Source organism: Pipistrellus hanaki (genome assembly GCF_964339955.1).
Source record: "Pipistrellus hanaki genome assembly, chromosome: 5".
Taxonomy (NCBI): domain Eukaryota; kingdom Metazoa; phylum Chordata; class Mammalia; order Chiroptera; family Vespertilionidae; genus Pipistrellus; species Pipistrellus hanaki.
This window is the reverse complement of record NC_140507.1, coordinates 78,430,865-78,552,760: the sequence shown is the minus strand read 5'-3', so window position 1 is coordinate 78,552,760 and position 121,896 is coordinate 78,430,865. Positions and strand designations below refer to the sequence as shown.

The following is a 121,896-nucleotide window of genomic DNA, read 5'->3' as shown; positions in this document are numbered from 1 at the left end:
GGTTTGGCTCAGTGAGTAGAGCGTCAGCCTGTAGACTGAAGGGTCCCAGATTTGATTCTGGTCAAGGAAACATGCCCAGATTAAGGGCTTGATCCCCAGTATGGGATGTGCAAGAGGCAGCCAATCAATTAGTCTATCTCATCATTGATGTCTCTCTTTCTCCCTCTCCCTTCCTCTTTGAAGTCAATATGTGCCATTGATTCTCAGTTACTAATTTTTGCTAATGTGAAAATTAGTTATTCATTTTTTCTATTTCCTGATAGTCACCTCTGACACATGGAACCAGGCAATGGTACACAAATTTCAGAATTTCTTCTTCTCGGACTTTCACAGTCACTTGAGCTACAGTCCTTCATATTTGGGCTTTTCCTCTCCATGTACCTGGTCACTGTGTTTGGAAACCTGCTCATCATCCTGGCTGTCAGCTCAGACTCCCACCTCCACACACCCATGTATTTCTTCCTGTCCAACCTGTCCTTGGTAGACATCTGTTTCATCTCCACCACCATCCCGAAGATGCTATGGAACATCCAGATACAGAGCAAAGTCATCACCTATGAAGGCTGCATCACACAGATGTATTTTTTTATAGTTTTTGCTGGGTTGGACAACTTTATCCTGACTGTAATGGCCTATGACCGGTTTGTGGCCATCTGCCACCCCCTGCACTACCTGGTCATCATGAACTCCTGGCTCTGTGGACTGCTGCTTCTGGTGTCCTGGATCATGAGTAACCTGAATTCCTTGGTACATAGCTTAATGCTGTTACGTCTGTCCTTCTGTTCAGACTTAGAAATCCCCCACTTTTTCTGTGAACTCAGTCAGGTGCTCCAACTCGCCTGTTCTGACATCATTCTTAACCACATTATATTATATATTTTAACTGTGCTGTTGGGTATCGGTCCCCTTGCTGGGATTCTTTACTCTTACTCTAAGATAGTTTCCTCCATATGTGGAATCTCATCAGCTCAGGGGAAGTATAAGGCATTTTCTATGTGTGCATCTCACCTCTCAGTTGTCTCCTTATTTTATGGTACAATCCTAGGCGTGTATCTCAGCTCTGCTGCTCCCCAAAATGCACATCTGAGTACAACAGCCTCGGTTTTGTACACTGTGGTCACACCCATGCTGAACCCCTTCATCTACAGTCTCAGGAACAAGGACATAAAGAGGGCCCTGGAAAGATTCATTAGCAGGTAAGCTTTTCAAGGACCAACTGTACCAGCCTGAAGAAGTGCCCATGAATGCAGGCTTCAAAGCCTCAAAGTCTGATGTTCTGACACAAATAAAGCCAAACTTTTGGACCATATGTAATTGAAAATTCTCAGTTATCTCATGAGTTAATTTGAATTGCTTTAGCATAATCTCTTAGAAAATATATCATTCCAAGTAACTTTTCTATTGTTCTCCTGAAAGAATAGTGATGAATTATGCTATCCCTGTGGACAAAACTATATTTGGCTACTAAGGGCGTTGACATAATTTTATTGTAGAAGAAAATCTGAGATCATAGTCTTCACAGTGCACATCTATTTATTAAAGTGTGGATATGATGTCTATGTGTAAGGGTTCTTATTCACTGGGGTAAAAAATTACTTAGAGAGTTTTATGTACCTTTTCTGAACTATTTTCTAGTTTCTCCTGAAAATCTTTCAATGTGCTCCCTCCAAATGTGACTCCTTCTTGTGCTCTAAGTTAAATATCTCCCCTTTTCTAAAAATTTTTGAATCCACAAAAGAGACAGTGAATGAACAATCTCAGTAGAATACTATTTACAGTATACGTCCTTTACACTCAGAAATAGCTTTAGTCTTTATGATCAAAGGATGAATCACACAGGAGTTGAAATCCTGCCCAGTCATCTGATTAAGCATCACACATTTTCCTGCACAAACATGCATGTCCTTCTACTGTGTCCAGACTACCTGGAAGGGAGCCTCCGTGGAGGCACTTCTATATAGTTATCTGAAGTGCATTTGAATAACAGAGTGATTGTGAGTGCTGTCCTCACATACCAGTACAAATGCCAAACGTAAGAAGAAAGAGATTAATACGATTTCCCTCAATTCTGTTCATTTGGATTATTGTAACAATTCTCTATTGCTATTTAATAATCCACCCTAAAAGCAAGTGGTTTAATATTATTCCTTTATTTTCTAATAGGTTTATGTAGTGGAGAGGTGTTCTGACTCTGCTGGTCTCCTAAGATGGCATATGATCTTAGAGAGAGAGTGAGAATAAATATATGTTTAACTAGAGGCCTGATGCACGAAATTCATGCATAGGGTGCAGGGTGTCCCTCAGCCCAGGCTACACCCTCTCCAATATAGGACCCCTCAGGGTTGTCCAACTGCCCTCCAGGATCCGGCCTAAATGGGCATCCCTTTCACAATCCAGGACTGCTGGCTCCCAACCGCTCACCTACCTGCCTGCCTGATTACCTCTAACTGCTTCTGCCTGCTAGCCTGAACACCTCCTAACCACTCCCCTGCCAGCCTGATTAATGCCTAACTGCTCCCCTGCTGGCCTGATTGCCCTAACTGGCCTCCCCTGCCACCCTGGTCACCCCTAAATATCCTCCCCTGGTTTCCCCCAACTACACTCCCCTGAAGGCCTAGTCACTCCCAACTGTCCTCCCTGCCAACCCAGTCAACCCTAATTGCCCTCCCCTGCAGGCCTGGGTCGCCCCTCAATGGTCCTTCCCTGCAAGCCTGGTTGCCCCTAACTGCCCTCCTCTGCCAGCCTGGTCACTCCTAACTGCCCTGCCCTGCAGGCCCGATCACCCACAATTGCCCTTCCCTCTTAGCTATCTTGTAGTGGCCATCTTATGACCACATGGAGGCAAGATTTTTGACCACATGGGATTAGCCATCTTGTGTGTTGGAGTGATGGTCAATCTGCATATTACTCTTTTATTAGATAGGATATAGGTCTGATGTGTGCCATGCCACACAGCCAAGGGTTTGGCAAGCCTGAGGGAGGGCTGGTGATGGATGAAGAATAAAGACAGACAAGAGAATAAGCTGGGTCTAGATGGATTTTCTGTGCCTTGCTAAGACCACAGATCAGATCCAGACTGCAAAGCTGATGCTTCATTTATAGTCAGGGGCAAACAAGGTAATTTACAATATTCTTGTAAGTTTCACTTGTTTTGGCAGCACTTGCTGCTTCTCCCACAGCCCATTAGCTACCCAGGAAAGATCTAGAAAGTAGTCACAAGATCAAGCTTTATGCTTAGAGGATGTGCCCTCTAAGCTGAGATTTTTTTTTGAAACTTTGTCAGCAGGTCTGAGGCTTAACTCTATAACTGCTCCCCACACTGGTGCATGGGTGGGGGCCAGCTGGTTTGCCCTGAAGGGTATCCTTGTTCAGGGTTGGGGTTCCCTTGGGGTGTGGGGTGGTCTGGGTGAGGGGCTTATGGTTGTTTACAGGCCAGCAATGCCCCCCAGAGACCTCAGTGGAGGCCCTGGTATCTGGGGTTTATTTATCTTCTACAACTGACACTTTGTAGCCTGGAATGGAGCCAAGCCTTCTGCTCATTCCATAGTGGCAGCCATTTCTGTTGGGATTTATGTGTCTTCTATAATTGAAATTTTGTAGCCTGGAGTGGAGGCCTCAGGTGGCCAAGGCTGCAGAAGGTTGGCTTCCTCCATTACCAGGGAAACCCAAGCCTCCTGCTCTTCCAGCTCCATGGCTGCTGCCATTTCTATTTGGATCTATAATTGAAACTTTGTAGCATTAAGTGGAGGCCTAATCATGGAAGGGCAGGCATAAAGCTTGGCTTCCTCCATCACCAGGGAAACCCAAACCTCCCTCCTGCTCTCTGTGGCTGCAGCCATCTTGTTTGGGTTTACTTGCATATTTGCTCTTGATTGGTTGGTGGACATGGCTTGTGGATGTAGCAGAGGTACGGTCAATTTGTATATTACTCTTTTATTAGATAGGATAGTACTGGAAGTCCTAACAATAGCAATCAGAGGAGAGAAAAAGACATCCAAATTGGAAATCAAAAAGTAAAGCTGACAGTATACTGTATATAGAGAACCCTAATGATTCCACCAAAAACTACTGGAACTAATAAATGAATTTAGTAAAGTAGCAGGATACAAAATAAATATTCAGAAATCAGTTTAATTTTTATATACCAATAATAAGATATCAGAAAGTGAAACTAAGAAAACAACCCAATTACAATTATATAAAAAAAAAAAATACCTAGGAATAAAATTAACCAAGGGTACAAAATATCTATACTAGGAAAATTATAAGACACTGAAGAAGATACAAATAAGTGGAAGCATATATTGTGTTCATGAATAGGAATAATTAGCATCATTACAATCTCCATATTACCCAAAGCAACCTGTAGATTCAGTGAAATTTCTATCAACATACTAATGGCATATTTCACATAACTAAAACAAATATTGCAAAAATTTATATGGAACCACAAAGACCCTGAATAACCAACAGCAATCTTGGACAAATCACACTACCTGATATCAAACTATACTGCAAGGCCATAGTAATCAAAATAGCATGTTACTGGCATAAAAACAGATATAGAGAGTCTAGAAATAAACCAATGCCTTTATGGTCAATTAATATTTGATGAAGGAGATAAGATCATACTTACAATATGGTAAAGACAGTCAAATGCCATTTTGTGCCATGAATTATGCCCTCTTTACTACTGGTACTATGGATATTTGCCTCCTCAAATTTAATCATGTTTGAGAAACTCCAGAACAAATTTTGAAAACTTACACTGCCTGGGGCGGTATAGCTCAGTGGTTGAATGTTGACCAATGTATTAAGAGGTCACTGGTTTGATTCCTGGTCAGGGAACATGCCCAGGTTATAGACTCTACCTTCGATGGGGGCTGTGCAGGAGGCAACTGATCAATGTTTCTCTCTCATAGATGTTTCTATCTCTCGCCCTCTCTCTTCCTCTTGCTCTAAAGATCATTTTTTAAATGTTAAAAAGAAAAAAGAAAACACACACCAGTGTAAATAAATTATTGAATAATTAGGTAGATTGATAGATAGATAACTAAGAAGAGACAAATCTTCCTTGCCAAAGAATTCCAATCATGCATACAGTCTGTGCTCAACGAAGTGGAGAATAATTTACTACTAGTGAAGTGTGGGCAACACATACCCTGTTTCCCCGAAAATAAGACAGTGTCTTATATTAATTTTTTCTCCCAAAGTTGCGCTAGGTCTTATTTCCAGGGGATGTCTTATCTTTCATTGAGCTAGGTCTTATTTTCGGAGGATGTCTTATTTTCAGGGAAACATGGGTAGTAGCTTTCTTATAAAAAGTCAAGTATGAAAAGGAAAGAAAAGAGTACCTTTACAATGGAGAAATCTGACTAACAATACCTCAGTCATATGGAGTCAACATAAGGATTGGTAAATCATGATGATAGTATGCATCCTGGATATGAAGTGATGGAAAATGGCAACCTCTGTGAACTTCGCCCCCACCAAAAATGTGTAGCCCCAGTATAATTGTGAGATAACCATCAAACAAATTTCAATTGAAGGAAATTTTTCGAAATACCTGAGCAGTGATCTTCCAAACTATCAAGTTACACAAAACAATGAAAGCCTGAGAAACTTTTATAACCAATGATGCCTAAATGCAATGCATTCTGAAGGACAGCTATTAATAATAAAGGAAAGTCATATTTTGCAATTTTCTTGTAAATATAAAACTGTTCAAAAACAGCTTATTAAAAATAAAATTATTAGTGACTTGCAGAAGTCTTGGAAATAGTGATCTCTGAGCCTGACTCTAGAATCTATTGCATGCTTCTTCTACATTTCACATTCTTCATTGACAAACTCAAAATGATACTATTTACATAGAATTTCCAAAAGAATTAAACAATAAGCAATATAATGTGGCCACCTATGTCTAGAATTAACAGTACATTTTGGATAACTAATATTTTAAATGTCCATAGATTCATCTCCCACCTCACCGTTCCACTTCCCATTTCCTGTTTCCACCCCTCTTTTTATGACCTTTAGAGCAGCAATAATGTGTTCCTCCCATTGGCCCAGGTGACAACCTCACAGGAAAAGTCTGATCATGGACATCACCTGATATAAACTCTTCTCTGATTCTAAAATTAATTTCAGAATTATATGTCAATTCTGTCACCACAATGAAAGGCTCTCTGCTAATGGGCAGCCCTTTCCTCACCAGGCCCAAATTTCAGTATTCATCCCTGGCCTCACATCACTGCTCAGATAGTAAATACTGTTTTTTATTTCCTAAAAAAACACAACACCCAGTTTATTTAATCGTCTCATTTACTGAAGTCCTTCTGGAGTACTCTCACATTTTCCCCACCTAGAAAAATTCCACATCTATGTCACAGCTCCAGATACTTATAAACTTGACTGTGACGCCTTTACTAATCTTTCCAGGAAAAGTCTACTATTTTAGGACTCACTTCCCCAGAATCAAAGTATCATATCAGGATATTGCATTGCTTATATTTATCTGTCTCTTCTCCAATTTAGACCACAAGCACTGTGGAAGAATGCACAACATTTTATTAACTTCCTTATTCGCAGAATATATTAGTGCCTATCATGCAGTAATTTCTCAGTAAATATTTATGAACTAGAGGCCCAGTGCATGAAATTCTTGCATGGGGATGGGGGGGTGGTTATCCCACAGCTCAGCCTGCACCCTCTCCAATCTGGGACTCCTCGAGGGATGTCCGATGGCCCGTTTAGGCCCGATCCCACTGAGCTCTCACAATCCAGGACTGCTGGCTCCAAACTGCTTGCCTGCCTGCCTTCCTGATTGCCGCTAACAGTTTCTGCCTACCAGCCTGATCACCCCCTAACCACTCCCTTGCCAGCCTGATTGATGTCTAACTGCTCCCCTGCCAGCCCATTTGCCCCCAACTTCCCTCCTCTGCCGACCTGGTCACCCCTAACTACCCTCCCCTGCAGACTTGATCACCTCTAACTGCCCTCCCTTGCAGGCCTGGTTCCTCTCAACTGCCCTCCCCTGCTGGCCATCTTGTGGTGGCCATCTTATGTCTACATAGGGGCAGGATCTTTGGCCACATGGGAGCAGCCATATTGTGTGTTGGAGTGATGGTCAATCTGCATATTACTATTTTATTATATAGGATAGAGGCCTGGTGCACGGGTGGGGGCCAGCTGGTTTGCCCAGAAGGGTGTCCTGGAACAGGGTGGGTGTTCCTTTGGGGCATGTGGCAGCCTGCATGAGGGTCCTATGGTGGTTTTCAGGCCAGCCACACCCCCTGGTGACCCAAGGGGAGGCCCTGGTATCCGGAATTTATTTACCTTCCACAATTGAAACTTTGTAGCCTGGAGCAGAGCCAAGCCTCCTGCTTGCTCTGTGGCTGGCAGCCATTTTTGTTTGGATTGTTTACCTTCTGCAATTGAATCTTTGTAGTCTGGAGTGGAGGCTTAGGCTGGCCAGGGTGTACTTCTTTTGTTGCCTGGGAAACCCAAGCCTCCCTCCTGCTCTCTGTGGCTGTAGCCATCTTGGTTGGGTTTATTTGCATACTTGCTCTGATTGGCTGTTGGGCATGGCTTGTGGAGTGGAGTGATGGTTAATTTGCGTATTACTCTTTTATTATGTAGATTAACTAAAAAAAAAAAAAAAAAAAAAAACTGGGTGAGTGACCTTAAAAAGAGATATCTATAACAATAGGGGGTGTTCTGAGAGGGTTTGGGGCAATGACAACGCAGTGACTGCAACAACCACCTGCGTGCATCTTTCTGCCCCAGGAGGCACTGGGAAACCTACTGGAAAAGCGGCCTGGACACTGGACTTCTAGGTAAACCCCAGGTGAGAGTGGGAGACTGTGGGAACAAGCATCCTTGGCTCAGTGGAGGGCTCCCAAGTCAATAAATCAGTTCCCTGTGTGTGAAATTGGCCACCTTTATGTCAAGTGAGGATTCATAATCATCATTGAAGCAGATGACTATGAATATTAGAAGTGCTTGACATTTTCTTCACACAGAAGTTCATTTCTTCATAAATTTGTTTTATTTTGAGCAGGGTTTTACTATTATTTCCTGATGCTAAAGACAGTTGCTGAAGTCACTGCTGAAGGCAGTACCGCCTCATCCCTTTCATCAATTATTCCCTAAAACAGAGAGCTGATGGCTGTTTGCCAATGCAGCTCACAGCCACAGCTCCTGCTGCACCCATGGCCTTTCTTTATTTTTATTTTTAAATATATGGTGTATTGAAGACTTCTTAAAGGTGAGATGGGATCTTGTGTTTCTTTTCTGTTTCTCTCAGTGCTTAGTGAAGTGCTGGATCCTAGTATATCAGGAGAATGAACTCGTGGAAGGAAGGAAGGAAGGAAGGAAGGAAGGAAGGAAGGAAGGAAGGAAAGGAGGGAGGAAGGAAAGATGGGGGGGTTGTCTCAATTTGAGAAAAAATAAAAGAACCTATATAAAATTAGAAACATCCCAAATCCAAGGTTCTAAAACACCTTAATTACATACAATAAAAAACAAGATAGTCTTTTCCATAGCCAAATTACTTTATTAAAAATAAATAGAAAAAAAATAATAGGAAGAAAAAGGAAATAGCAAAACAACAGAACATGCAGTTAAGAGAGGAAGCCCCTGGAATTGATAACTAACATCAGCGGGAGTAAGAAGGTATTTTAGCATATCCAGAATTGGGAGTTAAATTTGCCAGGATTTTGTATCCTCAAACTTTTTATCTTTTTATATCACAAGAAGTTACTACCAATAAAGAGTCCTATGTACCATTACCACCACTTAACGAAAGAAAAATAATCCAATTAAAAATGGGCAAAAAAAAAAAAAAAAGGAAAAAGAAATAGACACTTCTCTTAAGTGGACATACAGAAGGCCAAGAGGCATATGAAAAAAAAAAGCTCCAAGTCACTAATCATGTGAGAGATGCAAATCAAAATACAATGAGGTACCACCTCACATCTGTCAGAATGACTTCAACAAGTGTTGGAGAGGATTTGAAAAAAAGGGAACTCTCATACACTGCTGATGGGAATGCAGACTGGTGCAGCCACTGTGGAAAACAGTATGAAGTTTCCTCAAAAAATTAAAAATGGAATCCCAATTTGACCCAGCAATCGCACTTCTAGGAATATATAGCAAGAAATCAGAAACGCCAATCAGAAAGAATGTTCATAGCAGAGCAATTTACAATAGCTAAGATTTGAAACAGATGAGTGGATTAAAAACTGTGGTACATCTATTCAATGAAATACAGCTATAAAAAAAAGAAAGACCTCTTACCATTTACAACATCATGGATAGACCTGGAGAGCATTATGCTTAGTGACATAAGCCAGTTAGAGAAAGATAAATATCACATGATCTCACTAATGTGTGGAATCTAGTAAACAATAGAAACTGATGAACAAAAATAGATTCAAAAGCATAGACGCTCTGAACAAATTGTCAAACCTCAGAGGGAAGACAGGGGAGAGTGGGTGGGTGGGAAGAGATCAACCAATGAACTTGTATGCATATACGCATAACCCAGAAACACAGACAATAGGGGAGGTGAAGGCCTAAAGTGGAATGGGTGGGTTGGGAGAGGTCAATGGGGGAATAAGGAGACATATGTAATACTTTCAACAATAAAGATTAAAAAATAATAATAAGATATAAAATGTTACTTAAGTGGAATGTCAATACCAGCTTTATTAATTTGGGATTGTGATATGAATACAATTAAACAATTCTGTGGAACTTAAGGAAATTAAAAGCAAAAAATTAATATAATATTGGGGGAATAATAGAAATAACTAAATTTGCATGATTCATTGCTATTCACAAAGGAGAATATGAAGGATATTGTTTTTTAGGTATTTCTAGTAGACCATATAATGTGTCTGTTCCTTTACCTGTTTTTTTTTTTTTTTTTTTCTCTCATTGAATTCTCCAAATAGCGTCAGGAAAATAACTATTCCCATATTACAAAAACGTTTAGGGATGCGTTTGCTAGATATGATAAAACCACGAACTGCAAATTTTCTAACCTTCCTATCTCAACAAATTCTCATTTGGCTGGAATCCCTAGAGTGAAATCAATAGGGAAAAGCAAGAATGAAAAAGAGTAAGTCATAGGACTCAAGACCCCGGAGAGAAAGCTCAGTAAATATGAGCTAGGCAGTGGTCTTACTCTTGCTCAAACAGCACTGGACTGTCTCACTGGCCCCAGGCCAATATATTTAACATTTTAGAAAGATCCTCTACATAGAGTCAGCATCAGGCTTTAATCATCAGGAATTAAGAAACATCAGCAAGGAGGCTGGCAGTCCAAATAGCAGAAGTTAAGCAAAGAATAAGAAGCAGAATATAGAGATCTGGTGAGTTTAAATTGGGTGGGGGAATTTTGGTAGGAAATTCCAAACCTACTGAAAAGTAGAAAAACAGGCAACTGAACCCTTGTGTGTCAGTCACCCTGCTATCACAATCATTAATTTATGGCCACTTTTATTTCATCTGTACTTTTACTCACTACCCACTGGATTATTTGAGGCAAATCATCCCTTTCCCAAGAGAGTTCCACAGTACACGTCATCGGCTTCAACAGGAAATGTTATTGGTTCACAGGTCAAGATAAAACTCCCCCACTGCTCAGGCTTCTTTGTGTCTACACAATGCAGAGATTTTTATTTTATTTTATTTTATTTGCATTTTATCCAGGTTGGTATAATTGGGAGGATCTTTCATTAAAACCATTTGAGCGCTCTTTATCCTTTGGAGAAATATCTATGTCTTCTGTTTGATTCCTAGCTTGCTCTTACATTAGTCCTAGGATAATGACAAAAAGGGGCAATGTTTTGTTGTATTAACCTCTCAAAGAAGGAAGTGGTTTGAATGTGCAGCCAGGGGAGAAAGTGAGTTTATTGTGAGATTTCTTAATTTATTATCTACTAGAGGCCCAGTACAAGAAAACTCACGCACTGGAGTGGAGTCCCTCAGCCCGGCCTGCCCTCCCCACACCCTCCCGCCCCCTACAGTCCAGCAGCACAAGCCTCAGCCATCCCTGGTTACCTGAGCCTCAGGCAACCCTGGGAGGCTAGGCAGCCACCATCTGAAGCTTGCCTGCACTGCGGGCTGGCTCTGGGTGGATGGAGGGATGAGGGGACTAGGGAACTCCGGAGGCAGGTGCACAGAGTGGGCCTGGCCTTGCAGCACGTCTGCTGCCCCCACAGGGTTGAGGGGACTAGTAGCTGCTATCTTGTGGCTGTGGGTGCCACCATCTTTGAGGGTGGGGCACTCAATTAGCATATTCTTTCTTTATTGACTGTGGGCACCACCATCTTTGCAATGGTGTGAAGGTCAATTTTAGGGAGCCATTATAGGATTAAGACTTGGACTGTCCTGCTGGCAAAGCCAAAAACAAGTCCCAGCTTAGAAGGCAAAGCCCTCTTAGCATAATTAAGCTTGATCTTGTGAGGCTCCCTAGATCTTTCCTGGGTAGGTAAAGGGCTGTGGGAGGTGCAGCAAATGCTGCCAAAATAAGTGAAATTCACAAGAACATTATAACTATGGTGACCCCTACCTTGTTTATCTCTGGTTATAAAATAAAGGCTCAGCTTGCTATCTGGGTCTGTTCTGTGCTCTCAGTCAGGCTCAGTAGATCCACCTTGTCCCAGCTTATTCTCTTTGTCTTTTCTTCATCCTTCACTGGCCCTCCCTCAGGCTAACCAAAGGAATCATTGGCTGTGCTGGTGTGGCACAATCAATTAGCATATTCCCTTTTTATTAATAGGATAATTTTTGTTATTACCTGTAAATATTTTTGTTATTAGAATATGTCCTAAGAAGTAATAGGATGCCTATAACTTGCCTCAAATAATCCAGTGGGTAGTGAGTAAAAGTATAGATGAAATAAAAGTGGCCATGAATTAATGATTGTGATAGCAGGGTGATTGATAAAAGAGGTTCAGTTGCCAGTTTTCTACTTACTCTGTTTCCCCGAAAATAAGACAGTGTCTTATATTAATTTTTGCTCCCAAAGATGCGCTAGGTCTCATTTTCAGGGGATGTCTTATTTTTCCATGAAGAAGAATATGGTACACATTTATTGTTAAATGAAAATAAAGGAAATTTAGTACCTGTATACGGTACGGTAGTACGGTAGTTGTCAACACAAACCAGACAAACTGTGAATCCTACAGTATCAAGAATTTAGTCATTTATTCAATGACAATCATGTCATCATCTTCTGGAACATCATCATAACAATCCAATTCCTGAATTTCCTGGTGAATTTCTTGTGACTCTATTTCTTTCAGAATCAGTGGACCAAATCTCTCATGTTTAGCCTAGAGGGGGCCTTGTTTTTGGGGGGATGACTACTTAATAGTATTTTTTTTCAGAGAGATAAATATGTTTTGAAACTAAATAGAAGTGGTGGTTGCCCAACACTATGAATCTGTTAAATATACCTAAATCGTTCAGTTTAAAAATGGTTGATCTTATTATGTGACTTTTCACCTCAATAAAAAAAAAAGATAAATTAATACATGTAAAAACACGTAGGATGTTGCCTTGAACTTGATGGGAAGTCAATACATTTTGATGTTGATGATGTTGTTCTTGTTGTTAATTAGTCAAAGACAGAGGCAGTACAGTGAAGGAGGAAACTACGGAGAGTACCACCCAAAAATCAGGGATTTGGAATGTTCTGGCAACTCTAGCAATGGTTTGCAGGGAACTCCATTTAACCCAGAATCTCAGTTCCTACTACCCTCCCCCTTGGCAACCATCACATTGTCCTCTGTATCTATGACTATTATTCTGCTTTGTTTTGTTTATTTGTTTTGTCTTATATTCCACATACAAGTGAGATCATGCAGTATTTGTCTTTCTCTGTCTGACTTATTTCATTTGGCATAATACCTTCCAGGCCCATCCATGCCATGGCAAATAGAAAGGTTTCATTTGTTTATTGTTGAATAAGTACCACTCCATACACTTTTAAGAAAATATTAATACAAGAGAACCAAGATGGCGGCATAGGTAAACACCTACACTTGCTGCTTCTCATAACCACATCAAAATTACAACTAAAAGGCAGAACAACTACCAACCAGAACCATGGGAAAGCTGGCTGAGTGGAAGTTCCACAACTAGAGATGTGTAGAGAGCACAGTGAGACTAGTAAGAAGTGCAGGGGTGTGGAAAGTGCTGGCACCTTTTAAATCAGGAGGGAGATACAAGCTCCCACTTGCTCTGAACTCCAGCTCTGGGTGAGACTCTGGGGGATCCGGACACATACAGGGAGAAACTGGACTGTCTGGCATTGGGACAGGAACGCAAGGGCAGCTTTCTCTCAGAGGTGCTTGCAGTTATCATTGTTTCTGCATGGGGGCGTGGGATGCAGAGACCAAGGGACCTCTCTGGTGCAGGGCTGACTGGCAGCCATTGCTGTGTGCTCCAACCTAGTGATTCCCAGAGGCTCTGTCCCTTCCAATTTTAAACCCCACCCAAGCTGTGCACAGAGGCTTTTGCATATGAATGGCCTAAAACCTGTCAACTGCAGCTGGGTCAGAGAGCCCCAGAGCTTCCAAAAGAAAGTCCAAGGTCCAGCAACAGGCTTCATTGCTTCACAGTTGGGCTTCGTCTGGGCATTTCCAAACACCATGGAAAGAGGAGGAATCTGCAGATTTCTCTATAGCTCCTGGTGGGTGGCTCCAGACAGTGGCTGACCTTGAACCACCTTGGAGATCCAAGACCAGTGTACCCAATGGGCAGAGTGAGACCATACTGGATTACAACTCTTCACATCCATAAGAGACACACTCAAGGGAGACCCAGTGAGCACTAAAGCCTTCCCCATAAGGATGTCACTGGCAAAACAGATCTTCCAGTGTTTTCACAGCTGGTCATCACAGCCAATTGGCCTGGAGGTCAATTCCTAACAGTGCTACGAACAGCAATTAAGGGTTAACTACAACAAGACTGTGCAAACAACCCACAAAGGGGTATACCAAGAGCATCTACCTCAGGTGACTGGGGAGGTTGAGCCACTGGGCCCTATAAGACACCTACCATATAAGGCCATTCTATCAACTCAAGGAGTCTCAGCAGTTACCCAGTACATAGAAACAAACACAGGGAAGCAGCCAAAATGCTTTTAAGACACAAATGAAAGAAATGGGTGAAGGCAAAATACTAGATATAGAGTTCAAAAACACAGTTATGACATTATTCAAGAATCTTCTAAAAACCTCCAAGAAATTAAGTGAGACCCTCAAGGATATGAAAAAGGACCAATTAGAAATTAAGCATACACTGACTAAAATAAAGAATAATATACAGAGATCCAACAGCAGACTAGAGGATCCCAAGATCAAGTCAAAGATTTGAAATACAAAGAAGCAAAAAAACACCCAACCAGAAAAGGAAAAAAAAATCCAAAAATATGAAGATAGTGTAAGGAGCCTCTGAGACAACTTCAAGACTACCAACATCCAAATTATGGGGGTGCCAGAAGAAGAGAGAGAGCAAGATACTGAAAACCTATTTGAATAAATAATGACAGAAAACTTTTCCTACCTGGTGAAAGAAATAGACTTACAAGTCCAGGAAGTGCAGAGAACCCCAAACAAGAAGAATCTAAAGAAGACCACACCAAGACACATCATAATTAAAATGACAAGGGCAAAAGACAAAGAGAGAATCTTAAAAGCAACAAGAGAATCTTAAAAACAGTTGCCTACAAGGGAATACCCATATGATTGTCAGCTGATTTCTCAACAGAAACTATGCAGGCCAGAAGGGAGTGGCAAGAAATATACAAAGTGATGAATAGCAAGAACCTACAACCAAGATTACTCTACCCAGCAAAGCTATAATTTAGAATTGCAGGCCAGATAAAGAGCTTCCCAGGTAATAAAAAGCTAAAGGAGTTTATCATCACAAAACCAGAATTACATGAAATGCTGAAGGATATTCTCTAAGAAAAGGAAGAAGAAGAAAAAGGTAAAGATAAAAAATTATGGAAAACAAAATGACAACAAATACATATCTATCAACAAGTGAACCTAAAAATCAAATGAATAAAAAACCTGATGAACAGAACAGACTGGTGAATGTAATAGAATCAGGGGCATGGAAAGGGAGCAGACTGACAATTCTCTGGGTTTAAGGGTTATGGGGGGTGTGGGAAGAGATTGGACAAAAATCTTACACCTGTGGAGGAGGTCATTGGGGGGAAGGCCTGGAGTGGGGTGGAACCGGGTGGAGGGGATCTATGGGGGGAATAAAGAGGAACATCTGTAATAATCTGAACAATAAAGATAAATAAATAAATAAATAAATAAATAAATAAGAAAATATTTCAATTCGTACTATCCATTTTTATCATTTATGTAGTTGTTTGAATAATGTTTTAAAGTATTTGAAATAACTTAGAGACTGGTATTTAGTATTTACAAAGAGAAAAGTAAAATATTAAATATCTAAACATTAAGAAGTGTGTTAACAATATATTTGCTTTGAAAAGCAGGATTCACTTTTTCAGATTTATCTATTTATTTAAATTTATTGGGGTGACATCGGTTAATAAGATATAGGCTTCAAGTGTACAATTCTATGCTGCTTCCTCTATATATACACATCAATTTACTGACAGCATTATGCTGTTGATAAGCTATTCACCATCTCTAGAGGAGAGAAACCTCTGGTCTTCAATTAAGGGGGACTCTTCTCACTTCACTGTCTAAGTTATAGATGGAAGAAGCTACAGTAAATATTGTCCGAGCTCCACTCTACTGGTACATTTCTCTACGAATTGAAAAAGAGGAATATAAGTTTGTAGCTAATTCATTTTAATAAACCCACACTTACTCAACACTGTAACCACAACGGCATAGTTTCCTCATTTCTCTGAGAAGAATGAACTTCCCCTGAGTGAAGAGAGAACAGACAAGTTCAAGATATTCTGAGGCCTGTGGGTATGGCATTTAGATCAGGCCTACAACCTACCCCTTGCATTGTGGGCAATACTGAGGCTTCCCTGCATGGTAGAGTTGTGTTAGAGCCACAGAAGCCAGTGGAGTTGGGGGCTTTCTGAGCCGGATAATCACGTACCAGGTTACCCATCAGATTCCTGCCAACACCACTTGGCTGGAAGTAATTTCCAGATTCACGGGTGGACCATTGTATTGGTTGCCTATTGCTGATAGAACAAATCACCACAAACTTAGTGGTTGAAAATATAATACTAGTAAATATGTTCTCTTATAGTTTGGGAGGTCAGAAGTTTTAAATGGCTTCTTCTAGAGGCCCAGGGGTAAACCTGTTTCCCTTGTCTTTCTAGTTTCTAGAGGCTGCCTGCATTCCATGGCTCCAGGCTTCTTTCTTCCTCTTCAAAGCCAACAGCATATCTTTATCATCTCCTCTCCTCTCTAACCTCTTGCCTCCCGCCCTCTTATAAGGACCCTTGTGATTACACCAGGTGCACCCAGGTCATTCAGGATTGTAATCTCCCATTTTAATAACCTTAATCCCAAAGTTCAAAAATTATTTTCACTTACTGGGGGCATATTCATATTTTACAGAAGTTAGAACTTGGACTGTACAGAAACAGGCAGCAAGCAACAGGAGCCATAGTTTTGACAACCCCTGCCTTGAGGTGGTTGGAGAGTAGAAAGTACCACCACAAGATGGTAACATTTTCAGCTGTGATGGACCCCTTGACTTCTGAGCTTGAGGAAGGTGGTGAAGGTAGTAAGGCTTGGGTTGATGAGTAGAGGGAGGCATTAGCAATACTGGGATAGAGGGCTGACCCTCTTCTTTATGTCTGCAGATGTGGGTTAGTGCAGCTTGGAACAACACCAATGCTGCAATTCCACCTACTGCATCAATGTGAGGGGAACCTACAGATGTTGCTGTCACCATGACTGAGTGACCAGGTCCAGCTCTCTGAATGGTGTGAAGGTATATGATCCTGACACACACATGCATACATGCATATGCGCACATGCATACACACAAATGTATGTATTCAAAGCACATTGGCATATGTGTATACACATGTGCATATTCACAAAAGGCAAATACACACATGCGTGCACACACACAACTCACAAGATGGCACAAACACATGCCAATGTTGCTTCTGCCTCTTTTTCTTGCAGAAGTCCCCTTCTCCTCATGGACACCACTTTCTGGAATCAAAATTCAGGTAAGTGAAGACTCAGCAGAAGACTAGGAAGCAGAGAAATCCTTGCCAACATCACCTTGTGCCTCCATCCTCTGCTCAAGCTTCCCCTTCAGTATCTCTGACCCATGCCCATGTCCCCTTTTCCTAGAGCCTCTCCTGGTTCTTTGACAAAGTCCAGCAGTTATCTCAAGACTTCAAACCAGCCTTGCCTGAGAACACCATCCAGGTAAAGTCAGAATCAAGAAAGCTGCAAGCTGTGGAAATCCCATTGAGACCTGGGTCATTTGGTGGGAATGCAGCTAAACTCTCATGTACTAGATATTGCAACTGGCCTCTCACTCAAAGTTGGGCACTCAGGTATATAGAAGCATTTTCAAAAACACCCAGGTGCCCTGGCCAGCGTGGCTTAGTTGGTTGAAGCCTCATCCAGTGCATCATATGGGTTGTAGGTTCAATCTCTGGGTCATGTGTATATCTCTCTCGCATCAATATTTCTCTCTCGCTCGCTCTCTCCCTCCCCCCTTCTTCCCTCCCTCTCTAAAATGATTTTTTTAAAACCGCCCAGGTGCACTAACTTATGGCACTTTTCCAATTGCTGGTTTCAGAATTTGGGTTTATGACATCCTTGGAATTCCCAACCCAGTTTCACCTCTGCATGGCTGAGATCTAAGCATCTGAGGAATCTAATTCAGTGCCATTGTTATTCTCCAGATAAACAATTTCTATGGTCTGTTCTCTGGGGCTAAATAATCAGAGTCTTCAGACAGGCCCCTTTGGTCTATTGCCCACTGACTTTGTGTCCCCATTCCCCCAAGATATTGTGAAGGAGGTGGATGAGCTGCTTGAGACCCTGGAGACCTGGAGAACCTGCCCTGCTCTGAGCAGAATTATGTAACCTCTAATATGCACATTGGTCTGGAGGATGTTCTGAGAGGGCTAAGCAGAGTCTTGCCCAATGGACCATTGACTCTTCAAGCTCCTGCAGGCACAGGTAAATACCTGGGTCTGCCCCAGTCTCCTGCTCCACATGACCACCATCTAATTCCTCCCTCTTTCTAGAGACTGCCACATTGGAGCCATGTGACCACACTCAAAACTCAGAATTTTATTATAAAATTACTAGTATACTGATGAGGAGGGGAAATGTTAATGTTATAAGAAAGCTATTTAACCCAAATTAATCTACACAGTAAATATAATCACAATGAAAATCCCAAGACACTTTTACAGAACTTACACAGAAGAAAAATGTGAAAGAAGAAACAGATAGCTGTAAACAATAATAAGTAACCAAGTGTTCACATTGCCCATTTTTTTACCCTCTGTTGTATCTTGACCATACCGTATTTTCCGGCATATAAGACGACTTTTGAAACGAAAAAGAGTCAACCGAAAATCGGGGGTCGTCTTATACACCGAGTATATCCCGAAAAACATCTCGATATGCCGCTAAACGAATTTTCCAACTCGATCCCACACCAATCACTGCAAGGCTGCTCAGACCACCTCTCTAACTCAGCCAATCCAAGCAGGCTTTTTATGCATGCAAATTATACATATTCTGTACCCGAAGCTACACTGTGTTTTAGTAAAAAGCCTGCTCAGATTGGCCAGAGTCAGAGAGGCGGTCTATTATAACCTTTGAACCTTTGCTTGTTGTGATTGGCTCACCGTGGTACATACAGTTGCAGCACAGGAATGTTCTGTGTAGCCAAAGCTGCTGTATCAGGACACATACAGTAAGTTAAAAGGTACCGTAATAGAACATTCTGTGTGTAGCTGAAGCTACAGTACTGTATAACCCCGGCCTAAAAGATTAGTGGGTGTACAACAAATGGCTGGTAGAAAAGAACCCATCATGGCTCCAGCAAGAAGAAGGAAATTTGAAGCCAGTTTCAAACTGAAAGTTGTAAACTTTGCCAAGGAACACAATAACTGTGCTGCAGCAAGACAATATGGAGTAACAGAAAAGATGGTCTGAGACTGGAAAGCAAATGAAGATGCATTCAAGAGTATGACAAAGAGTAAGTGTGCATTAAGAAGAGGCACCCCTTATTGGCCAGAACTCGAAAAGCATGTAGCAGACATGGTTCTTGAGCATCGTCAAAATGGTTATGTAGTGACACGAAACAAAATACGTATGTCTTATACAGCGAATATAGACCTAAACCTATGTTTTAACTGTAAAATTAGGGGGTCGTCTTATACGCCAGAAAATACGGTACTTAAATCAGGTTTCTCTTTTCATACAGGTCAGGCCCCTAAATTCTGCTTGCCCACAAGCCTGAATAATCACATGTAACGAAAGTGCAATATGTTACTCTCAGCAGTTTCACTTAGGAACTAACTGATCATAGAAAACCCATTTCCTTTTTTTAATAAATCTTTATTGTTCAGATTATTAAAATTCTTCCTCTTTTTTTCCCCTCAATTGCTCTCCTCCACCAGGTTCCTACCCCACCCTCTGCCTTTTTTCCACCCCACCCCCCACTGTCCTCATCCATAGGTATATGATTTTTGTTCAGTCTCTTCCCGCACCCCCCATTTCCCTTTTCCCCAAGAATCATCAGTCCACTCACTTTCTATACCCCTGATTCTATTATATTCACCAGTTAAAACTGTTCATCAGATTTTTTATTCCCTTGGTTTTTAGATTCACTTGTTGATAGTTACATATTTGTTGTTCACAATTTTTATCTTTATCTTCTTCTTCCTCTTCTTAAAGAATACCTTTCAGCATTTCATATAATTCTGGTTTGGCGGTGATGAACTCCTTTAGTTTTTTTTAATTTGTGAAGCTCTTTATCTGCCCTTCAATTCTGAGTGATAGCTTTGCTGGGTAGAGTAATCTTGATTGTAGGTTCTTGATATTTATCACTTTGAATATTTCTTTCCATTCCCGTCTGGCCTGCATGGTTTCTGTTGAGAAATCAGCTGACAAATGTATGGGTGCTCCTTTATAGGTAACTAACTGCTTTTCTCTTGCTTCTTTTAATATTCTCTCTTTGTCTTTTGCTCTTGGAATTTTAATTGTGATGTGTCTTGGTGTGGTCCTCTTTGGATTACTTTTGTTTGGGCTTCTGTGTGCTTCCTGGATTTGTAAGTCTATTTCTTTCACCAGGTGGGGGAAGTTTTCTGTCTCTATTTCTTCCAATAGGCTTTTGGTATCTTGGTCTCTTTCTTCTTCTGGGACCCCCATAATTCTGATATTGGTTCCCTTGATGTTGTCCCAAAGGCTTCTTACACTATCTACAACTTTCTGGAATCTCTTCTCTTCTTGCTTCTTTGGTGGAGTGTCTTCTGGCTCTTTGTGTTCCAAATCCTTGACTTGATTCTTGCAATCTTCCATTCTGTTTTTAGGACTCTGTATAATATTTTTTATTTCAGTCAGTGTATGCTTTATTTCTAGTTGATACCTTTTCATATCCTCAAAGGTCTCATTTATTTTATCAGTCTTTTCTAGAAAATTCTTGAAAAACTTTATAACTGTGGTTTTGAATTTTATGTCCATTCTTTTGCTTTCCTCCATTTACTTCCTTTGCGACCTGCCTTTTCTCTGCATTTTAGCTGCTTCCCTGAGTTGATGGAGTAGCTTTGTGTGCTAAGTGTCCTAGCAGAGCCCAGTAGCTCAGCCTTCCCAGTTACCTGAGGTGGACACTCTTGGTGCAGCCCTTTGTGAGCTGTGTGTGCAGTCTTGTTGTTAAGCCTTGCTTGTTTTTGGTATCACTGGGGAGAGTTGATCTCTAAGCCAATTGGCTATGAGGATCAGCAGTGTCTCAGCTAGGAGGGCTTCTGTGCTCAGCTTGGATGGGGTGGAGTCTCAGAGTGGTGCAGACAAGCTTTGGTTTCCCGTCAGCCCTTCCTTAAGAGGGTCCTATTTGCCGAATCCTGCAACACTGGCTGCTGGCATGCTCACCACTTGGGGGAAGGCTGTTTGAGTTTTGCTGCTCCCTGACTGTCAGTTTCTTCCTGGACCAGAGCTGGCTATCAGTACTATTGGAAGATTTTGTTTTTCTCCTGAACGAGAAAACTAGCCACTAGGAGGGCTTTTGCGCTCCGCTTGGATGAGGCAGAGTCTCGAGGTGGCGCAGACAAGCTTTGGTTTCCTGTCAGCCCCGCCCTAAGAGGGTCCTGTTCCTGAGTCTCACAGTAATGGCTGCTGGCCATGCGCCCCTCTGAGAGAGTTTTGCCCACTGCCTGACAGCCCGGTTTCTTTCTGACTGGAGCTGGCTATCAGTGCAATAGGGAGGTTTTGTTTTCCTCCTGAACAAGCAAGCTAGCTGCACGTTAGCTACCCACCGTATCTGCGTGCTCCGTGAGTAAGCCAGCAGCGTATTTGGCCACCCACCCTTTCCGCACGCACAGATCTCCGCACCTCCACAGCTCCTGAGGCTCAGCGACCTTTCTCTTCCCTCCATAGATGGTAGAACTTCCACTCAGCCAGCCTTCTGGTGGTTCAGGGCGATGTTTGCTCTGTTTTCCAGTTGTAAGTTTAAAATTGTTGTGGTAGGCTGCATTTAGGTGTTTACCTTATGCCACCATCTTGGTTTCTCCTCTTAACTGAATTTCTGATCCTTGCAACAAACAGTACGTCTGGCAAAGACAGGAGTCATGTGTGACCTGAGAAGTATTATGCTCAGTTGCAGGCTCAATTCCTGGCCTCCATCAGGGAACATGCAGGAGCAACCCAGTCATGACTCTCTCACATCGAAGTTTCTGTCTCTCAACTTCTCTTCCATTATCTTTTGTCAGAAGTTTTCTCCAAGATCCCGCTGCTTCTTTTTAATCACCTAGGAGGCAACACTAATGTGACAAGTTCCAGAACAAGGCTCATCCTTCCTTGTCTTCAACCCCATCCTAATGGTGAGAAATGAGCTTGTTCCTCTAGTCTTGAACCCACAGTTGTCCATGGCTTTATCCATTCCTTGAGTTTCTGATCACGGTCTTTACCTCACTCTTCCACCCTACAGCCTGTATTCGATGGTGCCCTCCGAACCCTCCATGTGTCAATCCCCGCGCCTGTCACTGGGCACCCGGATTCAGTGCTGCACCGAGTAACGTCTTCACCCACGGCCACTTGAAGAGTTGCAATGGTACAGAGGTTTCAGGGAAAGGGGTGGAGGGACATAAAGGGATTATGGGGATATATTGTGGAGCATCCAGAGCAGCACAAGCATTTTGCCAAGGATTAGAGAGAGGAGACAGGGCAGGGGAGTATGAGGGAAGTGGGCAGTTAGGATTTTGTGATTAGTAGGAAGGGTGTTTAGAGCTTCCACAATGGATTTGAACTGTGTGGGTTCAATGAATCTGAACTGTGTGCCACTAAGTGGCTCTCTGATCTTTAGGAAATTATTTCTCCTCTCCCTCAGTTTCCTTGTCTGTATATTTAGGGTAATTATTGTACCTACCCCTCATGGATGGTGTAAGACTTCATAGTTACCTGCATGAAAAAAAAATTTAAGATGAGTGCAGAGAAATTGTCAATAAATATGAGCTGTAACCATTGCTACTGCTTGTTACTGCCAATTATTATTTTCATAGCACAAAGAAAGGAAAGAAATAGTGGAAGCAAAAGGAGGAAAGCAATACCTAGAGCTTGGAGTCTCAGGCTCTCCTACTAGCTCGAGCTCACCAGAAATCCCCTGGTTTTCCACCTCATCCTTACAGCAGAGCCAGGACACAGACAGAGTTGGGTTTTTCCCCCACCTTCACCCATTTGCCCCACTCCTGGTCACCAACCATCTGTTTCTGTATCTATGTGTTAGTGTGGTTTTTTTTAAATTACACATTTAAGTCAGATTATTGTATTTGTATTTTTCTGTCGGACATTTCACCTAGCCATGTCACATAGGACAGGGTTTCCTTCTTTTTATGGCTGAATAATATTTCACTGTAAACACATACAACTTTTTAATTATCTACTTGTCCACCAGTGGTCTCAGGTTGTTTTTGTATCTTGGCTATTGTAAATAATGTTGCACAGAACATGGAGTTATAGACATCTTTTCAAGATTTAACATTTCTTTCTGAGAAATACCCAAAAGTTCAAGTGAATCTGAATCTTTAAATATTTGAGGATTTTTTCATAGGGGCTGCCCCAATTTAAATTCCCACCAATAGTGCCTAAGGTCCCTTTTCTCCACATCCTCTCCAACACTTGTTATCTCTTGGGGGGTTTTTTAATAATAGAAATTCTAACAGGTGTGAAGTAGTATCTCATTATAATTTTTATTTGCATTTCCCTGATGACTAATGATGTTGAACACCTTTCATGTACTTATTGGCTATTTGGACAGCCTCCCTTTTGGGGGGGGAGGTTGTGGCAGAAGGGGGTTTATATCTTCTTTGAAAAAAAATTTGTTCAAATCCTCTACCCAATTTTTAACCTGATTGTTAGGGTTTCCTACTATTAAATTGTGTGAGTTTCTATACATTTTAGATGCTAATCCTTATCAGAAACAGGACTTGCAAATATTTTCTCACAATTGCAATTGCTTTTTCATTGCAGTGATAATTTTCTTTGCTGTACAAGAGCTTTTTACTTTAATGTAGCCCCCTTTTCTATTGTTGCTTTTGTTGCCTTTTTTATGTCAAATATAAACATTCATTGCCAAGAAAAATGTCGAGAAGCTAACCTATCAATAGTATGTTTTCTTCTATGAATTTTATGGTTTCCAGGAAGCATCATTTTTTGAATTACCAAATTTGGACCAAAAGAGATTTAGTTACTTGCCAAAGTTTTGGCAACTAATAAAGTTGTAGTGTTAAAGCTAAGGGGGTTTTATTCTTCAAGAAAATTGGATCATAAAATGAAATTATAATACTAACAATGATTCAAGTGAAAAATTTATATATGTGCATTTAAGCACCACAAAAATAGGGAGGATAAATTTTACACCAAGAAATACTCTTCATCTACTTGAAATACTCTTAATGCATATTAATTGGTCATAAATGAAAATATTCTTAATATATGTGAACAGATTATAAAAATATACCCCTAAAATTTTTCAATAGTCTCTATCAGGGACTTATGGGTGATTATTTTTGTCATTATTTTATTTTCTTTGTTTTCTCGGTATCCAAGTGTTATTTGATATTTGTGGAAAAATAACTTTTATCAGGAAAAGAAAAAGATGTTGTTGTCACTAGTACTCTGCCCATCCATGACACTAGTGGTATTCCTAAAGGTTTCTTTCTGCATTTGCATGTCACATGCGAAATTGTAGACTGTATTGACATAGAGAGAAGATGCTACTAAAGTACCTGGATCCCAGCTTCCTTCTTGAAGGCACTTGTCAAGTTGAGGAATTTCCCACTGTTTTGTCCTTCCATTCCACACCTTATTTCCACTTTTCCTCAACTCCTCTACCCCATGTCATCAAACTTAATGGCAGGTCTCCAGCCATCACTATCATCTGAAAAGGAGAGAAAAGACCTATTGCCCAGGTGGAGGCTAAACATGAATGCCACAGATGTGAATCCTGCCCAGCTCCTCTCCTGTCCTGGTCTGACTCCATAACCTAGGCCTTAAGATGGAAATTCATGAATTTAGAAAAGAAACTGACCTGGTGGGAGACTAATTTACTCCTCATGATCCCAATGAGTCCTTACCCTAAAGCCTTTTTTAAAATATATATATATATATATATATATATATATATATATATATATATATATGTTTTATTGATTTTTCTTAGAGAGGAAGGGAGAGGGATGGCAAGTTAGAAACATTGATGAGAGAGAAACATTGATTAGTTGCCTCCTGCACATACTGGGGATGTGCCCACAACCAAGGTACATGGTCTTGACCGGTATCAAATCTGGGACCCTTCAGTCAGTAGGCCTACACTCTATCCACTCAGCCAAACTAGTTGGGGCAGGCCCTAAAGACTTTGGTACCCTGTTTGGAATGTACAGAGTAAAGCTTTCTGTCCCTACATTTTTATTCATTTGGTTCTTATTAATTTGCTATTGTTACCCAGTGGTGTCCAGCCACTGCTCGCTGGACCTCTGAGCTACTCAAATGAGACCTGGCTCATGGGCATCTTTCTCTAAGGCTTAGAGAACATGAAGAGATAAAATGCCGGAAAACACCCCCATGACTTAGCTGTGAGTGCCTTCATGCTAATTCTTCATTTCACATCCCCTACAGGGGTCCTCAAACTTTTTAAAGTGGGGGCCAGATCACGGTCCCTCAGAGAGCTGGAAGGCCGGACTATATGAACTACTAATTCCTACTGTAACACCTTGGCTGCTCTCACTGCCCAAAAAACCTGGCGGGCAGGATCAGACTCCCCTGGGGGCTGCATGTGGCCCGCGGGCCGTAGTTTGAAGACCCCTGCCCTACTGCCTCTGATGACAGGGGATCTTACCCAGGATGGAGATAGGAAGACCCTCCCAGAGACATCCTGGGCATCTGTAAAAGGCTGCCATTGGGAGCTGGGGAAATGCCAGATGGGGAACTGCCAAGGAGGGTGGGGTGTACTTGGGCCACTGTGATTAAAAGGAAATGGAACGTGTCAATGGGCAGGGGCTCACACCTGGCTCTATCTCCAGGTATGTGATGAGTGAGTGCCACCTCACCTTGTACAGCCCCTACCCATGATTCCCTCCATAACCTCAGCATTGAGGATGGCCATCAAATCCACTATCACCCTATTTGGAGGCCACCCCAAGTCGCCAGTGATGCAAATAGCATCACAAAGGAGGATTTGGAGCCTGAATCAGTGTCTCCATCTACCCCTCAAGGCCTGAAAAGAGGGATGAAGACCTCCTTTCAACCCCATCATGACACAGCAGAGTGTCTGAATGTAGGTGCCTCAGAGAGTAAAGATGGGCTGAGGATTCAGTAAGCTCTGGGGCAGCTGATTCTGCCCAGCCCCATCCTGGACCTGTGTTCTCTCCAGCCCCCATGACAGGGTCATACTGGAGGGGAGGGTCACTGCCAGTGTGAACTTTTGCCTTTGAGAGTTGACATTTTGCCTATTGTGTTCCAGACATCAAGGAGTGTGGACCAAAGTCAGAATGGTCCTGTGAAATACGTTTAGACTGCCAAGACTTCACGTAGTCCTACTGCAGATGCAGACGAGACAACAGGCCTATTTTTGAGAAAATGTTCCACATTGATGGTGACAACCTGTGTGATGGTGAGAAGGATCCCATGTCTTCTATCTTCTCATTCATTAGGTTTGGGATTCTCAATCCTTTCTCCAGGTTATCAAAGAGGTAGCCTGGACACTAACCAGGTCACCCACCCTCTCTGAACCCCAAGACTCTGAATGCCCCACAAAGTGCCACTTATACAATTTTGGAACATCCTCTTGCTACTTGGCATCTTAATTTTATAAAACAAAGAAAGGGGGGTATCTTTCAAGATACTTCAAGAGCTCACAGAGTACTGCATTCCAGTGCAATATCCATTCTTTTCTTCTTCATCAGAAACTTCCAGGCTGAGATCTTCCCCCACTAGAGTCCACATGGGTTTGGCCACCCCAGCAGCACTCTCAGATCCCTCAGGCCTTGATGAACCCTGTTCAGAAATGTGGGAGTGGGAAGAGTCAAGGGTCAGCCCATGTGGCCCAGCTGGCCCTGCCCTGGCCAACAACCACACCTGGTGAAACCCCTACTTGCACCCTGACCCCACTTCTCAGCCGCATCTATTTTCCCAAGCAAGGCTCCACCCTGATTCAACCCAATAAGTTCAGTTCATGGGCCTATGGGCAACTCAGATGAATAGGATCCAGGAGGATGTTGTGTTGGAGGTGGGCAGGGTGAAATAAACCACCCCACACATACTCAGAAAGTGAGGTAAATGAAAGAGGCTCCTATCTGAATGAGATTGAAAGAAAGGATGTAATTGGACATCATTGCCCCATGCCTGACCCTCTCCTGTAGAGGTCAACTCAGGTCACAGGGGGACCCAAACTGAGCCCAGTCAGCAGGACCTACAAGTTGGTATTCCTGATGCAGATCAAAAAGCCAGATGACAAAAACAGCTGCCACCCCTTGGCCATCAGCACCTGCTCCCTTCTTCAGCCACCTAGCCCTTACCTACTGCTGGCCTTGCTCATAAGTGGATACTCACCACTTCCTGCCAGTCCAGGGGATGCCTTTGTGGGGATCATAAGAGGCATCTTCACCACCTCAAGCCTGCATGGCTGGATATCCAGTGATGGCCTGGCATCCACTGTCTGAGTGGCTCTTGCTTATCTGCCATCATCTTCATTCTTCTCACCCCTTTCTCCAGGCCTTGAGGAGTCAGGATCATGGGTGGGTCTTGGGCCAGCTTGAGTCTCAGAGTTAGCATGGAAAGGAGAACCCTGTTCTACCAGCATCACTGGGTTCCAAGGAGAATTAAGGCAGAGAGAAACTGTCCTAAAGGAGGCAGGACAAAGGCCATCACCAGGGGCCAAGTTGGGTACTGCTCAGGGAACATATTTCTCCTGCATTTGGCTCCCAGGAAGGTCCACCCTGGTCTTTGTCCAAATGCTCAGGCTGAGACACAGGTAAACATGATGTCCCCACCCCACCTGGGAGCTGCCAGGGAAGTGAGTGCACAGGGGCTAAATGACAGGGAGAACTCAGGACACTTCCATCCACATCTGGACAATGGAGCATTGAAGCCACAACATTCACCCATAGGATGCCTCCCTGTGAATAAGAACTGGCACCTACTGACTATGAAGTTTCAAAGCAGATTTATGCCATTGCCAAAGAACAAAGAATGTGAATATGGGAAAAATCAAACCAATCTAAGGACTTTCTCCTTCAAGATATAACCTCTCCATTGGAAAAGGTTGGAGTTTCTAAGATGTGTCCCTGTCATCAGCTGTGTGTATATTCTGTCCCCTTACCTGTAGCACCTGAGGTTCCCTGACTATCAGTGACTGGCTCCTTGGGGAGTCCCAGGAAATGGAGGGAAAAGACAGAGTCCTTGATCTCAAGCATAGAAACCTCAGAGAAATTGCCAGAAAGCTGTGGGCTGCAGGTGGAGGTCTGTGGATAGAGGTTGAAATTGGAGCTCCACTGACCTATCTTGATCATTTTTCTGTCTTTCTGCCCCAGAACTCTATGACCATCTCCTTTTGACATTGGATGCTGCAGATAAAGCCCTTAAAGGTGAGTCTGCCCAGCCAGGGCAATTAGTGACATAAGCTGGGTAAGTGTTTGTTGGGGTCCGGGTCCTCTCACTAACAAGGAGAGAAGGAGGCTTACTCTGAAAATGGGGCCAGGGAGGGTCTTCTGAAAATAAGAAAAGCTATTTCTTCCTCCCTAAATGTCCAGATTTTTCTGAGCTCTTCTAAGTCCAGTGGCAGCCATAACTCCCTCTCTCCCCTACTCTAGCATCCACTGTCTGGGCGGCTCTTGTTTGTCTGGCATCATCTTCATTCTCCTCACCCCTTCCTACAAGCCCTTGCATCCCCAATGGGATTCCAAGAGAACTCAGTCAGTGAGTAGCTGCTCTGGGGAAATGAGAACTAAGGCTATCACTGGGAGGCAAGTCATGTCGTGACCAGGAAATGCAGCATTTCCTGTGCCCTGGATTCTCATGAAGGCATACTCTATCCTCTGTCTAAAGTTCAGGCTGGGACACAGGCAGCTGTGATGTTCCCTTATGGTAGCTGGGAACTTCCCAGGAAATTTAGGGAACTGGGAATAGCAGACACGTAAGACTCAGGCTGATTCCATCCACATTTGGACAAAAGAGCATCGAAGCCACCACATTATTATGCTATGAGGCTTCCATGTGACTAGGAAAAAGTGCCCACTAAGGGAAGGGGGGACAGTGGAACCTCCCAGGTGCTTCTATTCTCAAACCAGGGTCCGTAAATTACCAAATGACAATCCAGGTAGGAACCTGGCCTGAGTCCCAAGCCCTACCCCCAACACACACACACACACACACACACACACACACACACACACACACACATACACACACACACACTCACATACACCTAATGATCTGCCCTTCTGTCTGCACCAGGGATCCTCCCCAACTGGAATGCACACCCTAGAGTCAACAACAGCAAGGTGAGTGACTCCCGCAGGGACAAAGGCAAGAAATACCTCTATGCCACCTTCAGCACCCACCTATTTCCCCCAACTTTCCCCATCTACCTGTGACACTCTCTGACCATCACATCTTCCTTCTCCCCAGAGACTCTCCCCCTTGGTACAAAAATTTAATGATTTGGACAGAGACTTCAAGTCAGCCTCGGATCCGGACAACATCCAGGTAAGGAGAGGACCTGGGGGAGGCAGTGGAGGAATCCCATGGAGAACTTGGGCAGCCTTGGTTTGGGAAGAGGCACAATGGTGCCCTGCTCTGAGTCCCCTCTTCTCCTAGGGCGGGTGGGGAAAGCAGACATGCAGGTACTTGCACTCACTGTTAGATCCTCAGACACCAACTAACACCTTTCTTGCTGTTCCTGACCATTCAGTTTTCTTTTTTTTTAATATATATTTTATTGATTTTTTTATAGAGAGGAAGAGAGAGAAAGAGGGACAGAGAGCTAGAAACATCGACGAGAGAGTAACATCGACCAGCTGCCTCCTGCACACTCCCTACTGGGGATGTGCCCGCAACCAATGTACATGCCCTTGACCTGAATCGAACCTGGGACCTTTCAGTCCGCAGACCAATGCTCTATCTACTGAGCCAAACCGGTTTTGGCGCCCATTCAGTTTTCATCACCCTTGGCATTCATGAACAGGACTGACCTCTACATGGCTGGATTGCAGGGGCAATCCAGTACCACCTTTATCCCCAAATTCACAGTATCTAGAATCTGTTTGCTGGAGCTGAGTGGGCAAAGTCTTCCTGTAGCCCCTCTAGTGCATGGGCCAATGGCTCTGTGTCCATACCCCCAGGACCTCATACAGGAGGTGGATGACTTGCTGGAGAGCCCTGGGGACCTGGAGACCTGGCCCCACTCAGATCAGAACTATGTGGCCACTAACCTGCTTCTCAACATGGAACATGTCATCAAAAAGCTGAGCAAGGCCCCACCCAATGAATCGCTGACCTTTAAAGCAACCGGAGGCACAGGTAAGTGCCTGGGTCTGCCCCCAGGCTCAACTCTGTCCATTCTGCACCTCATTCCTCCCCCAACCTCACTGGAGCTGAGTGACCACTCATAAACAAATTAAAGTAAAAGCTTAAAGAGAAATGAATAAATTTTGCTAATGAAGTAAGTCAAACAGACGACAAATACTGAATGCTATCACTTATATGTGGAACCTAAAAAAACAAACTCATAGATACAAAGAATAGATTGGCATTTGCCAAAGGCAGGGGGTGAAGGGCTGCTGAAATGGGTAAAGGAAGTCAAAAGGTACAAACTTCTACTTATAATATAAATAAGTCATGAGGATATATATGTATGCCATGGCAACTATAGTTGGTAATACTGTATTACATATTTGACAGTGTCTGTGCAAGTAAACCATAAATGTCCTTATCAAGAATTTTAAAAATTTAGTAACTATATATAATGACAGATGTTAACTAAATTTATTGTGGTGGTCATTTTGCAATATATATAAATATCAAGCCATCTGTTGTACATTTGAAACTAATGTTATGTCAATCATACTGCAATAAAAAAGAATGAATAAAATGACAATTAATATACATTTTCATTGTAAAATTAATTATGAGCAGTGAAATAAAAATAGTAACAATTTTAAGATGAAATACAAAAGGCTTCAATGGAGAACAATTTACTTAATTTTGAAGAATATAGATTTAGCCATGGCCAGTTTGGCTCAGTTGTTGGGGCCTTGGACCACGCACTAAAGGGTGTGTGTTTGATTCCTGGTAAAGGGCTCATACCTGAGTTGCAGATTCAATCACAGGCCCTAGTCAGGAAGGTTGCAGGAAGCAATCAATCAATGTGACTCTCTCACATCAATGTTTCTCTTTCTCTCTCCCCCTACCCCTTCCACTCTCTCTAAAAATCAATGGAAAAAATATCCTTAAGTGAGAATTAACAACCAAAAAATAATATCCTATCTAATAAAGAGGGAATATGTTAATTGACTGTCACACCCTCAAAGATGGCAGCACCACAGCCACAAGATGGCATTGCCCAGTCCCCTCAGCCCCCAGTCACCCAAGGCCAGCCCAAGGTGCAGGCAAGTCTCAGATGGCAGCTGCCCAGCCACCCAGGGCCACTTGAGGCTCAGATAACCAGGGCCTGCCGAGGCTTGTGCTGCTGGCAGTGGCAGCAGCAGAGGTATGATGGGGGCATCATCTTTCCCTGATCGCTGGTTGCCTCCCACCCCTGAGGGTTCCTGGACTGTGAGATTGGCAGGCTGGGCCGAGGAACCCCCCTCCAGTGCATGAATTTTCATGAACCAGGTCTCTAGTATATTTAATATTACTTGAGCCCTAGCTGTTTGGCTCAGTGGATAGAGCATCAGCCTGTGGACTGAAGGGTCCTGGGTTTAATGAAGGGCACATGCCTAGGTTTCGGGCTCGATCTCTAGTGGGGGCATGCATAAGGCAGGTGATCAATGATTCTCTCTCATCATTGGTAGTTTCTATCTCTCTCTCCCTCTCCCTTCCTCTCTGAAATCAATAAAAAAATATATATTTTTTAAAAAATACTTGACATTTAAAATAAATTGTTTTATTGAGGTAAAATTCACATAACATAAAGTTGACCATTTTAACCAAAGTGTACAATTCAATGACATTCAGTATATTCAAAGTTGTCATCATCACTTCTAAAATATTTTCATCACCCCAAAAGTAAACACTGTACCAACTAAATAGTGTCTAAATCTCTCCAACACCTCCACCCTCAGAGCTATCTGCCTGCCCTCTATCTATTAGTCTCTATTAATAGTTCAGTTTGTTCATTAAATTGTACATATGAGTGAAATCATATGGTACTGTTTTTCCTCTGACTGGTTTATTTTATTTAGCATAATGTTCTCCAGGTCTATCCATGCTGTAGAGAAGGGTAAAATTTTCTTCCTTTTTATGACAGAGTAGTATTTCGTTCTATAAATGTCCCACATCTTTTTCCCCCAGTCATCTACTGATGGAACTGCTTCCAAATCTTGGCTATTGTAAATAATGCTGCAATGAATATAGGGGTGCATATATGCTTTCAAATTGGCATTTCAGGTTTCTTCAGATAAATTTCCAGAAGTGGAATCACCGGGTCATAAAGCAGTTCCACTTAATTTTTTTAGGTAACTTGGATTTTGGTTTTGATCCCGTCTGCTACTTTGTGCCTTTTTATTGGTGAATACCCTTCATGTACATTTACAGAGATTCTTGGTGAATGAGAATTTTCTATAGCCATTTTATCTTTTGTTTTCTGGTAGCTCTGTGCTATTTGTTTTTTCCTTGTGTTCCTGTCTGTTGTTTTTGTTTGGTGGTGGTATTTCATCATTTTTCCCTCTGTTTCCTCTTTCTTCCAAGTTATTTGTCTCAGTTTTGGGTTTTTATGTGTAGTTGCCATTAAGTTCACATAAAAGAAATTTTCATGTATACAGCAGTCTTTTCTCTTTTTTTAATGCATCTGATCTCCATGTCATTAACTTTTGACAGTTTTAATACAATGGGCTTTGGAGAAGGCCTTGTTGAATTGAGATCATTAGGTGTTCTGTTTGCTGAATTCTTTCCATTGTTTTCCAGTAGGTGGTGCTGAATCACAAGTTTTTTCGTTCTCCTGAATTGCTCTGCCTTTTCAGATCTCTAAGGGGAAATGGCCTGTGCTCCCTGGGAAGGTTGGAGAAGTCTTCCTAGTTTAGATACCTCGGTCTTAGGAGATCAGCCTCATCTGGGGAAAGGTGGTAAACGATGGGATGAAATCCCAGTGCTGCCCCCTGTCCCCAGACACTGCCAGCAGCACACTGTGATGTGTGGGGTGGGATGAGCTGGGGGAAGTAGGTCGCTTCCTTTGTTGCTTTGCTCTCCCAGTCCTGGTGACTGGCAGACCTCTGTGGTATCCACGCTGTGTCTCCACTCGACCCTGGGATTAGTTGAAAAGGGTGTGTGTTGCTCAGGTAGAAAGAGTTTCCATAGTACCAAGTCTTGGGTTTGCAAATAATGTGCTTTGCAATGCAACACTTGCTGCTACAGCTTTTTCTGAGCCCCTTGTGCCGCTGGAGTCTGTGTTGATGACTGCCAGAGGCCAACGTGAGTGCCTGCAAACACATGTGCAGACCCTAGTTTAAGGGGACACTTGGGTTTTCGACAGCCTTTCATCTCACCTGGGTGAGCAGAATCCCTACTGATTTTCACAGCTGTGAGTCGTGGGAGCTCCTCTTCCCAGCACTGGAACTCTGGGCTTGGAGCCCAATGTGGGGCTGGGACTCCTCACTTTTAAGAAGGGACCTCTGCAGCTAAGATATCTCTCTCAAAGCTCAACTGCTGCACTTGAGGACTGAGCCAGCTCATCTCTGCCCTCCTACTAGTCTCTATGTAGCTTCTTCTTTATGTCCTTAGTTATAGGACCTCTCTACAGCTAGTCTCCCAATTGTCCTCCAAGTTGATTGTTCTATAATTTAGAAATTATTTTGATGTACTCATGGGACCTACCTTGCCATTTTGACCAGAACTCAGTACCATACTGTTGTGTGTGTTTTTGTTTATTTGTGGGGGATTGTTGTTATTGTTGTTGTTAAAAAATATATTTTTATTGATTTCAGAGAGGAAGGGAAAGGGAGAGAGAAAGAGAAGCATCAATGATGAGAGAGAATCATTGATCGGCTGCCTCCTGCATGCCCTCCACTGGGGATTGAGCCTACAAACCAGGCATGTGCTCTTGACCGGAATTAAGCTTTAATCCTCCCATGGGTAGCGGGCCTAAGCCACAGACTGGCCACCCTCTGCTGGAGGCAACCAGGCTGATCAAGGGAAGGCACCAGCTCCATTACCCTGCTGCTGCAGCCACTGCCAGTTACCACAACCACCAAGGTGTTTTCATCAACACGGACTCCAGTCCCTTCACCGTGAAAAAATGACAACTTTCTTTAGGCATTTTCAAGATGTGTCTTTCATAGGATATGACATTTCTTTCTTTCTTTCTTTCTTTCTTTTTTCTTTTTTTTTTTTTTTTATTCTCATCTGAAGATATGTTTCCATTGAATTTTAGAGAGTGTGGAAGAGAGAGGGAGAAACATCAATGTGAGAGGGACACATTGATTGGTTGCCTCCTGCATGAGTCCTGATCTGGGCCCTAGCCAGGGAGAAGCCTATAATTTAGGTACATGCCCTTGATCAGAATTGAACCCGGATCCTGCAGTCGGCAGGTTGAGGCTCTATCCACTGAGCCAAACCAGCCAGGGCAGGATATGACATTTCTTAGCCCTCTGGCAGCAGACCTTTGATTTCTCCTCCAGGAGTGAGGTGGAAAAACCCTAGATCATTTTCTTGGATTCTTGTAATCCAAGTTACCAAGAACACTGCAAGTGGTGGTGTACAGGGAGCTTAGCTAATGAGTGGTCAGAAAAGGTATTTATACTCGAACTGGTTTGGCTCAGTGGATAGAGCGTTGGCCTACAGACTGAAGGGTCCCAGGTTAGATTCCTGTTAAGGGCATGTACCTTGGTTGGAGGCACTTCCCCAGTGGGGAGTGTGCAGGAGGCAGCCAATTGATGTTTCTCTCTCATTGATTTTTCCAACTGTCTATCCCTCTCCCCTCTTCTCTGTAAAAAAAAATTAATAAAATATAGTTTTTTTTAAAAAGAGAGAGAGAAGAAAAGGTGTTTCCTTTGCAGCTCATGTGCAGAGGACCTCCTCTGTTGTGTCCACTGGGCTAGGAGCATGTCCCCACCAACAAAGGGGAGAGGGGGGGCAGAGACATGCTCTTAAGGCCAGAGCTAGCCCCGCATCCTGGGTACTGAGCTGGGGGTTGTGCTGGGACCCTGGCAGCCATGACACAAGAATGTTCCAGCCCCGCTCCCAGCCACTTGGTACCTCCACCTGTAGGTCCGGAGTGGCCAGGGGGCATTCTGGGACCCCTGCTGCCCAGGGTGTAAGCATGGACCTATACGCTAGGAGAGGCCTGGGTCCTGAGGATGTTCCCAGACCCTGGCTGCTCTTTGCCTGTGTATGCAAATTAACCACCATCTTTGTTGGGTTAATTTGCATACTCACTCTGATTGGCTGGTGGGCATAGCGGAAGGACAATCAAGTTGCATGCTTCTCTTTTATTAGTGTAGATATATATATTAGAGCCTGGTGCATGAATTCATTCATGGACGCCTGCATGCTGGTCGAACTCCTGGTCAAGGGGACAATTTGCATATTAGCCTTTTATTATATAGGATATACACTGAGTGGCAAGATTATTATGTGTTCAAAGATCATAATAATCTGGCCACTCAGTGTATGTTAGATATTGGTCTGCAATTTTATTTTCTTATGATGTCTTTATCTGATTTTCTTTTCAGAATGATGGTGGCCTCATATAATTATTTAGATAATTTTCCTTCCTCTCCTATTTTATGGAGAATTTTACAAAGAATTAGTGTTCATTTTTCCATAAATGGCTGGTAAGAATTTACCAATGAAGCCATCAGTTATGGGATTTTTATTTGGGGAAGCTTTTAATTAATGGTTCAATCTATTTACCTGTTACAGGCATGTTCCAATTTTCTATATCTTACTAATTCCATTTGGGTAGTTTGTATGTCTCTAGGAATTTCTTCATTTCATCCAGCTTATCTTACTTGTTGAATAATCGTTCATGATATTCTCTTATAATCCTTTGTAAATCCACATGATATATATGCCATTATTATGTACACAAATATTATGTGTTATTCTATTATCGTGTTTACTAAATATATATATAGTCTGGTGCATGGATTTGTGCACTGGTGGGGTGCCTCAGCATGGCCTGTGGGGATTGGTCTGAAACCAGCAGCTCCTGCCTGTGACTCCCGCTCATCCCAGCCCCATTTCACCTGCTATAGGCTCACACCCAGTCAGTCCCAATCAGGAGAGGCTCAAGCAGCCACAGCAGTGAACCCTGCATCTGGCACCTATAGGTCAGCTGAGCTGCCACTCCCGTTGTGGTAGTGCACTGACCTTCATTGAGCCTCTGTTCCCTAATGGTCAGTGTGTGTCATAGTGACCGGTCAACCAGTCATTCAGTCATCTGGTTGTCTGGTAGCTTAGGCTTTTATATAAATAGATAATATATATTATGTAATATATAAATATGTAATACGATTATATAATATATTAGTTATATATAACAGGGTATTATAGCAACTACTGCAGGTTCAATTACTAATCTAACAACCCCCACAATATAACTTCCACAATTCATAGAACTGTCTCTGAAGATAAAGAAGCAAGGAGACAGGAAGGTCACCTTCAGTGTTAACCAGACAAAGATGATGCTGGACTGGGATGCAGTACAGGAATCTGGTGATTCAGGTAAGGCTGAGATGGGGAGAAGTTCACTGAGGTTTCACAGTGGGGCAAGATACCCAAGGATGGAATAAATGGAGAATTATAAAGTTTAAAGGAAAGTGTGGGCTATGGTGGGGTCCACAAGAAAAGAGCCTACCTAAATAAGGGGTCCTGTAAGCCCCTCAAGATGTCAACCATGGTCTTTTCCTATAGGTCCGTCTACGGTAGGCCTTTTGTCCACCCCAGGAATGGGCAAGTTGATGGCTGAAGCCCCCCTAGTTCTACAAGCTGAGGAGAAGTCAGTTCTGCATGAGACACACAAGGGCCTGTGGCAGAAAGTCTCCCTCGTCCTGTTCTCAGATGTTATCTCCGTCTTTGTGAGCAATAATAACACCCAGAACCTAAGCTCCCCAGTCACCTTCATCTTCAAGCATGTGAGTCCTGCTGGGATGGGGCTATAGATATAAAATCATCCTGGTTGCTGGGAATAGACATGAGGTTTTGGGAGCTCTCCCATGGGTGCATCATCTCCCCAGGAAAGCCCATTGCAAGCGAGGATTTGGGTCAGCATTTCTGAGCATCAGAAACACCAGCTCACACCTTGCCCTGTTCCTACAGGCAGTGGCCCCAGAGCCACAGCAGAAGCTTTTCTGTGTCTTCTGGGAGTCTGGCCAGAATAAAAGTTATTGGTCCACCAAAGGCTGCTGGAGGGTGGGCACCAGAGACGCCAGCATCACCTGCCAATGCAACCACCTCAGCAGCTTTGCTGTCCTCATGGCCCACTATGATGTGCAGGTGAGAGCCCTAAAAGGGGTTTAATTCAACATCTATTGCTGAATTGTGAGAGGGATGTCCAATTGCCCAGTGGGATCGAACCTAAACGGGCAGTCGAACATCCCTTGAGGAGTCCCAGATTGGAGAGGGTGCAGGCTGGACAGAGGGATAAACGCCCCTACCCCCATGCACAAATTTTGTGCACTGGGTCTCTAGTTTGCTGAAATAAATGTGGCACCACATCAAAAGGATAATAGCCAAGTGGCCAGGTCTCATAAAAACTTCCAGAAGTGTGAACAACTCTCCAAGACCATGTTTCCTCTGGCCACCTCACTAGGTAACACAATATTCATGCTTTTATTTACATACTGTTTTACATTTATTGAAGACTTAAAATATTTATATTTTAAATTCAAACAGAATGAGAAAGAAACCAGATGCTTAGTTCCTCTGGCCTCAAATGGTCAAAGCTGTTAGTTTCTCCTGTATTTTTCTTTGAATATTTCATACATATAGGGTAGGGCAAAAGTAGGTCTACAGTTGTTTGTATGAAAATAATACAATAATTAACAAATAGTGCATGAATAAACTCTGTTTTTCACATACTCACAACTGTAGACCTACTTTTGCTTCACCCTGAGTAAAAATAATGCATGTATTGGTTCCTTGGTTTTTCTCTTCTCAAAGACTTGGTAGAGTGTGTGTGTGTTTTTCACTGTTGTGCAAATTGTGTTTTATTTATTGCATCTAGGAGAATTTTCTATTTCATCCTAAAAAGACACTTCATCATTTTTATTGCCACACAGCATTTAATTTTGTGAATGCTCCATAAATTACACATTAAGACCTTTTATAGTGGGTTTTCTTTTGATCATTTGCTAATACATAATGTTGCAATTGTTCACACACTTCCTTCTTCTTACGTGATAACCTATAAGCTTAGTCGTGCCCAAAAGTCTAAAGAAAAATAAACCCTATGCCTGGCTCAGATGGCTCAGTTGGTTGGATGTTGTCTGGTGCACCAAAAGGTTGCTGGTTCGATTCCCGGTCAGGGCACATGCCTGGGATGCAGGCTCTATTCCCATAGGGACTGTGCAGGAGGTAACTGATGTTTCTTCTCATATCAATGTTTCTCTCTTTATCACCCTCTCCCTTCCTCTATCTCTAAAATTCAATAAAAATATTTTGTTTTTATTGATTTCAGAGAGAAAAGGAAAGGGAGAGAGAAACATAAATGAGAGAGAATCATCAATCATCTGCCTCCTGCACACCTCCCTACAAGGGATCGAGCCCACAACCCAGACATGTGCCCTTACTGGGAATCAAACCATGATCTCCTGGTTCATGGGTCAACCTCAACCACTGAGCAACACCAACCGGGAAATTTTTCTTCAGTGAACATTTTTTTGTTGTTGTTGTTAATCCTCACCTGAAGCTATTCTTCAACTTTTAGAGAGTGGAAGGGAGAGAGTGAGATAAAGAGAGAGAAAGAAACATCGATGTGAGAGAGACACATTAGCTGGCTGCCTTTGCACACCCAACCAGGGGTGGGGATCAGGCTTGCAACTGAGGTACGTGCCCTTGACCAGAATCAAACCTGGGACCCTCCAGTTCACAGGCCAACGCTCTTTCAACTGAGCCAAACTGATTAGGGCAAAAAAAAAAATTTAAATAAACCCTGTGAGTCCCAGGACTTGATCTTGAGTAAGGTCTCTTCTATCCCTCAGTTCTTCCAGGGTCTGAATTAATCCACTCAGGACCCATAAAACTCTAATATTACCCACAAACATCAGAATTTTAGGTGGCTCCTCCATTCCTGATTTTGTTACATCCAAAAATAAAACTAAATATGGTGGGAGAGTCATTAACCCAGCTCAGGAAAGTATAACTGATGTCTCCTCTTTGCTGGGTTCCAGGAGGAGGATCCCGCCCTGGCTGTGATCACCTCCGTGGGGCTGAGCCTCTCTCTGCTGTGCCTCCTCCTGGCGGCCCTCACCTTCCTGCTGTGCAAAGCCATCCAGAACACCAGCACCTCATTCCACCTGCAGCTCTCGCTCTGCCTCTTCCTGGCCCACCTGCTCTTCCTCACGGCCATCGACAGAACTGAGAACAAGGTATTGACACTGTCCCAAAGGACACCTGTCCTCCCTGTGGGATGTGGACTTCATGGCGCCATGCTGCATTGAACATCTTAGCAAATTGGCCTTGTGTTTTAGGAATGTTGGAGGGGTGAGTAGCCAATTTCACAATGACTGGCCCAACTAGAAAACCCCCCTTTTTGACACTTCCTTTATATACATCAGAGTTCAAAAAAAAAAAAAAAGTATAGGAGAGGTCTTGGGTCCACACTTCACCTGACAATCCCACCTGGTAACTCTCACTCCTCCCCCAGGTGCTGTGCGCCGTCATCGCGGGTGCCTTACACTATCTCTACCTGGCCTCCTTCACCTGGATGCTGCTGGAGGGCCTGCACCTCTTCCTCGCCGCTCGCAACCTAAGGGTGGTCAACTACTCCAGCGTGAGCAGGTTCATGAAGTGGCTCGTGTTCCCTGTGGGCTACGGAGTCCCGGCTGTAATCGTGGGCATTTCAGCAGTGTCCAGGCCTCACCTTTATGGAACACCTGCCCGGTAAATTAAAGTTCCCACTGTCCTCATGTTCTCCACTTGACCATGGTCAGCAGAGAACCAATGTGGCACTTTAATTTCACTAGAATATGATAGGTATAGGAAAACAGTAATAACCACCCAAAGACATCTTCCTGGTTCCATGATTGTATTCCTTGAAGTGATTGTTTTTTAGGAATTTAAAATTTCATTGTTTCAAATGTGAATTATATAGTATACAATTATGTTTATATAATATTAATTGTGCATTACATTCATTACTTATACTTTTATAATAATGAAACGTTAACAATCATAAATTAATACATGGTTAAATAAGCTGATTTTTCTCTTCTAGACTTAATTATTTTAAATATTAATTATACTTATACTAGAGGTTTGGTGCACAAAATTCGTGCACAGTTAGGGGGAAAGGTCCTTCAGCCCAGCCTGTACCCTCTCCAATCTGAGATCCCTCTCACAATCCAGGCCCCTAACCACTCACCTGCCTGGCTGCCTAATGCCCTTAACTGCTCCCCTGCCTGCCTGATCACCCCTAACCACCTCTGCCTGCCAGTCTGGTAACTCCCAAAGTACATATGGCTGGGGTCCCTCAGCCTGGCCTGTGCCCTCTCATAGTCCAGGAGCCCTTGGGGGATGTCCAGAAGGGGAGCAGGGGGATGCAAGCCTAAGCCAGCAGTCAGACATCCTTAGCTCTGCTACAGAGGCCTGCAAGGGAGCAGTTAGGCATCAATCAGGCTGGCAGGGGAGTGGTTAGGGGGTGATCAGGCTGGCAGGCAGTAACAGTTAGGGACAATTAGGAAGGCAGGCAGGTGAGCAGTTGGGAGCCAGCAGTACTGGATTGTGAGAGGATGTCCCAGATTGGAGAGGGTGAAAACTGGGCTGAGGGACATACCCCTGTGCATGAATTTCATGCACCGGGTCTCTAGTATTAATATAATATTTATCACACTAATTGAGGGGACTGCTTTAAATATTCTAGGAAACAAAATGGGAATGAAGGGATGGCATTGGTTGGTGTAACTTACTTCTCTCCTTAATTAAATAAAAGGGGGGGTGGTTTATCTAGATGATGAAATTGTGATGACCAGAGCTAAGATTTAGAAATCACTTTGGACATGCAATCTATATTCCCAATATTTTTCATGTATCAGCTCAGGTCATTCTCCCAACAACCCACTTAGGTAGAACAGGTATTATATGAGTTTTACAGGTGAGCAAATTGAGATACAGAGATTACTGACATGGTCCAAATCACACAGATGGTTGCTGGCAGAACTGGGATCAAATATAGACAATCCAGCATTTACAACATACTTCTATGTTGATATATTTAATGTTCAGCACCATCGGAGTAGCCCTGGTCAGATGGCTTTCCTATATAGCTTGCATAAAAGTCAACAAACTGTAAAGGGCTGCAACTTTGCGGACCATGTACTCTCTGTTGCAACTATTCACCTCTGTCCTTGTAGCACATGAGCTTCTATAGGCAATATGCAAGAGAATCAGTATAAATGATTCTCTTGCATACAAAATCAGGTGGAGACCCCATTTGACCCACAGGGTGCGGTTTGCCAGCATTGTCTTAGTAAGGGTTGGCTTTGAGTCTTCTGGTGAGTCTACCTAATTTCATGGTCCTCACAACTCCCAACTCATTCACAAATATCTCACATGGGATCATTTCCAGTTCTATCATTTCTATCAGTGTGGCCTTGATTTACTATGTTTCCTTAAGCATTAGGTACCAACCTGTGATCACTTGAGTCAATGTTGTCATGAGGAATAAATTATGTAATGCACATGAGCCCTACCTTAGTACTGTTATCGGGTTACTGTCGTCATCTTTTTTTACTATCATCTTGCAAGTCCCCGACTTTTTTTCACCTTCTATACACCTGCTCATCCAGTCATATCTCAGAATAAATGCAATCAGTTCTCTCTCTTCCCAACTACCTAACCCTCCTATACCACAGACGAGGCAAGCTGTCTAGCTCTGTGTTCTTATAGCTCCTCACACTTGACCATAAAACTCATCATCCTGATTGTCTCTATTGTCTAATTAGTGACCTTCCCTGAGGACTGGGACCAGACTATCTCAATTGCAGCTGGGTCTTCAGGTCAAGCAGAGATCCTGATACAGAGGAGACACAATATTTTCTCAATAAACCATTACTTAATTTACTTATTGATATTTATCTTTTCATGTAAAACTGTTTATTTTCTTCTGCCAGCATACCTGACAGACACTTTTAAAATAAATGTATCTTTTTAAAAACCACATCATTATGGCATGATTGATGTATTCAATGCTATACATAGTTAAGGTCTATAACCTGATAAGTTTGAATTTAACTATACAACCAGGACCAGCATCACCATCAAGGGCATACAAAAAGTTTCAGTTATGAAAGAGTAATAAGATAAGAAGATTAAAGTATATGGCCTAATTAACAATAGTGTATTGTATACTTAAAATTTAGTAAGAGGATAGATCTTAGCTTAAAGGTTCTTATCAAAAAGAAACAATATTAGCAATAGGAGGAAGAAGAAACTATGGGTGGTGAAGGATATGTCTACCAAGTCTTTATTCACAAAGGCAAATAGATTCTTCAGTCTCTTTCCATCTCTCTTTAGATGCTGGCTCAGCACACAAAAGAGATTTATATGGACCTTCCTTGGCCCCGTCTGCACCATCTTCTCTGTGAGTAAAGGATGACATGAGAGCATGCTTCCTGCCCAGCTGAGGGTCTATCAAAGAGCAGGTGTATAAGGAGGGTTAAAGGCAGGATGAGAAATCCTTAAAGTTTGCCCAGGACTGAGGAGACATACAGGAGGCAAAATTTCTGTTTTAAAACCAGGATAAAGGTATTTCCTGAGACATCTCACTTTCAGTGTTAAAATGTGGAGATTGCCATAAAAACTGGGACAATTTGATCACCCCAGTTACAGAACAAGCATAAGCCTGAGTTACTGGATGTTTGGACCCTTTTTCTATGACTGCTATGAAATATGAAACTGTCTTACTTGCTGAGTGAGGTATAGGATGAGCCAGGAGGAAGGTATACAGATGTGGAATATATTCAATATGCCTTGTGGGGTTTCCGCAGATTAACTTGGTCTTCTTTCTGATGACCATCTGGATTCTGAAAACCAAGCTCTCCTCACTCAACAAGGATGTGTCCACCCTCCAGAACACGAGGTGAGAGGGATCAGGGGGGCACACTACCCCATACAAAGCATGGTCCAGGAGCAATATGCCATGGTTCCAAGCTCCTGCTGTCCTTTCATGGGGATTCTGAGGGGTCAGGAGAGAAGTGCAGCCACCCTCTCTGGAAACCAGCTCAGATACTGTAGTTTGCTGCTGAAACCCTAGTCAAAAGCATTGTTTCTCCATAACTCTGGCATAAAATTACCTCAGCCACAGAGAAAATTGACTTTGTTCTGTTAAACATGAATTACTTCCATGGTCCATGAAGGTCTCAGAACATTTTTATCTTTATAGAACACTTAAGAAATTACATAACGGTTCCCAGAACCCAGCATGCACATTCATGCCCACATCTTCATGGATGTTCTTCCCTCTGCCCTTTCCACTCCTACACCTGAGAAAATCAGGTTCTTTATCCACATATCACATCTTGTGACTGGCTAGGGGCATCCTTTGCTTTCCTAACCTTAGTACAGAATAAATGGCTTCTATTCTAGAAAACCAGGCTCACAATCAGTTCATGGAGAGTGAAAATATAGGAATAGTGTTGGATGGGACCTGTGCAGAGGAACCTACACATAATAAATATTATGTGACTGTTTGTTTTTCTTTCCATGAGACTATAAGGTGTGTGAAAACAGAAATGTTCTGTGTTATTTTTTTATTATTATTGATTTTTCACAGAGGAAGAGAGAGGGATAGAGAGTTAGAAACATCCATGCGAAAGAATCATCAATCAGCTGCCGCTTGCACACCCCCTACTGGGGATGTACCCGCAACCAACGTACATGCCCTTGACCGGAATCGAACCCGGGACCTTTCAGTCTTCAGACCAACGCTCTACCACTGAGCCAAACTGGTCCCAGCTGTTCTGTGTTATTTTTAATACCCAAGACCCGGCACAGAGAATCAGTACACAGAAGGTCTCCAGTAATGCCAGTTGAATGAAATTAGGGACATTCATGAAAACTCATGACCTTTTTAAAGCCCACATTATGAATTATCACTATAGCAGAACCTCGGTTCTTGAACCTAATTCATTCTGAAAGGCTGTTCAAGAAGCGGTATCTTGGAAAACAAAATCGATATTTCCTGTTAGAAACCATGTAAACTGATTAATTTGTTCCAGACCCCCCAAATGGCTTAACCTTTCCTGTATACAGTGCATGTCTAGTGTGCTGTTTAATCTATAAGCAAACACTTCTTTCTTAAATTTATCGAACCACTCCCTGTTAGCCTTAAACTAATCATGTTTAGCATTCATTCAATGGTATCTTTCTAGAGGTCAGTATGCAGCATCCTCACTTTTTCGCGTATCATTGCCCCCAAAATGCTGTCACTGACTAACTGCTTTTCCTTTATCCAAATTAATAACAATTTTTCTACCTCTTGAATTGCCTTCATTGTTTCATGAGCACTGTCTCACCTTTACCAACATCAGCACTCTTGATGGCCTCTTCATGTTTTAAAAGTGTGCTAATCCAATCTACAATAGCCAGAATTTGGAAACAGCCTAAGTGTCCGTCAGCAGATGATTGGATCCAAAAACTATGGTACATCTACACAATGGAATACTATGCTGCCATAAAAAAGAAGGATTTCTCATCATTTGCAGCATCCTGGATGGAATTGGAGAACATCATGCTGAGTGAAATAAGCCAATCAATGAAAGAGAAACACCACATGACCTCACTCATTTGTGGATAATAAAGAACATTATAAACTGGTGAACCATAAGATAGATATAGAGACAGTATATCAACAAGTAGACTGTCAAGTTACAGTGGGGACGGGAGGAAGATCTGGGGGAGATAATAGATCAACCGAAGGACTTGTATACATGCATATAAGTGCAACCAATGGACACAAAACTCTGGGGAGGGAGGGGATGTGTGGGAGGGAGGGAGGGGGTAAAAAAAAAAATCAATAAAATATATTAAAAAAAAAAAAAAAAAAAAAAAGTGTGCTAATCATCCATTTCACCACAACAAAAGTAATTAAATAAATAAATAATCCACAGCACAATTTCTTGAGATGTTAATAAGGCAATGTTTAATTGTAAACTGACTCCTATTGGCACATTCTCTCCTTTGTTTGTGGTCTGAGAGACACTTTTTGTCATAATGATGTATTCAGATCAAGAACTGAAGTTAACCAAGACATTTTTTTCCATGGACAACCTGGTTAAGAACCAAATTGTTCAAGATGGGAGATGTTCACTCAAAGTCAAAATGACATGATAAACACTGATAGCATTTCTTTCAGAGGATCATTGAGAGTAGTTATCAAAGTTGATCACAACTCAGTCATGCATCCCTGGGATAGAGATTAGGATAACCTTAATTCTGTTGCTCTGGGTGCACCACTGACCTCTCTTTTCCTCCCACCCAGGATGTTGACATTTAAAGCAATGGCCCAGCTCTTCATCTTGGGATGCACATGGTGTCTGGGAATCCTGCAGGTGGGTCCAGCTGCTCGTGCTATGTCCTATCACTTCACCATCATCAACAGCCTGCAGGGCGTCTTCATCTTCCTGGTGTACTGCCTCCTCAGCCAGCAGGTACTATTGTCTGCTTCCACCCAGGATTTTCCACTCTCAGTCCTCTCAGTGAGCTGACTCAGAGCATGCTTTGGTTCTGTAGGTCCGGGCGCAATACAGGAAATGGTTGAAAGGGTTCAAGGAAACCAAAGTCGACTCTGAGAAGTACACACTCTCCAGCAGGGCTATGTGTAAAGTCTCCAAACACAATGTGGTAAGATCACATATTTCTCCCAGAGCACTTCACTAGCTGATCCACTTGAATAGCTCATGCCCATCACACTGGACAACCTGACATATAGCCGGTGATGCCCTAGGATGGCTCTCACTGGGTTTACTTGTGGACTCATCCCAAGGCATTTCCATGTCAACAATGGAGGTCTTCCTGTACTTCCACTCACTGTGTTGATGTACTCACCTTGCCCCTTACCCATGATTCTCTTCTCCTGTGTGTAGAGCACTCACTTTGTGAGGCATGGTGCATATGGTTTTTAATTTTACTTAGTGAAAAGATACAAAACATTTCCTCATAAGCAGAGAGAGAAGCTATGGATGATTAGCTCAGCAAGCAGGAACTAATGATCTGAAGCTGTGATGCTCAAACTGCAGTCACAGCACCATCCTTTATCCCAATTCACTCGATGCTACCTCTATATAAAGAACAATAAATACATGACATATATAGTTATAAAAGCTGGTAAAAATAAGTATTATGCTCGATTTGAGACTTTCCTTGAGAATCTACAATTGTTCCTGGAATTTTCAACACATACAAATAATGCAAAGCCAGGAAGGAGATTCACAAAAGGCTGAGGAGGGATCCCTAAAATAGCAATGAACATAGATATATTCTGGTTTATAAAATTTTGTCTTGTGATTTTTGTTCACATGTTCTTCACATCAGCTCTTGAAGTATTATTACATTCCCATTTGGTAGGTAAAGAAAATGACACTCATAAGTTCTATATGGATTGTGCGAGGTTTTCAGACAATTCACTTTTTCTCCCAACTTCCATGGACCCACCATGCTGCCTCCCAAGCCTTATGCATATTTATCATCCACTTCTTTGTCCAACCCTCTACAACTAATCGTTCCCAAATTCTCCATTCATCAAGAATCTCATTCTTCCAATTCTTTCCTTTCCAGCAGATGTTTCTACCAGTTTCTTCCATAGCAAATCAAGTAAGCAGGATGAAACAAGGTCAACTTTGTGATCTCAAAAACACAAGGCATTGGACATCTGGTTCATTCTCTCCTCATTTCATCTTATTGCCACAGACAAAATATGCTTCTACCTTTTTTAAGGCTAGTCCTTCTGTTGCATTTTGGTTTCCAAAACTCTTGACTGCTCCATAACTTTACATTACTGTGCATGCATTCTCTCTCTGAACCTTGCAGTCTCACCTTCTCAACAGCATCATTGATCCACCTTCATTGCAACATGCTAAAACTCTGTCTTGTTAAAAATTATTAAAGTTATACATTTGATCCCTCACTCTTCTTCCTCAAATACTCAAAACTGGTATGTGCCTCCATCATTGCACCAAAGAGCTCTCTCTTAAGCCTCCAATGACCTTCATATCACTGAACAAAATAAATAGTACTGTTGGGTGTTGTGGTTACGGCCCCCACCATGAAACTTCTCTTTTGTTCCTGGTTCCTAGATCTCAACATCTTGACATTCTTTCTAACTTTCTGACTGAACTGTCTTCCTCTTCTTTAGATTTCATTTACTCTATCCAGTTTTGTCTTTTCAATTTCTTTTCTCCCATTCTTGTGGTTGGTTTTTCACACTCTTGATCCATATTTTTTTTTTTTTTTTACTATGTGGAAGTGAAATTTATCTATTTTTTGTTGTTGTTGCTTACTTGTGCTTTAGATATCATATTTAAAAAAGAATTGGCTAACACCCATAAGATTTATACATGTTTTCTTTCAAAAAATGTATAGTTTTAATTATTACATTTAGGTGTATGATTTAGAATTTATTTTTAATGGTTTGAGATTTTTACAGTGTGATGTACCCATTCTTTTACATGTGGATATCCAGTTTTCTCAACATCATTTATTGAAAAGATTGTTCTTTCCATCGGTGAATTGTCCTGACATCCTTGTCAAAAGCAAATCATGATAAATATAAGATTTTATTTTTGTACACTTAACTCTCTTCCATCATCTATCTTGATTACTATAGTTTGTAGCAAGTTTGAAATTGGGGAATTGACTCCACAAATTTTTGTTTTTTTATCAGATTGTTTCAGCTGTTCTGGACCCTTTTAAGACCCATATAAATTTTAAGCTGTGCTTGTCATTTATGAGAAAAATTTCACTGAGATATTGATAAGCATTTTGTTGAATCTATAGATCAATGTGGAGGTTCTGCAATCTTAACTCGTAAGTCTTCTGATCCATGAACATGCAATATTTTTCCATTTCTTTAGGTTGTTTGACTTCTTTTGACAATCTTTAATAGTTTTCAGAGTACACATCTTGCACTTCTTAATACAGTATCATTTTTATCCCTTCCATCTCAGGAGAATGAAATTAACAACTACACCAGATGATCCTGTCTCCTGGAAAATAAGGAAAACACTGAACAGTCATCCTTTGGGCAAAGAATATAGAAAATACTTTTTGTGTCTGTTACAAGTAACTCTTCATGGCACCATTGTGGGAGAAAGTATACAGGAAATGTTTGACATTCATTTGCTAGAGAATTGGGGTCTTCTGGTCCACACAGTATGTGCAGCTCAATCCCAGCATAGTCAAGGAGCTAAGACCCAATTCCTCAGTTGTCTTGGGTTAAACCCTCCACTTCAACCTGTTTTTCTACAAAAAATGTTCCTCAAGTTAAATATATATAAACAAGGAAAATCATCATCAAATGTCTATCTTAAAACAACATAAAATAGTAATGTTCAAATACCTGTATTTGGCCTCCCTACCTACATGCCTTGACTTCATTCTTGGTTTCTAAAGACTTACTAATTTTTCATTTAAAAATATTTCTCTTACTCACCATGTGCTGCACACAGATCAAGACAAATCCAGTTCCTGATTTCACAAAGCTTATATGTAAAGAAAGTGTTAGAATAAAATCAATAGTTTCTTCATCCTTGCATTTTATAAATTTGAGTTTTATGCAAGGTGTGTATTGCTACAGTATATTGTGTAGTTATATTTATATATATTATTTCATATAGGCAAAACCCAATCCAGAGCAATTTCACCTGGAAGAAATTCCCTATGGATTTCCACAAACCATATTTGTAAAAATTTGAACATATGGGGAAATGCCTATAAATGACCATAACATTAAACATATCCATGAGTCCATAGTGATACCTAAAAATATCAGCTAATAATTTTAGAAGATGAGATAAAATTAGAAAATCATGATTTTGCAATATCAAGTAAATGGCCACTAAAACAAAATGTAAAAAGCTGTTGGAGGACAGGCTAGTCAGTCCCACACTGCCAAAAATACCACCTCATACGTTATTAATTACAGGGGCCAAAGTGTCATTTACAATAGGAAGATATGACAGTCACCATAAGACCTTAATGATCAGCTTACTTTTATCAATAGTGGGTAACCTAACATTATCTCCTGATAAGATGTGACTTTACAATATCTTATGTGTGTAAATAAAGAATTGTTGACAAATCAGTCTAACCAAAATCTAATCCAGCGTTTCAATCAAGGGTTGGGAAACTATAACATGCAGGCTAAATCCAGGCATCTGCCTGCTTTTATAAATAAACTTTGACTGGAACACGTCCACAGTCATGTGTTGATGGATTTTGTCTATGCCTCCTTTCATACTACAATGTCAGAGTTAAGATGTTGTGAAAGACACTGCAAAATCCCAAAGCCAAAGTACAATATTTACTCACTGGCCCACTGACTTGCTGGGACCTGTTCTTTCAGACACGAGTACTAGTATACATAAAATACATGAAACAGAATAACAAGTTAAATAACATCATGAGGAAACAAACAGCAAATCAAGAACATAGTGCATTCAACAAGCCATGTGATTTGGACTCTTCTAACGTCAGTAAACTTTAAAAAGAAAGTCAATATCATTTTAAGACTAATGCTATTTTAGAAAACAAAAAAAACGCAACATAACAATCAAATCCAATGTCAATCTAAGTGGTATTCTGATTCAAATACATAGCTATAAAAAATATTTTGGAAGCAATTAAAATAATTTGAATATATATATCAATTATTAAAATTATTAATAAATATCTAATCAGTATGTTATAATATAATAACTTTTAACAGCAAATATCATGTTCTCTTCTGTTACCCCAAAGTTGAGAAACCCCATTCTCCTAGAAAAGGGGCAATATGTATGAATATATGGGAAATTTCCAAAGAAAACAGAGGCCACAATTTAAAATTTCATTAACAACATACCTTTTCATTAACAACATACCTTTTCATTAACAAAATTTCACTAACAACATAATCAAAATCCAAAGACATAGAAAAAACTAACAAGCTTTACTACTTAAAGTTTCTGGATGATAAAGAACACCATTAATGAAGCCTAAAGACTACATAAAATATTTTAATGTTATTAAGAGATTAATCCATAATTTTTAAATTTCAATGATAAAAATGCTAAAAATATATTAGAAAGAGAAAATTATAGGTCATTAACAGAAAAAGATGCTAAGACATAGTCATCAAGAATACTGAAATTAATATAAGAAGCTAATATTGCAGGAATTAGAAAAATATAGTTGTATAACATTCAACATTAATTAGACCAGAGTGAAATGGATATTCTCATTAAGTACTAGGATAAATTAACATACACACTTACTATAATCAGCAATTTGTTACTAGCTATGAAAATTTAAGATGCACATATCCTAGGGCCCACAAATCCAACTTCTTTAAGTCTATCTTAGGGAAATGCTCTCATATTCATAGGAAGATATTTATTAGATGTTTCATGTAAATGTTACAAGAATGATCAATTGAAAAGTATGCAAGCAATAGAATGTACAACACCAAGAGTGAACCCTAATGCAAACTATGGACTTCTGGTGATTATGAAGCATCAATGTAGGCTCGTCAATTTTAATAAATGCATCAAACCAGGGAGTGATGATGGTAATGAGGGAGGCTATACATGTGTGGGGGCAAGAGTGGAAGGAAATTTGGTAAAACTTCCTCTTAACATTGCTATAAACCTAAAACTTCTCTAAAAAAAAAAAAAATTATTTTTAAAAAAATAGAGGGGTTAATTTCCAAAATATATAAAGTAATCTAATTTAAAAATGGGCAGAGGACCTGAATAGACACTTCTCCAAAGAGGACATACAAATGGCCAAGTAACATATGAAAAAATGTTCAATGTCACTAATCATCAGAGAGATGCAGATTAAAATGGCAATGAGATACCACCTCACACCTTCCTGAATAGCTACCATCAATAAATCAACAAACAAGTGCTGGAGAGAGTGTGGAGAAAAAGGAACCCTAGTACACTGCTGGTGGCTATGCAGATTGGTACAACTCCTTTGGAAAATAGTATGGAGTTTCCTCAAAATGGAACTGCCGTATGACCTAGTGACCCCACTTCTAGGAACACAGTTAAACCTTGTTTCTTGAAAATCTCCCATCTCAAACAATTCAGTTCTTGACCAAGTTGTTCACAGAAAAAATGTCTCAGTCATCACCCTAACCGGTTTGGCTCAGTGGATAGAGTGTTGACCTGTAGACTGAAAGGTCCAAGGTTCAATTCTAGTCAAGGATATGTACCTTGGTTGCAGGCACATCCCCAGTTGGAGGTATGCAAGAGGCAGCTGATTGATGTTTCTCTCTTTCCCTCTCCCTTCCTCTCTGTAAAAAAATCAATTATATATATATATTTTTAAGTCTCAGTCATCAACCAAAACTTCAGTTTTCCACCTGACAACTCTTTCATGCTGATACCTCAGTATAACAAAAGTGTCTCTCAGGCAGCAAACAAAGAAGAAAATGAATCTGTTGCTGGCGAAATGAAGGTTTGGCACAATTTTAAAAACCTAAAGAGGCCATCAAGAGTGCTGTTAAAAAATAAAAAAGAGTGCTAATGTTGTTAAGGGTGTAAAAGTACTGACAAAACAATAATCACAGGCAATTGAATAGGTAGAAAAACTGTTGTTTACTGGATAAAGGAAAAGTAACTAGCCAGTGATAGATTTCAGAAGCAGTGATATATGAAAAATTCCTTTGAAGCTAGTAGGGTGTGGTTTGATAAATTTAAGAAAATAAGTGTTTATTTTTAGATTAAATAGTACATTAGACATGTCCTATGTATAAGAAAGTTTAGTTGAAACCGGTTTTGCTCAGTGGATAGAGCGTCAGCCTGCGGACTGAAAGGTCCAGGGTTCAATTCCGGTCAAGGGCACGTATGTTGGTTGCGGGCACATCCCCAGTGGGGGTGTGCAAGAGGAGCTGGTTGATGTATCTCTCTCATCGAAGTTTCTAACTCTCTATCCCTCTCAATTCCTCTCTGTGTAAAATCAATAAAATATATATTTAAAAAAAAAAAAAGAAAGAAAGAAAGTTTAAAACAGGGAATCATTTGGGGGTCTGGAACATATTAATTCAATTTACATTATTTCTAATAGGGGAAAAAAAAAATGATTTGGTTTTCGAACAAATCACTTCTCAAACAGCCTTAGGTTTGAGAACCAAGTTTCCACTGGATATTCTAAGAAACACGAAACATTAATCAGAAAGAATGTATGCATCCCTATGTTCATAGCAGCACATTTACAATAGCTAAAATCTGGAAACAGCCCAAGTGCCCATCAGTAGACAAATGGACTACAAAGCTGTAGTACCTTTGCATCATGGAATACTATGCAGCATGGAGTAACCTGGAGAGTATCATGCTAAGTGAAATAAGCCAGTCAGAGAAAGACAAGTATCTCATGATCTGACTCATATGTGGAATCTAATTAACAACATAAACCAACAAACAAAATAGATCCAGAGACATGGAAGCATAGAACAGACTGTTGAATCTCAGAGGGAAGACAGGGGTGGGTAGGTGGGAATAGATCAACCAAAGAACTTGTATGCATATATGCATAACCCATGGACACAGACAATAGGGTAGTGAAGGCCTGGGGTGGGTGGTGGGGAAGGGCTAGAAGGGGTCAATGGGGGGAAACAGGGGATATGCCATATTTTCCCATGTATAAGACACTATTTTTTTCAGAATCATTAGATTGAAAGTAAGGGCTGTCTTATACACAGAAGTCAGCCAAGGAGGTAGCTGCACATGTGTAGTTGCCCAATACCTTATTAAACAGGCTTCCTCCAATCACAAGCTTTATTGTTACTGAGGTCAACTGATGCTGTAATTAGAGGAGGAGGTAGAGAGTGTGCAGATGCAATGGGGACCAGAGCATTCTGAGCCCATGAAGATGTCAAAAGATAAAAAGATAAATACCAGTAAGTGATTGTCTTACTCTGCAAAATTCAAACTGAATGTAATCAGCTATGTAAAAGAGCCTGGAAACAGGCTGCAGAGAGACAATTTGGACCTCCTCCCTCTGAGTGTATGGTCAGACAATGGAGAAAACAGGAAGAAAAAAAACTCTTTAAGATCAAAATAAATAAATAAATAAATAAATAAATAAATAAATAAATAAATAAAAGGCCTTAACAGGAAAACCAGCAAAATGTTTAAAATATTGATTTCTTAATTTGGGGTTGGAAAAGTGGGGGGCGTCTTATACATGGGGGCATCTTATACACTGAAAAATACAATATGTAATATTTCCAACAATATTTTTAATTAAAAAAATGAAACACTTTGCAGATACCAGAAAAAAAATTATCAAAAGTTTATTTGTTTCAAAATATATAAATTAAAACATGATAGAATTATAAGATTTATTCAGCAATCCACAATCATGGCGGGAGGGTTAAATTTATCTCTTTTAGCCAAAACCGGTTTGGCTCAGCGGTAGAGCGTCGGTCTGCGGACTGAAAGGTCCTGGGTTCGATTCCGGTCAAGAGCATGTACATTGGTTGCAGGCACATCCCCGGTGGGGGGTGTGCAGGAGGCAGCTGGTCGATGTTTCTCTCTCATCGACGTTTCTAGCTCTCTATCTCTCTCCCTTCCACTCTGTAAAAAATCAATAAAATATTTTTTTTTAAATAAAAAATAAATTATCTCTTTTAGTAAATGATAGATCAGAAACTGCTATGGACCAAATGTTTGTGTCCACCAACACTCATAGGTTAATGCCTTCCCCAGTGCGATGGAAGCTGGAGATGGGGCCTTTGGGAGATGATTAGATTATGGGAGTAGATCCTCTTGCATGGGATTAGTGCCCTTATGAAAGGGACAACAGAACTCCCTCAACCTTCTGTCATGTGAGTACAGAAAGAGAAGCTGGCCATCTGTGAACCAGGAAGCAGACGTCAAATTTGCCAGTCCTTGATCTTAGACTTCCAGGCTCCAGAAATGTGAGAAATAAATTTCTGTTGTTTATACTAGTAAGCCACCCAGCCTATAGTATTTGTTATAGCTGCCTGAACTAATTAAGACAAGAGACCAATCCTATATAATAAAGTGGTAATATGCAAATTGACCATCACTCCAACACACAAGATGGCCGCCCATGTGAACACAAGATGACCAGCAGGGGAGGACAGTTGTCGGCAATCAGGCCAGCAGGGGAGGGCAGTTGGGAGGGACCAGGCCTGCAAGGGAGGAGAGTTGGAGAGGAAGGGGGTGACTCAGGCCTTGTAGGGGAGGGGAGGTAGGGGGGACCAGGCCTGCAGGGGAGGGCAGTTGGGGGCAACCAGGACTGCAATGGCAAGGCAGTTGAGAGCGACCAGCCATCAGGGGAGAGCATTTAAGGGTGACTGAGCTGGCAGGGGAAGGCAGTTAGGGGTGACCGGGCATGCAGGGGAGGGACAAGGCCTGCAGGGAAGGGCAGTTGGGAGCGATCAGGCCAGCAGTGGAGAGCATTTAGGGGCAACCAGGCCTGCAGGGGAGCGTAGTTAGAGGTGACCAGGCCAGCAGGAGAGGGCAGTTGGGAGTGACCAGGCTTGCAGGGGATGGCCAGGCTGGCAAGGGAGAGAATTTAAGGGCAATTGGGCCAGCAGGGTAACAGTTAGGCATTGATCAGGCTGGCAAAGAAGTGGGTAGGGGGTGATCAGGCTGGCAGGCAAAAGCAGTTAGGGAAAATCAGGCAGGCAGACAGGCGAGTAGTTGGGAGCCAACACTTCTGGATTACAAATTGGAATGTCAGGATTGGGCCTAAATGGGCAGTCGGACATCCCTGGAAGGGTCCCAAATTGGAGAGGGTGCAGGCTGGGTTGTGGGACACACACCCCTGTGCATAAATTTCATGCACCAGGCCTCTAGTATCTACACTAATAAAAGAGAAAGATGCAAATTGACTGTACCTTTGCAACACCCACCAGCCAATCAGGAATATGCAAATTAACCCAACAAAGATGGCAGGTTAATTCGCATACACAGGCACCGAGTGGCAGGGGCAGGATGCTTGCATCATCACCATGGCGATGACACAGGTGTTCCACATCACCCCAGCCACTGAGGACCTCTGTGCAGCGTGGAAGGTGGAAAGGTGACAACAGGCAGGAGCAAAGGCAAAAAGGCAGCTCCAAGCCGGAGCAAAGGTGGCACCAGCAGCCAGGGGAAGAAAAGCCCATTCTTGCATGAATCTTCATGCATCAGGCCTCTAGTTTATTATAAATGTGCAGATTTTGAAACACAAATAGTAGGCTTCATTTAGTAGACTTATGTAGAACACGTTGATTTCAACCACCCATGAAGCACTTATAAAAACTGACCATATATTAAGTGCATCTGTTAGAAATTGTATTCAACTGTAATAAGCCCATCTCTACCTTCCCCTCTCCACCTCCCTCCTCAAAAAAGCCTATGTCACATACTAGTAAGAAGTGCATCTAACAAGAAATTCAGAAATAAATAGATTTGGGCTGATGCAGACACATAAAGATACCAACTGTGGAACCAGAATGTTTGTAACTTCTGGCCACTCTCTTTAGCCCATAGCTTTTATTCTCGTGGTCAGACAGCTCCTCTAGCACTGGACACCATGTCTGCTTGTGCAAAAGGCAGGTAGAGGGACCTGGCTAAATTAAACCACTCATTTCCAACCTCTTTCCCAGGAGTCACTCAGCGACTTCTCATACTAACCAAAACTGGGCGATGTGGCCTTCTCTAACTGCAAGGACTGAGAGATGGAGATTTTTTAATAGTGCACATTACCAATGTGAACAAAAAACTTAGGTTCTATTGTAAAGAAAAAAGGGCAATTTTGGGAGCCAACTATTAGGATATGCCATACTAGACCAAAAAGAAATCTCAACAAATACCTAAGATTCAGTAACCCAAAGACCACACAGTCTTCTCAGTGTAATTAAATTAGAAATCAACAATAAAAAGGCAACTAAGAAACACCCAGATATATGCAGGAACTTTCCAGAATGACAGACATGTTCTATATCTTGAATGGAGTGTTGGTTACATGTATATATACATCTGTCCAACTCATCTAACTCGTAAGATTTATGCATTCCATTACAAATAATTATACCGCTACAAAAACATAATCATGCACAGTTATTTAAAAATCTAATTACAAGTAAGTAATGTGTCAAAGATTTAATAAAGGAAACTAAAATAATATTTAGAATTAAACAAAAATTAAATTAGACATCAAAACATGTTACGAAGCTAAACGAGTACTATAAAAGATTAATATAGGCCCAAATGTTTATATTTTTACAAATTGGAAGTTAATTAGCAAGGGGCCTACCAAATGAGTGAGACACTGATAAAGGCAGGTTGCCATTCCTAACATTTTCTCTCCTGGTATGGATCCTTTTATGAATAGTAAGTGAAGAGCTATGCCTGAACGCTTTCTCACACTGATTACATTCATAGGGTTTTCCTGCAGTGTGTGTTCTCATGTGTACAATAAGGTGTGAAGACTGACCAAAGGCTCGCCCGCATTCCTGACAGACATAGGGCTTCTTGCCGGTATGGGTCCTTGCATGTTTCCTGAGGGATGAGGGCTCACTAAAGGCTCGCCCACACTCCTGGCATGCATAGGGTTTCTCTCCAGTGTGGGTTCGCATGTGACTCTTGAGGGTTGAGAGACGACTCAACACCTGCCCACAAGTAGTACACTCATAAAGTTTCTCCCCCGTGTGGATCCTCTTGTGAACATTCAGATGGGTGCTTGTCCGGAAAGGCTTTCCACACTGGTTACACTCATATGGTTTCTCTCTGGTGTGAGTTCGCAAATGAGTCTTCAGTGATGAATGTTCCCTGAAAGCTTTCCCACACTGACTGCATTCAAAGGGCTTCTCTCCAGAGTGAGTTCTCATATGGCTCCTCAGAGAAGATGGCTGATTGAAAGCTTTCCCACAGTCCTTACATTCATAGGGCTTTTCACCTGTGTGGTTTCTCTGGTGCAAAATCAGGTTAAAGTTCCTTGTGAAGGTTTTCCCACACTGACTACATTCAAAAGGTTTCTCTCCTGTGTGTGTTCTCATGTGGCGTCGCAGGTTCGAGGAGTACTTGAAGGAGTGCCTACATTCTTGGCATTCAAAGTACTTCTCTGAGGCATGGGTCTTCTCGTGCCTGGTGAGGTCAGAGCTGTATCTGAAGGATTTTTCACATTTGTTACATGCATAGGTTTTATCTCCACTGTGTTCACTATGGGTCTTCTCGTGCACTATTAGGTGAGTGGTCTGGAAGAAGGATTTCCCACTCTCTGGGCATTCATAGGGGTGGCCTCCAGCATGAATTCTCTCACACTGAAAAAGTTGTTTGATACTGTTAAAGGGTTCCCCAAGTTCATTATAGAGTTTTTCTCCATGCAGAGGTTGCTCCTGTCCATTGAGGAAAAGATGAAGACCGAATATTTCATTATAATCATCGACATTCTCCCTCAAGTAAATTGTGTGTAAAGTCAAGACATCGCTATAGCTGAAACTTTTACCATTTTCATGTGTCTGTACTATTTCTTACTCTAAGTTCTATCAAGTGGATGTAATACCACATCATTTTCATTACTTTCATGGGGTTTCTTAGATATAGACTTTTTCTGAATTGTTTAAGACTACAGTAAGTTTTAAATGCACCATGCCTGTGTCCCATTTAAGTACATGGTTAGTTGTGGAAATTCTAGGAAGATGCGTCTTAATCTATATTTCAAGTTTTCTCCCACTTCATCATGACATTCAGACTCTCTACCAAGAAACTGCTTTCTCCTGGGTGAGCACCCCTTGCCTTAAATCTCTCTCTAGCCTCTTGTGCTGTTTTTCTAACCAGCAGCAACTCCAGACTTCTTATTACAGAGGACCAAGAATAACTATTGTGTACCTTACCCTTTCTATGCCAATGGATGCAATCTTCACAAAAGTATCTTGGTTAAGAATTGATTCTTGGGGTTGAGGTTGAGGTTCTGAAATGAATTAAAGGAAAGAGGGAGAAATTAAATGTTCAGAGAAGGAAACTAGAATCAAGATGACCAAAAAAGTAAGCTAAGATAAGTAGATTCTTTTTTAAATACTGATCTTAAATATGAGAAGGAAGGGTGAAAAGGAGAAATGTATCAGAGAGCAAAGGAAAATTTTAAGGCATTTGGCTATGTGAGGATTCATGAAATCACAGAGAAAAGAATAGAAATGGTAGGTAATTTACTAAGGAAGTATTCTGTGATGTTGAGAGAAAGTATTAACAATGTACAGCAGGGAGGAACTGGATGAAATACACACGTGGAAATGCTAAATGTGAAGGAGGGCTACATCATTCTATGAAACCAGAGTACTGTATTTAAGATAATAAAAGGAAAAAACTCACTAAGAGAGCTCAATTAATAGCCTTCTCTGTCAAAGGCATTGAAAGTATGGCCCCTTCTGACACATTCCAAATTGAGCATTCATCTTACCATAACGCTCCCCTGATATGTCTGGCACTCACCTGTTCGGGCTCCTGGGACCATCTCTCTATCAGTGATCCACAGCTCTTCTCTTTGCTCCAAGTAGGAAAAGGTATTGAGTTTGCATAGTTGATCTCCTGCTTGTGGGGAAAGACAGACAGTGTGGGCAGACTACGCCTGCCATTAAACCGGGGCTGATATTCTGAAATAATTAGGGGCGCTGGAGACAGGAGCAGTGAAATGAGCATGCCTAAATGCTGATGGGCACAGCAGAGCTTTCACTAAGGAACAAGCTCCTTCACTGGATTCCCAAGGACACTGGGACATTCCAGGCCCCAAAACCTAGGGCCTAGCTCGGGGATGTACATATTTGAAAAGCCCAGAAGCAGCAGATAGATCTTCATTTCAATGGAGAGACTCTTAGACTATCTATATATATAAAAGACTAAGCAACCATCCGACCGTCCAGAAGCTATGATGTGCACTGACCACCAGGAGGCAGATGCTCAATGCAGGAGCATAAACCACAGGCATGGAAACATGGGACAGACTGATAAATCTCAGCAGGAAGGAGGGAGGTGGGGAGGAGAGGGAAGAGATTAACCAAAGGTCTTATATGCACACTAGAAGCCCAAAGTATGGATTCCTGCACTGCTGGGCTCCCTCAGCCTGGCCTTGTCTGTCTTTTCATCTCTCAGTTTCCAAACCAGCACAATTCCAGGAATCCATTCTTGCTGCATGAGCGTATGGATGAAGTGATGAGAGCAGCCTTACCCACAGAGGCCAGGTTCTTGAAGTTCTCTAGCATCACGTCTCTATACAGGCTTCTCTGTGCAGAGTCTAGAAACATCCATTCTTCTGGGGTGAAGAGCACAGTCACATCTGCAAAGGTGACTGGTTCCTAAAATGCACACCCATTCAGGCTCAGTCAGGGGCCACTTCTGCCAACACTTAAGAGGATGGTGGGGAGCTGGCAAGCCTGGGAACAGAGACACTGTGTGGAAGATTTTCAGATGGGGCTCTGAGGTACCTCAGAATCTGACCTTTGGCTTAGGCCTCAAAACTAGAATCCTCTCTCTACTCTTCCCTTCCTGAGGGATAGCACCCAGAGGCACAGTGCCAAAGGACCTCAACTTCATGACAGGACTTAGCTACTGACAATTAGCCAGGAAGCCCTTGCAGTTTTATTCCCCTTCAGTCCCCAGGTTCAGCAGACCTAAGCATGTGGCAGGCAAGAAAAAGGCAAGAGAGAAATATTTGCTCCAGGAGACCATGACGGTTAGGAGACAAGGACAGCTCACATCCTTGCTTTATTTTCCCTCCTGATGCTCAGCAGAACATGGCACTTAACAACCTGGGGAAGGGCTGACTGAGGGGGGGTGTTCATTGCCAGGGCCATCCCCCACCCACTGAGAGAAGCCCCATGCCTAGATGCCTGGAAGCCAGCCCTTTAGGGTCAGAAAGCTCCAGATAAGGAGAAGGAAATAAGGGGGTAAAGCATGAAAGAAGAGCAAGGTGCACTTCTTACTTACCTGTACACAGACAGACAGCACGCCAGGAACCACAGCCTCTTCCTCTGTGCTTTTCTCCTGTAGCCACACAGAGTCCTGAGCAAGCAGAGCTAGAGGAGAAGGGGAGGGCTATGAGGCCAAGTGAGCATATTCACAGGACCAGGGGCTGCCCACCCTGATTGTTAGTGATCACATGTGTACACACACCCATGCACACACTCATAGGGACATGCACCTTGCCCACACTCCCAGCCTCCTTCCCAGTTTTTTGTATAAGCTCCTCCTCCGTCTCGCCTCTGGCTAGCATCCCCATGTGGTAGACCTTCCTCTTCGCATCTCCCTCAGTACTCTCTGCCTCAGCTGGCAACCTGCCCCTCTACTTGGCCAGCTCTACTTGACAATGCTGACTCAATCTGAATTCCAGACCAGACACCCAACCAACGGCTCCAATCTCTCCACTTCCCTATCTGGGGGAACAAGAATGGAATATCCAGAATGAGCTGGAAAGCAGGGCTGTCGCCCCAGCAGGCAGCTCTAAGGAACAAGGATTATTCTCAGGCCTTGATCTTCCCCTGCTGGGTTGTGAACTTGTGTGGGACCCGTGATCCCTTTTTTTCTCTCCCGCTAGGAATGGAAATGTCTAAGCAGGCCTCATTTTTGTATTCTTTTTTTTTTTTAATAATTTTTTTAAATATATTTTATTGATTTTATACAGAGAGGAAGGGAGAGAGATAGAGAGCTAGAAACATCGATGAGAGAGAGTCATCGATCAGCTGCCTCCTGCACACCCCCTACTGGGGATATGCTCACAACCACGGTACATGCCCTTGACCGGAATTGAACCCAGGACCCTTCAGTCCCCAAGCCGACGCTCTATCCATTGAGCCAAACCAGTCCCGGCTCATTATTGTATTCTGAAAGCAGAGATCTCCTTTCTGGTTTCACAGGTTCACGGATGGAGAGAAGTCTGCCCCAGCTGGATCACACCCTAAATCCCACCCATATCTGATTTGGATGATTTACATGATAAAATGTGGGCCTTTTTTTCAGTTGATGAGATTTAGATGAAATTTGAGACTGCTGGAATGGGTAAAAATTGGAGACACCAATTTGTGGGAGCCAGAGGGCAGACTGTTTTGGGTTGGATTGTGTTCCCAAATAAAAGAGGAAGTTCTAACTCCCAGTAACTCAGGATGTGATTTCTTTTTAAAAATATATTTTATTGATTTTTTACAGAGAGGAAGGGAGAGAGATAGAGAGCTAGAAACGTCGATGAGAGAGAAACATGGACCCAGCTGCCTCTTGCACACCCCTCACCGGGGATGTGCCCGCAACCAATGTACATGCCCTTGACTGGAATCGAACCTGGGACCTTTCAGTCCGCAGACCGACTCTCTACCACTGAGCCAAACCGGCGTTGGACAGAATGTGATTTTATTTGAAAACTGGGTTTTTGCAGATGTAATTAGTCGAATGAAATTACAGTGGAGCAGAGTGAGCCCTTAGTCCAATAACTGGTATCTTTATAAGAGGAAAAGAGACACAGAAACAGGGACACATGAGGGGAGAAGACCATATGACAATGCAGGCAGAGATTGGATTGAGGCATCTACAAGCCAAGGAATACCAAGGATGCCAACAACCAGCAGAAACTAGGAGAGAGGCAAAGAAGAACCCTCCCCTCCAAATCTCATAGGAAGTATCACCCTGTGGACATCTTGATTTCTGTGCCTTTAGACATATGAGATATAAATTTGTTGTTTCATTCCCCCTGCACATGCACACACAACCACACACACACACACACACACACACACACACACAACACACACACACACACACACACACACAACACACAAAATGTGCTCACCACCTTCTTCTCAAAAGCTATTCCTGCTGAAACTGGTTTGGCTCAATGGATAGAGCGTCGGCTTGCGGACTGAAGGGTCCTGGGTTCAATTCCGGTCAAGGGCATGTACCTTGGTTGCGGGCACATCCCCAGTAGGGGGTGTGCAAGAGGCAGCTGATCGATGATTCTCTCTCATCGATGTTTCTAACTCTCTCTCTCCCTTCCTCTCTGTACAAAAAAATCAATAAAATATATATATTTTTTTAAAAAAGGCTATTCCTCCTTCAGTGTTCTCAATCTCAGGAAGTGACATTCCTGCCTCAGATGTGAAATCTCTCCCCTCTCTGACACTCTACAGACCCCAAAAACTAATCCCCCCCAAAATAAATCAGTAGTGACATCTCTACTTGAAGCACCCATCTCTCCCCAACTCCACCCACCCACTTCCTTTCCTCCTAACCCTGTCCTCACTGTGGCTAATGCCATATCATACCTTTCTTCCTCCTGGATCCACTTCAGGGGTCTTCAAACTACGGCCCGCGGGCCACATGCGGCCCGCAGAGGAGTCTGATCCGGCCCGCCAGGTTTTTTGGGCAGTGAGCGCAGCCGAGGTGTTACAGTAGGAATTAGTAGTTCATATAGTCCGGCCCTCCAGCTCTCTGAGGGACCGTGATCTGGCCCCCACTTTAAAAAGTTTGAGGACCCCTGATTCCCTCTTGACTTAGATGCCACAACCCTGTCCCCAACACAGCATCTGGCACATAAATGCTCTGGATCATCTGGTAAATGAATGTATATACTACTCATCAAATTGTCTCAACTTGACCTCCTATGTGTCTTAGAATGAATGTTCCATGCTTACCTACTGTGCAGATAAAAGTTAACACAGCAGGCTTGACGGTGCTTCTTAGCAAGGCCTGATGGCAAGGTTGGACCTTGGCTGGGGTCTGGAAACTTGGATTTCAAGAGGGTTCCCACGACTCTAACTGGTATGAGGAGTTAACTCTGCTTAAACAGTTTGTACAGTATAGTTTGTGCTGAATGCCTGCTTCCCTTCTATGTAGGTATGTTCTGGGCAGAGGGAGCCTACATGCCAGCCACTAGTAAAAACTCTGGGTGCTGAGTCTCTAATGAGCCTCCCTGGCAGACAACACTTCGAGCGAGTTGTCCCAGCTCATTGCAAGATATTAAGTACTTCCCATGTAATTCTGCTGGGAGACGAGCCTGGAAGCTTGTGCCTGGTTCCCTCCAGACTTCACCCCCTGCACCTTTCCCCTTGGCTGATTTTGCTTTGTATCCCTTCCCTGTGATAAACCATAAACTACGCTGTCCCCTATGAGACCTTCTAGTAAGTCACCAAACCTGGGAGTGGTCTTAGGGACACTCGCCCCAATCTAGGTTGCCATCATTCCATTCTTAACTGCCTGCATCCACCACTCACATCTTCCCTGAAGCCCATCATCATCCAGGTGCTGTGAGTTCTGTTAGAGCCACAGATGCACGGTACCACTCACCTAAATGCACCCGCCCCTCCTCTCAGTAGCCTTACAGTGTTTCCCAAACTTCTCTCATGAGAATCACCTGGTGGAGTTGTTAAAATACAGATTCCTGAATCCCAACTAAGAAGTACTAAACTAGAATTTTGGGGAACATATACGTAAAATTATACACTTAACGAGTGCTCTAAGACAGAGCTTAGGACATGAGCCAGAGTTCTGTTCCCACACTTCCAGGCCCTAAATGATCTGGAGCCCATTCACTCTGTCCACTCCCCTCTGCCCCTTCCACAGTCCTCCATGGGTCCCTGGGCGTACCAGGCTCTAAGGTAAGTAGTTTTACTGAAGCTGTTCCTAGGCCTGAAATCCTCTCTCCAAACAGCAAAATATCTGGCCAAACTGCTTGATACAGTAATTATGATGTGCTCCAGTGCTTATAATTAAAGTTAAGATGCTTTCTGTTCTCCAGAATTTTTTTCCCCAATCTCAGGAAATGTGTCTTTTACATAATTGTGTAGTAAAGAATGTAATCTCTCCTAAAGAGAGGTCTGGCCTTTTGCCACAACTGAGTGGGACCTGCTCTTTTTTTTTTTTTTTTTTTTTAATATATCAACTTTTTAATATCAATTATCTTACCTCACCTGAGGATATATTTAAGAGAGACAGAAACATTTGGTTGCTTCCCATAGATGTCCAGACTGGGGATCGAACCTGCAACCTTTTGACATACAGACCTCACCTGAGGATATATTTAAGAGAGACAGAAACATTTGGTTGCTTCCCATAGATGTCCAGACTGGGGATCGAACCTGCAACCTTTTGACATACAGGACAATGCTCAGTGGCTATATCAATTGTTTTATTATTGTACAATAGCTCTTTTGGTTAAAGAGCACTTTTGTTGTTGACACTAAGGCCTGCTCTTTCAAAACAGAAAGATCTGAAACCAAAAAAAAACAAAAACCTGAGAGCTGTGAAATGTCTTTCCCCTTGAACACACAGATAATGAGAGAGGCCCTTAAGTATTCTGCCTGCCATCAGAGGAAATGAAGGCTGGAGATGCAAGTTTTCACAGGACAGCCAGGCCCTCTGGCTGCAATTCCATGGGGACTCACTCACCAGAACCCTTGGCCGCCCAGGGGTCAGGAATGCCCAGTGCAGGCTCCAGCGTGGCCACCCCCTGAATCTGCACAGCCGCCTTCAGTCCCTGGACGGAGTGACAGGCATAGATCAGAGACACATGGTGATGGAAGGGAACCACTCACACCTGCTCACTGACTGAATTCTCATGACTGGTACTGATTTGGAGAACATAAGATGCTAGAGGCCTAGTGCACGAAATTCATGCGGGGGGGGGGAAAGGGGTGTCCCTCAGCCCGACCTGCACCCTCTCCAATCTGGGAGCCCTCTCTCAATCTGGGACTTCTGGCTCCTAACCCCTCACCTGCCTGCCTGCCCTAACCACTCTACCTGCCTGCCTGATCCCCCTAACTACCCTCCCCTGCCAGCCTGGTTGCCCCTATTAACTTTTTTTTTAAATCTTATCCCCTTCACACACAACTGTATTTGACTTCCTTATTGGCTTCTCCCTCTCACACAATTTTTCTCTCCTTTATGCAACACTTTTTCCTAATTACTCATCATTTATAAACTTTCTTTCCTCCTTATTTCCTACTTTTCTTCCATCATCCTTCTTCCCATCTTTCTCTTACCCTCCCTCCCTCCCAACATTCCTTCTTTTCTTTATCTTTACCCCTGTCCTCCCTCCCACCTTGATTTTTTTTTCTTCTTTTCCTCCCTCGGACCTGCTTTGCTCCCTCTCCCATTTCTTCTTCCCATTCTCCTTTTAAACTCTACCAGCTCCCCTTTAAAACTTTTCTTCCCTCCCCCTTTCTCTCTCATCTGACCTTTCCCATACATTCTTCTCCACTTACTTCCACTGTTTTAATATCTATCTATCTACCTGCCTAATTATTCACTATCATTTATCTTTTTTCTTTTCTGACTCCTACTTTTAAAATCTGTCCCCAGTACACAACTATACTTGATTTTCATAATAGCTCCTACAGTTCTCATACATCCTCTTTCCTTCTTTAACTCTGCGCTCAACTGACTCCTTGATAAAGTTCTTCTCTCCCTCCCTCCCTTCTTAAAGCTTCCATTGGGGGTGGAGGAGGTATGCACATTAACCCCCAGCCCAGGGCTCAGCCCAGCCAGGTGTTCGCCAACCCCTTTCCCCGGCCTCCCTACTGCTGTCCTGCTCCCAATCCCTGCCCAGGATGCCCAGCCCAGAGAGGGTGGCTGAGGCCCATGCAGCCCAGGTGCTGCTGCTGCTAACACGAAGCAGGAATGCCTCCGTCCAGAGAGCCTCGAACTGTCCACCACTCCGTCTGGGACCCGTGGGTGCCTCCCGGCCAATGGACTTCTCCATTCCTGTGTCTTTTTCTTATTCCCTTTCTATATTTGCTTCTCCTCTCAGTCTGTCTGCATACAGGCCCACCTTCCTCTCTCACTCCTTTCTTATTCCCTACTATCGTATCCTATCCTACCCCAGGCCTGATAACGGCCTGAGCAGAGGGCGGAGAAGCAGCCTGCTGATCCGGTCGTCATGTGACGCTGTAACAGATAATTTGCATATTTCTCTATTTTTAGCATAGATGAGGACATGCCCTGATTACCTGCCCAGATTTACCCAATTTGCAAGACAAGGCTAATCACTGTGTTAGAACTGCAACTCCAAGAAGGACAGAGAGAAGGGGCCCCAACGGAGGAGGCCTCCTCTGAGCAGCCTCCAGATGGGGGGAAACGCTGGAGCAAAGCTAGCAGCGGGTGTCAGCAGGTTGAGGGGTGGAGGGAGGGTGTGGCATGAACCCATGAAAATGAGGGGCGTTAGGAAGGAAGCCCTGTTGGGAGAAAGGATTTGAATGGTCTAACCTGGCCTGCAATTCTAAGGGATGCTGCTGGCCTCTATGCCCAGAGTGGGACAGTGGAAGCAGGAGTCTGTGAGAAGCAGTTCCCGGTGACTCCAGGAAGGATGGTAGCAGGGGGGACAGGAGAAGCAGTCAAAAGTAGGTTACAGCTTGGCGGAAAAGCTCGCAGGACGTGGTGGTGGATGGGAAGTAACTGCACAGGTCTCTGAGGGCAGGTGATGGGCAGGGGCAGGTGGGAGGCCTCTTCTCCTCAGGGAAGTGTCCCTTTCTGATACTCTCAGTCATCAGCCTGGACACTCCTAATCCAGCCCTTAGATCACAGGGCCCGCTCATGCCTGTAGGTTTCCTGGTGTTTGTGAGGGGGGAAGAGATTGGGAGGAAAAAAGGCTGGGCCAGACAAGGCAAGGTCAGAGCGCTAATCCCTGCCACCTGCCACCTTCGAGGTTTGCATCCATGCAGAAATGCTGGGGCCTGTTCAATTCTCACTAGAAGCTAAGCCAGGGCCTCCAGTTTGTGTTTCCAACTGCAGGCCGTAGGTGCCTTCTTCCCCTCTGGCCTCCTCATTTACAGAAATCCCGAACCCTGGCCTTACTGGCTGAGGCCCCCACAGCAAACCCCCTCCCAAGCTTACCGTGTGACCAGAAGGCCGAGGCGACTCCCAGAGAGCTGGCCGGTCCTCTGGAAGTGAAAGAATCCCCCTCTCTCCCATCATGGGTCGGATCTGCATCCTCAAATCAAGCCCCGGCCCCTAAGAAAAGAAGTGGAGAATGCTGATCAGGACAGAGACAGATGAGGCTTTCCTTCGCCTCGGATACCCCTGGTTTAGGAAGAGTGAAGTCAGAAATTGGGGCACATGGGTCTGGCAGTTTCGGACCGGATAACTCTTTTACTCCACTGAAGGCACCAGCCCCCACCAAGCATCTCCAAGGGCAGATCACGACAGACCTGACCCCTTCTGGTTTTGGGGGGGCCTGTCTGGAGGTGAAGCCACAAGCCCTCAGAGGCACTATAGGATGTTTGACCACAGAAAGGTTGGAAGCTCTTAATTCTGAGTATGAACCATGGTCTGTGTTTTCTTAGATCTTGGGTTGGCATTATTTGGCATCCACCAATCATAGGGCCAAATTATCAGCCCGTTGTTTACGTCTCCCAAGCCACCCAGAATCACCTACCTAGCCACTTCTTTTACAAACCAATACTCCCCCATCCTAAATCACCCACACAGGTGTCAGACAACCAGGTCCCCTAGAATTATTCAAACTCACCAGTCCTGTTATCCTGCACTGTGGAAACCCCAATAAAAGCTCTGACCTACCCTCTTCCCTCTCTCCCTCCTGCCTCCTGAGATGGTGGTCTATGGAGTTAAGCCCGGATTCAACTCCACACTCCAAATCCAACTTGACCACTTGTGGCTGATGCGTCTTAGAGGTGAACTGCTCACCTTCTCTACATGTGTCTGGAAGTGGATCTCCGCTGCTCACTCAGAACATCCTGTGATTGCCTACTTCCTGGGCTCAGATGCAGCAGGAGACCCCGCCTCTCCCACACTCAGTGCTCACTACTGAGCCGGACTGGAGTTCTGTGGGAGGTGCTGGAGCCCCATGCTGAGAGGAAAGAGCCACAGAAACCAGAGAGGCCCTGTCCATCGGGGCATCCTTCCTCTCCCACAGCCCACCTGCCAGTCCAAACATGGACACGGTGAGGGCCTGGAGATGCCGTCAGCAGCACATATCTGTTCATTCCTTCATTCAGCAAACATTGAGAGCTCTGTGACGCACAGAATGCTCTGTGAGGGGTTACTGCACCAGTCACAGCAGGTGAGGCCCCTGAAATCCGGCAGCTCCAATAACACATTTGCAGATCTCAAGTTCTCAAAAAGCACATGCCCTTTTCCAAGCAGCTACTGGAAGACATCCTCTACCTAAACAAGAATATAAGACAGGGCCGAAACAGGTTTGGCTCAATGGATAGAGCGTCGGTCTGTGGACTGAAGGGTCCCGGGTTTGATTCCGGTCAAGGGCATGTACATTGGTTGTGGGCACATCCCCAATAGGGGGCGTGCAATAGGCAGCTGATCGATGACTCTCATCGATGTCTCTAACTCTCTCTCTCCCTCCCGCTCTGTAAAAAAAAAATCAATAAAATATATTTTTTAAAAAAAAAAGAAAAAAGAAAGAAAAAGAAAAGAAAAGAAAAGAAAAAAGAACGTAAGACAGGGACATCGAGGACCTGAGGAGGAGGGGGTCTCAGTGGCCCTGGGGTCGGTTGCAAGCTGTGCAGGGTAAGGGTTTTGGCTGCCCCACAGCCCAAACCAGGCTATTTAGGGTGAGGCTCCCCATGCTTAGGGCACAGGAACAGGACAGAGGTCTCTACAACCCAGACCACGCCACCCTATCCCCTGGGCCAGCATCTGTGATGCACAGAGGTCAACACCATCCATAACAGAGGGAAAGGTGTGCAGACTGAGGGAACCCAGAGGTCTCACTGACTCTGCGACAAGCAGGCCCAGTCCAGGGTTGAAGCTGGGCTTTGTGTGTCCCTCTACCTGAACCCTAACCTTCAAAATTCCCAACAATGGGAACCCAAGTTTCAGAAGCTCCTGCAGTTTGAGAAAGCAGGAACTCAGAGCCATGGGTATCTTCTCATACACTGGAATGTACAAGCTTGTTCTGAAGGTTCTTCTCCACTTTGAAAAGGGCTTCTTTGCAGGTTGGGGTCTCAACTTGTCTCCTAAGCAGGGAGGGATCCCTGACAACTTTCCCACGCTCCTTATAACCAGTATGGCCCTCTCTCCTGTGGGGTCCCTTGTTCATGTCCAGGTATGGTTCCTCCAGAAGCCTTTCCCACCACAGTTACATCCTCAGGTGTCTTCTCTCCAGCAAAGTCCGCTCCTGACAAGGGGCGAAGGATGATGAAAAGCTCCCAGCACCTGCGCCGCACCCGGGGACGCTCCCAACAGAAGCCCGTGTTCAGCATTGGAGGAGGTGCTCCTTGTTCACACGGGTTGAGGTCTCCGAAGACACTGCAGGTTCCGCCACCAGGCTCTCTCGCATTCATCACAGCCTGTCTCTCTTGACGGTTGCAGATAAATCACATCTGACACAATCAATGTCTGACTCACACTGATGGAAATGTTGACTTGGAGGAACTGACTATGAAGAAAGAGTCTTGAGCGACAGGTGGATGTTCGCCCACTTTAATGAGTCATTGACTGTGTGAACGGTCATAGTCACAGCGTCCTCTCCAACACTGTGGGGGACACTCCTGGGGAAGTGCCCTGGCTCAAATGTCTCCCTGGCCCCAGGGTGCATTTCCAACCCACAAGTCCATCAACTTCTCCAAGGAGAGGGAACAAAGGATCACCTGCCACAACTCTTACCATTTGCAAATCATGAGATGAATTTTCCTCCAAAATATCCTGCATAGGAGTAGACTCTTTGGCTTTAGGTGGAGATTCCCAATCTAAAATGAATTGTAAAAAAAGAGAGAGAGAGAGAGAGAGAGAGAGAGAGAGAGAGAGAGAGAGAGAGAGAGAGAGAGAGAGAGAGAGAGAGACTTCATTCAGAAAGAAATAGTGGTGCAAAATTGACACAGAAAAAAATGTGTTGTTGTGGTTTTTTTTAATATGGACCCTAAACTTGGGGAGGTGCCGAAAGGAAAGAAGGCATCAGTGAGCAAAGTGAGTAGAGCTCTGTACAGAATTTGGAAGCGACAGGAACAAGGAGAAAATGAGAGGCTATTTTTTCAAGCAAAAGATTCCATGGAGAATGAGACTGATGTTGCCAAAAAGAATGTTATCAGACAAACAAGAAGCAATTAGACAACACATATAGAAATGTTTAACTTAAAGAGGAACTGGATAATCAATGTGGGTAAAGATGTGGAGAAATCAAAACCTTCATCCACCGCTAGCGGGAACATAGAATGGTGCACCTGTTCTTAGACAACAGTTTGACAGTTCCTCCAAAAGTTAAACATAGGGCCCTCACTGGTTTGGCTCAGTGGATAGTGTCAGCCTGTGGACTGGGACGGTCCCAGGTTCGATTCCAGTCAAGGGCATGTGCCTCAGTTGAGACACATCCCCAGTAGGGCGTGAGCAGGAGGCAGATGATAGATGTTTCTCCCTCATTGATGTTTCTAACTCTCTATCCCTTTCCCTTCCTCTCTGTAAAAAATCAATAAAATGTGTGGGGTTTTTTTAAAAAAAAAAAAAAAAAGGTTAAACATAGGGTTACCATATAACCCAGCAACTTCATTCCCAAGTATATACTGAAGAAAACTAAAGACATGTCCACATGAAATCTTGTACATAAATGTTCACAACAAAATATTCACATTGCCAAAAAGTATAAACAACCCACCAATACCTGATGTTTGTTACACATAAACAAAACGGGGTCCATCCATACAAGGGAAAGAATGATACATGCTACAACATGGATGAATCTCAAAAATGTTATACTGAGTGAAAGATGACATACCAAAGGTCACATGTTATATGATTATTTACATGAAATGTCCAGAACAGGCAAATCCATATAAATAGAAAGCAGCTCAATGGTTGCCAAGGACTGGAGGGAGGGGTCTGGGGAGTGACTGATAACAGGCATAAGGTTTCATTTTGAGATGATGGGAATGTTCTGGAGTACAGTAGTGGCGATAACACAATTTTGTAAATATACTTAAAAAAAAAAAAAAACAACACTGAGTTGCGCAGTTTAAAAGATTGCATCTTGTAGTTTGTGATGCAAAAAAAAATTTTCTCAAAAAAAAAAAAATGGAAAATATCTTTTTCTGAAACCAAAGAGCTAAAATGTAAAAACAGAAAAAAGCTCAAGCAACTTACCTGAGAAACCTCATACCAAATGGCCTATTTCCCCTAAAAATAGAGGGCCTTTAAAATGCTCTAAGACTGATACTTTCCAGGCACCAACCCCACAATAGGGTTGGTCACAAGATCTCTGCGCCCCCTGGCACTGACCTACACCCACAGCACAAAGACTGCCTCGGGTGCTGCCCTCAGCTCTTCTCTTGGCCCCACCTGGGGGCAAGCCCGGGTTTGCATGGTGGTGCCCCGCTCAGGCAGAAAGACACACATGCTGGCGGAGGGCTTGCAGAGGAAAACAAATGCTTCCCAACCAGCCTCCCAGCTGCCACATGGACTTCAGCTCATGACAATGAATGAGTACAAAGGCAGCAAAATGGTCGCTGAACCCAGGGCCCAAACCACCAACACACCCCTCTCTGGGGCTGAGGTTCTCTAAGGCCTCAAGCCCTAGGACAGTGGTCGGCAAACTTGTTTGTCAACAGAGCCAAATCAATGATTGAAATTTCTTTTGAGAGCCAGATTTTTTTAACTTAAACTATATAGGTAGGTATATTGTTATTAACTTACTTAGGGTACTCCTAAGCTGGCCTCTGCTAAAAACTCAAGGGGCCAAAGAGCCGCATGTGACTCTTGAGCCGCAGTTTGCCGACCACTGCCCTAGGCCAAAGTCAATGAGACCCGCACGAGACCCTGATCATGGAAAAAATTAAGTCAATGCAACAGATGCCGCTCTGTTATCCTGGGGAACCTAGTGAACAGTAAACACCACCAAGCCCATACCACATCTCTGTGGTCACGTGGCAGACACTTATGCCAGTGTCCTACAGCTGACCAGTATTCCAAATCTGCACAGGTTCCTCCGTGCAGTGCCCATGCCTGCACACACAGGCACACACAAAACTATAGCACCACGAAAATGACTTATAATGCCTGTTCGGGCAAATCAAATACATATCAACAACTGAACCTAAAAATCAAAATAAACGAACAGGAAATCTAATGAACAAAATAAACTGGTGAATAAAATAGACTCAGAGGCATGGAAGTATGGAACAGGCTGACGAACCTCAGAGGGAAGGGGGAGGAGGGCAAGAAGAGATTAACCAAAGATCTTACCTATGAACATAGATGGTATGGAGGTGAAGGCCTGGGGTGGTGGAAACCAGGTGGAGGGGGGCTATGGGGGAAAGAAAGGGAGACATCTGAAATACTCTCAAACTAAAGTTTTGGGGTTTTTTAATGACTGTTCATATAATACGATCCATAAGAGACTTCAGATGTCTTTAAGGAATGTTGATTCTCCCTAAAAAGGCATGGTGAGACATGTATTCTTTCTGAAAACAAACACCGCACTCATTAAATTGAAATCTGATGTTTAGTTTTCCTCCGGGCTTATTTTTTTCCTCATTTCTCAGTAGTGTGAACTTTAAACCTATTATTTAAAATAAAAATTTAAAAGAAGACACCCCATTTTATGGCCAACTCAATCTCAATTGTCATTACTAACAAAACTATGTCATCTTTTTCCTGGAGTCCCGGGTGTTTTGAAGCTTTGTGGTACTTGCAGGTTTGGGGTAACTGAGCCAAAGTAAAGAGGAATGAATCGCTTACTTTTCCTTGATAAGATTTGTGACATAACAGAAATAACTTTCCTTAAGACATCCTCACCTCACGGCAGGGGGGGGGGGGCGGGGGGAACACACACAAACTGATACAGTATTCACAAAGTCACAAATTAAAAGCCCAGCCGGGCCAAAACTGGTTTGGCTCAGTGGTAGAGCGTCGGTCTGCGGACTGAAAGGTCCCGGGTTCGATTCCGGTCAAGGGCATGTACCTTGGGTGTGCAGGAGGCAGCTGATCGATGTTTATCTCTCATCGGCGTTTCTAGCTATCTCTCTCCCTTCCTCTCTGTGGAAAATCAATAAAATATATTTTAAATAAATAAATAAATAAATAAATAAATAAATAAATAAAATAAAATAAAATAAAAGCCCAGCCGGGGTGGCTCATTGGTTGAGCATCAACCCATGAACCAGGAGGTCATGGTTCGATTCCCAGTCAGGGCACATGCCCAGGTTTCAGGCTCCATCCCAAGTGTGGGACATGTAGGAGTCAGCCGATAAATGATTCTTTCATCACTAATGTTTCTTTTCTCTCTCTCTCTCTCCCCCTCTCCCTTCCTCTGAAATCAATAAAAATATATTTAAAATTTTTTAAAGAAGAGATATGAAAGGGAAAGGCAACAAAAGCTAAGTGAACAGGTCCTAAATTTAAGAACTGTAAATCGTCAGTCACACACACACACACACACACACACACACACACACACAAAATCGTCATCTAGCTCATCCCGTGATAAAGGATGCATTCCATTTTTTAAAATGTACTCGACAAGTTATTCAAACCAATTTGTACATGTAGACTTAGACCAAACTTCCCCATTGCCGAGCTAGATAATATGAAATGTCACATTAGCCCTAACCGGTTTGGCTCAGTGGATAGAGTATCGGCTGTGGACTGAAGGGTCCCGGGTTCGATTCCGGTCAAGGGCATGTGCCTTGGTTGCATGTACCAGTAGGTGGTGTGCAAGAGGCAGCTGATCGGTGTTTCTAACTCTCTATCCCTCTCCCTTCCTCGCTATAAAAAAAAAATAAATCAATAAGAAATGTCACATTAAATAAAATGAGAATTGCTTATGCACCGTTATCGCATAAGGGCGATAGGGTAAGGCCCTATAGACCGGGGAGCCCAGCGCACTGGGGCTGGCCGGTGTCACCGTTCCCGAGCTGCAGGACCTGGACTGGACCTCGCGATTTTCCTCTTGGCAGACGAATTACCTGAGGACGAGGTCCCCGGCCGGACAAGCTGGGGACGCGGCTGCGAGTCCGAACTGTCCTCAATCCAACCCGGCCCTGAAGCAACCACGGGGCGGAAGCACCTCAGCCAGGACCCCTCGGGGCCGTCCCCGCCCTTCGCGCGGCCAGACCGCACCAGCGAAAACCGGAAGAGACACTCCAACCACAGCACCCGCGGAAGCCCTGCCGCGCTGCTAGACGCCGCAGCCGCCGCCCCCCGGCTACTGCCACTGCCCCAGAGCACTTCCGCTTCCGGTCTTGAGCCCCCGGGAGCGGAAGTAGCCGGGACCTCAGTTCTCAGGGCCGGAGGAGGTTCTGACAGCGGCTGCGAGGTTAGCCCCTTATATGTCCAACCTCGGAGGAGAGGACACATTCTAGTTGAATTGCCTGAGGGAGGGAGGTTAGGCTACGGGGTTGGGTCAGAGGGACCGGAGAGTGGAGTTGGGGGAACGGGCAGTACTGGGACAGGGTTTACGTCTAATGGGCGGGGGATGGGGGGAAGGGGGAGAGGGAGGCGGGACCTGGGCTTGGTGGGCGGGGCCTCGCTGGCAAGGTGAATGATCAAATGTTTAATTTTCCTCTCACCAACTCTGGGTTCTACCTTACTCCTTTGGCTTAATCCAACTCCCTGCAAAAAATATGTCTTAAGTAAGATTTACTTTTCAGGCTTAATAATTTATCTTAAAGATAGCATCAAATTTAGTCATGAGCTGCATAAAGATGTTTCAGTCAACCACTACGGTGGTTCCTTAAGATTTTAATGGAGCTGGAAAATCCCTATCCCTTGTGACTTACTAGCTGGCTTCATGTTTTAGCGCAATGCATTACTCAAATACTATTCTATGTTACTACTAGAGGCCCAATAAACAAAAATGTGTGCAAGAGTAGGCCTTCCTTCCCCCGGCTGCCAGCACGGGCTTTCTTCTGGCACCCAGGACCTGGACTTTGCTCCAACTCCAGCTTCGCCCAGAAGAACATCTAGTATGATGCCTTGAAGGGCGACTGGTCTAATTAGCATATTACCCTTTTATTGTTATAGATTGCCTACAGTGTTCAGTACAACAGTAACATGCTGTGCAGGTTTGTAGCTGTAGGGGAAAGAATTTGTGATACAAAAATAACGTCTTTGAAAATTAAGTAGGAGTTACTCATTGTAAGAGACATTTACACTAGTAAGGGAAACCTCCATTTGTAAGGGTGTCTCCCTCCTTATCTCAGGAAACTCTTTTATCAATGCAGAAAACAAAGATTTAAAATCTGGGTCTTCCGGGTTTCTCCCTCCCTCAAGATGGCCGCGGCCGAAGAAAACGAGTTACCACTGCCACGGCTATCCGAGCTGTTTGATGTCAGCCGACGGCTTCTGGACGAAGTGGAGGTAGCGACTGAGCCCACCGGCTCCCAGGAAGTCCAAGCGAAGGTCTCGAAAGGACTCCAGCACCTTAAGCAGGCCGCCGAAATGTTAGCACAGCTCGACTTGTTCAGCCGAAATGAAGATTTGGAAGAGATTGCTTCCACCGACCTGAAGTACCTGATGGTGCCAGCGTTTCAAGGAGCCCTCGCCATGAAACAAGGCAACTCCAGCAAGCGCTTAGATCATTTGCAATGGGCTCGAGAACACTTTTTAAACTACTTATCTCAGTGCCAGCACTATCACGTGGCAGAGTTTGAGTTGCCCAAAACCAAGAACAACTCAGCTGAAAATAACACAGCTAGTTCCTCCATGGCCCATCCTAGCCTCGTTGCTATGGCATCTCAAAGACAGGCTAAAATAGAGAGATACAAGCAGAAGAAGGAGATGGAGCATAGGCTGTCTGAAATGAAATCTGCTGTGGAAAGCGGTGAAGCAGATGATGAGCATGTTCGTGAGTATTACCTCCTTCACCTTCGAAGGTGGATTGGTATCTGCTTAGAAGAGATTGAGAGCATTGACCAGGAGATAAATATCCTGAGAGGAAAAGACTCTTCAAAAGAGGCATCCACTTCTCACTCATCTCGCCCGTCCAGGCCTCCAATGAAACCCTTCATTCTCACTCGGGATGCAGCCCAAGCCAAAGTATTTGGAGCTGGTTATCCAAGTCTGGCAACCATGACAGTGAATGACTGGTATGAGCAGCATCGGAAGTTGGGAACTTTACCAGACCAGGGAATAGCCAGAACAACATCAGAGGCCAAACGAGCGGCTCAACAAGAAGAAGATCAAGAACGAAGGGAGGAAGAGGATGATGAGCAAACACTCCACCGAGCTCGGGAGTGGGATGACTGGAAGGACACCCATCCTAGGGGCTATGGCAACCGAAAGAACATGGGTTAGTCTTTCCACAACAAGATGAGACGACAGGGGGCGCACATCTTCCCCACAAAGGAAAACTGTGCCGTCTTCCCCTCTCTGGGCTCCTGCTTCAGCTCTATCAGGAAGGCAAAGACACCTAATCTTGCTTTGCGTTCAATAAAGTGTCAAGCAATTAAGTGTGTTTTGTTCCCTAGGTGATGAGCCAGCGATTCTTATTTTTGCATTATCCTAATCATGTTGTATTTCAGATTCTTACGTCAGAAGATAAGGAGTACTGAGAAATGACTCTATAATCAGTGGCTGAATGAATTTTCCTTAAAAATAAAGTCCTTTCTATTACAACTAAAAAAAAAAAAAAAAAAAAAAAAAAAAAAAGATTTAAAATTTGTTAATTATGCTTTTCCTGGTAACCTCCCATAACTGACTCCTCCCACCCCCAATATCTTGTTTTGTCTTTAGTTAAGGGTGGTATTTAAGGTGGTGACTTTAACCATTTTGGTGAGTTATTCAGTTTTACAGTCTATCCCATGTATATAGGAGGTATACATGTTATTAAACTTTTGTTTCTTTTTCTCTTGTTAATCTTCTAATACAGAGATGTCTTGTCAAGAACCCAGCAGAGTAGAGAGGAAATTATGTTTTCTCCTCTACAGAGCAATAGTCTACATCATATAGCCAAGGTGTGTACTAGGCTATACCATGTAGGTTGTTAAAGTGCACTTTATGATGTCACCTCTGATGTATTTCTCAGAATGCTTCCCCATCATTAAGAGGCCCATAACTGTATCTTATTTCTTCTACAGATTGCCTTTCTCTCCAAAATAAGATATGAAAATCTGTTAAAGACAATAGATAGGAAATCTGACTCTTGCTCCTTAAAATTATGTATTCGTTAAGGAGAAGGAATTATAAGAAGTGCAAATTGGTAATTATAAAATAGTCATGGGGATCTGAAGTATGGCAATATTGTCAATAATATTATAATAACTATGTAGTCAGATGTACAACATAGTGATAAATGTATAATCACTATGATGTACATCTGAAACTAATATAATGTATGTCAACTAATTGAAAAAAATTATTCTTTTTTAATATGTATTTACAAAATTGTTATTCTCCAAGGCATTTGAGATCTTGCTCCCTGGCATATTTTGTTAGTTTGGCTCAAATAAACTCTTATTAAATTTCAGGAAAAAAATGAATAAATTAATATGCATTTGTTATGTAGTTTAGATAATGATATAATAGGCAACTAGGAAAATTCTAGAAGTGGAATAGGGACACTAAGACAGACAGTTAAACAGCAGTTTGCAGCCACCTAGTAAATCCTATCTTTCCTAAACTAAAGGCACTTAAGATTAAATGGTTTGCACTTCTCCCCAACCAGTGTTGGTAGATTAAATCGCCCTACTCAAGGAGACAAATAGTAGAAATCCAATTAAGTGCCATTTGCCAACCACACCCAATGACAGACAAATTAAGAAAATAAAGCTCATTTTGGTATATCAGCATAAAATTCATGAATCTTCTATTGATCCACTCCTAAGAACTCCCTTAAACACCCAGCCTTTGAAACCCCATTTGAAAATGAAAGTCCCAGTGCATTCTCCCTCCAGGGAGGAAGCCTGTGTCATTCCCTTCCCCCTGCTCCTCTCCTCCCCCCACAGGCATGTATCCCCTAATCTCTAAGGGACCTCATGAGACTTGCAACCAAGGGAGCAATGGGTGGCAGCATCTTGTCCCGGGCTAACCTCCTGAACTTGTCTCTAAGGCCCCCTTTCTTTGACTTCCCAGTGAGCCAAAGCAGCCCAGCCTCAGTTTTCCTGTTGCTTCTTCTGTGGTCTTTCTTATTTCACGGTCCTAAGAATGTTTTTGCTGCAGTCAATAAATCCTTGCTTGATTTTCTACACTTTGTCTCTTGATTGAAATATTTCCCTCAAGAACACAAAAACCGAGGTCCATTTGACCCAGCAATCCCACTTCTGGGGATCTATCCTAAGAAACCCAAAGCACTAATTCATCAGAATACATGCACTCTTATGTTCATTGCAGCATTATTTACAATAGCCAAGATCTAGAAACACCCCAAGTACCCATCAGTAGATGATTGGATAAAAAGCAGTGGTACATTTACACAATGGAATACTACTTGGCCATAAAAAAAAAGATGGAAATCTTACTTTTTGCCACAGCATGGATGGGCCTGGAGAACATTAAGCTAAGTGAAATAAGTCAGCCAGAGAAAGACAAATACCATAATCTCACTTATATATGGAATCTAATAAAATAAATTAATGAGCAAAATAGAAACAGAGGCATGAATACATGGAATGGACTGACAGCTGTTAGATGGCAGGGTGGGAGTACTAGATGAAAGAATGTGAAGGGATTAAGCAATAAAAACATATATATGTAACACAAAGACACAAACAACAATATGGTGGATAGCCAGAAGAAAAGGGGCAGGGGGGAGAGGTGGGTGAAAGTGGACAAAAGGGAGAAAATGGGTATAGAGAGCAGCTTTGCTTGGGGCAATGGGTGCAAGAGACACTGTGCAGATGATGTCTTATTGAATTGTACACTTGAAATCTTATGGTTTTGTGAACCAATGCCATTCAATAAATTCAATTTTTAAAAAAGAAAACAAGTGCAGAAAGACATAGAAAGTAAACAAATAAAAAGCAGAGCCCTGTGCCCTGGCTGGGTGGCTCAGTTGGTTGGAGTATTGTCGCATATATCAAAAGGCTATGAGTGAGATTCCCATACAGGGCACATACATACCTAGGTTGTGTGTTTGATCCCTGGTCAGGGCGCATATGGGAAGCAACCAATCGATGTTTCTCACATCAATGTTTCTCCTTTTCTCCCTCCCCCTTGGTCTCTCTCTAGAATCAACAAAAACATATCCTTGGGTGGGAATCCTATCTAATAAAGAAGGAATATGCTAATTGACTGTCACACCCTCAAATAAGGCGGCACCCACAGCTCCAAGATAGTGGTGCCCAGTCCTCTCAGCCCCCCTGGAGCAGCAGGCACGTGGCACCCGCCCCCAGGCAGGTCCAGCCACTCCGCATGCCTGTCTCTAGAATCCCCCAGCCCCTTAGCCCCCCAGCAGCCCAGAGCCAGCCTGAGGCACAGGCAAGCCTCGAATGGCAGCTGCCCAGTCACCCAGGGCTGGCCCAGGGTGCAGACAAGCCTCGGATGTCGGCTGCCCAGCCACCCAGGGCCAGCCCAAGGGACAACCAAACAACTGAACAAGCAGGCTGTGTGGGGTGACCAGGACAGTATGAAGGTTAGTGAGGGACAACCAAATGACTGAACAGCAGGCTGCATGTGACAACCAGGCCAGCAGGGGAGGGAGAGGGGATTTGGGGGGTAACCAGGCCAGCAGAGGGAGCCATTGGGGACAACCAGGCTGGCAGGGGGCAGTAAGAGGCAACCAAGCTGGCGGGGGGGGGGGGGGGGGGGGGGGGCCGACGACAGTTGGGGGTGAACAAGCTGACAGGGGGGCAGTTGGGGGCGATCAGGCCAGCAGAGGGGGGTAGTTGGAGGTGACCAGGCTGGTAGGGGAGGCATTTTGGGGTGATTAAGCTGGCAGGAGGGGCAGTGAGGGGTGACTAGGCTGGCAGGGGAGTCAGTTGGTGGTGACCAGGCTGGCAGGGTGGGGAGTGGGGGGCAGTTCAGGGCAACCAGGCAGGCAGGCCGATGAGCAATTAGGAGCCAGCAGTTCAGGATTGTGAGAGGGATGTCCAACTGCCGGTCTAGATGAAGTCGGATATCCTCCGAGGGATCCCAGATTGGAGAGGGTGCAGGCTGGACTGAGGGGATCCTCCCCCAAGCACGAATCTTGTGCACTGGGCCTCTAGTTTAAAAAATAAAAAACTGAACTGTGGGTGTGATGGTGAAAAAAGAGAAGTTCCACTTTTCTGAGAACAATTTCCTAAGTCGGTGCATAGAAAATAAACAAATAAAAAACAGAACCATGGTCTGATGGTGAAAAAATGAGAAGTTCATTTTTCTGATAACAATTTCCCTAGTCATTTGACCTTGACACAGGGAAAGTGGTTGGCTTACAGTACACAGTACAGAGCTTTCAGAGCTGGCTGTCAAGGATTACCTGCATGCAGGAATGAGAGGGCCATCACTTCTTCAAGGTATGTGTAACCTTGACCATGACTGTATCTTAACCTATCCCCTTTCAGGAGCTACTCCGTTTAACAATTAACTGTCTTTTCCTTCTTCTCTTTTCTCTGTTTTTCTTTGACCACTCCCCATTCCTCTTAAATTATGGTTTCCTCCTTCACCGCCGTTTTTAAACAATGCTCCCAAATATCCCTAAATTTTTTCTAATGGTCTAATCCAGTGAGTTGTTCATCTTCTTCTATATAGGTTTTGGTTTTTAATTGATATTCTCTCCTTCCTGACAACTTCTTTGGCCTAGCACCGCCCTAACTCGTTCTTTGCCTCTCTTGCTATTCTTTCTCCCCCAATCCTTTTCCTTTTCCTGTACCAAGAATGTTATTAATAACAACCAATATTTTTTAACACTAACCTGCACCTTATATGTATGAACCCATATAATCCTCTCAATAGGCCCAAAAATTGAGAAGTGGGGCAGATACTATTATTATCTCCATCGTACAGATGAGAAAATGGGTAAAAAGAGGTTGTGTTGCTTTGTCAAAAGTCACACGCTTTATAAATGTCAGAGCCAGGATTCTACCCAAGCCACCTGGCTCCAGATCTTTGCTATAATAGTCTTTCCACGGGATTCTGCTTGGGGTTTTCATCTCTTTGTCTATTCCCTCTCCCTGAAGGAATCCCATAACCTTGTGGCTTCAACCACAACTTCTTTGTAGATAGTTTCCCCAACTCTGAAATCCAGTCCCTCCTTCTGGCTCCAGGTCAAAGAACTGCCAACAGCCACAAAATCAATCATAGTTTACATTTATCAAGCACCTGCTTTAGCCTGGCATCAAGCTAAAATTGTTTTCCACTCATTATGACACAGCATCTTCACATTACAGATGTGAAGTGGCATTATGGAAAGGTTATAGACTTAAAGCCTCCTGGTTATTTATTTGCAGAGGGAGAGACACCTCATAAATTCTATCGAAATAATATAGACTACTTGAAAGCAAATGTCATGTTCCCTCTCATGACATCTATAATAATAAAAGCATAATATGCTAATTAGACTGGGCATCCTTCCAGAAGACCTACAGTACGAAGCTGGGGCTGTGAGGGAAGCCCGGGTTCCGGGTGCCAGAGGGAAGTTGGTTCTGGCATCCAGGGAAAGGAAGGCCCAGTATATATATATATTTTTCTTTTGCACAAATTTCATGCACTGGACCTCTAGTCTCACATAGAAGAGATGTCCATTATATATCTGTGGAATTTAATTTAAGTGAGAGAGTATGCAATTTAAATGCAAGAATGCCGAGCAAGATATTTCCTGCTTTGGGGGCAACTGGAGGCAGAGCCCTAGACACTTCTGAGATGGATTATTTGTGACTTTTGATTATCTATGAACTCGCTGCACTTATCACTGGATGTAACAGGTAGTGAAATAAAATGAGCATCCGATCAAGAATTAGAAAAGGATTCTCTTGCAAATAAAATGATAAAATTATAACAGAGACAGCCAGCATTCTGCCCCCCCCCCTTTTTTTTTCTTAAGGCAGCTGGCATTTATGAAGGATTTCTGCCAGACTTTGTGTATTTCCTCATTTATGTTACGTCACAATTCCAGGAATGGCAACACCCAAATTTGCACAACTGACTGGTGTCTGAGCAAATAGCAACTGAGGACCAAAGAGTCAGTGGATGATTTCGAAAGTCTCTTAGAGCTCCGAGATCCTGGCATACTGATGACTTTCCAGAAACTCTAATTTAAGATGCATGCACATATTATTGAGAGTGGTGGTGCTGGTGGGTCAGAAAGAAAACCCTAAAGACTAACCTTGAGGAAATGTGACAGGGCCCAGACTGCTTAAGTTTTAGGAAACTGAGAAACACTTGTCAGCCATATGTTTTACTAGTTGGCTCTGGCCATGAATATTGACAAACAAGGCAGAAATGTTTCAATATGAACCACCAGCGTAGCTCTTTAGTGTGCAGTAGCATAAATTTAGCTCTGGTGAGTACCCTGTTTCCCCGAAAATAAGACAGTGTCTTATATTAAGTTTTTCTCCCAAAGTTGTGCTAGGTCTTATTTTCAGGGGATGTCTTATCTTTCCATGCACTAGGTCTTATTTTCAGAGGATGTCTTATTTTCGGGGAAACACCATAGTAACCTTGCTTGCACCCTGATTATCCCCTAAGGAACTGGGCCCTGCTGATGAGGAGATAAAGAAAACTTAGGAAGATGGCTGCTGAAGGGAAGGCAGGCTGCAAGACAGTGTGTGAGTGAGAGAACAAAAGGAGAGTGTGTGGATATACAGGGAGTGTCTACTTGTGAGTGAGGGAGAGCTATATTCCAAGGGACTGTCGGGGACTGCCGGACCAGGCTCCGCTGATCAGGCAGCCTCCACTGCTGCTGAAATCTCTCCCGTAGTGGCCAGCTCTGCCACAGAGACCACACCGTCTTGAATGGGAGAGTGGCTGTGATCAGAAGCTATCAAAAGGAAGGAATTCTTACCACTTTGCAGCAGCATGGATGGACCTGGAGAGCATTGTGCTAAGTGAAATAAGCCAGTCAGTGAAAGAAAAAATACTTATTTTTGGATAATAAAGAACATTATAACCTGATGAATAAAAAGATATAGACAGAGGCAGTGAAGCAAGGTTGGCATGTTGGAAGCCTAAACTACCTCAGGGCCTGAGTCCACATGAAGGGACAGTAATGCCCAAATAGTTTCCAGCCGCTCCAGCCCCAGACACTTTGCAACTGCAACAAAATAAGAAACCCTGCCCTAATCGGTTTGGCTCAGTGAATAGAACGTTGGCCTGCGAACTCAAGGGTCCCAAGTTCAATTCTGATCAAGGGCATGTACCTTGGTTGCGGGCACATACCCAGTGGGGAGCATGCAGGAGGCAGCTGATCGATGTTTCTAACTCTCTATCCCTCTCCCTTCCTCTCTGTAAAAAAATCAATAAAATACATTTTTTTTAAAAAAGAAAGAAAGAAAGAAACTGGGTGAGTCAAAATCACCCAGTTAGGCTCTTCCCAAATCTCTGGCCCATTGGAATCATAATAAAATGAAGGTTGTTGGTTTTAAGCGGCTACATTTTGTGACGGTTTGTTTTACAGTAATAGGTAACTGATACACAGCGCCTGGAGAACTTCCTGAAACCTTTTCTCAATAGTTTCATGTCTCTCTCTTTTCCCTGTTCCAGGACTCTGCGTTCTGCTGAGTTTGTCAGGAGTCATGATTCAGAAGGCCAACTGTGAGTGCAAAAAGCCTGCCTCTTCCATCGTCAGAGACCAGGGAGGGGGGAGACTAAGAGTGAACCTAGGACGCCCACATCCCCCAACAATCTAGAGAAAAAGAGGCTTGATTGGGGAGAAACAGAGCTTGAGCAGGCTTGCTCCTGTGCTGTTTCTTTCTTAATTGATCATTGTATCAAATTTGTATATATTTTAATTTATCTTTTTATGTTACTTTTATTCGTCTATTTGTTTGCTTTTAGTACCCACAATGTATCCCATGTGGAGATAGAACAATGAATAAAACAAAAGTCTCTTGAAGTAAACACTCAAGTGAGGAGAAGCAGCATGATGTCACCATTTCATTCTGATTATAAGCACATCAACACAAAATGAACACGATCATTTCAGATTAGCTTTAAATCTTTGGAGATCTCACTAGATTATGGTTCAGAAGGTATAGAGTGATGATATGCATTTTTGCTGAGATCCTGAGATTTTTATCCAAGTGATGCATTCTGAGAAGCCAAGCTCTACATAATGGGACCCCGTCGTGTCCTCAGCACAATGCATTAATTCACTCCTCACAATAACCCATTTTACAGATAAGGAAATTGAGGCCCAGAGAGTTCAAGATACTTGTGCAAAAACACACAGGTATTAAGTAGTAAAACCAGAATTGAAACCAGGGTCCCAAGTCTTAATTAACTCATTCTCCTTTTATAAATCCTGCAATGATTTTGAGAATGACACAGTTATCATTAGTTGAAATTTTTTTTGTTAACATTAATTTGTTTAATGCCAACCCCAGTCCTACATCATGCACAGTCTCTACAACTTGGGTTCAGTGATTTTAATATTTTTTAGATTTTTTTAAATTTATATTTTAGATATAGTTGACATACAACATATTAGTTCCAAGTGTACAATTTAATGATTAGACATTTATGAAATCTTGCCATTTGCGATAACCTAGATAGATCTAGAGGGTATTATGCTAAGTGAAATAATCCAGATGGATAAAGGCAAATGTCATATGATCTCACTTATATGTGGAATCTATAAGACAAAATAAATGAACAAACAAAACAGAAACAAGTTCTTAAATACAGAGAACAAACTGATGGTTGCCTCAGAGAAGGGGGCTGGGGAGTGGGAAGGAATAGCTAAAAAAGGAAAAGAGGTTAAGAAGTACAAATTGCCAGTTATAAAAAGTCACAGCGAGTGTGACTCTGGAGCCAGGGTGGCTACTTGATATTCCGCTGCCTCTGCTCATACTGGAAACATGGAAACGTGAAGGCCTCAGCCTCAGCCATGGCTCCAAAGGCAAAGATCGGTACCGATGGCAGCCCCGCCTAATGATGTGACTGGCCCGAGGGCATTTCTCTTGGATTTGGCCACAAACTTGTGGATCTTCTGCTCTGTGTACAGGAACAGGCCCCAAACTCCAGGAAGACAAACACTCCTTTGTTCAGGATGCTGCTCTCTGTCTCTTCATCTGACAGTGACACTGTACAACAGCTCACGTGACATGTTCAGGGTTGAGCCTCACAGTCAGCCAGCCTGAGAGAAAATCCCATCCGTGAACAGAACAACAGCAATCAGGAGAGCCCAAATAACCCACAAAAGGGACACTCCTAGAACATCCAGCTCAGTAGTTCAAGGTGAACTACTGGGTCCCACAGGACATTTACAACAAAAGGTTGCCCCATGAAAACTGAGAGTCATAGCAGTTCCATCTATTACATAGAAACAAACATAATGAGACAACTAAAATGGGGGACAAAGAATTAACCCCCAAATGAAAAAAGGGGATGATAAGTCTTCAGAACAAGAGATAAGTGAAATGGAGGTAAGCAAATTATCAGACACAGAGTTCAGATTAATGCTTATCAGGATGCTCCAAGGAACTACAAAGAACTTAATGGAAACTACAAGGAACTTAGTGGAAACTACATCTGCATGAAAAGGGCATGGAAACCATGAATAAGAACCAGTCTGAAATGAAGAATACTGTATCTGACATCAAAAAATACACTGGAAAGAATTAAAAATAGGCTGGATGAAGCAGTCTCAGGGATGTAAAGTAGAGCATAGGGAATATAATCAACCATATTTTAGGAACTATGTATGGTGTCAAGTGGGTTATCAGAGTGATCACATTGTAAAGTATATAAATAGTATCTCTACTTTTTTTTTATTGTACTGAGATGAGACAAAAGGGAACATGTACAAGTTCCCTCAGTCTTGAGAGGCCCTGTTCAGAGGCAAAGGCAACTAATAACTCAAGAGTTTTTTACCCAGGTGAATCTGACCTGCCTCTCTTCTCCCTGCAGGTGCCTGTCCTCAGTGCCCCCAAAATGCTATATGTGTCAACAACATAGACTGTACCTGCTACCCTGGATACACCTCCCAATCTGGGGAGAAATTCTTCACATACCCCTTGGAGATATGTCAAGGTAAAGGGGTAATTTTCAAATTACCCAGAGTTGGAACTGGAAGGTAGGCAGCATAAGGGCTATGGGGAGGTAACAATAACGTACAATGCTGAAAACTACCACTCAACCTTCACCAAGACACACTTCCATGGAGTCCGCAAAGGGGGAGCTCTTCCAGAACCTAGCTAGACCTCAGTATTGTCCTCTACAACATGGGAGTGATAATGCTGACCTTATGAGGTCGGTAGGAGATTGAATAAGGTAATGAATCTGACAGTACTTCATGGATTATAAAACATTCTATAAATGGTGTGTTTTTTTAAAGTTCAAAAAAGAGAATATGCATGGAAGGCATAGCAAAGAGAGAATAAAAGCTTGGGCAGAAATTTTGCTGATATAAGTTCCTATGGTCCCCTAAGATGCAAAATGCAGTCTTGGCTCAATAATTAAAAGGTCCATCCCCTTTCACCCCTGCCATCACCACACTGCTGCCCGTGTCCATGAGTTCTCTCTTTTTTTGTTGTTGATGTTCAATCCCTTCACCTTCCTACCCTGACTTCAGGTGTCTTGCCTGCTCTTTATCTGAGTCTGTCTTTATTTTGCTTCATAGTTATTTGTTCATTAAATTCCACATATGAGTAAAATCGGGACCCCATTCTTCTGACCACATTTCATTTCAGTTACTTCCTTGGAAGCCCCATTTACAGCCACACTGGGGATTAGTGCTTCAACATATGAACAGAGGGCATACATTCAGTCCATGACAGCAGACATGGTAAATGTCCCACTTAGATGCCGTGGGCATTTGCCATTCCTTTGCACACCAAGTCTGAGACTTTCTCTAGCTACTGAAGACTGCTCAGCCCATGTTTGGGACAGGTGGAAAGGGGACTTAACACTCCCTGGGAGCATTCCCCCATGGTAAAAAGATGACATTTGCTGGATAATTAGCCTATTGCCCTCACTCTTTGCCTGGGTCACTCAGTGTTTGCTCTACACTGCCTCCCAGAGGTACCTAGAGGAATTGAGACCCTGTTATCCACAGTGGAAACTTGCTTGATTTCTCCTTTTTATTTTCTGCCATCCCTGTCCATTTCACCACTTCACCTCCCAAATAAAGTACTTGCACTTGGGTCTGTGTCTCAATGTCAGCTTCTTGGAGAACTCAACCAAAGTCAATGAGGAAAGGCAAGAGCAAGGACAGCCGTTACCTTAACTGATTGTTTTGGAAAGTCAGGATCGACTCTGGTGGAGAGAGCATGTTAGATGCACAATAAATCTTTGCGGAATGAATGACCAAATTTCTCCTTTGTGTTCCAGATATTGATGAATGTAAGCCACCCATTAGTATATATTGTGGACTAAATGCAGAATGCCAGAATGTTCCAGGAAGTTTCTACTGTCGCTGTGACCCTGGATATAAACTCCTCTCTGGGAATACACTGTTCAAGAATTCTAATGAGAACACTTGTCAGAGTAAGAAAACTTTTATCTTCTTGTCCTCCTTCCACATTTTTCATTGAGTCTAACCCCCAGAAAAGATATTTTTTTGTGGTGAGGACAGGGCATGTTTCTATTTCCTGGAAGAAAATATGACTTATTTCATCAGCATAATATCTTCTAGGCCCATCCATGTAATTGCAAATGGCAAGATTTTATTCTTTTATATGACTGAGTGATATTCCAAGGTCTTGCATTCCTAAGTCAAAACCTTCAATGTTACAAGAAAGCTCTCTGCCCTTTTTAGCAAATAGACTCAGCTGAAAACCAAGATATGGACTAGGTATAGGTTTAGCCTCGGTTTGATGGTAACAGGTATGTAAACATCTGCTAGCCTTTCCTCGTCTTCCTAAAGCAGATACGGATGTCCTCCCAATGCACAATTAACCACACAAAGGTCCCATTAACAGCTGATAACCAACAATGGGCACTCCTGTCTCCTTTCTAATTCCCAGACATGCTGAATTTTAAAACTATCCATATAAGCAGAACCCATGGACACAGATATTGGGGGGGTGGGGGGAGGTGAAGGCATGTGCTGGGGTGGGGGGGTGAACGGCCAGGGAGAAATCAATGGGGGGGGAGGGAAAGAAAGGAGACACATGCAATACTTTAAATAATACTAGTAAAGAATTTTTTTTTAAACCTGGGGTATTTAATTTTCTGTTTCCTCAGCCACTTCAGTTATAAAGTCTGGCCAAAACTGACTTACAGAGTTTGGAGTTTCCATTTTTCTGCTTCCTCTATGCCTGTGTATCTCTATTACAGCAACTTTGGCATTTAAATATCCAATACTTTTTTGTGGTCAGTAGCTGTCCTGTGCATTGTAGGGTGTTGAGCAGCATCTCAGGCCTCCCAATCATCACATTCTAGTATCACCCCCTGTTCCAAACTGCACCCACCAAAAATGTCTCTGGCCATTGTCAGTGTCCCCTCAGGGCAAAATCACCCCAGTGGGAAAACTCTGTTCTACACTGTAACAAGGAACTTGGACTCTGATCCCCCAAACAGCAAAGAAGCTTGTCAATGAACATCATTAGTTTGACTTCAGACATTCTACATTCAAGTTGCTCACCTTACCTGCCCACCTCTCCATCCTCTCACTCTCAGTTCCCATGGTAACTTGCCCCTGATGTCTTTTGCAGAGATCACCTCCTCAAACACAACCAAAGGCAATAAAGAGGTGAGTGGAAGCTGAGTCCTGGAACCGAGCCTGGTAACAAATATCTACAAAGTCAAATATTAGCAAATGGCGATGGGTACTAGATATTATGTGTGTACTATATATTATAGATCATATATTGATGCATCATATGCAATATATAATATATTTTAATATATAATGTATGTTAGTTGTAATATAATGTAAGTTCATTATAATTCAATATCGCTAGACAATTTATATTATGTATTGTATAACTATGATATATATATATATATATATATATATATATATATATATATATTATAGTTGACCTTTGAATATGGATACTGACCCCCCCCATGCAATCAAAAATTCCCAAAAACTTAGCTAGTGTTGACAATAAGTCTTACTGATAACATAAATAGTTGACTAACACATATTTTGTATATTATATGTATCATACACTATATTCTTACAATAAAGTAAGCTAGTAGAGAGATAGAAACATCCATCATGAGAGAGAATCATGGATCGGCTCCCTCTTGCAAGTCCCCCACTGGGGATTAAGCCCACAACCCCGACGAAACCGGTTTGACTCAATGGATAGAGCGTTGGCTTGGGGACTGAAGGGTCCCGGGTTCGATTTCGGTCAAGGGCATGTACCTTGGTTGCGGGCACATCCCCAGTGGGGGTGTGCAGGAGGCAGCTGTTAGATGTATCTCTCTCATCGACATTTCTAACTCTCTATCCCTCTCAATTCCTCTCTGTGTAAAAATCAATAAAATATTTAAAAATAAATAAATAAATAAATAAATAAATAAATAAATAGAAAATAATGCTGTAATGAACATAAGGGTACATATGTCTTTTCAAATTAATGTTTTGGATTTTATCAGATAAATACCCAGAATGGAATTGCTGGGTCATATGGTAGTTCTATTTTTAATTTTTTGATAAATCTCCATACTGTAGTCCATAGTGGCTGCAACAATTTACAATGCTACCAACAGTACATTAGGGTTCCCTTTTTTTAGAGACATCTTTTTTTTTTTTTTCTTCATTGATTTTAGGGAGAGAGAGAGAGAGAGAGAAAGAGAGAGAGAGAGAGAGAGAGAGAGAGAGAGAGAGAGAGAGAGAGAGAGAGAGATCAATGTGCAAGAGAAACATCCATTGGCTGCCTCCCATATGCACCCTGATCAAGAACCAAACCCACAATTTATGCATATGCCCTGACCGGGAAACAAACCCACCACCTTTCGGTGTACGAAATGACACTCCAACTGATTCACACCAGCCAAGGCTTAGAGACATGTTTTAAAGTGACAACCCAGAAATTGCACATGTGCCCAAGCCTAACTGCAAGGGAAGTTGGAACAATATGGCCTGTAGTCAGGCAGCATGACCTACGTGAAATTTGAGGGATTCATTCAATTACCAAAAGGAAGAAGGGGAAATGGATATTGTAAGATAGCTAAAAGAGAGAGAGAAACCAAAAAAGTACCTATTAGTAATCAACTCTAAATTTTAATATTTTGGTTAAATAATTCATATCTCTGATAAGGTCTAGTTGAGTAGAATAGACTCATTCCTTCTTCTGCCCTCACCCTGCCCTACTGCAGAGAGAGTGTTCATGCCTTGCCCTCCCAATCTCCAGGCCTCCAGGTACATGCTATCCCTCTCCCTGAAATTCCTTTTCTCAGTCCATAACCTGGCTGGCTTCCTGTCACTCTTCTCTGCCAGAGACTCCATTCGGGTATCACTTACTTCTGGAGGGCCTCCTTAAACAACCTCCATCTGAGTTAATATCCCCTTCCCCATGTGTTTATGGTGGGAGGCTGTGGAGCTAGCAGTTGTAGACAGGGGTTCAAATCCTAGCACCACAGTGGCAAGTGGCATGGGCAAAAGACACAACTTCTCTGTGTTAGAGTTCTCCAGAAACACAGAAGCAATAAGAGGCATAGATATAGACCAAGAGATTTATTACATGGAGTTGGCTCATGTTATTATGGAATGTGACAGGTTCTTATATGTGACAGGTCCCAAGATCTGCAGTTGGCAAACTGGAGACCCAGAAGAGCTGATGGGAGAGTTCCAGGGACCTGAGAACCAGGAGAGCAGAGCCTGAAGGCTTGAAATATAGGAAGAGCTGATGTTTCAGTTCAAGTCTGAAGATGAAAACTAATGTCCTAGCTCAAGGCCCCTGGGTAGTCAGGCAGAAGGAAATTCCCTGTTACTTAAAATATTTTTTCTATTCAGGCCCCCAACTGGCTGGATGAGGCCCACCCACATGAGGGAGGGTAATCCACTTTGCTCTGTCTCCCCATTCAAATATTAACTTCATCCAGAAACACCTAGAATGATGCTTGACCAAATATGTGTGTTCCCCATGAAAGTGAACAACAGAGGTCTCAGATTTTCCTCTTACAAAACTATGAATTCCTTGGTCAGTAAGTGTAGTTTTTCCCATAGGGGAAGTAAGATTCTGGATGAGTCTTTTAGTTAAACACACACACACACACACACACACACACTCACACACACATTTGATACTATATATGCCACACAAGAAAAATTATTCTAAAAAATCCATGTTGTCTTATTATGTTAATGGGATTTTCCAAATATTTCTGATCCATGATGGAAATAAAATTGGGAAGCTAAAAAAACAACAAACTGTGGGATATCAGAGAGAGAAGAAAGTTTAATAAAGTGAGTTACTGAAATTGAATACAGAAGTTAAGGTGAACCAGGCCCGGAGCAGCAGCTGCCAGGCTGGGAGCAGCCAGGTCCGGAGCAGCCGGGTCTGGTGTGGCCAGGCCCGGAGCAGCGGCTGCCAGGCTGGGAGCGGCCAGGCCCAGAGCAACACCTGCCAGGCTGGGAGCGGCCAGGCCCGGAGCAGCTGGGTCTGGTGCGGCCAGGCCCGGAGCAGCGACTGCCAGGCTGGGAGCGGCCAGGCCCGGAGCAGCCAGGTCTTGTGCGGCCAGGCCCGGAGCAGCAGCTGCCAGGCTGGGAGCGGCCAGGCCCGGAGCAGCAGCTGCCAGGCTGGGAGCGGCCAGGCCCGGAGCAGCCGGGTCTTGTGCGGCCAGGCCAGGAGCAGTGGCTGCCAGGCTGGGAGCAGCCAGGCCCGGAGCAGCGGCTGCCAGGCTGGGAGCGGCCAGGCCCGGAGAAGCGGCTGCCAGGCTGGGAGCGGCCAGGCCCAGAGCAACAGCTGCCAGGCTGGGAGCGGCCAGGCCCGGAGCAGCTGGGTCTGGTGCGGCCAGGCCCGGAGCAGCGACTGCCAGGCTGGGAGCGGCCAGGCCCGGAGCAGCCGCGTCTGGTGCGGCCAGGCCCGGAGCAGCAGCTGCCAGGCTGGGAGAGGCCAGGCCCGGAGCAGCAGCTGCCAGGCTGGGAGCGGCCAGGCCCGGAGCAGCCGGGTCTGGTGCGGCCAGGCCCGGAGCAGCGGCTGCCAGGCTGGGAGCGGCCAGGCCCGGAGCAGCGGCTGCCAGGCTGGGAGCGGCCAGGCCCGGAGCAGCCGGGTCTGGTGCGGCCAGGCCAGGAGCAGTGGCTGCCAGGCTGGGAGCAGCCAGGCCCGGAGCAGCGGCTGACAGGCTGGGAGCGGCCAGGCCCGGAGCGGCCGGGACCGGAGCAACCGGTCCCAGAGCAGCCGGGTCGGGTGCGGCCAGGCCTGTAGCAGCAACAGCCAAGTCCAGAGCAACTAGGTCGGGAGCGGCAGTTGTGGAACGAACCAGAGCAGCAGACCCGGAGCAGCTGGTTGTGGAACGAACCAGAGCAACAGAGGCCAGGCCTGGAGCAGCCAGGCCCGAAACAGCTTGCTCCTCGCCTGTACCTGCCCACGGCTGCCTCTCAGACATGGCTGGAAACTTTTGCGGGAACTTGAGGGTCTGCTGAATCAAGTGATGAAGGCTTAGATCTGGATGTGTTGAGTTAGTATAGCGCTGGGGTGTTGATCTGTGAGTGCCTTGGGTGGGGCCTGGATGAGGCTGGTTGACCTATTTGAAAATGTCTTTTGTGTGAAGTGTATCATTGGGCATGTGGAGGTATTATTGATATGAGAAAATGCTAAGTAACAGATTTACTATCTGAAAAGGGATTTACTATCGGGGAAAGGGAGGGAGGAAGAGACTGAACATAAACTGTGCACCTATGGATGAGGACAATGGGGGATGGGGAGGGGGCAGAGGGTGGGGTGGGAACCTGGTGGAGGGAGGAAGAAATGAGGAACCTTTGTAATAATATGAACAATAAAGATTGATTTAAAAAAAAAAAAAAGAAGTTAAGGTGAAAGAAATGGAAATTCTAGGAAATGAATAGAAAGAGAAGGCTCTACTTCCACACTCTGAAAATAATTATAGTATCTGATTCCGAGCCTTTTAAAAAAAATGAATCCAAAGACACACTTTATTCCTACCTTTCATGCAATTTGTAACAAGAGTGAATAGCTCAAGTTCTCTTATTTGCAAAGCTATATCTATAGTCATAAATGGATTTGAGCATTGCTGGAAAAATATAGATTATTTTCATGTGAAAAATATCAGTTTAAGAAGACATACTAGTATGCTGGTAAGTAAGTCAAAATGCATTAAAATCATGGCATTTTTATTACGACAGATTCCCACCCTGTTTTTAAACTAATACTAACTTAATAATCTGTCCAATGATAACCACTATCTAGATGTGTTAATTTTCAACCTGTTTATAAATCATTTTTAATCATTGTAAATGCAGATTACTGGGCCCTTCTGGAGTGGGACTCAGAAGCTGCATTCTATTTTTAAAAACATCTTTATTGTTGAAAGTATTAGATATGTCTCCCTTTTTCGCCCATTGATCCTTTCCAGCCCACCCCCGTCCCCTGCCCAGGCGTTTACTACCTTATTGTCTGTGTCCAAGGGTTATGCATATATGCACACAAGTTCTTTGGTTGATCTCTTCCTACCCACTCAGCCCCCTCCCTACTCCCTGCCTTCGTTCTGAGATTGGACAATCTGTCCCATGCTTCTATGTCTGATTCTGAGACTTTGACCTCTGCCATCAGGAGTGCGTCTTCAGTCTTAGGACAACTGGCCTGCTTGTAGTTTCCTTCACAAAGAATGTCTTCAGAGCCTGTTTGATGTCCTTGTTCCTGAGACTGTAGATGAAGGGGTTCAGCATGGGTGTGACCACAGTGTACATCACCGAGGCTGTTTCACTTGAATGTGAGCTCTGAATAGCAGCAGAGCTGAGGTACACGCCTAGCGTTGTACAATAAAATAAGGAGACAACCGAGAGGTGAGACGCACAGGTAGAAAATGCTTTGTACTTCCCCTGCGCTGATGACATGCCACGTATGCAGGACACTATCTTAGAATATGAGTAAAGGATCCCAGCGAAAGGACCACCACCAAGCAGGACAGCTGCAAAATACATCACCATGTTATTAAGGAAGGTATCTGAGCAGGCAAGTTGGATCATCTGATTGAGTTCACAGATAAAGTGGGGGATTTCCAAGTTTGCACAGAAGGACAGCTTCAACGCCATTAAGCATTGTAACAAGGAATTCAGGACACTCAGGATCCAGCACATCAGAACCAGCAGTCCACAGAGCCGGGGGTTCATGATGACCATGTAGTGCAGGGGGTGGCAGATGGCCACAAAACGGTCATAGGCCATCACAGTCAGGAGAAAAACGTCCAACACTGAAAAGAGTATAAGAAAATAAATCTGTGTGATGCATCCTGCATAGCTGATGGATTTGTTTTGTGTCTGGACGTTTGCAAGCATCTTGGGGATGGTGGTGGTGGTGAAACAGATGTCTACCAAGGACAGGTTGGAGAGGAAGAAGTACATGGGCGTGTGGAGGTGGGAGTCAGAGCTGACTGCCAGGATGATGAGCAGGTTTCCCAACACAGTAATCAGGTACATGGAGAGGAAAAGCCCAAATATGAGGGGCTGCAGTTCTGGGTCCTCTGAAAATCCCAGGAGAAAAAATTCTGAAATTTGTGTATCATTCCTTGGTGGCATATGGTGGAGGTGACTACTAGGAGAGAGGGAAATAATATGACTAATTCACAAAAACCATGTATTACATATTTGAAATGCTACCATTTTTATTTGTAGAGAAATAATTAATTTAACATATTTGTGTATGAATCTGGTCTCCTTTTGGGAAAAGTTCCATGCCACCTGTGATATGAAGCTTTGCATCAATCATAATTTATCCTTAAGGTATTATGTATTCTACAGTTTTAATGAGACATTTTTCATGTAGTTCAGGAATAGAAATTGAGTGCTGACCATGTTTTTGGCACTGTCCTGGCTGTATGTATAGGGTGCTGAAGAACAAAAGTTTCTACAGTTCAATGATGGAGATGATCCCTGGCCCTGGGTCAGAGTAGGTGTGGAAGGCAATGAATTGGTGTGTCTCTCTCACAGGGATGTTTTTCACCCACTCCCTTCTCAAAATCAATGGAAAAAATATCCTCATGTGAAGATTAACTACCAGTATATATATAACATTTGAGATGATGACAGGTGTTATGAAGAAAAGGAAAGCAGGTATAAAGAAATGAATAAGGTGTTTTATTTTTCATGGGTGTTTAGGCAAGACCTACAAACAAGATGTCATTTTTTTTTCTTTTAAATATATTTTATTGATTTTTTACAGAGAGGAAGGGAGAGGGAGAGAGAGTTAGAAACATAGATGAGAGAGAAACACCAATCAGCTACCTCTCATACACTCCCTACTGGGGATGAGCCCACAACCAAGGTATAAGCCCTTGACTGGAATCGAACCTGGGACCCTTCAATCCGCAGGCTGATACTCTATCCACTGAGTCAAACCTGTTAGCATTAGGACAACAAGATGTCATTTATGAAGAGACCTCAAGTAAGAGAGGGAAATGCAAGGTTCAGTGGGAAAGCGTGTGCTGGGCAGAGGGAAGGGCCAGAGTAAAGATCCTGAGGAAGATGTTTGTTTAATGTTCAGCCAAAAAAAGAAACCAGAGTTGGAGGTGAATGAGCATGAGGAAGAGAATGAGAGAAGGTGTGAGAAAAGTTGAGACCTCTCTGCTATTGTTAAAACCTCAGGCACAGGGACTTCATTGTTCACACTGTCTCTTGCACTTTGTTGCAAATGTGCCCCATGGATGCAAACAGATCCCCCCTTAGTACCTTCTCTTGATCGAGCTCTGGCTCCTGTATTGTTAGAGTTACCTCGAAATATATGATCCCTAGTCCTCCTGTTTTTAGGACTGCGCTCTCTCTCTTCTCTCTCTCTCTCTCTCTCTCTCTCTCTCTCTCTCTCTCCCTCCCTCCCTCCCTCCCTCCCTCCCTCCCTCCCTCCCCCACCCTCTCTCTCTCTCTCTCTCACACACACACACACACACACACACACACACACACACACACACACTATAACATGGTTATATTATTTCCATGTCTTTCTCAGACTGATTTGACAAGGAGTGGCTGGAACCCACGTTGGCCAGATTGTTCACGTGTATACTGTAGAAATGGTTTCTAGCAATTCCAATTTGTATCCCTCCCATCTATACTAATAAAAGAGTAATATGCTAATTAGACCGGGAGATCTTCCAGAAGAACTTCCTGACAAAGCCATGGTGGCAGAGCCAAGGCAAAGGCGGTTAGGGGTAGTTGGGGGTGATTAGGCTGGTGGGGGGGGGGCAGTTAGAGGCAAGCAGGCCAGTAAGGGGGGCAGTTGGGGCAATCAAGCCAGCAGGGGGGCAGTTGGGGGCAATTAGGCAGGGTGGGGAGGACAGTTGGGGCGATCAGGCCAGCAGGCAGAATGGTTAGGGGCAATCAGACAGGCAGGCAGGTGAGCAGTTAGGAGCCAGCAGTCCTGGATTGTGAGAGGGATGCCCCAGATTGTAGAGGGTGCAGCCTGGGCTGAGGGACACCCCTCAACTCTCCACTGCACAAATTTTGTGCACCAGGCCACTAGTAGACAAATAAATGTGGGCTCCATATGGGGATGGCCATTTTTCTGTGGTGTATTTAAACAAAGATTTAAAAAATCTGTTTATATTCTGACTATTGTAAATAATGCTGCAATGAACACAGGGTGGCCATATCTTTTTGAATTAGTGTTTTTATTTTTTTTCGGATAAATACCAGAAGTAGCATTGCTGGGAGTCCATTGATAAAAATGGATAATGAATGTGGCACACACACACACACACACACACACACACACACAGTGGGGCAAAAGTAGATTTACAGTTCACATGGAAAATAATACAAAAATTAAAATGTAATAATACAAGAACAAACTCTGTGTTCTGTGTACTCACAACTATAAACCTACTTTTGCTCTACCTGTTATATACACTATAGAATATTACTCAGCAATAAAAAGAATGAAACCTTGCTATTTGCAACAACATGGGACAGGGCTAGGGAGCATTATGCTAAGTGAAATAAGTCAGAGAGAGAAAGATAGAGAAATACCATATAATTTCACTTACATGTAGAATCTTAAACAAAACAAAATAAATGAACAACACAAACAAAGCAATAACAAACTCATAGATAAGGAATAAACAGTTGAAGGTGAGGGAATGGGTGAAAAAGGTGAAGGGGAATACGAGGAACAATTATAAAATAAATAAATCATGTATATGTATTGTATAGCACAAAGAATATAGTTAATAATATCTTAACAACTTTGCACAGTGACAGATGGGCACTAGACTTATTGTGGTGACCACATTATAAGTATATAACTGTTGAATCACTATGTTGTACACCTGAAGTTAATATGATATTGTATGCTAACCATACTTTAATAAAGAATAAACCATAAAATAATAGTTGTAATTGTATACAAATTCTGTTGAATAAACAGAGTGAGAGGAAAAGGAATGAAATGAAACGAGGAGTTAAAAATGATCTAATAAGCTCAGGGGTGAGAAAGAAAAATCTTCGTTGGTTCTGGCAGCATTTGAACCCTAAACACATTCCCCGGATGCCCAGCTAAATAATGAGAGCACAAAAAGAAACTTGTCTAAAAGACAAAAGAGGTAACATCTTTATGGTGTCACTTTACATATTGTATACCCAGAGCAAAGGGATAAACCAATACTTCACAGAAGAAAATATCAAGGGGAACATTTTAAATACCAAGCATTGAAGACTTGGTTTTTCTGGACCTATTTCATAATTATTTGACCAGTTCACTTTTATATGGTCTGAGGGAGGATGAGCCCCTTTCTTCTTTTTCTGATGTGGCACCTTTTCTATTATTTCTTGGGCTTTGGGTTTTGATCTTTTTTGTGACAAACCCAGTGGGCACACTCTGGTCCTGGTCCAGTCTTTATCTAACATGCAAAACCTTGCCAGACCATGCTTTATAAATCCTGCCACACCACGACAATTTTTACATTGAATAGCTTTCTTCATATGATTCTTCCTGAGGACATTATTTTAAGCACACATTTATTTCATTGTTCTCTGCCCTCACTGTTATACTGCATGATCAAAAGAGCAGCATAACCAATGGACACAGATACTAGGGGGGTGAGGGCGTGTGCTAGGATGTAGGGGAAATCCAGGGGGAGAGGGGAGGTCAATAGAGGAAAAAGGAGACATATGCTCTACTATTTTTTTAATACTTTTAAACAATTAAAAAAAAAAGACCAGGGACTTCCCCTGCTTTGTTCACATTTTGAGTTTTTCACAAAGGTATGTGCATGGATACACACTTATATAGAAACAAAACATGGAAAGAAAAAAGGGGTAATAAGCCAGGTTAAAATGAATAGTTTCATAACAAGAATAATTGAATGAAGAACCAAATATTAACTGAAAGAAGACATAATTTAAAGATATCAACATGGGTTAATAATTAAATAGTAAATGTAGAAGAATATAATACGTAATGTTCCTAGAATGTTCTGGCACAGAGCAGATGCTCAGTTATTATTTATTTAATGATTCTGGAATTAGGTCTCAATGTATGTGAACATTTACCATATGGCAAAGCTTGTCTTTCAATTTAATACTTAGTCTTCCTCTTTGACTTTTAATTATTTTTTCTCATGTGAATACCCAGCGTGAGAGAAGATGCTGCAATGTGCGTCTCACCAACTGCTGTTGCAAGGTACCATCTCCCTGCACTGGCCAGGGTCTTTTCAATAAATACAAAACATGCTCCAACATACTTCACCTTGGAAATTTAACACAAACACTCTCACGTCACTGCATTGCCATCCACATCTACTCTCTACTTCTTTCTCCCGGAACAGCAGAACTCCTCAGATATATTTTCATTTTACTGCAATCATTTTATGCATCTCACTCATTCTACAGTGACATCTGACTGGACTCCCATTCCCAGCACCTAATTGTCAACTGTGGGCCCTGTATTGCTGATTCAAAGAGAAACATCCTTATTAACATATTAAGTAAATTAAGAGTAAATTAGTTAATTAATGGGCTTGGCTGATTAGGGTCACAGTGACTCAGGTAAAAGCTGCCAGTTTCCTTCCTGTCTGTCCCTTTCCTGATGCACCTAATGGGCTCCCAGACTCACCTGGATGGGTCTCTGAGAGGAAGTTCTCCGTGTGGAACACTGAGTTGCTCGCTGGACGGCTGATGATGAGACTGAGGATCTGTCCCCACACGAGACAGCAGGAAGGAGTGAAGCATCAGTTCCTGATAGAGCTTAGGAATCAAAAGCAACAGCCATGTGCTGTTCCCAGCATCGCACAAGCTGAGGACTGCACAGGGGAGGTATTTACAGCTCTCTCTATGCCTGCTCTTCAGGCACATTTCCCTTGTGTTATTCCAACTGCTAAGCACATGATTTCCCCGTAGGCCTGTGGAATAAACAGAAGGGAAATTTTCCTAATGATTCTCTGATCCTAAGGGACCAGGTTAGGAGTCAAGTAAATTTAGTTTTTATTTTCCCTTGCTTTCCATAGAGGCTCCCAATGCTGCAGTTGTGCTTGCCAGCAGTGAGCCTGGCTTTTGGATGCTTCTGTGTTAAACATCTGCCCCTGGTGGTCAGTGCACATCATAGGGACTGGTGGACCGGTCCTAACAGTCACTAGGGCTTTTATTTTTATTTTTTTAAAATATTATATTGATTGTTATAGAGAGGAAGGGACAGGGATAGAGAGTTAGAAACATTGATGAGAGAGGAACATCCATCAGTTGCCTCCTGCACACCCCCCCACCTGGAATTTGTCCACAACCAAGGTACATACCCTTTACCGAAACCAAACCTGGGACTCTTCAATCCACAGGCCAATGTTCTATCCACTGAGCCAAACCAGTTAGGGCCACTTAGGCTTTTATATATGTAGATGTTAATTATGAGATATATGTAGATATTCTTTTGCCATATAACCTGCACTTGGCATCTTATAAGCATAATTTTATTTAAGGTTTGAAAAATCCACTCTATCAGATAGTTCTATTATGAACTCTATTCCCCTTTGCAGAAATGGGGCTTGAAGGGGTTTAGTGATCTGCTCAAAGTTACAAGATGAGTAAGGGATGGGCCTTGATTGAATTCTGTAACGTAGCTTTCAGTTTTCAAACTCTGGACCAGTAATTCTCAATCTGAGGTGATTTTGCCCAAGGGGATATTTGTCAATGTCTAGAGAGAGGCCACTGAACATCTATAATACCAAATACAAATGTTGTATTGGAAATTCAGCGAGCTGAGCAGAAGATGCTATAATCAGAGAGTCGAATTTGGAGTCTTTATTTCAAAAGCCAGTGGACTTGGGTGTCTCAAATTCTCATGACCCCAAGTGAACTTAGGGGTTAGTTTATAAAGGCAAAAACCAAAAAACACCCTATGTGCTGGGATAGGGGCAGTGTGCTTAACAGATATCTTGCATAAAGCTGGTAGCCTTGAGCACAGCTCAGATAACCAGAAGACATTTGGTATGGGAGGAACTGTTGGGGAGCGAACACGAGTAAATGACTGGACTGTAGTCCAGACCAAATTAAAATTTAGGGAGCCTTTAATAACCAGCTGGCTGACTGCTCTCTCCATGCAGTGAGCCCTGAGAGCAGCCCTGACCCTTTGTGTCCGACCGTATTTAAATCCATTCACTGAGAGAGAATCCAAGATGGCTGCTCGGGTAGACACCTAGCCGCAACCGCATGCAACAATTTCAATAAAATACAACTAAAATATAAAATGGACATTACCCAGAACTACAGGAAAGTCAACTGACTGGAAATTCTACAACGAGAAGCAAGGAGAAAACCAGAAGGAGGCGCGGAGGAGCTGTAAAAGCCCAAGGTACGGAGACACGCGGCGCGCGCGGAGAGGACGGAGCCGGAGAGGAGGGAGGCCGAGTGCCTGGCTGGCGTTCCCAAGCGGGAAGGAGATAAACACTCCGACTGTGCTGGGCCCCCAACTGCTCTGAACCCCCATTCTAGGCCAGACCCTGGGGACCCAGGCTCATCCAGAGGGAGCTGGGCTGTAAGGCAGTACTCGGGGAAGCAGCGAAAGGAGGTCCCAGAGGCGCGCAGACAGCGCGCAGAGAAGGGCCGGCCGGCTGTGCCGTAGGACTGCCCTGGCGGGAAGGAGACAGGCTCCAGACTGCTCTGAACGCCACCTCCAACTCCACTTCCAACTGAACTGAACCCCAGTTTCGGGCCCATTGCGGGAGAGCTTACACTGTTTGGTAGCAGGCGAAAATCGAGGGCACCTTTCTCTCAGAGGCGCTTGCAACAAGTACTGAAGGACCCTGAGTCTCAGGAGTCGCATAGGGCGGGGCTGACGGAAGCCAAGGCTGTAGGCTCCACCCTGAAACCCCGCCCCATCAGGAAAGCTGCCTGCGAAAATGCCTAAACCAAATAGATCACAAACGAAAGAAATGGAGGACAAAAAGAGACTGGATATAGAGTTCAAAACCACACTTATAGGGTTTTTCAAGAGACTCCTAGAAAAGGCCGATAAAATAAATGAGACCTATGAGGATATGAAAAGGGTTCAACAAGAAATGCTAAGGGATCAACAAGAAATAAAGAATACATTGTCTGAAATAAAAAATATTCTACAGACTCCTAAAAACAGAATAGAAGATCGCAAGAATCAAGTCAAAGATTTGGAACATAAAGAGCCAGAAGACACTCCTCTGCAGAAGCTAGAAGGCAAGAGAATCCAGAAAATTGAAGATAATGTAAGAAACCTCTGGGACAACTTCAAACGATCCAACATCAGAATCATGGGGGTCCCAGAAGATGAGAGAGAGCAAGATATCGAAAACATACTGAAAGAAATAGTGACAGAAAACTTCCCCCACCTGGGGAAAGAATTGGACTTACAAGTCCAGGAAGCACACAGAACTCCAAATAAGAGGAATCCAAAGAGGACCACACCAAGACAAATCATAATTAAGATTCCAAGAGCAAAGGACAAAGAGAGAATATTAAAAGCAGCAAGAGCTAAGCAGGTGGTTACCTATAAAGGAGCACCTATACGATTGTCAGCTGATTTCTCAACAGAAACCATGCAGGCCAGACGGGAATGGCAAGAAATATTCAGGGTGATGAATAGCAAGAACCTACAGCCAAAAATACTCTACCCAGCAAAGCTATCACTCAGAATCGAAGGTCAGATAAAGAGCTTCACTAATAAAAAAAAGCTAAAGGAGTTCATCACCACCAAACCAGAATTATATGAACTGCTGAAGGGGGTTCTTTCAGAAGAGAAAGTAAATAAAGATAAAAATTATGAACAACAAATACGTAACTATCAACAAGTGAATCTAAAAACCAAGGAAATTAAAAAAAAAATCTGATGAACAATAGTAACTGTTGAATATAATAGAATCAGAGGTATGGAAGGGGAGTGAACTGATGATTCTTGGGGAAAAGGGGAGAGGGGAATGTGGGAAGAGACTGAACATAAACTGTGCACCTATGGATGAGGACAATGGGGAGTGGGGAAAGGGCAGAGGGTGGGGTGGGAAGGGGGGGGGGAAGGAACACTTGTAATAATATGAACAATAAAAATTTATTTAAAAAAAAAAATAAATAAAAACATGTTAAAACAAACAAACAAAAAAAAAATCCATTCACTGCATCCTGTTTTTGCAGAGCAAATAATTTAAAACAATTTAAAACAAAGCAGTAACTTAAGTAACATCAGCATGTAATTTACAGGGTCCTGGCGCCTGGTGGAGTAAGTAATTGCATTCTGTTACCAGGAAAGTTGACAGTGATCTATCCTGTAAGGTTCACTGGCATCCTGTTCTCAAGAAAACTGACAATAGTTTATCCTGTAAGGCTATTTTGTTAGGTGCAGCTGGGATTTATGGCCAAGTCAACTAGGAGGAAGCATGCTCAAAAATTCTCACTCTAACAGCACCAAGGTCGGACCAGATCCCCATGCCAGCAGAGTGGCTTGCAGGACCAGATAATTAAGAGGCTAATAAGAATGTGCATTGTTCTTTTAATTTGCATCCCTTTGATGATTAGTGACTTTGAGCATTTTTTCATATGTCTCTTGGCTATTTGTATGTCTGCTTTGGACACGTCTCCTTCTCTCCTCCTCCTCTTTCTCTTCCTCTTCCTTCTTTTTCTCCTTCTTCTAATAGTCCTTTAGCATTTATTGCAGTGCTGATTTGGAAGTAATAAACTCTTTTATCTTTTTTTTTTCTTTCCTGTGAAGCTCTTTATTTTACCTTCAATTTTGAATTATAGTCTTGTTGAATAGAGTAGTCTTGGATGCAGTCTCTTGTTTTTCATTACTTTGTATACTTCATGCCATTCCCTTCTGGCCTGAGGTGTTTCTATTGATAAATCAGCTGACAGTGTAATGGGAGCTCCCTTGTATGTAACTTTCTGTCTCTTTCTTGCAGTGTTTAAGGTTCTTTTTAAATCTCGCCGAAACCGGTTTGGCTCCATGGATAGAGCGTCAGCCTGTCGACTGAATGGTCCCAGGTTTGATTCCGGTCAAGGGCATGTATCTTGGTTGCGGGCACATCCCCAGTAGGAGGTGTGCAAGAGGCAGCTGATCGATGATCCTCTCTCATTGATGTTTCTAGCTCTCTATCCCTCTCTCTTCCTCTCTGTACAAAAATCAATAAAATATATTAAAAAAAGATTCTTTTTAAATCTTTAATATTTGCCGTTTTAATTCTGATGTGCAAAGGTGTGGTTCTGTTGGGGTTCACCTTGATTGGGACTCCCAGTATTTCTTGAACTTGAGTGACTTTTTCTTCTGCAAATAGGGAAGTTCACTGCAATTATTTCTTTAAACAGGCTCTTTATTTCTTATTTGGATTCTTCTCCTTCTGGTATCCATATGATGCAAACATTGTTATGGTTCATGTGGTCTCAAAGCTCCCTTCGACTCTTCTGCTTTTTATTTTTTTCTCTAATTGCTGCTCTGAATAGGTGTTTTATTTTTTCTACCCTGTCTTCTAATTTTGTCCCCTGCTTCTTCCAGCCTACTGTTGAATCTGTTCAGGTGTTCATTGTTTTAGCTATGTCATTCTTTATTTGCATTTGAATCTTATTCATGTTGGTGTATTTCTCATTCATCTCCTTATAATTCTCATTAAGTTGCTTGTAGTCTCACTAAGTGGTTTGAGCACCCTTATAACCATTACTTTTTTTTAAATTAAGGTATTATATGTGTAATAACCATTACTTTTGTAAAAAAATATTTATTTTTTACAATATACAATAAAAATCTATTACCAGGTTGTAGATACAAAATAATTAACCATTTACATGCAATAAACTTTAGTATGTCAAGAAAAAATGATTTTAAATATAATAACATTACCAAAACTGTATTAACACAGTATAATATTACAAAAGTTATAGGACATATTAAAAATCTGCAAATAACAGGATTACTTCTATTCTATTCTATTTTATTTTAAAAATATATTTTATTGATTTTTTACAGAAAGGAAGGGAGAGGGATAGAGATAGAAAGAGAGCTAGAAACATCAATGAGAGAGAAACATCAATCAGCTGCCTCCTGCACACCCTCTACTGGGGATGTGCCCATAACCAAGGTACATGCCCTTGACTGGAATCCAACCTGGGACCTTTCAGTCCGCAGGCCGATGCTCTATCCACTGAGCCAAACTGGTTTCAGCAACTTCTATTATATTCTAAAATGTTTTTTTTTTCTCTGATTCTATTTTTGTTCATTAATTTATGTTTCTCATTATATTCCACAAATGAGTGAGATCATGTGACATTTATCTTTTTTCTGACTGGCTTATTTCACTTAGCATAATGCAGTCCAGCTCTGTCCATGTTGTTGCAAATGGTAAGAGTTCTCTCTATTTTACAGCTGCCTAGTATTCCATTGTGTAGATGTACCACAGCTTTTTAATCTGGTCATCTGCTGATGGACACTTAGGCTGTTTCAAAATCTTGGCTATTGTAAATTGTGCCCCTATGAACCTAGGGGTGCATATATCCTTTCTGATTAGTGTTTCTGATTTATTGGGATATATTTCTAGAAGTGAGATCATTGGGTCAAATGGGAGTTCTATTTTTAATATTTTGAGGAAACTTCATATTGTTTGCCTTAATGGCTGTACCAGTCTGCATTCCCACCGGCAGTGCAAGAGGGTTCCTTTTTCTCCACATCCTCACCAGCTCTTGTTGTTTGTTGATTTGTTGATGATAGCCATTCTGACAGGTATGAGATGGTACCTCATTGTTGTTTTTGATTTGCCTCTCTCATACGATTAGTGACTTTGAGCATGTTTTCATATGTCTCTTGGCTTTCTGAATGTTCTCTCTCAAAAAGTATCTATTTAGGTCCTTTGATGATTTTTTGAAGCCGTCTGGTCCAATGCTTTTGTTTTGTTTACTGCTTCAATTTCCTTCATATTTATTAGCTTATTCAGATTTTTTGATTCCTTTTGGTTGAGTTTTTGGAGGTTCTATATTTTCAAAGAATATGTCAATTTCCCCCCCTAAATTGACCAGTATTTTGGAATAGAGTTGTTTATAGTATTTTGATTGATAGTCTTGCTGGATAGAGTATTCTTGGATTCAGTCCTCCCATGGCCTTTTTGATTATAGCTATATCACTTTTAATTTCTTCCTGATTTTTAGATAGGTTGTTGATTTTCTCATCATTGGTTTATGAACTGTATGACCATTACTCTGAATTTTTTTTTGTCATAGTGCATTCCTCCATTTCACTTATTTCGTTTCTTGGCAATTCCTCTTTTTCTTTCCTCTGGGTATTGTTTCATTGTCTCCCTATTGTAACTTTCACTAGAAGGTCTAGTCACCAAATTGTGGGTGTTTGGGCTTTGTGCAGTGGGACCTTTGCAACACCTAAGTGTCACCTAAGAGCTCCAACACCAATATGTGTGGCTGCCATGCTAAGAAGTGCTAAACTAGAATTTTTGGGAAAATATAGGTAAAATTGTATACTTAAGTAGTGCTCTAATCTTAGTTGGGATTCAGGAATCTGTATTTTAACAACTCCACCAGGTGATTCTCATCATGAGAGAAGTTTGGGAAACACTGCTTTAGGAGATATTTCAGCAGTAGTAGAGGCTACATCCAGGGGAACCAGGTCTGCTAGTCCCCACCAGTCCTATGGAATACAGCTGTCCCTCAGGAACAAATACAGACACTTCCTGTATGTCCATGCAATTTCCTTTTGCTCTCTCACTTACATACTCTCTTGCAGCCTGCCATCCCAACAGCAGCCATCTTAGAACTCTGGATGATTCTTTTAGTAAAAAAATTTGGTATAATATTTGACACTTGAGAAAAATTATTTTTTTCTAAAAAACACATGTTTTCTCATTACGTAAATGGCCGTGATGGAAATAAATTTGGGAAGCTAAAAAAACAACAAAGGGAAAAACTGTGGGATATAAGAGAAAGAAGAAAGTTTAATAAAGTGAGTTACTGAAATTGAATACAGAAGTTAAGGTAAAAGAAATGGAAATTCTGGGGGGTTATGGGGGAGATAAGGACACATATGTAATACTTTCATCAATAAAAATTTTTTAAAAAAGAAATGGAAATTCTAGGAAAGGAATAGAAAAAGAAGGCTCTACTTCCATAGTCTGAAGATAATTACAGTATCTGATTCTAAGCCTTTTTAAAAATGAATCCAAAGACACACTTTATTCCTACCTTTCATGCAATTTGTAACAAGAGTGAATAGCTCAAATTCTCTTATTTGCAAAGCTATATCTATAATCATAAATGGATTTGAGCATTGCTGATAAACACAGTATTTTCATGTGAAAAATATCAGTTAAAGAAGACATTTGCTAGTAATGAAATAAAAATGCATTAAATCATAGCATTTGTATTAATACAAATCCTCACCCTATTTTAAATTAATAATAACTTAATAATCTGTGCAATGATATCCACTATTTAGTGTACTCATTTTCAACCTGTTACAAATCATTGTAAATGCAGATTACTGAGCCCTTCTGGAAGGGTACTCAGAAACTGCATTTTATTAAAAAAAACAACACACTTTATTGTTGAAAGCATTAGATATGTCTCATTTTTTTTGCCCATTGACCCTGTCTAGCCCACCCCCTCCTCCTGCTCCAGGCATTTACCACCTTATTGTCTGTGTCCAGAGGTAATGTATATATGCATATAAGTTCTTTAATTGATCTCTTCCCATCCACTCATCCACCCCTTGCCTTCCCCCTGAGATTGGACAGTCTGTCCCATGTCTCTATGTCTGATTCTGAGACTTTGACCTCTGCCATCAGGGGTGCGTCTTCTGTCTTAGGACAACTGGTCTGTTTGTAGTTTCCTTCACAAAGAATGTCTTCAGAGCCTGTTTGATGTCCTTGTTCCTGAGACTGTAGATGAAGGGGTTCAGCATGGGTGTGACCACAATGTACATGACTGAGGCTGTTTTACTTGAGTGTGAGCTCTGGATAGCAGCAGAGCTGAGGTACACGCCTAGCGTTGTACAATAAAATAAGGAGACAACCGAGAGGTGAGATGCACAGGTAGAAAATGCTTTATACTTCCCCTGAGCTGATGACATGCCACGTATGCAGGACACTACTTTACAATATGAGTAAAGGATCCCAGTGAAAGGACCAACTCCCAGCAGGACAGCTGCAAAATACATTACCATGTTATTAAGAAAGGTATCTGAGCAGGCAAGTTGTATCATCTGATTGAGTTCACAGATAAAGTGGGGGATTTCCAAGTTTGCACAGAAGGACAGCTTCAATGCCATTAAGCACTGTAACAAGGAATTCAAGACACTTGTGATCCAAGACATCAGAATTAGCAGTCCACAGAGCCGGGGGTTCATGATGACCACGTAGTGCAGGGGGTGGCAGATGGCCACATACCTGTCATAGGCCATTATTGTCAGGAGAAAAATGTCCAACACTGAAAAGAGTATAAGAAAATAAATCTGTGTGATGCATCCTGCATAGCTGATGGCTTTGTTTTGTGTCTGGACGTTTGCAAGCATCTTGGGGATGGTGGTGGTGGTGAAACAGATGTCTACCAAGGACAGGTTGGAGAGGAAGAAGTACATGGGCGTGTGGAGGTGGGAGTCTGAGCTGACAGCCAGGATGATGAGGAGGTTTCCCAACACAGTGATCAGGTACATGGAGAGGAAAAGTCCAAATATGAGGGGCTGCAGTTCTGGGTCCTCTGAAAATCCCAGGAGAAAAAATTCTGAAATTTGTGTACCATTCCTTGGTGGCATATGGTGGAGGTGACTACTAAGAGAGAGGGAAATAATACAACTAATTCACAAAAACTGGTATTACATATTTGAAATGCTACCATTTTTATTTGTAGAGAAATAATTAATTTTAACATTTTGTATGTGAATCTGGTCCCCTTTCAAGGAAACCCCTGTGCCACCTGTGACATGAAGCTTTGCATCAATCATAATTTATCCTTAAGGTATTATGTATTCTACAGTTTTAATGAGACATTTTTCATGTATTTCAGGAATAGAAATTGAGTGCTGACCATGTTTTTGGCACTGTCCTGGCTGTAAGTACAGGATGCTGAAGAACAAAAGTTTCTACAGTTCAATGATGGAGATGATCCCTGGCTCTGGGTCAAGGTGGGTGTGGAAGGCAACATGGATGTTTCTCTTCCCCTGCCTCTCAAAATCAATGGAAAAAATATCCTTATGTGCAGATTAACTGTATATATAACATTTGAGATGGTGACAGGTGTTATGAAGAAAAGCAGGTATAGCTGAAACTGGTTTGGCTCAATGGAAAGAGCGTCGGCTTGGGGACTGAAAGGTCCCGGGTTCGATTCTGGTCAAGGGCATGTACCTTGGTTGCGGGCATATCCCCAGTAGGGGGTATGCAAGAGGCAGCTGATTGATGACTCTCTCTCATCGATGTTTCTAACTCTCTATCTCTCTCCCTTCCTCTCTGTACAAAACAAATAAAATATATATATAAAACTTAAAAAAAAAGAAGAAAAGCAGGTATAAAGAAATGAATAGGGTGTTTTATTTTTCACCGGTGTTTAGGCAAGACCTACAAATAAGATGTCACTTGTAAAGAGACCTCAAGTAAGAGAGGGAGATGCAAGGTTCTGTGGGAAAGCGTGTGCTGGGCTTGGCCGGATAAAGATCCTGAGGAAGATGTTTGTTTAATGTTCAGCCAAAAAAGGAAACCAGAGTTGGAGGTGAATGAGTATAAGGAAGAGAATGAGAGAAAGTGTGAGAAAAGTTGAGGCCTCTCTGCTATTGTTGAAGCCTCAGGCACAGGGACTTCATTGTTCACACTGCCTCTTGCACTTTGTTGCGAATGTGTCCCTTGGATGCAAACAGATCCCCCCTCAGTACTTTCTTTGATCGAGCTCTGGCTCCTGTATTGTCAGAGATACTTCGGAAAATATGATCCCTAATCTTCCTGTTTTGAGGACTGCACGTGCGTGTGCGCGCAAGCGCGCAAACACACACACACACACACACAGACACACACACAGTGCGGCAAAAGTAGATTTACAGTTGTTCACATGGAAAATAATACAAGATTAAAAAGCAATAATACAAGAATAAACTCTGTGTTCTGTGTACTCACAACTATAAACCTACTTTTGCTCTACCTGTTATGTACACTATAGAACATTACTCAGCAATAAAAAGAATGAAACTTGCTATTTGCATCAACATGGGACAGGCCTAGGGAGCATTATGCTAAGCAAAATAAGTCAGACAGAATGACAAATACCATATAATTTCTCTTACATGTAGAATCTTAAACAAAACAAAATAAAAAAACCAATCAATCAAACAAAAAAACCCCAAACCAATAACAAACTCATAGATACAGAACAAAAAGATAGGGGTGAGAGAGTTGGTGAAACAGGTGAAGAGGAATACTAACTACAAACTGTCAGTTATAAAATAAATAAATCAGAGAAACCAAGATGGCGGCATAAGGTAGTCACCCGAATGCAGCCTACCACAACAAATTTGAATTTAGAACTGGAAAACAGGGGAGGCATTGCCCTGAAGCGCCAGATGGCTAGCTGAGAGGAGGCTCTGCCATCTGGGAAGGAGAGAGAAGGCATGCTAAACCTCAGGAACTGTGAAGGTACGGAAAACTGTGTGCGCGAAAAGGCGCTGGCTTACTCCCAGCGCGGGGAGAGGAAGGGCCAGACCCAGATTGCTGCTGGCCTACTCCCAGCGCTCGGAGGGGACGGGCTGGGCTGAGTTCGCTACTGGCTTACTCCTGGCGTGTGGAGAGGGCGGACAGCTAACGCTTGGCTGGCTTTCTTGTTTGAGAGGAAAACAGAATCAGTCTATTGCTCTGATAGACGACCCGCGACAGGGAGAGGCCAGACTGTCAGGCAGTGGGCAGAGATCTCTCGGAGGTGTGTGAAGCCAGAGGCCATTACTGCGGGACTTGGGGAGGAGCCGAAGGGAAAACAAAGTTCGTCTGCACCAACCTGAGACTCCTCCCCATCTGTGGCTGAGCCCAGAAGCTCTCCCAGGGGCTGGCTTTCTTTAAGGAGGGACTGGCCAGAGTCCAAACCTTATCTGCGCCTTTACCAAAGAGGTGCGCAGGCCTGCAACCAATCTTCCGAAACTCTCCGAGAACAGGTCTTTTCTAAGGCGAGACTGACAGGGAACCAAAGATTGTCTGCGCTGCCCGAGACCCTGCCCCTTCCAAACGGAGTACAGAAGCCCTCCTAGCTGAGACACTGCTGATCCTCACAGCCAAGTGGCTTGGAGATCAACACTTCCCAGTGATACCAACAATAAGCAAGGCTTAACAACAAGACTGCACACACAGCCCACAAAGGGCTACACCAAGACTGTCCACCGCAGGTAACTGGGAAGCCTTGTGCTACTGGGCTCTACCAGAATACCTAGCACACAAAACTATTCCATCAAATCAGGGAAACAACTAAAATGCAGACAAGAGGAAGGACACAAAGGAAGGAGATGGAGGAAAAGAAAAGATTGGACATTGAGTTCAAAACTACAGTTATAAGGTTATTCAAGAATATCCTAAAAAAGGCCGATAAAATAAATGAGACCTATGAGGATATGAAAAGGGATCAACTAGAAATAATAAGGGATCAACTAGAAATGAAGAAAACATTTGAAATAAAAAATATACAAAGTCCTAAAAACAGACTTGAAGATCCCAAGAATCAAGACAAAGATTTAGAACGCAAAGAACCAGAGGACACTCCTCTGCAGAAGCAAGAAGGCAAGAGAATCCAGAAAGTTGAAGATAGTGTAAGAAACCTCTGGGACATTTTCAAGCAAACCAACATCAGAATTATGGGGATTCCAGAAGAAGAGAGAGAGTAAGATATTGAAAACATACTGAAAGAAATAGTGACAGAAAACTTCCCCACCTGGTGAAAGAAATAGACTTACAAGTCCAGGAAGCCCGCAGAACCCCAAACAAAAGGAATCCAAGGAAGACCACACCAAGACACATCATAATTAAAATTCCAAGAGCAAAAGACAAAGAGAGAATATTAAAAGCAGCAAGGGCAAAGCAGGTAGTTACCTATAAAGGAACACCCATACAATTGTCAGCTGATTTCTCAATAGAAACCATGCAGGCCAGACGGGAATGGCAAGAAATACTCAAGGTGATGAATAGCAAGAACCTACAGCCAAAAAATACTCTACCCAGCAAAGCTATCACTCAGAATAGAAGGCCAGATAAAGAGCTTCACTAATAAATAAAAGCTAAAAGAGTTCATCACCGCCAAACCAGAATTATATGAATTGCTGAAGGGGGTTATTTAGGAAGAGGAAAAAGATAAAGATAAAAATTATGAACAACAAAAAGGTAACTATCAACAAGTGAATCTAAAAACCAAGGGAATTAAAAAACCTGATGAACAATATTAACTGGTGAATATAATAGAATCAGAGGTATGGAAGGGGAGTGGACTGACGATTCTTGGGGAAAAGGGGAGAGGGGGGTGTGGGAAGAGAGGAACACATTTATAATAATCTGAACAATAAAGATTTATTAAAAAATAAATAAATCATGTTTAGGTAGTGTATAGCACAAAGAGTATAGTTAATAATATCTTAATAACTTTGCACAGTGACAGATGGGCACTAGACTTATTGTGGTGACCACATTGTAAGTATATAACTATTGAATCACTATGCTGTACACCTGTAGTTAATATAATATTGTATGCTAAGCATACTTTAATAAAGAATAAACCATAAAATAATAGTTGTAATTGTATAACAATTCTGTTGAATAAACAGAGTGATAGGAAAAGGAATTAAATGAAACGAGTTAAAAATGATCTAATAAGCTCAGGGGTGAGGAAGAAAAATCTAACTTGGTTTTGGCAGCATTTGAACCCTAAACACATTCCCGGGATGCCCAGCTAAATAATGAGAGCACAAAAAGAAACTTGTCTAAAAGACAAGAGAGGTGACATATTGTACACCCAGAGCAAAGGGATAAACCAACACTTCACAGAAGAAAATATCAAGGGGAACATTTTATTTTATTATTTTTTTAAATTTAAAATTTATTGTTTAAAGTATTACACATAGTAGTACATACATCTCCTTTTCTTTTCAAGGGAACATTTAAATATTAAGCAGTGAAGATTTGTTTTTTTCTGGAACTATTTTATAATTATTTGACCATTTCATTTTTATATGATCATAATGATTTGACCAGTTTATTTTATATATTATTTGACCAGTACATTTTTATATGAGCCCCTTCCTTCTTTTTCTGATGTGGCAACTTTTCTATTATTTCTTGGGCTTTGGGTTTTGATCTCTTTTGTGACAAACCCAGTGGGCACACTCTGGTCCTGGTCCAGTCTGTATCTAACATGCAAAATCTCCCAGACCATGTTTTATAAATCCTGCCACATCATGACAATTCTTACATTGAATAGCTTTCTTCATTTGATTTTTCCTGAGGACATTATTATTATTATTATTATTATTTTAAATATATGTTTTATTGATTTTTTACAGAGAGGAAGAGAGATGGACAGAGAGTTAGAAACATTCGATGTGAGAGAATCATCGATCAGCTGCCTCTTACACACCCACTATTGGGTACGTGCCCACAACCAAGGTACATGCCCTTGACCGGAATTGAACCTGGGACCTTTCAGTCCGCAGGCCGACACTCTATCCACTGAGCCAAATGGTTTTTGGCAGAGGACATTATTTTAAGCACACACTTATTTCATTGTTCTCTGCCCTCACTGCTATTCTGTAAGATCAAAAGAGCAGCATAACCAATGGGCACAGACACTAGGAGGGTGAGGGCATGTGCTGGGTGGGTTGGGGAGGCCGGGAGGAGGTCAATAGGGGAAAAGGGAGACATATGCTCTACTATTTGTAATACTTTAAATAATTAAAAAAAAAAAGACCAGGGACTTCCCCTGCTTTGTTCACATTTTGAGTTTTTCACAAAGGTATGTGCATGGATACACACTTACATAGAAACAAAACATGGAAAGAAAGAAGGGATAATAAACCAGGTTACAAAGAGTAGTTTCAAAACAAACATAATAAACACAATTGAATGAAGAAACAAATATTAACTGAAAGAAGACATAATTTAAAGATATTAACATGGGTTAATAATTAAATTTTAAATGTAGAAGAATATAATACGTAATGTTCCTAGAATGTTCTGGTACATAGCAGATGCTCAGTTATTATTTATTTAATGATTCCGGAATTAGATCTCAATGTATGTGAACATTTACCATACGGCAAAGCTTGTCTTTCTTTTTCTTTTTCTTTCTTTCTTTCTTCCTTTCTTTCTTCCTTTCTTTCTTCCTTCCTTCCTTCCTTCCTTCCTTCCTTCCTTCCTTCCTTCCTTCCTTTCTTTCTTTCTTTCTTTCTTTCTTTCTTTTTTTTTTAATAGATTTTATTGATTTTTCTTATAGAGAGGAAGGGAGAGAGATAGAGAGCTAGAAATGGCGATGAGAGAGAAACATCAACGAGCTACCTCTTGCACACACCCTGCCAGGGATGTGCCGGCAACAAATGTACATGCCCTTGACCGGAATCGAACCTGGGACTCTTCAGTCCGCAGACCGATGCTCTACCACTGAGCCAAACCGGTTTCGGCAAAGCTTGTCTTTCAATTTAATACTTAGTCTTCCTCTTTGACTTTTAATTATTTTTTCTCATGTGAATACTTAGCGTGGGAGAAGATGCTGCAATGTGCGTCTCACCAACTGCTGTTGCAAGGTACCATCTCTCTGCACTGGCCAGGGTCTTTTCAATAAATACAAAACATGCTCCAACATACTTCACCTTGGAAATTTAACACAAACACTCTCACGTCACTGCATTGCCCTCCACACCTACTCTCTACTTCTCTCTTCCCGAACAGCGGAATTCCTCAGATATGTTTTAATTTTACTGCAATCATTTTATGCATCTCACTCATTCTACAGTGACATCTGACTGGACTCCCATTCCCAGCACCTAATTGTCAACTGTGGGCCCTGTATTGCTGATTCAAAGAGAAACATCCTTATTAACATATTAAGTAAATTAAGAGTAAATTAGTTAATTAATGGGCTTGGCTGATTAGGGTCACAGTGACTCAGGTAAAAGCTGCCAGTTTCCATCCTGTCTGATCATCTCCTGATGCACCTAATGGGCTCCCAGACTCACCTGGATGGGTCTCTGAGAGGAAGTTCTCTGTGTGGAACACTGAGTTGCTCGCTGGATGGCTGATGATGAGACTGAGGATCTGTCCCCACATGAGACAGCAGGAAGGAGTGAAGCATCAGTTCCTGATAGAGCTTAGGAATCAAAAGCCACGGCCATGTGCTGTTCCCAGCATCGTACAAGCTGAGGACTGCACAGGGGAGGTATTTACAGCTCTCTCTATGCCTGCTCTTCAGGCACATTTCCCTTGTGTTATTCCAACTGCTAAGCACATGATTTCCCCGTAGGCCTGTGGAATAAACAGAAGGGAAATTTTCCTAATGATTCTCTGATCCTAAGGGACCAGGTTAGGAGTCAAGTAAATTTAGTTTTTATTTTCCCTTGTCCTTGATCTTCTTGCTTTCCATAGAGGCTCCCAATGCTGCAGTTGTGCTTGCCAGCAGTGAGCCCAGCTTTTGGATGCTTCTGTGTTAAACATCTGCCCCTGGTGGTCAGTGCACATCATAGCGACTGGCGGACTGGTCCTAACAGTCACTGGGGCTTTTATTTTTATTTTAAAAAAATATTATATTGATTGTTATAGAGAGGAAGGGAGAGGGATAGAGAGTTAGAAACATTGATGAGAGAGGAACATCCATCAGTTGCCTCCTGCACACCCCCCCACCTGGAATTTGTCCGCAACCAAGGTACATACCCTTTACCGAAACCAAACCTGGGACTCTTCAATCCACAGGCCAATGTTCTATCCACTGAGCCAAACCAGTTAGGGCCACTTAGGCTTTTATATATGTAGATGTTAATTATGAGATATATGTAGATATTCTTTTGCCATATAACCTGCACTTGGCATCTTATAAGCATAATTTTATTTAAGGTTTGAAAAATCCACTCTATCAGATAGTTCTATTATGAACTCTATCCCCCTTTGCGGAAATGGGGCTTGAAGGGGTTTAGTGATCTGCTCAAAGTTTCAAGATGAGTAAGGGATGGGCCTTGATTGAAATCTGTCATTTAGCTTTCAGTTTTCAAACTCTGGGCCAGATTTTGCCCAAGGGAATATTTGTCAATGTCTAGAGAGAGGCCACTGAACACCTATAATACCCAATACAAATGTTGTATTGGAAATTCAGGGAGCTAAACAGAAGATGCTGTAATCAGAGAACCGAATTTAGAGTCTTTATGTCAAAAGCTGGTGGACTTGGGTATTTAAAGTCTTGCGACCCTGAATGAACTTAGGGGTTAACTTATAAAGGCAACACCCTCCCGCACCCCCCCCCCCCCCCGCCACATGTGCTGGGATGCGGGTAGTGTGCTTAGCAGATACCTTGCAGAAAGCTTGTAGCCTTGAGCACAGCTCAGATAACCAGAAGACACTTGGTATGGGGGGAACCAAGGAAGGACCAGATCTCCAGGCCGGCAGAGTCGCTTGCAGGACCAGATAATTAAGAGGCTAACAAGTATGTGCATTAGCCACAGGCAGAAAAATCTCTGACATATATCCAAGCAATTTCTTCACTGATACTGCTCCTAGGGCAATGGAAACTAAAGAGAAAATAAACAAATGGAACTATATCAAAATAAAAAGCTTTTGCACAGCAAAGGAGACCATCAATAAAACAACAAGAAAGCCCACTGCATGGGAGAACATATTCGCCAATGATATCAATGATAAGCGTTTAATCTCCAACATTTACAGGGAACTCATGCAGCTTAACAAAAAGAAGATAAATAATCCAATAAAAAAAAATGGGCAACTGATCTAAATAGACACTTTTCAAAAGAAGATGGATGGAAGGCCAAGAGACATATGACAACATGCTCAAAGTCACTAATCATCAGAGAGATGCAAATCAAAATAACAATTCGGTACCATCTCATACCTGTCAGAATGGCTATCATTAACAAATCAACAAATGACAAGTGCTGGCGAGGATGGGGAGAAAAAGGAACCCTCGTGCACTGCTGGTGGGAATGCAGACTGGTGCAGCCACTGTGGAGAACAGTGTGGAGTTTCCTTAAAAAACTAAAAATGGAACTCCCATTTGACCCAGTGATCCCACTTCTAGGAGTATATCCCAGCACTTGTCATTTTTCAACATCCTGTAGTTTTCTGAGTACAGGTCTTTTCCCCCCTTAGTTAAATTTATTATCTTAATTTGCTTGTTGCAATAGTAAGTGGAAGTTTTAAAAATTTTCCCTTTCTATAAATTCATTATTGGTGTATAAAAAAGCCATAGATTTTATGTGATAATTTTGTATCCTGGTACATTGCCAAATTCATTTATTAAGTCTAGTAGTTTTTTTGGTGGAGTCTTTAGGGTTCTCTATGTACAATATCTTGTCATCTGTGAATAATGACAGTTTCACTTCTTTTCCAATTTGGATGCCTTTATTTCTTCTTGTAGGAAAGGGGGAGAGAAAAATTGGATATATGAATGAAACATTGGACTCTAAAAACAATAACAAATCAATAAAGCATATAGATAAAGAAGATAAATAAAAAGTAAAAAGAAATGAAAGAGAAAAATAGAAAAAAAAAGCAATGAAGAAAAAAAAAGTACAGTGGCTTTCATCTCAGCCAGGTTGAGTTCCTCCTGGGAACTGTGCTGACTGTCCTGTCTTGACTGTGCTGACTGTTCTGTCTGCCAGTTCTGGGCTTCCCGGAAGTACTTAGTGTTAACCACTGCCAGAGACCGTCCTCTTTGGCTTTTAGCAACCTCCTTGAAGCTCCAGGAAATCCACAGTTTATGTCCATCTCCATAGGATTTGCTTCACTCGGGAGGGGCCAAGCTGCCTTCTAAAGCAGGTTAGTTAGCAGAACGGGGCCCAGGGCTGGGTCAGTAAGCTTCCCCAGATTCCCCAGGCTCTGCTTCCACCCACCATCACTTGCCAGTCAGCTGTTAATCATAACCTCTCAAAAGTCTGTTTCTGAAAGGGCTTTAGGTCTCCCATGAGGGGAAGGTGCTGTTGAGATTTCAGGGAAAGTGAAGGGTATGTTTCCATGTCCCAGAGCTGCTACTGTGTGAATGGATCAGAATATTACTCTGCAATCCAGTGGGCTCAACTGAAAACTGAAGTTTCTATCAGACTGGGAGGTACCAGTTAGGTCCTGGGATAATGGGGAAGACAGTCCCAGCCCCAACCAAGTCACAGATGCCCCCGAGACTGTACAAACCTAGAGGCTTGGCTTTTGTGGCTACTTCCTTTGCAAAGGTCAAGATGCAGGGTGTGGCAGGCCTGTCTTCTGAGGGTCAGGTGGGCTGTAACACCTAGGGTGATTTTTCCCCCACTTTTCTTTAAAAAAATATATTTTATTAATTTTTTACAGAGAGGAAGAGAGAAGGACAAAGAGTTAGAAACATTGATGAGAGAGAAACATCGATCAGCTGCCTCTTGCACACCCCCCACTGGGGATGTGCCCGCAACCCAGGTACATACCCTTGACCGGAATTGAACCCGGGACCCCTCAGTCTACAAGCCGATGCTCTATCCACTGAGCCAATCTGGTTTCGGCTTTTTTTCACTTTCCCTCCATTAACGCTTCTGGGGACATATGACTGAATGCAGGACTTCTGACTGATGCTTTTCCACATCTCCCCCAATGTTTCCCACACCAGCCTCTGCTTAGGCACCTCCAATCAGCACCACCCTCCTTGCACCAAAGCCTTGGGTGAGTAGCTGCTACGAAAAACTCCTGTGCTCTGGGTTTAAAAAACAAAATACAATAAAACCAGAAACTGTGCCTTTCTTTCCTATCGGCTCTGGTCTACCACCTCCAGACTCCGTGGCACCCAGCAGCTCTGCCACCTTTCATGGCTGAATGTTACATGGGCTGCTGGTCTTAACTCAGATGCGCTGGGCGATGGAGCCCAGCCTGGGTTCTGGGCCTCAATCTTCTGGGGAAACAGACTCTCCTGTAGCCCAGAGCTCCCTCCTCACTGTTGGCCTGCCACCTGTGGCAGCTGGGTCAGCCCCTCTCGTGACCTTGCCCTTCATACCAGTCTCCAGGTGTTTTCTGTCCTTCCTTGATATATGTCTCCTTCTCAGGTGGACCTCCGTTGGTAATTCCAGGTGTATATTTCCTACTTTAATTTTACTTCCAGTCTGGCCAGGAGATTGCATTTCTGACAGGCTCCCAGGTGATGTTGATGCTGCAGGTCCTCCTGGTCTGTGGACCACACGTTGAGTAGGTGGGCTGTGGCTCTGTGTCAGTCTGGTGTAGGTAATTTTAGGTCTTCTCCACCAGGATTCTTCTGAGAATGTAATTTTGAAAGACAAGTTTTTCTTTTCACTCTAAAGGGAAGGATCAATTCTATGTTTGATTTTTTTATATTAGGGATCCTGGTGACATAAAATAATTTATACCTAGAAAAGGCTTTGTAGTTGGCAGAATAAGGGCCTCAAAAGAGGTCAACGTCCTAATTTGGAGAACTTTGGGATATGTTATCTCACAGAGCAGGGTAACTAAAATAGAAATAAAATCATTAGCTAAGGAGATTAGCTCAGATTAGCCAGGTTGGACTAATGTCATCACAAGGGTCCTCTAAATGTGGAAGAAAAATTGGAGTCAGAGAGACATTTGAAGATGCTATGTTGCTGGTATTGAAGGTGGAGGAAGGGCCATTGGCAAAGGAATGCAGGTGGCCTCTAGAATCTGGAATAGGAATAGAGAATAGGAAAGGAGTTGGAAATGGATTGGGAGTGGGTTGGAAAGGGATTACATTCTCCTCTGGATCACCCAGAAAAGTCCAAGCCCGGCAGTCATTTTGACCTAAGGCGATTCATTTCAGGCATTTAACCTCTAGAATTTTAAGATAGAAAGTTGTTTTTAAGCCACTAGAGAGGTAATTTGTTACAATAGCAATGGGAAACTGACACGACATTTATCCAGTAAGATATTGTTAGAAGAAACTGAGTTTAAGCTTTTCAAATCATTCAGCTACCTTCCCTTGGGCAAAGGTATTTTGTGTTGAAATTCCACATCACATGGAAAAAAATTAGAGTCAGTTTAGAGGTATTTGGTCTGATAGATGGTACAAAGAATTTCCCATCACGTAAATGTTAACATGGTTCTGACTTTGAGGCATTAAGATAGAAAAATAATTCATTAAAATTAAAGTCACATGTTTTACTTTATATTTATTTAATAAATTATTTTTTTATGGATTTCAGAAAAGGAGAGAAATAGAGAGATAAAAGCATCAATGATGAGAATCATTGATTGGCAGCCTATTGCATGCCCCCTACTGGGGGGATTGAGCCCACAATCCGGGCATGTGTCCTTGGCCAGATTGAACCTGGTACCCTTTAGTCCACAGGTTGACGCTCTACCCACTGAGTCAAACGGTGAGGGCTACTTTAAATCTTTGTGTCAAAATGTCTACATTTTTATCTATTTCATGTTAATTCACACATTTCTTTTTAAAAAATTTCTATATTTTCCAAATTTCTCTGAAGGTTTCTTTCATCGTAATAGATGGGATTATGAATGAGTCTATGTGCATATATATGTGTAAGTGTGTTTATTTGAAAGTTGTATACAAATGCACACACATATACTCACTGCTCACTCTTGAACTTTTCCTTTGGACTCAACAAAGTATATTTAACATTTTATTTAGGCCTTACAACATCCAGTTGAAGTAATGTTTAGTATTCCACATTATCTTCAGAAAGAAGAAAACTGAAGCCAGGTGGATTACATTTTTTTTTAAAGCATGCCCACAGCAAAGGCACCAATAGCTCTCTAGACACTTTATTTTTTTAAAACTATATTTTTATTGATTTCAGGGTGAGACAGAAAGAAATAGAAACATCAATGATGAAATAGAATCATTGATCAGATGTCTCCTGCATGTCCCCTCCTGGGGATTGAACCTGCAATTCAGCCATATGCCTTTGACTGGGAATTGAACTTAGGACCCTTCAGTCCACCAGCCGATGCTCTATCCACTGAGTCAAAGCAACTAGGGCTGGATTGCATTTTTAACAATAACATAATGCAGTTAAAACTTATTGAGCATCTTCTTGAGTTATATACAAATGGACCCTATCTAATAAAAGAGTAATATGCAATTTGACCATCACTCCTACACACAAGATGACCACACCCATGTGGTCAAATATGGCTGCCCCCTAGTGAATACAAGATGGTTGCCACAAGATGGCCTGCAGGAGAGGGCAGTTGGGGTAATCAGGCCAGCAGGGGATGACAGTTAGGGGAACCAAACTGGTGAGGGAGGGCAGTTAGGGGTTACCGGGACATCAGGGGAGGGCAGTTGGGGGCAACTAGGCCTGCAATGGAGGGCAGCTGGGGTGACCAGGCTGGCAGGGGAGGGCAGTTAGGGATGACCAGGCCAGCAGGAAAGGGCAATTAGGGAAAATTGGGCTGTCAGGTGGGCAATTAGGCATCAATCAGGCTGGCAGAGGAGTAGTTAGGAAGTGATCAGGCTGGCAGGCAGAAACAGGGACAATCAGGCAGGCAGGCAGGAGAGCGGTTGGGAGCCAGCAGTCCTAGATTGTGAGAGGGATGTCTGACTAAATTAGCAGTCAGACATCCCTTGAGGGGTCCCAGATAGGAGAGGGTGCAGGCTGGGCTGAGGGACATATCCCCTGTGCATGAATTTTGTGCAAAGGGCCTCTAATTTTTTCTATAAAGAACAGGATAGGAAATATTTTAAGTTTTGTTTGCCAAGAAGACAATATAAGTGCCTTTACAGTGGGTATTTTCACATGAAAAGTGTGAAAGAAAAGAGCCACATGCTAACCTGACAAGTTCAGGGAAGGCCTGTGTGGCAGTCTTGCAAACTCAGAGACCTACAGTAACCACAAAAGATGGTTTGAAAATTTAATATCTAATTACAAACAGGTTATAGTGGGTAGTCA

The 121,896-nt window shown here is 42.7% G+C and overlaps 7 protein-coding genes across 14 annotated transcripts in view; 4 read left to right on the top strand and 3 right to left on the bottom strand.

The window, feature by feature from the left end:
* Positions 1–276: 276 nt before the first annotated feature.
* LOC311623653 (olfactory receptor 7A5-like) lies at positions 277–1,200 on the top strand (the record flags this gene model as incomplete). Its single annotated transcript, XM_084886025.1, has 1 exon — positions 277–1,200. The coding sequence occupies one exon, from the start codon at positions 277–279 to the stop codon at positions 1,198–1,200; it is 924 nt and encodes a 307-aa protein (XP_084742151.1).
* Positions 1,201–16,694: 15,494 nt separating this feature from the next.
* LOC311623374 (adhesion G protein-coupled receptor E2-like) lies at positions 16,695–47,560 on the top strand (the record flags this gene model as incomplete). The annotated part of the gene is made up of 17 exons (XM_084885369.1): positions 16,695–16,755; positions 17,169–17,215; positions 17,343–17,420; positions 27,092–27,269; positions 28,262–28,315; positions 29,184–29,230; positions 29,358–29,435; positions 30,071–30,248; positions 36,501–36,608; positions 36,798–37,018; positions 37,203–37,379; positions 39,275–39,472; positions 39,751–39,986; positions 42,618–42,684; positions 43,091–43,182; positions 45,583–45,751; positions 45,834–47,560. The coding sequence occupies 17 exons, from the start codon at positions 16,695–16,697 to the stop codon at positions 45,978–45,980; spliced, it is 2,136 nt and encodes a 711-aa protein (XP_084741495.1). The 3' UTR covers positions 45,981–47,560.
* A 329-nt stretch (positions 47,561–47,889) lies between these two features.
* Positions 47,890–74,269, bottom strand: ZNF333 (zinc finger protein 333). 6 transcript variants are annotated; one of them, XM_084885933.1, is made up of 11 exons: positions 74,161–74,269; positions 72,440–72,500; positions 69,875–69,957; positions 67,127–67,243; positions 64,685–64,772; positions 60,242–60,330; positions 59,484–59,610; positions 58,751–58,846; positions 58,156–58,232; positions 56,757–57,657; positions 47,890–48,304 (listed from the first exon to the last, which is right to left on the bottom strand). In XM_084885933.1, the coding sequence occupies exons 2-11, from the start codon at positions 72,447–72,449 to the stop codon at positions 48,276–48,278; spliced, it is 1,617 nt and encodes a 538-aa protein (XP_084742059.1). In that variant the 5' UTR covers positions 72,450–72,500; positions 74,161–74,269; the 3' UTR covers positions 47,890–48,275. The 6 variants fall into 6 exon arrangements, with proteins under 6 accessions (XP_084742059.1, XP_084742055.1, XP_084742056.1 ...); XM_084885929.1 differs by lacking the exon at positions 47,890–48,304 and having other exon boundaries at positions 53,414–57,657; XM_084885930.1 differs by lacking the exons at positions 47,890–48,304; positions 69,875–69,957 and having other exon boundaries at positions 53,414–57,657.
* A 161-nt stretch (positions 74,270–74,430) lies between these two features.
* LOC311623639 (immunoglobulin-binding protein 1-like) lies at positions 74,431–78,380 on the top strand. 2 transcript variants are annotated; one of them, XM_084885998.1, is made up of 2 exons: positions 74,431–74,510; positions 75,467–78,380. In XM_084885998.1, exon 2 carries the CDS (start codon positions 75,467–75,469, stop codon positions 76,487–76,489), a length of 1,023 nt encoding a protein of 340 aa, XP_084742124.1. In that variant the 5' UTR covers positions 74,431–74,510; the 3' UTR covers positions 76,490–78,380. The 2 variants fall into 2 exon arrangements, with proteins under 2 accessions (XP_084742124.1, XP_084742125.1); XM_084885999.1 differs by having other exon boundaries at positions 74,475–74,578.
* Positions 78,381–80,489: 2,109 nt separating this feature from the next.
* Positions 80,490–91,312, top strand: LOC311623677 (adhesion G protein-coupled receptor E3-like). Of its 2 annotated transcripts, none has more exons than XM_084886053.1 (6): positions 80,490–80,625; positions 83,810–83,860; positions 86,177–86,299; positions 87,599–87,754; positions 88,924–88,961; positions 90,959–91,312. In XM_084886053.1, the coding sequence occupies exons 1-6, from the start codon at positions 80,601–80,603 to the stop codon at positions 91,001–91,003; spliced, it is 438 nt and encodes a 145-aa protein (XP_084742179.1). In that variant the 5' UTR covers positions 80,490–80,600; the 3' UTR covers positions 91,004–91,312. The 2 variants fall into 2 exon arrangements, with proteins under 2 accessions (XP_084742179.1, XP_084742178.1); XM_084886052.1 differs by having other exon boundaries at positions 90,913–91,312.
* Positions 91,313–93,953: 2,641 nt separating this feature from the next.
* LOC311623373 (olfactory receptor-like protein OLF4) lies at positions 93,954–94,922 on the bottom strand (the record flags this gene model as incomplete). Its single annotated transcript, XM_084885368.1, has 1 exon — positions 93,954–94,922. The coding sequence occupies one exon, from the start codon at positions 94,920–94,922 to the stop codon at positions 93,954–93,956; it is 969 nt and encodes a 322-aa protein (XP_084741494.1).
* A 12,697-nt stretch (positions 94,923–107,619) lies between these two features.
* The window catches only part of LOC311623372 (uncharacterized protein), a gene marked incomplete at both ends in the record, with an annotated part of 17,238 nt that continues 2,961 nt past the window's right edge, over positions 107,620–121,896 (bottom strand). The window contains one exon of the mRNA XM_084885367.1: positions 107,620–108,604. Coding sequence (XP_084741493.1) covers positions 107,620–108,604 — 985 coding nt within the window. The remainder of the gene's footprint in view (positions 108,605–121,896) is intronic.

Excerpts from the sequence above, each read along its gene's own strand:
- LOC311623677 (XM_084886052.1), top strand. The coding sequence starts at position 80,601 with ATGAGAGGGCCATCACTTCTTCAAG. Across the intron at positions 80,626-83,809 it reads AGGGCCATCACTTCTTCAAG|GACTCTGCGTTCTGCTGAGT; the intron begins GTATGTGTAACC and ends TCCCTGTTCCAG. Across the intron at positions 86,300-87,598 it reads CCCCTTGGAGATATGTCAAG|ATATTGATGAATGTAAGCCA; the intron begins GTAAAGGGGTAA and ends TTTGTGTTCCAG.
- LOC311623639 (XM_084885998.1), top strand. The coding sequence starts at position 75,467 with ATGGCCGCGGCCGAAGAAAACGAGTTACCACTGCCACGGCTATCCGAG.
- ZNF333 (XM_084885929.1), bottom strand. Across the intron at positions 67,244-69,874 it reads CATCTCATGATTTGCAAATG|GGGCCGGGGCTTGATTTGAG; the intron begins GTAAGAGTTGTG and ends TTCTTTTCTTAG. Across the intron at positions 64,773-67,126 it reads CTCGGCCTTCTGGTCACACG|GGACTGAAGGCGGCTGTGCA; the intron begins GTAAGCTTGGGA and ends CACTCCGTCCAG.